At 27.5% G+C, this 144,179-nt stretch overlaps 6 protein-coding genes, 1 long non-coding RNA gene and 2 pseudogenes across 16 annotated transcripts; 6 read left to right on the top strand and 3 right to left on the bottom strand.

Moving 5' to 3' along the window:
• Positions 1–6,921: 6,921 nt before the first annotated feature.
• LOC132948902 (trehalase-like) lies at positions 6,922–14,474 on the bottom strand. Its single transcript, XM_061019593.1, has 4 exons — positions 13,738–14,474; positions 13,324–13,457; positions 8,257–8,810; positions 6,922–7,140 (listed from the first exon to the last, which is right to left on the bottom strand). Exons 1-4 carry the CDS (start codon positions 14,472–14,474, stop codon positions 6,922–6,924), a joined length of 1,644 nt encoding a protein of 547 aa, XP_060875576.1.
• Positions 14,475–22,420: 7,946 nt separating this feature from the next.
• LOC132937521 (uncharacterized) lies at positions 22,421–22,947 on the top strand. The gene is made up of 2 exons (XM_061004337.1): positions 22,421–22,708; positions 22,771–22,947. Exons 1-2 carry the CDS (start codon positions 22,421–22,423, stop codon positions 22,945–22,947), a joined length of 465 nt encoding a protein of 154 aa, XP_060860320.1.
• Positions 22,948–22,974: 27 nt separating this feature from the next.
• On the top strand, positions 22,975–23,955 carry LOC132937520 (uncharacterized). Its single transcript, XM_061004336.1, has 4 exons — positions 22,975–23,143; positions 23,204–23,308; positions 23,370–23,880; positions 23,940–23,955. Exons 1-4 carry the CDS (start codon positions 22,975–22,977, stop codon positions 23,953–23,955), a joined length of 801 nt encoding a protein of 266 aa, XP_060860319.1.
• Positions 23,956–33,300: 9,345 nt separating this feature from the next.
• On the top strand, positions 33,301–38,870 carry LOC132948894 (tripartite motif-containing protein 55-like; annotated as a pseudogene).
• Positions 38,871–46,608: 7,738 nt separating this feature from the next.
• On the top strand, positions 46,609–62,969 carry LOC132934392 (uncharacterized). 6 transcript variants are annotated; one of them, XR_009663024.1, is made up of 5 exons: positions 46,609–47,037; positions 47,181–47,257; positions 49,683–49,835; positions 50,320–50,430; positions 61,566–62,969. It is a non-coding gene; the product is annotated as an uncharacterized LOC132934392 (long non-coding RNA). The 6 variants fall into 6 exon arrangements; XR_009663021.1 differs by having other exon boundaries at positions 46,612–47,037; positions 47,181–47,342; XR_009663025.1 differs by lacking the exon at positions 47,181–47,257 and having other exon boundaries at positions 46,615–47,037.
• A 6,065-nt stretch (positions 62,970–69,034) lies between these two features.
• LOC132935156 (peroxidase-like) lies at positions 69,035–86,475 on the top strand (annotated as a pseudogene).
• A 747-nt stretch (positions 86,476–87,222) lies between these two features.
• LOC132935155 (peroxidase-like) lies at positions 87,223–101,434 on the top strand. Of its 4 annotated transcripts, XM_061001619.1 has the most exons (13): positions 87,223–88,415; positions 88,495–89,390; positions 90,497–90,542; positions 90,605–90,712; positions 90,790–91,051; positions 91,131–91,357; positions 91,429–91,593; positions 91,669–91,865; positions 92,136–92,698; positions 99,758–99,911; positions 100,033–100,209; positions 100,284–100,473; positions 100,540–101,434. In XM_061001619.1, exons 2-13 carry the CDS (start codon positions 89,388–89,390, stop codon positions 100,728–100,730), a joined length of 2,283 nt encoding a protein of 760 aa, XP_060857602.1. In that variant the 5' UTR covers positions 87,223–88,415; positions 88,495–89,387; the 3' UTR covers positions 100,731–101,434. The 4 variants fall into 4 exon arrangements, with proteins under 4 accessions (XP_060857602.1, XP_060857605.1, XP_060857604.1 ...); XM_061001622.1 differs by lacking the exon at positions 90,497–90,542 and having other exon boundaries at positions 87,226–88,682; XM_061001621.1 differs by lacking the exon at positions 90,497–90,542 and having other exon boundaries at positions 87,227–89,390.
• Positions 101,435–105,682: 4,248 nt separating this feature from the next.
• Positions 105,683–125,194, bottom strand: LOC132936151 (trehalase-like). The gene is made up of 5 exons (XM_061002840.1): positions 125,067–125,194; positions 112,496–113,272; positions 112,082–112,215; positions 107,008–107,561; positions 105,683–105,912 (listed from the first exon to the last, which is right to left on the bottom strand). The coding sequence occupies exons 1-5, from the start codon at positions 125,162–125,164 to the stop codon at positions 105,688–105,690; spliced, it is 1,788 nt and encodes a 595-aa protein (XP_060858823.1). The 5' UTR covers positions 125,165–125,194; the 3' UTR covers positions 105,683–105,687.
• On the bottom strand, positions 115,451–121,698 carry LOC132934899 (uncharacterized). Of its 2 annotated transcripts, XM_061001307.1 has the most exons (9): positions 121,147–121,640; positions 120,571–120,636; positions 117,731–117,901; positions 117,414–117,665; positions 116,927–117,354; positions 116,680–116,857; positions 116,439–116,611; positions 116,197–116,356; positions 115,451–116,126 (listed from the first exon to the last, which is right to left on the bottom strand). In XM_061001307.1, the coding sequence occupies exons 3-9, from the start codon at positions 117,894–117,896 to the stop codon at positions 115,651–115,653; spliced, it is 1,833 nt and encodes a 610-aa protein (XP_060857290.1). In that variant the 5' UTR covers positions 117,897–117,901; positions 120,571–120,636; positions 121,147–121,640; the 3' UTR covers positions 115,451–115,650. The 2 variants fall into 2 exon arrangements, with proteins under 2 accessions (XP_060857290.1, XP_060857289.1); XM_061001306.1 differs by lacking the exons at positions 115,451–116,126; positions 116,197–116,356; positions 116,439–116,611; ... (1 more) ...; positions 116,927–117,354; positions 117,414–117,665 and having other exon boundaries at positions 117,897–120,636; positions 121,147–121,392; positions 121,518–121,698.
• Positions 125,195–144,179: the final 18,985 nt, after the last annotated feature.

Genomic DNA, 144,179 nt, shown 5'->3' with positions numbered 1-144,179 from the left:
ATCAACTCTGGAAAGATTTAAGCAATTTAATTTAAAATTAAAATTGTCAAAATGTAAATTTGGATACACGGAGTTAAAAATTCTAGGAAATATAATTGATAACAAAGGTATCCGCCCAACAGACGAAGGGCTTAAAGCAATTACACAAGTAAATTCTCCGACTAACATAAATCAATTACGTAGCTTTTTGGGATTGGCAAATTATTTTCGACGGTACATCCCAAATTTTAGTAAAATCACTTTTCCTCTGACCGAGTTAACGAAAGGTAATTTCAAAACAAAAAGAGATACCATAAAATGGGAAAAAAATCATGAAAATGCGTTTAATGAATTAAAAAGTAAATTAATAGCGCCACCAGTACTAATGCATTACAACGAAGATGCTGACACTATTTTAGTAACGGACGCGTCTTTATTGGGTTTAGGTGTTATTTTACAGCAAAGGGATGACGACGGTAATATTCATCCGGTATCTTTCGGTGCAAAAAAATTGTTACCAGCACAAAAAAATTATTCAGCGTTAGAACTAGAGGCATCAGCTTTGTTTTTTGGTTGCACTCATTTTAGACAATACCTTTATGGTAAACAATTTACAGTTTGGACGGACCACAAAAATTTAGTAGGACTTCAAAAATTAAAATCAGATTCACATGTATTAAATCGCATAAGAACGAAACTAATAGGATATGAATTTAACATAATATATAAACAAGGTATTTTTAACAAGGCGGCGGATTTTCTATCAAGACACCCAACAGGTTTTGATGAATCGGCACAAATTAAATATGATACCGAATTAGATTTAAATATGGTAAATGTAAATTCTAGTGAAAAATTATACAATTCTATTACTTACGATGGTTTTATGCATAATAATGACCAGGGAGTTATTTTTGACTTCGGTATTCAACAGGTTAATCAAGACTTATTTAGCGACTATTTTGATGAAACTTTTCACTTAGTGCATTGTGTTTCACACGATTTCGAAATGAACAGCGGGATTAGCCTTAAATTCAAAAATAGATATGACCACGTCAACGAATTAAAGGCACAAAACAAAAAAATCGGTGAAATCGCTTATTTAAATTTTAATAGTCGGTTTATAATCTATTTAATTACAAAGTCAAAATTTTATGAAAAATCGACATACAAATTTTTATTCACCACGTTAAAGTTACTAAAAATATTTTGCAGTACATATAGCATTAATAAAATAGCAATACCCAAAATCACCTTCGACTTGGAAACATTAAACTGGTTAATTATTTTAAATATGATAAAATACGTTTTTCGTGACACAGAAATCGACATAACAATTTCTACATTTACGCCATCGCAGCATATATCACTGGTAGAACCTATCAACGTTCATTTGTTGCAAACGCGTGATGATTTTTTACAAGCTATAACTGGAGCAATTCTAAATCCCGAGTCATCAGAAATAAAATGGGTTAGGAAGGCGAAATCGTACGTAATAAACGATGATGACAGACTTATGTATTATAGAGATATTTATAAAGGTATTCCAAAATTAGTAATAGCATTGCCAACTAGCTTAATCAAAGAAGTGATCGAACATTTTCATAACGAAAAAATGTCGGGAGCACATTTAGGTGTTCATAAAGTGTTTAATAAAATACGATCGCGATATCATTGGCCTACTATGCTAAAAGATATAAAAAATTATGTAATTTCGTGCAGAAAATGCCAACAACGTAAACCAGATAAACAACCAGCGGCTGGAATGTTACAATCGAATAAGATCTTAAATGGTGTCCCTTTCCAAGAGATTTATATTGATTATATAGGACCTATGCTAGGCTCACGAGGTTGTAAATACATATTAGTTGCTACATGTCGGGCAACAAAATTTTGCTTTGCTAAATCATACAAAAACGCGGATGCTAAATCAACGACAAAATTCTTGTTAGAATTAATACTAACTTATGGCCCACCCAGAGTAGTAAGATCGGACAATGGCACGCATTTTACGGCAAAAGTAATTACACAATTATTACTAGCTTTAGGAATTGAAAAGAAGGAGGGAATAGCTTATAGACCAACGAGTCAGGGACAAGTAGAAAGACAAAATCAGGTGATAATAGATATGATAGCACCATACGTTGCAGAAGGTGAAAAGTGGACTGATGTTTTACCTATAGTATTGCATGCATATAACACGGCTATACACCACTCAACGGGATACACTCCATTTTATTTAGTACACGGCTACGAGCCTAGTTCAATTTTAGATATCGCAATTATTCCATCAAATTTAAATCATTCCACCATTATAGAGCTACAAAAATTAAATTCAATCCGTGAAAAATTACCTGATATTTTACAAAAAGCGTTTGATAAACAAAAAAGTTACGCGGACCGAGGGAAAAGAGAACAAGATTTTTATGTGGGAGAAAAAGTTTTAGTTAAGATTAATGTAAGACAAAATAAATTTTCAGATAGATATGAAGGTCCCCACACAATATTAAAGAAAATCAACCCAGTTACTTATTTAATCGAAATAGATAAAAACGGAAAAAAACAAGCTGAGAAAAAACATATTCAACAAATAAAAAAGTATAGAGATCGATCGCAAATAGAAAACGTGTACTATTATAATTAGAAATAATAATTACTTGAACATTTTATTATAGTTATTTATAATATGTAGAAATCAAAACATGTTTAAGGAGTATTTTTATTCCTGGACAATTTAATTAGGTATATTTAAAAATATAAGAAGACAATATGGTCTCTCACAACATATTATTTACCACGTTGTAAATTATATTACTGTCGAGAGACCACCATAATATATTTCACAACTACTTAATTTCTTAATATTGTTAAGCAATATTAACGAAGCTAAGTTGTTTGTAAAAAAAAAATGTGTGTGTTCATCACTTCATTTCCTAACGATAGATTTTAATATAATATTATAGTGTAGGTATATAACGTAATTTTTAACAGTTTGGCATTTTAGCTGAATAAATATAGGTCAATGAGTGAACAACATAAATATTAATTCAGCACAATTTCATTCATGGGCATATATTATAATATTATTAATATTATAAGTAAGGATATATATATAGCGTATACATTAGCGAATGATATTATAATAACACACCTAGAGCGTGACTACGACAGTCAATGAACAATGTGTCATAACTATCGTTTTTAAAATTGTAATTTAATATTTAACATTAATAATATTTAATCGGCAATCTTTATACTATATTATAATTAATCATTTCGTTTTAATTTTTATAATTTAATAAATTGTAAAATGTTCGCAATAGTTACAGTTGTTCTAGCATTAAGCGTGATAATACCAGATACGTTGCAAACAGAAGAGACAATTATCGACAACTACCAAGGACATGGATCGGGTATTTATTATGAACCAATTTATAAAATGAGAGTATATTCGAGTAAATTTAACTTACTGACACATGTAAATATTTCCGTTTTTTGTCGAGAAAATTTGAAAAAAATACATTTTTAATGTAAAACTACTGCGTTATTGAATTAGTAACCAATCCAAGTTTAGCCAAAAGTTGGTGCTCTACTGTTGAGTTTATTTATAGTTAACTAGTACAGTTTTGATTAATAAAAATTATGTACTAAATTATGTAATTAGGTTTTGTACTAGTTAAAACACTAGACATAACTTGAGTATAATATTTAAATGTATATTATTATATCAAAAAAAAAAAAAAAAAAATTTTTTATTATTGCAATTTAAATTATATATTAAGTTTAACAAAACAAATATTTGTACATTGTTTTGTATGCTATTTTTGAATTCAAACATGTTATAATGTATTATGAACATTTATTATAATAGTGATAAAAAAAAAAAAAAATGTTAATAATACCTACTTGCAATGTTTTTGTAACCTTATAATATATTTCATGTACCATCTTTAATGTAATTTGTATGAAATTAAACGATATTTCTTATATACATATATATATAAAAAAAAAAAAAAAAATGTCTATAGTTTATACTGCATACTTAAATTTTAACTAACTCGAGGAAACTGAAAGGGGTAAGTGAAGACAGCCGTGGGTGTCGGTATTCAAGGACGGAAGAGCCAACGACAATCCACTCCACTATCCAGAAGTTATCAAGCAATAATAATATACAATGAGCATATATTATTAATATTATTATATACGCATGACCATTGCCTTGGTGGCTTGGTGTTTGTATACCTAAAAAAATCATGTTTCACAGTCCAAGCAAGAAAATACAGTCGGAGGAGGTTGGAGTACCGTTATTCTTTGCTACTGGATGAACAATGAACATGAAATCAGAAAATACAACACTACCACTAACACAGCTACCGTTGCTTGACTTCCCAAATCTGGGGTCCAGATTTAAATGGACAAGGGGTACATGTAACGATATTATTCGTCATCGACATCGTACATTACTCCCTACGTTGAGCACGGCTAATATGCTGAGTGTTAGTAATGACAAATGTGTATATATGTATGAAATATATATTATGCTGACGCGATGTTTAGCTCACATCGTGTAAATACCGACCTGGACGCCTGGCGGGAGTCAGTTATGATAGAGTCGACAGTGAGGTAGTCGATAGAATAGAGTCGGCGGTTGATAGTTGGATGGTCAAGAATGAAGAGTCATGGTTGGTGGTCGATAGTGGAACTCGAGGGCTGACAACGACCTGAAGAGGACCTGCGGACGACCAGCTCAACCCACATTTGGACATCGGCACCCACGACACACCATGGCCCGATCGGTAGCCCGGAGTATAATTTATAAGTATATTTCAATATTGTAACTTGTAGTAAATAATAATAATACATCAATAACAGATATATATATATATACATTACGTTGAGTACTTGCTTCACATAAGGTAACCCTGATCCCTAGTAATAATATCACACACCGAGGTCGAGTCTCCGAGACCTCGTTAATAAAAACAGAACGACACCGAGACGGGGAAGAGCCCAGGTGAAGAGGAGACGTTACAATATCTTTTATTCTCCTTAGTCAGTATACCTACTATATAGTTACATTTATCGAGATGTTTATTCGAATGGGATTATAATCTGAAAATGGTATAATATTTTTAGATATGTGTGTATGTTCGTATGTATGTATGTATGTATGTATGTATGTATGTATGTATGTATGTATGTATGTATGTATGTATGTATGTATGTATGTATGTATGTATGTATGTATGTATGTATATATGATATAGTCGATAGAAATGTACATCAGAATATTATATATATTTTTTTTTAAGTGTAAATAAAAGAGGAGGTCATGTATTTGAAGGGGAAGGCATAACATATATGTCGGTCACGTGTCGGATCGGGTGGCGGTTGTGATAAGTGACGAGTTATGTGTGTTGCGGGTTGCCTATACTTAATAATTTATACATGGTTCGGAGGAGCCTGTACTACGAATTGTCTATACAGAGGAGCCTATGCTTTTACATGTAAAATTTAAGGGGGAGGAGCTCCAGAACCTACATATTTATACTACTTACATAATAGGTCATTAATAATAGTCCACAATAATTTGTGTTTTTACCCGTTTTCTTAATATAATCATGATAATCAGTGCTCGAATTGGGGTTGTACGCAGGCTGACGGAGTCCGCTTTAATTTTTTTCATTGATTTCAGTGTTCCCCTTCATATAATTATATAATTGAGCTAGAAACGCGGCTCTTATATTTGATTTTTGTTTTCATTTATTATTTCTAGCAAATAAATTGTTGTTTTTTATCATGAAACGTTTATCGTCATTTGTCACCGACAGTCAATACAATAGGTACCTACCGATAATATTGTATAGCAGCATTGACTTGTCAAACATATTTTATTTTCATAATTGTATTATAAGTAAAATCAATTAATACTATTACCTGGAAAATGGGTAATCATCGATGACGATCAATGACAGTAAGAAATTTACTTATAACACCGTTTAACGATATTATTTTGTTTTCATAATTTTATTATTCGATGTAGGTACCTATAATCGCGGAATCAATTTCGCGTGGATTCACGGGCAACGCACGTAACAATGTCACATAATACGAGGCACTAAAAATAAAATAAGACATAAGCATCTAAATATTATAATGTTTTTCTTTTAATTATTTAATTTACTATATTGTACACTGTAGGTGGTGCATTCAAAATTAAACTGACATGAATGTTAATGTTATTTCGAAAATAATTTCCATTTTAATTTTAAATGTAAACCTTCATACATTCGCTTTCTGATTAATAAAACATATTTAATTTCTAGGTAATTTGTCTAGTATGATTCAAAACCATTTTTACATAGGTAGATAATTTTTTCCTAATTTTAATATGTCATGGTAAATATTCTCACATAAAATTTGAAACTCACTGTTTGTAAATTGCTATTGTTAATGTGTTATTACTTATTTTTTAGCTCCGATTTTAACTTCCTAATTTGGAAATGTAGAGCAAATTAAATGTCTGAATCAAAAAATATTTATAACAAAATATTAAATTGTAATTAACAATCTATGACTGACGTAACATTTAAGTATTCTAAACCATCCACTAATAACCATAAAAAATACATTCTTAAAAACTTTAAATTAGGTACTTTAAATTACTCACAACTATACGTTAACTTTTCATTTAAAATCAAATATTGACAGACTATAACTATTGACCTAAAATTATCTATCATAATTTTAAATTTGTTTGTTCGTTGATTAATATTATACTATGTTTATAATATAGGTTCAACAAGTAAGCTGGAACAAAATATGGATATAATATTAAAAATACAAATTTAGAGTTTTCTTCTGATTTTAGTTTGAATCAAGGTAATCAAATGCATTATACTTTTTATATTATATATTATTATTGTTTAATTTGTATTTACATCAAGTATGATCTACTTTTGTATTATCATTCCTATTCTTTATTAGTTTCTTCAATACATCACTGCAGTTTTTTGCCGTTACATCCCAATTTTGTACTGAGACTGTAGAATTGGACAATTGGAGAAATTCCAACACGATTCCGTTGGACCAGCCAAACCCATCTTGGATTATATATTCTCCCGAACTGAGTCCTATTTCACCGCCTGCATCCACTCGGTACTGTCAAAACATTTGGCGAATTAGTATACACGATAACCAACGACAATATGATTTATTTAAATAGGTCTGCAGATATAGTAACAAGTATTAAAAAATGTAAAGTCTACCAGGGGCTAAAATACTATGTCCCCTGCAAATCAAAGTGTGTCCCCTGAATGATAAATCTGTGTCCCAAGTTTTATAACGTGTTTTTTTAGTTTTATAGAAATAACAAACATTAATTATTTAATATTTTAATTTACTAATTACCTATTCTGTTAACTTAAGTTAACTACCTACTTATTTTATTTCTATACTATGGACAAGTTTGTTATAAAAAAAAGAAGAAATGATAATGGGGAATTCAAAGTATTCTAAACTGTGTCTATTGAAATACAATATTGTTTACAGTAATACCTACTGAAAAGTTAACTAGTAAGTGAATCGTAATTTATAGAATATTTTAATAATATTATATAATTAGGTATAGGTACTATAGCATATTATAAATATGTATTGTTGTTTATTTTAAGTCTAAAATATGTTAAAATATTAAAAAAATTAAAGTTTAAACTGATGATTCTAATCATAAATAGGATTTTATAGAAATAGATAGTTATTTTGTTTTATAATAATAATTATAAAAGTTACCTCGATAACACACTTACATGGTAAGTGGTATATAAAAGTAGTGGGAGGGGGGATTTTGTGTGTTTCAACCCTCAAAGGTTTTTTTTGATATAGAAAACTGTCAAAACCCAAATGTAACAGTGAAATTAATAAGTGCGTGGTGTGTCCACTGAAATCAGATGTATTTTAGACCCTACAGTCTACAATTCACCCGAAACCTGCCTATCAGTTAAACCACCTATACCATGTTCAATTACTGTCCTGCAGACCAATTGATATGTTTGTGCACACATTTTTTTAGCAACTTTAAGCATTTGCCTCAAATAGTTATACCCTTATGATGGTTATGTACGTTGTGAATTATTAATATAAATTGATAGTCAAAAACAGCCTAATGAAATGTACCTATATTTATAATAAATTAAAATAATATTGTTTACACTGCACAGTATCCCCTTTCTACCCTATAAATTGTTTTATTCAGCTGTTTCATCAAATCGGACTTACTTTTTCATACATCTTAGAAGTGTTGTAAAATGGAACATAATTTGTGCATAACCATTTGGACGCTAGTTCTGACGCAATTTTTTTCGCGTCTTTATGACCAGTGCTCTCTAACGCCATAACTGTGATGTATTGGAGTGGGGGCCAAGCATTCGGCTGGTCCCACTGTTCAGCCGATTTGCTAAGTGTGGTTGGTATGCCCCCAGGAGTCTTCAGTACATCCGCTTGGTTCAAATAGTCAAGCACTCTTGTGACGAAGTATTCGGTTTGATTTTTCGCATAACACCCAGTCCATAATGGTGATATGTTTGTAGGATAAAAATATTTACGTTTGACATTATTAATTATATCAAAGTCTAACCATGCTCCGACTTCTTCATCCCAAAGAACAGCTGTCACTGCTTCGTTCCATTCCAAAGAAATGTTTTCGTATTTCAAAGCCTTTACAGTGTTATTCATCTCTCGGTAGAAGTCACTCAATATTTTTGCATTCCAAAACATTAAGGCATTTAACTCTACAGGGACAATTGACCTCGTTTTTGTATTTGTGATGTCTCCTGCAATCATACAATGACATCAGTTATTGTATGCAACTTTTTTGACCACATCATAACCTAAGACAATACCTATTATCCGATTTAGTGACATTTTATCTCACTCCCCTTTCCCATTTTATAATGATACACACATAAAATATATTTACATATTTAATACATCGCTCGTTTACCATTGAGTTCAAATATTACATTTTTTAATGTAAATTAGATAAAAAAATAAAAATAAAAATTATAGGGTAACAAAATTTAATAATTTTCCAACCGATGTGGGGAATATTAAAATCATATATTATCTTGATCAGAAATGAAGTACCTTATTATATTTTATATCATTGACACGTCGTATACTATCAAATTCGGGATCAAGTTTTAATTATGTGTATGACAGATAAAAGTAAAATAAAACTAATATTATGCTTCATATTATTCGTTGTGGACATGTTTCTAGAAAAAATATAATAAATAAAACCTTTACCAGTTGAGTATAATAAACGTGATAATACATTTTAGGTACACATCATTTATGACATAGACTTTAGAAAGTATAACTATAAGTTAAGCCTACTGTAATTCGAATAAATTTTCATACTCTATACATTAAATATATAGTGAATGAAACTATGTTGAAATAGTGCACGAAAAGAGAAAAATATTGGTAATAATGGTAATATTTATAATTGTAATAATGACCACATCATATATAGACATAACATTCTGACATTATATTCTTAATATCTTAGTATTTACGATAGTTCTTTATATAATTGACATTTTATCATATACAATGCAGTATTGTAGTTTTGTCGGTACCTACTAATCAATACTTTAAGCTTTGTTTAAACTTATAAAACAGTCTTAAACCAATAAATTGATTTTATTTTAACAAATAAATTAGATGAAAATATATACCGATGTTAACAAAAATAATGCAACCATCCACCGTGATCCTATATTCGTGATATAATTGGTGACTAACAAGCTGCTTAATAAGCTTTAGTTAAAAATATTGTAATATACAGAAAAGCCTATTGAAGGCGACGAAAAATGTATAAGCTATGCTTTACATTTTATTTATGACGCGCAATTATATATATTATATACATTTTTATCCAAGCTTAATTCGTCATCTGCGTTAATTTACATGCCAACTTCACTTCCATTTTTGGAAAATTTAAAAATTTTCAGAAATACAACTATATGTACCTACAAGTTTTATAATATATTTTATCATTAAAATTTTTCATTAAATTAGTGATATCTTATTATTTTTTAAAACACATGATATTTTTGAAATAAAATAAACTGAATTATAGACAAATATTTTTATTTCTATACTTTTTGTTTATATTTTCTCCCACTAAAACGCTTTAAATAAATTAAGGAAAAGTGGTCTTAAAAAGAAAAACTTTTTCGTGAAGACTGAAGAGTATATATTTTGTTTCAAATTTCATAATGTTTAAGTAGTTTTTGTCGTAGTAGGTATATATTAGCAAGGCTGAGGATTTACGAGTTAAAGTTAAAATTAAGTTAAAACGTGAAGTTAATTTAAATTAAATTAATTAACTTGTTAATTTTTTTTTTCAAATTACTTTTTAACTTAATAAGTTACTTTTTTTCAAGATTAACATGTTAATTTCAAGCTAATTTTATTTCAAAATTATCTAAATTAAGTTAATTTTTGTTCGAAGAATAATGACAATTTTTGAATAGGTTTTTACTTTGATGTATCATTTTAAATTCTAATAAAGCATATTATGTGTCTGGAATTTTTTATTTTGATTAGTAAATTTTAACTTTACACTACGCTAAGTTTTTTTTTTCAAAGTTAACTTTTAACTTAATGAGTTAACGAAAAAAATACGAGTAACTTTTAACTAATCCATCTCAATTTAAATCCCATTGAAGTAATATTAATATTATGTAACTACATTAAGAACCGCTACAAAGATATTTGTTATCTCCATCTTACAAGTATGTAAAATTGTAAATTTACGCTCAGCAGATCACATGAGTTATTTAAATTTTATATATATATTTATAAATATATATTCAGTTTTCAAGTGAGTTATTAGCATTTATAACTAACATTTATAACCATTTTATATACGCATAACTTGTTAAAAATTTTAACCATCTTAAAAACCTACACACAAACACAAATAATATTCTTTCCATCAAGTTTAATAGTAGGTCAGTCACCCTTATTTTTTAAGCTAACGAAGCTAAACGTGATCTGCTTACGCACTTTTAAGACGGAAACAACAAATGGCTGTGTAGCCGTGTGAGACTCAATATCTCAAACTTATTTCTGTTTCCTCCGAGTTTTAACATAACGAGATTTATACAATCTACACACTTACCGCTATATATAGCTTCAACTCATCAAGTTAAGTTAATTTAAGAAGATGTAAGTAAAGTAAAGCTAAAAACAACTAATATATTTTTTGGACGATTTTAGATTTTAGACGAATTAACTTAGGTGAAATTAATTTAACTCATAATGTACTTATGATTAGGGCCCATATAATATGAGACATAGCCGCAAGTAGTATTTACAGAGAATTTAGGGCCGGTAGTTGACAAATCAACTATTCACTGAACTATTCCCCCAATAATTAAATAAGTGGTCAGCTAAAATAGTATAATTATAACTGAACCTACAAGTTATAGTACCTAGTTATATTAATATATTTTATAATTTTCCATTTTGGATAATATTTTCGATTTATATATCTACATATTTTTAAATATTATTTTCCTATTAGTAAATTTTAATTTTAATCTTTCCAAGTAATATGTGTAATGGCGACAAGAACACTACCTAATTAATATTTATAGGTACACGAATACGCAGTAGGTACATATTAGATCCATATTATAATGTACGAAATCGGAAATTGTATTATATGACTATACATTTTAATTATTATTATATTACATTTTTATATCAATAAATAATAATAATATATAAGTATATGTCCAATGTTGTATTGAATAATCTGTGTTAGACCTATGTTCATAATTTTACAACTATTATTTAAATAATAAATATAATAGGCGGCCAAAGTTATAAGCTACCTATTTTCTTTGTCTCATGAACCAGCTAGGATCATAAATTAGTAACACCCACTATATAGTCACTACCCTGCAACTCGTACTATTGTAAATTAACTTACCTATACGACTATATTATACTATACATACCTAATATATAGTAATACTTATTATATATCAATAGAAAATAATTATAAATCTGCACAAATCATTAATATTCTTGGACATTTTTATGAATTATAATATTTCATAACGCAACAAAATTATAAATAAATGGTTAGTATACAATTAATAATTTAAAACAATTAATTAATAAAATAAGCTCGAAGGTAACACGTCAAATTTGTTAAGAATACAACAGTTAAGTTAAAAATTAGTTACAACAAAAATTAACGAATTATTTAACTTCGTTACTATTAACTTAAAATTTTAACTTAATTTTAATTTTTAACTCGTTAAAGTCTTGTCTATAGGCTATAATATGTAATATAATGCTTGGTACGATTTTTAAACTATAGTTGATATACTATATAAAAATATCATTATTTTATTCAAAAGGATTTAGATTTCTATTTATAAAACCCACCTACTCAACAATTTCAAATACGTATATTTCTATAAAAGTAATGTAAATACAAAATTAACAATTTTAAATCCAACATGCATTTTTAATTTATAATATTTAGGTAGTTTTTAAGTATTCCGAATGAATTAATGAATTTAACACTACATGCTAGATTTTTTATGTAAACTAGTTTGGATCAAATTTATTAAATAGTTATAATTAAGTAATAATATGTATAATAGGAAGGCCACAAATGCTCAAATAAAATTTGTAATTATATGAAAGAAATAATACGATATAATGTTATTTAACATATTTATTCAGAGCTATACATTAAAGGTGATTTGAGAAATGTTCGGAAGTTAATTTGTTTGTGTCAAATGAACATACCAGGTAAGTATTTTTTAAGAAAATAACAAAACTGAAATTTTTTCGAACTTAAATCACTATTTAATAGTAGGTAGGTATTGCGAATAATTTTTCAAACTATAGATTTTATTCTACAGGTACCTAACTATAATATTAATGTATTGTTATACACTACCTACACATTTTCCGCACACGCGTGGTAAAATAAAGTGTATTTTGTAAAATAATATTAATGATAGTAAGGAATAAAAACCATATATACATAATATTCGCTTGAGCTATAGATACAAGGAAAAATGTCCGGTAGAGTTATAAGTACATAGAAGTAAGTACGCTGAGCCCAAATCTATTGTTTTAAAATAAATGGCGTTTTTATTTTATTTTGTTGTTACTTTTACAGTATCTAACAGAGGAAACTTTTTTTACCGATAATTAAGCAAACGCAGAAAGCACAATTCATTTTGAATGGTTTTAAGCGTCGTTGGAAATATTTATAATAAATACAAAAACTAGTAAGTCATTTACCTTTATTTGTTCCATTTAGGATGAACCAACGGCTCGAAAAGTCCCAACCCGATTCCGCTGCAGCCTTGATCTCGGAGTAAAAGTTTTCTCTTTCACTTTCAGTTTTAAAGAATTGTGCCTTCGTTATGTCTTCCCTGTTATACAAAACATATTTTGAAATTATAAAAATTTGAAATGTATAGATATTTACTAATAACCCAAATTACATATGTATGATTCGTAGGCAAATAGGTAGTACCTAATATACACTGTGCCACAGAAAAATTAAATAATTTTAAAATCATAACAAAACGTGAATTATTAATTCCACCCAAGCTAGTGTTCAATCAGAAATAATCAGTAACATCAATTAATATTTATAAGCCCATAAATTAAACTTGAGATAACTTCTATGAAATACAAAATTGTATTTACCTGTATGATTCGGGTCGTGGTCCTGTTGAATAATCCCTGTATACTGCAAGCGTGTAATTTTTTCCGTTTTTGTTAATTGTTACGTTGTGCTGTGTCATCCAGTACTGGAATTCAATTTCTAATGCATGAATATTTTCTATCACAAATGTCGTGTCATTTGTTGCATCGACATAACTTTTGATCATGGGTGTAATCATAGGGGGCTGAGATCGCTTAGCATAGTAAATTCTACCTCCGTTTGGTACATGTCCAAACGTTTTAATCATTGAGATATAATTACTTATCATACCTTTTGCAGTAATATGCATTTCGCATATTAATAAGCCTCTAATTATCCAGAAAGAGTCCCAATAATATATTTCACGGAATCTACCGCCTGGTATTATAAAGGGATTTGGAACGTAGATTAATGAATAGTTCGTGGGTTTCAAGCGGACGTCATCTATGATCGTTCTACCGAGTTCTTTCCATATTAGATTTATTTCCTTAGCCCAGCCTTTTAAAACATTATCCTTAATGCTTTCAAGAAATTTTGGATTTTTGACCCAATCAGTAGGAATCCATTTTATTAATTCAGAATCTTCTTTCTCGAAACATGTGTTGATGGTTTCATTCAGTTTGTTATTGTTTGGCTCTTTGCTCCACTCTGTTGAATTGAAGAGTGTGTCAATAACATCATAGTTGCATTTAGTTTTCATGTCCACAAAAGTCTTAGAATCATGGAATAATCCAGACATCTGTACGGTATGCAGAATAGATCCTTGACAGAAAATTTTACTGAAACAAAAATATATTAATATAAATCATTAAATTAAATTAGAATGTTTTTAATTAATCTAATAGGTACTATTAATTTTATCTTAATAATATTCACTGTAACTAAATTTAAATGTCCTTTTTTCAAACTATTAACTACTTTTTTTTATATAAGATATAATATTGTGTCATTTTTGAAGATAATCCGTATTCTTAAAGTTTAAATTTTAAGGTATCAAACATAAACTATAAATACAAATTACAAGTACACATTTCATTGAAGGTTTTATCAGATATTTAATATCTCAATTTAATAGATATGATAAACATCCTTGCATAAAAGTAAGGTGAATTATTAAGATAACTAATTAATTGAAACCACGATTTTTTTCTCGATACATTTTGGTCAGATTAAAGCTTATCTATTTGATGTTTGACATAAACTTAGTAAATACAACCAATTTTTTTTATTTCAATTATGTGATAGCTATGATTTTAATAAACATCGATATAGCGTTATGTAAATTATCTAATGGGGGACGAGGTGGCGAGCGGTCTAACGCGACGGATTCGGCATAGCCGGTCCGAGTTCGATCCTCGACCACCGGGCGGCATTTTTCTCCGTGCAAGTCACGGTGTCCGGAGAACAAGTGCCGCCATCCCCCACTCGGGCATGGCAGATACCTACGGGTGCCCAAATTAAAAGTTCTGCCAAAACAAATCACGAGTAAACAAAACTATAGTACCCCCCCCCCCCTACAGTACCACAGCCTAATGACCTGAGTAGTCGAAGCCTTAACCCAAATAAAAAAAAAAAAAATTTTTAATTAATAAAGAGAAAATAGATTATGAGGATAAAAATCAATGTTTACTGTAGTTCTGAGATTATAAAATAAATGTTCTTAACTTATAAAATGATATATTAATTTAAATAAATATATTTGTATGTATTATATTTAAAAAAATTATTAGTATGGTCATATTATACACGCGTTTAGATTTGTAGACAATGTCGTATTTTCCATCACCCATTTATTGCCGAATTTCAAAATTCTTCTCATAAATCATAAAGCTTAAAAATAAAACTAATAAATCTGTTCAATTTTACATTTTATTTTTTTTTTGTGTTGGTAATTGCCTCAAATAATAATATAAAGAGGTATATAATTATACATGTAGTACAAAAACTTTCAAAAACAAAGTGTATTTTGTTTAATAAAATATCTGGAAAATCTAACTCAATATAGCATTTATGAATTTATGGGTGTAGCTGTGATGGCTGTAGACCGCCTGAATTTAATAGAACATGTTTAAAAAGTGTTTTATTTATGCATACCATTACGTTATTTATTTCAATTATTATTTTATTATTACTCGTACTCAACTATATTTATCTGAAAAAAATTCCCCAAAAGCATGCCTAATAAATAATTAAAATATACCATAATATACCCAATATATCACCGTCTAAAACAATATGTTTTATTTATCTTAAACATTCAAGTTACTCTGTATTTTTTTGTTTGGGTGCATTATCATTCAAAAAATCAATGACAAGTGACAACTAAATGCGCTAAAGATAATAATATGATATAATCACATATAATATAGAGTATAGGAGTGTATCTAATATTATGGATCACTGCAATAGTATATGAAATAATATGATATATTTATATTATAGATAAATAGGTATAAATAAGTAGGTACCTACTATGTATAATCACGCATGATTTATAACGGAAAAAAGAAAATGTAAAATCTTAATTTATGCTATCACCATTCACCACAATAATGATAATAACAGGTCATAAAATACTTACAAGTATCCAATGTTCTACAAGCTTATTATTATTCTATAATGTGCACACGAGATATTCTACAACACACTCCGTGACTCCGAGGAATGGCCATATATAACATTGAACGTAATTTATAAAATTACTCATTATTAATAAATTTATATCATTGAGTTTAAATGCAGAATGATAATACACCTATTAGATTTTAAATTTTGTTTTAAATATTAAACAAGTTATATACCTAGATGGCTAGGTACGAGTATAATTTATTCGTTTGTACCCGTATTTTGTTATATGAGCGTCTAAAGATTAAATTATAAAGAAATTCGTCAATATTACAAAAAAATTTAATTATTTTGTTGTTAAAATTAATGTATACAAACTTAATTTGTGTAGGTAAGACATTAAAATTGAATACGGATTTCCTCATAGATAGTTCTTTCGAGGACTTGAAACTTTTACGTAGGTATATCATTTGACTTAAGGTACACAATGGAATTTAAAAAAGTGGATGTCGCTCTGCTGTACTGTAGGTTACAAGTGGGTCACTGTATAATGGATGGTATTAAATTTGAATTCAATGATATATCATTGTATAAGAAAAACGATTCTGAGTGGAGACGATATGTCAGTCTAGGTATAAGACATATTATACACTTATCTATGGTATTAAAAAAAAATTGACCTATAATAAATTCCAAATTAATCATATCACAATATCCATTAGGTACATATAACGCGTTATACATCAACAACAAACCGTGATCATAAAACTATCATCATAATATATCGATGAAAATATTACAAATTAGAAGTTTCAAGTGCCCACGAATAATATTATACAATCACAACAAAATAACTAAAATAGTTATTCTAGGTTTTTATGTAATTTCGTCCAAATTTGAACTTAAAATGACTATACAAATAAACTGTGCTTGTGTATTTTTTAGATTTTTTGGTAACCGAATTATCTATTTACATGGAATCTTGTTTTAAATTTTCAATCCTTAGCTATAAAAACTGAACATTTTATAATTTATTAATTACAATGGTTGATAATTTTCGAGATTTTGATAAATTCTGTCCAAATTTGATCTTTAAATGCTTATAAAAAAAAACTGTGCCTATGTATTTTCAATATTTTTCAACTGCTATTGTAAAAATATATCAGGAGTCTTGTATTAAATTTTTACACTTTTTGGCCCAACAGATAAAACTTTATTGATATTTATAGAAAAAAAAACTAAAAAAATTGAAAACTGAAAATGCCCGTAAACAGCTCAAAAAGTATCAAAATATTTTCAAAATTGTATGGTGTATAGGAAATGCTAATATAAACATTCAGTGAAATTTTCATGTATCTACAGTTATTCGTTTTTGAATTACAAGAAAATAAGGAAATCGGTACATGAGAAATCGAGTGAATATCTAATGTTGTAAAAATATGAATTTAAAACGCTCATAAAAATTTAATTTGACTTTCTTGTAGAAATTTTTTTTTTGATAAAGTTAGACAAACTTATGAGGAATCTTGTATTAGATTTTAAAATCTTAGATTTAAAAAGAAAATTTTTTATGAATTTCTAACTCAAAATAATTTGCAAATTTTCGTGATTTTTCCGTATTTTTTCAAGATTTGAACTTTAAACGTGTATAAAAAAAAACTGTGACTAAGGATTTTTAATTTTTTTCATCTGCCTTTGAAACAATAACCTAGGAGCCTTCTATTAAATTTTCAAGCTTTTTTACCCAACAAATAAAATTTTATTGATATTTATAGAAAAAAAATTTAAAAAAACTGAAAACTGACAATGTCCGTAAACAGTTCAAAAAAAGTCAAATTATTTTCAAAATTGTATTGTGTATAGAAAATGCAAATATAAACAACCAGTGAAAATTTCATGCATCTACGGTCATTTGTTTTAGAGTTACACCAATAACCAAAATCGATTTTGTTAAAAATCGATTTTGCGTAAAAATTCCCGTTTTTCCTTAATTTTTCTTTTGTTTTTCACATCGCTTTTGAAAACTACTGGGAAATTAAAATTTTGACCTCCCCAATGCACCAACGATATTCACTTCCCCATCGAACAAGATACTGAAGTCGAAAATCGAAGCATTATTTCGACTACTTATCGTGTACACAGACACAAAAATAAAAAAAAAAATAAAAAAAAAAACACACATCATTGTAAAATCAATACATTCATCGTTTCACTCAGAATCTAAAATCATTAGATTAATTTTAAGCTAACTGTTACTTATTAATTATTTATTACTATACTAATTTAATACTATTTTAGTAAACCTTGCTAAAATTCAAAATAATTATTCAGTCATATTTCAGATTATTTTTTGATAATCATTATATTATTTTCAATACAATTAAAATCGAATAAATTGTTTATTTTATATTTCATTAGGTAAGAACCGTTCATTTTATAATTAATAGGTATTAAAATATACACATTTTTATTCATTTATCAGTATTTTTCAATACAATTATTATAAAAGTGTTTTTTATAAGACTGCTGTGCGCTGCAGTTCACATACGCGACCAGTATCAGTTCTTGCGAACCCATTAAAAATAAAAATATGTCCGTATACCAAATAACGTTTAATAAAAAAATTTGCGTCCGCTGTGAAAAAAAATTGAGTCTTTGACCTGGAAAATTTTAATTCTGTAAAAATCTTAAGGTTGACTGACATTAACTTCTAGAACTTAATCGAGGCGTGTTTTTAAATGTAAGTTTCTGACTTAGATAATATAGTTAAGTAAAATTGTAAACAATTTGCACATATTGTTTATTACGATATTTTTTTGACCGACTTTATAGGAACACCTTTAATAAAATACAATATCATTGAAAACATATAACGATACATTGCTGTAATATAATTTTAATTGTTATACTATAGAGCAGTGGTTCTCAATTTTTTTTTTACCGCGACCCAAATTTTCCCCGAAAAATTTTTCACGACCACGTTGGTTTAACTTTTAAAAAGTGGTTATATAAAACAAAATTTGTTTATTACTTTTATTAGGTATTTATTATTTTATAGGTTTATAATCAATATATTTTTATAAAATAATGTACTTTTAATAATGAGGCGTATTAATACCCGTCGTAATAAATAAATATACGACGAATTATTATTTATTACCCACGTAATTTTTGGTACTATATTACTATAATAATATAAGTTTATTTAATAACATAATAATATATTTAATATTAATTTAACATAAATTTCTTGGAATCTATACATATAATTCAAAAAATTTTCACGACCCACCAAAAAATGACTGAAGACCTATAGTTTGAGAAACGCTGCTATAGAGTATACAATATAAATATATTCACATGAATAACAATTAGATATTTATGTTTAATTTTTTTTGTAAAGATTAATGCCGGATTGCATGAACAATGACTAAACTATTATTGAATTAAAATTGGGATAATTGTTATTTAAACATGATTTAGTGGCCTGTGCAGGTTAATTGGTTAAATTTTATTGAACGATTAAATTAATCAATATTTCATGAAACCCAGCATAAGAGTTTTTAAAGTGTAATATAAAATGCACCTACCTATATTAAAACATAAGAAAGTAGCGAACATTTTTTTTAAATATATTGTATTAAAAACCTTACCTAATTGTATTCTGAAACTTTTGAAACATATCAAACACTTGTCAAAGTTGGTATATTATTTTATGTGTTTGTACTTCCGCGATGTCCAATTATTACTATTCTACATTTAAATACCTATGATTATTATTAGTTTTTATCTAGATTACCTATGTTGAAAAATTTTTTTTAATCTCATAAGCCTTAAAATCAAAATTGTTCTTAATAAATGTACGTATTCAAAAAACAAATATAATTTTAGCTACGTACAATCGGCCCAATGTACCCAATTCATCAGAGAACAGGGCGTTCAAGACAATGGCAGTAGAAATTTATCCGGATAGTGACGTCAGAACGATTGTAGAGATATCGTATATGAAGTTGATGAAGGAGAAGGATGATTACAGCGGAAGAGGAAGTGGTTTCACTCTAGAAAGTATAGACGGATTATTGGTGGCAGTGTATAAATATACTCCGATGGGTGGCTCCTCTTATATTGAGTTACCAGCCTATATCGACAGGAAGCGAGCCACCATCAACCCTCAAAACACGGACCAGGAGTGTTTCAAGTGGGTGATTCTCGCGAGGCATGTGACCGAAAATTTATCTGATAAATATAAATATTGTGTAGGAGAAAATTATAAAAAGCACGAGGACAAATATAATTTTGAGGGCATTTCCTTCCCAACACCACTGTCAGATATCCAAAAATTCGAAAAAAATAATAATAACGTCTCCATTAACGTGTACGGCCTCGAGAAAAAGTTTCAACCGCCTAAGAAATTTCCTACATATGAAGTCTATCCACTACGTGTAGTCGACGAGGAGAAACAGAATCATTTTGACTTGTTGATGGTGACGGACGAGGAAAACTCGCATTATGTTTATATTTCCAATTTTTCCCGCTTGGTACGCGCACAGAAAACAGGACATGACGGACGCGTTGTATTTTGCAAGAGGTGTTTCACGTCATTTGATAATAGGAATTTGAAACACAAGTTGAGCGGGCAGGAGGCCCTGGACCGACACAATTTGATTTGTGGGGCACACAAGCCTATTCTACCGGAGATGCCGAAGGAGGGTGATTGCGTTGAGTTTGAAGCATGGAAGAAAACACAGAGACACCCTATAGTAATATATGCCGATTTTGAGACGATATTGATGAAGACCGACGAAGACAAAGGAGACAACACGAGGATAATACATAAGCACGAGGCGATGAGCTATGGACTCGATGTGAAGGCGAGCGAGGACGTACCGATAGAGTTGATGGAGGAGCATGAGATATCTAGGGAGACAATATTATACAGAGGCAGTGAAGACAGGACGGACGTGGCGAAACATTTTATTGGAACGGTGACCGAGTTAGCGATAAAAATTGAAGAATTATTGAAGACCAATAAAGCTATAGTTTTCACGGATAAGCAACGGCAGTCACATGATGCATGTACAGCTTGTAATTTATGTAAGACAACCTTTACATACGATAACCATAAGGTTGCGGATCATTGTCATCTCTCTGGAAAATACCGACAAGCTCTATGTAATGTATGCAATCTAAAGCTTCAAACACCAAAATTCGTCCCTATATTTTTCCACAACTTATCCAACTATGACGCGCACCTAATAGTAACAGAACTGGGTCACGACACGCAAGCTATTAACGTTATTCCTAATAGCGAGGAGAAATATATATCATTCTCTAAATACGTAACAAATACATTCAGCATGCGGTTTATCGACACGTTCCGGTTTATGGCGTCGAGTCTATCGTCCCTGGCTAAAAATTTAGTTACACCCGAACATGACAACTTCCGTGAGACAGCCAAACATTTTGTCGCCGGAGATATGCCGCTCGTGACTCGTAAAGGTGTGTACCCGTACGAGTACACGGATAGTTGGGAGCGGCTAAAGGATACGAGTTTACCGAGGAAGCGAGATTTTTATAGTACATTGACGGAGACCGGGATTAAGGAGGAAGATTTTGAGCACGTGAAGGAGGTCTGGGACCACTTCGGTTGTACGACGTTGGGTGATTACAGTGATTTGTATTTGAAGATCGATGTACTGTTGTTGGCGGACGTCTTCGAGAACTTCCGCGACGTATGCATGAGGGCATACAACTTAGATCCAGCCCACTATTTCACCGCCCCAGGCTTAAGTTTCGATGCGATGCTTAAGTTCACGGGGCAAAAGCTACAGTTGTTAGATGATTATGACATGTTGTTGATGTTCGAAAATGGTCAGTATATTATTTATAAAATATAAACATATAATAATCTTATTTATTTTTTATAGGTATACGCGGTGGATTGGTGCAGGCGAGTAAGAGGTATGGAAAGGCGAACAATGTAAAGACCCCGGGGTATGATGAGACGAAGGAGAAATCATGGATAATATATCAGGACTGTAAGTATATTTTTTCAAATCTGATTATTATATTTCATACTTTTTTTTTATTTTTATAGGTAATAACTTGTACGGGTGGGCAATGTCCCAGTACATGCCATACGGTGGGTTCAACTGGGTTGAACCCACATTGAACGGATTGAATGATTTGGATGCTACCTCCCCCATAGGGCGAGTGTATGAGGTGGATGTGTCATACCCACAACATTTGCATGACAAACATAATGACCTCCCCTTCCTACCGCAAAATAGTGTGCCGCGTGGCTCGAAGGTGAGGAAGTTGATGGCAACATTTGAGGAGAAAAAAAATTATATTGTTCACTACCGTAATCTACAACAAGCGATTAAAAATGGATTATTAGTTGAAAAAGTAAATATTTATATTTTATAAGATTTTAAAACAGATTTTTAACATTTTTCTTATTTTTATAGGTACATAGGGTTATTCAGTTTAACCAGTCGGACTGGTTAGCAAAATATATTGAATTGAACACCGAGATGAGAAAGAAGGCGAGGAACGATTTTGAGAAAGATTTTTTTAAACTGATGAATAACGCTGTATTTGTTATGTCACTTTATTTATATTATATATATATACATTTTTACTAACATTTTTTTATTTTTACAGGGAAAACTATGCAATCGAAGAGGAAAGAGATGAAGATGGAGCTAGTGTCGTGTGAGAGGAGGTTACAGAAATTAATTAACAAGAGTACATTTAAACACTGTACCAATTACAGTGAAAATCTGAACGCTGTCGCACTGGAGAATAAAATTATTAAATTTGATAAACCTATATATATTGGTAAATATACTTTTTTAAATTACATTTTTATCATTTATTAATACATTTTATTATTTATAGGATTTGCCGTGCTGGACATATCGAAGACAAAAATGTATGATTATCACTATAATGTAATGAGGAAGCATTATGGAGACAAAATTAAATTAATGTACACTGACACAGGTAAATATATTAAAACTATACTCATGTATATAATATATTAATTTAACATTATTTTTACTAGATTCATTGATTTACCACATACAAACGGATGATTTTTATGCAGACTTGGCGACCAACCATAACTTGTTGGATCGGATGGACACTGCCAACTTGCCCACTGACCATCAGTGCTATGTGGCAAGCAGAAAGAAGTCTCCAGGATACTTTTCCGATGAAGTGGACGGCAACATTATTACTCATTTCTGTGCGTTGAGGGCCAAGTCCTACGCTTTTAATATATATGCTGGTCCAGAGGATGAGGTTGCAAATGATAGAGTAGGAGGAGAAAAGATTAAGGCGAAAGGAATCCGGTCTCATGTGGTTAAAAACCACATGACATTCGAGGACCATAGAAAGTGTTTGTTTGGGGAAGATGGAGTGGAGGCGTACAAGGAGAATGTATCGATTAGGTCATTTAACCATCAACTCATGACCATAAAGACAAAAAAATTAACTTACAATAGCTATGACGATAAGAGGGCGGTGTTAGAAGATAAAGTCAACACACTAGCACATGGACACTATAGTATAGAGTAAGTTATTACAAACATATATATTTAAATTATTTTACTAATATTTCTTATTTTTATAGGGAAGATGACATATGACCAGAGCTTGAGGAAGATGGAGGGAACTGGAACGATGAGGAAAAAGAATTGATGAGAGAGCTACTACAATGTATAACTTAATTTATATATTTTCTGTTAATTAGTTTTATTGTAAATGTTAAATAGTTTTATTGTAAATGTTATATAGTTTTATTGTAAATATTAGATGTTATATAGTTTGTTTTATATTGTAAATATTATCATGTTACTTGAGATAGATTAATATATATATTTCTACCTTTTTAATATTTAGTTTGTTTCACATAAACTTGAAATTATTGTAAATACTTTGTACGTTTAACCATGATATAAGTTGGATTATTATGTTTCATTGCAATATTAGACCTTTATATTGTAAATGTAAGTGTAGTTTGTAAAATAGTAGTGTATAAACTTGTAATATTTTTTTTTATTTTATATTTTAAATATCCGTGTATAATTTTATAGTGTCAAATTGCTAGATATTTAAGTTAGTTTAATATATTTCATGTATTATTTTATAAATATCCTTGTATAATTTTATAATGTATAATTGCTAGATATTTAAGTTAGTTTAATATATTTCATGTATTATTTTATATTGTATACTTTATAAATATCCAGGTATAATTTTATAATGTATAATTGTTAGATATTTAAGTTTTTTTTTTCCTGTATAAATGTTTATAATCATTTTTTTCTGTTTCAGGTAGATGGAAGCCAATATATTTAAAAAAAACCTTGTAAATGTTAACATATATATAAATGTATGTATGTTAGTAACAGTATTGCCCAACATAATCAGGCAGTCTTTGGTGTAAGGTATAAGTGTCAAAAATTACATTTTTTGCTAAAAGTATGATCAGAATCAAGCATTTTTATATTTTTATATTTTTTTGATACACATCACGTAAGTCAACTATAACAACTCATATTAGAGAATTTGTTTTGGTCTAAACATTTTAAGTCACATCATATTGGGTACAAAAGTACAAAACACGTATGTCTAGTTAATATTTGAGGATCTGACATAAATAATTTTAAAATGGTCTGAATATCTTAAGTCAAGTCATTATTGACATAGTTATTATATGTTTATAATTTTAAATGCATGCCCTGTTAGTGTAGGTCATATAATATAAAAATGCAACTAACTTAAGTCGCTCAAAAACCACGAATAATTTTACGAATTTTACGAACGATTTTAAATTTCTACATAAAATTTTTTTGTTTTGTTTTCTCTTTCTGAAAACTAGGCGTTTTTGACTTACGTAATTTATACCATATAAACCAAATATATATTCATGAGGTTGAGCTCAGGTAATAAATTTTCAAAATATTTTATTTCTATTTCTTCTAGTAGCAAATACGACAAACCGAAAAAATACGTACTTAGGTACCTATGTAATATTAGACCAATCTACCAAGAAATTTATCTTTTTATACTCGTATATAATAAGGCACTTTTACTAGTATTCGACATAACCAATGGTTGTCGGGCTGAATTATCTGTAGAACATTGTTACATAGTTTTATTGTGTACGTCATCGACGATAGTTATCTTCTAAAAAAACAAAACAATAAACTGGCGAGTAATAACAGCTTAGTAAAATATAATATTTATCAATAAGAAGATAATAAGATATATCGTATATCGTTTAAACACGTAGTACCTATATTATAGTGCACACGAGTGATTACTATTATATAAAATTGTGTGTTGTCTTAAAAGGAAATATTTAAAAAGTGTGCAAACTAATTATTGCCTTTCTGACAGCCGTAAAATGATCTGCAGGCTGTGACGACCAACTTCACGCTAAATCTAGTAGCGCACTAACACAATAGTAAAAGTATTTGTGTTTAACTATCGTCTATCAGATGAGCAAAAAACACGATAAATATGTGATTTTGGTTAGGTTAGGCGATTAAGTGAGCATAATATAGTTTTAATATTATACAAAAAAAATACAGACACACTTAGGTACAATCAATATTGAATACACGCAGATCCATCCAAAGATGACTATAACTTTGTAAAAATTTAAATTTTAAATTCTTATTGAAAAATAATGTAACTGCCTATGTGACCAGTTCTGGCGCAGTTAAAATTAAATGTTATCGACAATCACAATATTATGTTTCTAAACAAACGACGGCGGCGCACGGGTCTGTATTATCATAACCGTGCTGTCCCACGATGTCATTCACACAGTGGTGCAACTAGGGCTGAAATGTTTGGGGGGCTGTAGCCCCCCCTGACATTACATGAAAAGTAACCCGTGGAGGCGATATGTGTTGTTATATATATGTTCACTTAAAAATATAAAAAAATCAATTATTTATTTACTCAAGTATTTAATTTACCTTATTTTTTAATATTTATATTATAATTTTCAAACATTAACAATGATATATTCTGCTTAATACATTTATAGTAAATATTATAGTATATCCCTGAAATAAAGTATTACGTTACCTAATAATATTTTACGATATGTAAATAATAATAATTATTATTAGAAGTACCTAGATTTTACAAGTTTTACTTAATATAGGTAGATACAATATTTAAAAGATTATAAAATAAAAATATTTTGAATGATCGATATAAGTAATAAGTAATATATAATAATAATATACCTGATAAGTAATCTTTTAAAAGAACTATTAACATATGTTTTTTCAAATCGTGATATAAAACAAAACAATATTATTGTTAATTTTTGAATATTATTTATTATATATTATTTTAGATTCTGAGTGAAACGATGAATGTATTGATTTTACAATGATGTGTGTTTTTTTTTTTATTTTTTTTTTTTATTTTTTTTTTTTATTTTTTTATTTTTTTTTATTTTTTTATTTTTGTGTCTGTGTACACGATAAGTAGTCGAAATAATGCTTCGATTTTCGACTTCAGTATCTTGTTCGATGGGAAAGTGAATATCGTTGGTGCATTGGGGAGGTCAAAATTTTAATTTCCCAGTAGTTTTCAAAAGCGATGTGAAAAACAAAAAAAAAATTAAGGAAAAACGGGAATTTTTACGCAAAATCGATTTTTAACAAAATCGATTTTGGTTATTGGTGTAACTCTAAAACAAATGACCGTAGATGCATGAAATTTTCACTGGTTGTTTATATTTGCATTTTCTATACACAATACAATTTTGAAAATAATTTGACTTTTTTTGAACTGTTTACGGACATTGTCAGTTTTCAGTTTTTTTAAATTTTTTTTCTATAAATATCAATAAAATTTTATTTGTTGGGTAAAAAAGCTTGAAAATTTAATAGAAGGCTCCTAGGTTATTGTTTCAAAGGCAGATGAAAAAAATTAAAAATCCTTAGTCACAGTTTTTTTTTATACACGTTTAAAGTTCAAATCTTGAAAAAATACGGAAAAATCACGAAAATTTGCAAATTATTTTGAGTTAGAAATTCATAAAAAATTTTCTTTTTAAATCTAAGATTTTAAAATCTAATACAAGATTCCTCATAAGTTTGTCTAACTTTATCAAAAAAAAAATTTCTACAAGAAAGTCAAATTAAATTTTTATGAGCGTTTTAAATTCATATTTTTACAACATTAGATATTCACTCGATTTCTCATGTACCGATTTCCTTATTTTCTTGTAATTCAAAAACGAATAACTGTAGATACATGAAAATTTCACTGAATGTTTATATTAGCATTTCCTATACACCATACAATTTTGAAAATATTTTGACACTTTTTGAGCTGTTTACGGGCATTTTCAGTTTTCAATTTTTTTAGTTTTTTTTTCTATAAATATCAATAAAGTTTTATCTGTTGGGCCAAAAAGTGTAAAAATTTAATACAAGACTCCTGATATATTTTTACAATAGCAGTTGAAAAATATTGAAAATACATAGGCACAGTTTTTTTTTTATAAGCATTTAAAGATCAAATTTGGACAGAATTTATCAAATTTATAATTTAATAATTATTTTGTAGTTAAAAATTTATAAAATGTTCAACTTTTATAGCTAAGGATTGAAAATTGAAAACAAGGCTCCACGTAAATAGGTTATTTATAAATTACTTTATTCACAATAATATCATCAAATATACTTGGTAATATCATAGGCTGACTGACCGTTTTCGCTCAGAATCGTTTTTCTTATACAATGATATTATATCATTGAATTCAAATTTAACACCATCCATTACAGTGACCCACTTGTAACCTACTGTACAGCAGAGCGACATCCACTTATCCACCTTTTTTTTAATTAAAAGTATACCTATATTATATAAGTATAACAATTTATTTGTAATTAAATATTAATAATGTAATAATTACACTAATTACGTTTTAAAAATGCCATGTGGTTGTCAGTATAATATTGTTGTCTGGGGGTATTTTTCCTAGGGTCGGGGATTTTTTTCAGGGGATTTTTATTCCGCTAATACCTATCTCAGTGTTATAGTTCATATAGTGCATATAGGTATACTGTAAAATTATGTGTAATAATCTTACCAAATACAAAATAATTTATATCATACCGACATAAATTGTTTCCTTAAAACGAATACAAGCATACAGATTATGATGTTTACCACATATTTTATCATAGGCAATATAAAAATAAAGTTTAAATAAAAATTAAAAAATTAAATAATAAATTACCTTTTTTTCAAAAACAAGAAAATAAGAAATACAGTTTAATTTTCAAAGATTTGTTAATATTTTAGGAAAGAATTGAATAATTTATTTTGAGGAGGTTATTTTTTGGAGGGCTAAGCCCCCCCTCCTTTTTGCGCTTATGCCTTCACAACCATATTAATTATTATATATATAGTTATATAGATAATATAATATAATAATATAGATAATATAATATAATAATATAGTTAATATAATATAGATAATATAACATAATAATAAATAAGTCACCAGTATCTATAACGCGAAAATGAACATTTTGATATTTAGGACATTCTGTTTCAAAGGTACTTATCAATTAAATAACAAATAAAATGAATGATAAAACTCCTTGCTAGATTGAGTGCACATAATGCATGCAGGCTGTCTCATCCACAGTCCGAACAACAGCCTATTTTTTAGTTAATATATAGGACTTCCTTATCTTATCCACACCCACTTAAACGGCGACTAACCAGATCGGTGGCTGGCAGTTGTCCGAATAATGATAAAGACCGATAAGAGTGGTTGTACGGTGGTTAACCTGTGGTTACCCTGTGACCAACTTGAGGTGGTGTTGCACAGCAAGTCGGGGGATATTTTAAGGGACACTGTAAAATGCTGGTATATGCTGGTATGGTATTGTGGTATAAGCTGCCTTATCATTTTTCGGACAACTGCCCCCTACCCTAACCAGATGCATGAAGCATTTATTCGTCTCTAATCTATTTGTAAGGCTCGCATCCCAGCTTACAAATTCAGTTATTCCTATGCCACAACCGAATTTTAATAATCACGCAAAATCTTATTTTTTCTCCGCGTTCGTTAATGTAAACCTTTATATTTATATAATGTATATTATAGTCGTAATATAGGATGTAACAGAAAGAACTGACAAAAAAAAAAAAAATTGATACTACTTAAACGTATGACAAAAATTGATAAAACTAATGATTAGTAAATAGTTTAAGAAATATACCCATGATGTTAGCAAGTTTCCAAAAAAAATATTTTTAAAAAAGTTATTGCGTTTCCAATTAATTTAATCAAAAAAATTTGTTATTTTTAAACATTCTAAAAAATAAGCTACTTAACTTAGATAAATGTTTTTACCATCCAAATTGTTCTTATAAACAGATTCATAAATTGGCTATTTTGAATTTATTCAAAAAAATTTATACAAATTAAAAATTGTTATTTTCAGTAATAAAAAATTCAAATAATTTTTTTTTATTACACGTGTAATGCAAGTGGCCATAAAAAATATATAAAAAAAAATTAAAAAATATTGATTAGAACAAAAGTTATTCTAAGTTACACCCTGTATTATTATAAAATATCAATGCACTTATAATTTATAAGTATAAAAAATAAAATATACTAGTATCGACATTGTAAAATCGGGCGATGAATATAGATAGTTATTACGTACTAGCTATCCCAGCCGTGTCAAGGATTTTTTTTAAAATTTATTTGTAAAAAATTGTATATACCATATTTCTACTAATTATAATAGTAATATTAGCGACTAACTATAAATAAACAATAAAGTATTTATTTTTTTCGTGAGTTAAAAGAAAAGTCACGTTTGAGATATACGACCTTTTTACATAGAAATAGGTATAGCCGTATAGGGATTGAAAAAATAAACTATAAACACCATCTAAGTTTTAAGGAATCTATTGGTATAACTTTTTATTAAAATCGGTCTAGTAGTTGTTGAGTCTATTAACTTCGGATAAACATACACGGGTTAAAATATAGTTTTCAAATTTCAAAATTTTAAATTAAAATTATTATATCAAATATAAATATATATATATATTATCATTGATTATAAATACTTAGTATAGTATATACACATGTTGCCACAGGTTATACAATGTATTATATGACATTATGACATTATATTATATTACATTGTATAACCTGTGGCAACATGTGTATATACTATACTAAGTATTTATAATCAATGATAATATATATATATATATTTGATATACGTCCCGTCGTTCAGTATAATAATTGTTGTAGTTCCTATATTCAAAAATCGTTCTTAAATTATATCGAGCAAACGGAAAGATTCATCAATAAAAGAAAAAAAGATTCATTATATTTTGATAAAATGGAAAAATGTTCGCAAAGAAAAGCCACATTAATTTTGTAAGCTCCCCAGCTTATATAAAACATTTTTCAAAAATCTTACTCAAATTTATGAAAAATGAAAAAAGAATTTGCCTCTTTTTGAAAACAAAAACGAAAAATTACATAATATATAGGCATGGGTCTTAAAAAAAACAAGAAAAAAAATATTAATTTATAACATATTTTGTCTTGTTTGATTAAACAATGTACGTGCCAATATGCCCCATTGGCGTTATTTTGGAGGTGGCAAGGTGGGCATTTGTCACTGTCTGATTTTAAAAGCAGCCCGATGTGTCGGTGTCCGGTTTTCTATTATATCATAGCGCAAAAACAAACCTTTATTTTTAAAATATTTCATTATGTTGGTTCACTTGGTTCTAACCAATTATTGTCATAATGCGATAAATTAGTAATTACTAATTAATAGTTGGAATATAATATAGACGCATATATGCGTGGACGTGCATGAAAGTTGGTAAGTACCTACCTATATGTGTGTGTTTTATGAAATGAAATGAAACATAATTATTATTAATATGTTCTTGCGAGCGAATCAACCGGTCATCTGTTGTTTTATAAGTTACCTATGTTTGGCTGATCAAAAATGTTGCTCCTCTATTAAAAACTAAAATGACGCTACTGTGCATCCAATTATAAGAATACCAATACGAAGATGGAGTAGGTGATTTGAACACTCGCGTGTAAGTATCTGTATAATATAATATTGTGTTAGTCATAAAATATGATAATTATTTATTATCAGGGATCGGGACTTATCACTTATATCATTTTCTTATTTTTATGGTTATTGACACAACATGTAGCAGAGTATTATGGAAGTGTATGTAATATTACATCACGTTCGATTCACAAATTATGAAATTTGAAAGTGTTTTTTTTTTTTAAAAAAATATGATTATTCCCAGTCTTTTAAAAATTATTTTTACTTTTTTGCATTTCTTTGCATAATTATGATTTATGATGATACACGCCACTAACAAAAACCTAGATATTTTAGTTAATTTCTGTTTTTTTTGTTTTTATTTAAGGTAAAGCTATAATCTATTCCCCGTAAGTTGACCCACTTTTATTTTTGCGCACACGGTGTACATGATGTATTGAATATGTTGTGACAATATTATAGTTCACTACGTATACACCGTGGTGTTTCGCGACATGAAACTGTATAACTACAGCAGTGAGCTATATTGTCACAACGTTTTCACCATCATACTCTTGCAGCGTGCGCAAAAAAAAAGTGGGTCAACTTACGGGAAATAGAGTATAGAACTAAAAATAATTGTTCTCCTATACCAAAAGCTTACCATGTATACCAACCAATCACAGAAAAGTATTTGGTAAAGAACTCATGAACTTAAATAAAAAGTTTAGCATGATTTAAATATATTATTAATTTATTCTTATTAATTTAATTTATGTCTTATAATTTATAAACATTACCTACATAAAAATCATTATTGTATAAAACTATTAAAACTTTATAGATTTAACTACAAATTGTATGTTTCTATATGGGATACTGTCAAAACGGTGCGCAAACGTATAAAGTTGTTATATTTAAATTTATAAATATTTACTATTGATCTCAGTATCTCACTGTATATAGGTACATGTTAATTTATTACGTTATATAAATTCAATATTTTTTCATGAACATTTTTTTGAGCTATTTATAGACATTTGACATTTTAGGTTCTAAGCGTATCAATAAATTTATTGGTTTTATACAATGATGTGTGTGTTTTTTTTCTGCCTGTCGTCAACTTTTAGGGTAGTAAAAATGCTCCGATTTACTATAATAAGTTCTTACGCATCTTTTCTGATATAGAAAAGTGAATCAAGTTATTGCATTCCGGAGGTCAAAATTGAAAATTCTCAGTATTTTTCGAAATTGTCAAATGGGGGAGGGGAAAATTCTGCAGCCCCCAAATGAAGCCACTGATAAACTCATATACCCTATGAGATAGCTATTTGATAGCTAAATAATCGTTAAAGCAGGTTGAATAGGATGGTGCCGACTTAAACCGACTAGTATTATTATTATTTATTCACTATTATAATAGTTAGAAGTGAGTAGTGGTACTGGAGAAAAGGGCGGGGCGTGCCGCGTGCCGAACGGCCAATACTGCGGACTGTAATCTAAATAATGAATAATGCTGAAAGAATATAGTGATGACCGAGATGACTGTGCCGAGAACATTATAATTGCAACTTAATATAATATATTTAAGAACGGCGTTCGTGAAAAAGGGAATATGTAAATATTTTTATAAAGAAAAATTATAAGATACCTACCTACATTTATTTTGTACATAATTTTACATCGGTACGGCTTTAATACCATTATAATACCAAACTCTATTGTCTATATAATCTATATTATTCATAAATTACGATAACTGCCGATGCCCACCTTGTTCACGTAGTTTTTTGTAATAAATATTATTAAATAATGATATGCTAGCAGGTACCTACAAAATGTATTACAATAATGAATAAACATACAATTTTTTAATTACAGAGTACCTTCGTAATGGAGTCTGCCAGAAATAAAAGCAAGCTCACCGTGAGTGCCAAACAACTTTGGAATTGAACATATATGTGACTTACACAAAGCTTTTGTACACTACTTCAAAATTATTGAATTGTCTCCATGGCGTATGCAACAAATGTATTGATTTGGGTTTTGACAAAACAGGTAAGGTGTTCTTAATATTCTGCTTATCGGCTTATCTATAATATGTATTATATACATAGTTTTAAATTTTAATCATTAAAGACATAAGACAATATTCATCATATACCTATACAATATCAATGATTATAATATGTAAAGTTTGGTCAACAATTTTAATATTATGTACCTACCTAATTGCAATAGTTTTAACTCGTGTAGCACTAATGTAAGCTGACGGAGTATAGATTATATGAAATTAAAATGTTGAAAAAATTCCGAAAATTTGTTAATTATTTTTCAGTTAGAAATTTATAAAAAATTTTCTTTTCATAGGTGATAGGTAGCTAACATTTAAAAATTTAATAGATGATTCCCTACAGATAACAAGTGTAGGTAACCTTAACCTTAATAAACACGTTACCGGAAAGTAATATTAATTTGTTATGAGTATTTGAATTTAACAGTTTTACGATAGTATACCTTTTTAATGGTAAATTAACGAATTCCAATCAATCGATTTTTTTCAATTTATCAATTGATATTTTACAATACAAAAACAAATAAACTCTTGAAATGTTCACCAAATGTTTATATTAGCATTTATTTTTTATATTATTTAGTTTGATTACTTAGTTCTTACGATAATTACAATCACATGCCCGACAACTACTGTAAAGCAGAGCGGTATACCCACTTTTCCACCTTTTTGTTATATTGGGTGCAGTTTATTTTGAATAGTATTCTATATAATATTATCAATCATGTATTCTAAATATACCTGCAGTACATAGGACATACCTACAACCTATTTATTACGGATAATAAATATGTCATTAAAGAACATATTTTATTAAGTAGATACTTATAATATAATTCTATAAAAAAGTATAACTCTTATTTATGGAATTATGTCTATAAATAACTTTTTGAATACATCAGTTGATCGTCATGATCTATTTAATTTGCGTGTAAAATATTAAAAACACATTTTGAAGCAATGGTTTCGAATACAAACTTTTTTTTTGTTACTAATAATAATATATAGTTACCTACAACCTATGTCTTATTATATGAATAATATCAAAGACTGAAGGATGCATTTTTGTATGAATAAAAAATATAATATTTAGAATACTTCAATGCAATTAATTGTATTCGAGTTCAAAAAATGCATAGAATTACTTATATTTGATTTACTTTATAACGGTAGTACAAGTTTGTTTATCATGTTTTTTATTGTTTATATAGGTCAATTCGTATGCGATTGTGGAGTGGTAACTGACATTTCAAAAAGACTTAAATTGTACATTATTTTGTGAACAATTTGATGAAGTAATCATAAGTTTTATAATATATATATTATATACCCAGCTTGTACTTACCTATTGTATACTGAGGGTACGTGTGCAATTTAATGGAAAACAATGGCCAGTAGTGGAGGGGTTACTTAATTAGGTAACATTTTAACACGCAGTTAATAATTACATTTGATGATTAATTGATTTATTGACATCATTTCAATACCTCTTGGCGATACAGCATTAAGTCACACCCTCTCCACCACTCACAAATTGCACCTGTATAAAATATTAACTAAATAAATATACTATTATATTTAATACCTATATTAATATAAGTATGGTTTTAATTTTTCATTCATATTATGTTTTAAGAGTATTTTAAGAAATAATTATATGGATGAGTACCAAAAAGAAGAGTATGGTCAATACACTATATCGAAAGTCCCATGTCCAAATTGCTATGATGTAAGTACAAGTACCTATATATGAATAAGGAATTGTAATATATCTTTGTTTTTAATAAAACACAAATCACGTACAATTACGTTTGACGCAAACGGGCAAACGTCTAATCCAAAATATAATATGTAACAATATTTTTTTCTTTTTATAAAAATGCATTAACTGTTTTAAGAACTAATTCAATTCTCAAAAATATTATAATAAAAAATACCAATTATAGGTAATCTAATTGAAAATATGTTGAAAATATTTTTCGTTAAGTATATTTTTTGTATAATAATTTATGTTTATTTTAAATGTTTTAAAAATAAATCTTATTATGAGTCGTAACTTTATTGTAATATTGTCATAATATAATTCAGTTTTATAATTATTTACGTTACAGAAATACATTGAGGCATATTGTACTAAATGCAATAACCGCATTGTGCACTGTGCCAATTAGTGAGTCATAGAACTCACCGTTGTAAAACTAAAAGCAAAGTTATGGAGGAGATCCGTTCAAATTTAATCAAAAATAAAGTTAACTTATGGGTTGGTTAAAATGTTTATAATTCAATATAATTAGTTTTTTTTTAAAACCCTATAGTATTCACTTCGACAATATTTTTTGTTATATTGTTTGAATTTTTTACGAATAATATATACTTATATATTTTTTTTAACAGTGAAAAATCAAATTTTACGAATTAAGTAAAATCATGCTTAGCGTTAAATATAAATACGTTAAGAACGCAGAAGTGTGAAATAAAAGAAGAAATACAGAAAAAATTTGTTGAGTAAGCATATCACCTAATGGATAATTCAGTAAAATGTAGACAATTTTAATATTAAGTATGAAATATGAAATATTCGCACTTACATATTATCATATTATTATCTAACTACTATAACCTAACCTACGTAGGTACCCCAGTAGGTACTTGAGTAGACATACTTAACCTATATTATTACAAAATATATTTGAAAAAAATCTAGGTACCTATGGGTATACCCATTTCAGCTCTAATAGCAATTTTGAATTTTCTTAACGTAGATAATAAATTGTGCGTAAACTAAGATTTATATTCTGCCCTCAAAAAGTTATAAAGTGTACATACCAATACGTAACGGCCGGCGGCTAGCCAAAATAACAACGGTATAGGAATTTTATAAAAATTATAATTTAAATACATATAATATAGGTACTTCAAAACCTCATAATTTTTAAATGTTTGTAATTTTTTATTTTTTTAGAAAAATAAATAGGTTAGATAGTTGTGAATGCGCTTTTTTTCTCGAACGATAAATACATCTACGAATGAAATTATTTACATCGTTCAATGTTACATTGAATGCGACATTTGATTGAACTATTTCACCCATTAATTTTAATAAGCGTTCAGAATATTATAAATCGGTTCTTTCATTAAATTTTTAAGCAGTGAATGTTCATGTTCGATAACCCATTTTAAAAGAACTTTTACATCTTCACTGATACCTATACTGTTTTGAAGTAGTTTGTAGCTGTTGTAGGTACTATAGGTGGTAGGTACACGACTCCAATGTAGCGTATACATCTCCATTTTACACCCACTTGTGTAGTTATTGAAAACTATAGTAACATTTTGTCCAGTGGCATAATTATGATTGTGGTGAAGGAATGGGCGTATATCTCAGCAGAGCCTTTTTTTTTAAATAACTGTAAACAATTATCACAGTTAAAAGATAAAACTGATATTAACTTACTACTATTACGACTTCTGATATCATTTTTAACTGCTTAAAACGTATATCTTCTTAATATAAACACAGAATAAATTAAAACTATTAATATATTGTTAATAATTATTGTCGTTACTCGTTCCTATATCGGTTATCGAAAATGATTACCTATATACCTGCCTTCCTGTCATTATCGTACATAGACGCGTCTAAATAATCACCCATTCTGTTAAAAATCTCGTTTTAAATCCAGCTGTGCTATTTAGTTATACCTATAGGCTATAATGTTATCTTAGTCATATAAATGTATGTTTTAATTCAATAACTTGTATTAATATTAAACACAGCAGTCAGCAGTATATTAAGACAAAAATTAGTCTATAATATTATATGTATAAACATATTACGAGTACAAATGCATATTTTAAACATGTGTCGTGTAAAATATACACTTGTGTATGTGTTGTACAATAACATAAATTATTATCATAATAATAATTATTATAATAGAATGATAATATAATGTTATGATAATATTATGATTATGACTCGATTTTCATAAGTGTCGATCTTCTAATTAATAAAATAATATTATACGTTACAGGTTTCGTGGCGAATTGAAAATGAGCGAAGATAAAATGATGGGTTATGTGGAATCGTATTATAAAGTAAAATTGGAGCATTTGACTAAAAATAAATTGCTAATGGAGGAATTGAAAAAAAAATACGATTTCTATTTGTATTTTTCTGAATCTGCTTTGAAAACGGAAAACAAGGCAGATCTAGACATGACAAAGTATGCGGCCCGCATATCATTTAAATATATGAAGTACATCTAACATTGTAATTTGTAATAATATATAGGTAGGTACTGATGTTTAAGGAATTCAATCTCACCTGTGTTTTCTACAAAAATGTACCCATCTGCCAATTGTTCCGACTGTCCTAGTGAAACAATTCTGAAAACATGTTTAAATTTGATATAAAGTTTATTAAAAATTACTTTTTCACTTTTTTGACGCTTAAATACTTCAAAATTAAATTTTTAAATCTTAAAATATCGATAATATATTGATCTTAATAATTAACTAACAAATGTTAGAAAGTTGATTTCAAGTAAACGTCTTCTTAAATATGTTTTTAGAAATGTTATCGGATAACTATAAGGTTTCTATAACTAATTGGGAATTATGACATTAATAATACTTTTAGACAAAAAAAAACAAAATATTAAATTAATATGACGTGTGAAGTTAGTTATTACTTATTGATATAGGTAATATCATATTATAATGTATACATGCATGGCGGTAGTGTTGAGCTGGTTATGTGTTTATGTTACTTTACTTATACTACGGACATATGCACACATAGCCTTAGACTTTTGCATAAGAACTCCTTAGAACTCCATAAAAACGGTGGGGATTGAATAAGAAGAGGACGTTAATACGTTATATACATTTGAGTTTATAAACAAACTTCCAGATTGCAATCGGGAGTAATTTATTACAACTTTTTATCGAATAATCACATTTAGGTATCACACAAATGGTAAAGAACTTTGCGTAGGTACAATATAGTGGTTTCTTATGTTTTTTTTTCGACACTACAATAATAAAACGTTAAAATAATATTACGTACCTACCTACCACATTAATTCGTAAGAATCGCACAATAATGAAGATTTGTCGAGTTTTAATTTTTTGATTGATTACATTATTAGTACATTAGCAGTAGGTACCTATATTTTAGCACTTATACCAAGAAAATGTATCAACTTTAGGATCACGTTCTCTTGGCTATAATAATTTACGGGATAATTATATAATTTATTATAGTTTAGTCAACAATCAACTGTCAAGTGTCAGAAAATGTTTCATAATTGACATTAGTGGATTGGATTCAACTACTACAAATTGTATTGAATTAACAGTTGTGTTTGACGATATACCTGCGTAAGTTAATCGAATTTGAGTACTGAGTATACCTACACTATAATATTATTATACTATATTATATAGTATGATTTTTTAAGCATGCTCGCTCTGTTTGTACGCTTAAATTATGCATGTATTCAAATTCTGATTTTTGGAATTTTTAAATATACATTTGAAATTAAAGACCATATTTCGAATATTTTAGATTCTTTTATACCACTTAAGGATGATCCTTTGACAATGCACACTTTTTTTTAAAAATTTGATGTGTCTAAATCAAAATTCGATGAAGTAGTTCTTAAGTTATATGTAACTTAGGGCTGTATTCATATAGCCGATGCTCAAGAATATAATACGGCTCTTAGTATACAAATTATATACCTACTATTATAGTGTCCAATTCATATCATAATGGGTTAAGTAGATACATATGGAGGCTTAGATGATTTTAAAATGTTGGTTATTACTACTGATCTAACAATATAAATAATCTGTAAGAATGATACCAATAAATACTACATAATTATTTTTATCTACATCTATCTAATATTACAGATAGTTAAGAATTTGAGTAAATAACAAAAAAATCAAGGAAATCTAGCTTAAAAAATCACCTGTATATTTTTTAATACCTTATATATTATATATTTAAAAACGAAAAGTCTAAAATGCTGTCAGTATTAATTGGTTGATAAATGATAATGCAGTTTATAATATTACCTATATATTATTTTGTAGCCGTTAAAAGAATTGCAATTTATAAGCCACAAAAATATATAAAAGCTTCGGGATCTTTCAACAATATGTCAAAACATTATGCGCATATTTTTCCAGAAAATTGTATTATTTATTTATTATTAATCATTAACTATTTTACTAACCACCTATTTTAGGTACTAATAGAGAAAATAAATTACCAATTTAAATATGGCTACAATATTAGGAATTTAATTGACATTCATAGAAAAAAAAACTAAACATTTTGAAACTAAAATGTCCGTTAACAGTTCAAAACAAATCAAAATATTTTGAAAATTTTATCGTGTATAGAAAATGCTAATATAAGCAACCGGTGGAAATTTCATGAATATACGTTTATTTGTTTTGTAGTTAAGTACGACAAAAATCGATTTTGAGTAAAAATGCCCGTTTTCCCATAATTTTTATTTTGTTTTTCCCAAGCACATATTTTGAAGGGGTGATGGGGGAGATTCCCCCTCCCCCCCTAAATCCCGTTTACAGTCCATCTTAGTATGTCACTTATAACTTTAAGATTCTTAAAAATTGTATGATCTACTATTTTAGATTCTGAGCGGAGGGAGGAAGCTAGTGGTTTGGTGTTTATTTATTTATTTATTTTTTTTTTTTTATTCTGTATACAAAATTTCTACCAGAAGCAGTGCTTCGATTTTAACATACTATTGTTTCTTATTTTTTAGCAAATTGGATTACGATGGTACTTTAGAGAGGTAATTTTTCGATTTTCTCAATAATTATTTAAAACCACCGTCAAATTACTAAAAACCGCTAACAATTTTAATTTATAATGCTTTGTGTATCACTATAGAAACGAATAAAAAATTATTATAATATTATAATATCAATTCAACTTACAGACTATAATAAATAATAATAATATAAAATATCCAGACTGAAAAACCGTCTCCGCTCAGAATCGTTTTTCTTATACAATGATACTATATCATTGAATTCAAATTAAATACAATTCATTATATATTGACCCACTTGGAACCGACTGTACAGCAGAGCGACATCCACTTACTTAATAAATGTGTATAGTAATATTACGTATTTACGATTTAAGATAGTATCGTGATAGTTAAATCGTGATAATGATTTACACTGAGATAGATTTGGATTTGGACAGGTATTCCTAAAACAAATGAATTGCCCCCTCCCCCCCAGGGTAGGTCCCTGATACGTGCCTGGTTTTTCCCTGCACTTGTGTAAACTATTGGGTATTTACTTTTGACCCCCCCCCCCCCCCTCCCAAAGTACCAACTAGATTCACTTTCCTATCAGAAAAGATACTATTGAAGAAAATTTAATCATTTTTACTGTTCTAAAAGGGGATCTAGGACATGTGTATTAGCTAATACCGAAGTAGGTAGTAAGTTATAAGTAGAGCACGGATTTGTATGCATTTGCATATTTATTCTGGTTGATCGTATGATATGCTAAGTGAGCACACAATTTGTTTCATGACATGACGATTTAAAAAATGAATCTTTTTAACACATATTTTTGCATATTTTGACATTTTCTCTATTTTAAGGGTTTATTTTACAAATTTAATAGTATATTTCATATTTTTAGTGCATATTTTGATGTTTTTTTAGACATTTTTAAAATATTTAGTACTTATTATAATATAAGAACAAATATCATATTTTTATAGTTTCGATTAATAACAAAATAAATTAATATATTAATATAGGTATACTTGTAGGGATAAACGGTTTTCCCAAATATGACCTTAGATCAATAATCGGGGTAATAAAATACATAATAATATAAAGATTTTAAAGACTATTATAATTTGTTTTAGGATACATTGTTGATATAAATTGATTCCTATTTTTTTCTTTTAGATTAACTACCTAAAAAAAAAAAGTAGATGAGTATTTATATAGTCGGGTTTGATAATTTTTTTGCTAATTTTATTATGCATAATTTTATTTTTTGTGCATATTTTAACATTTTAGTGCATATATTTATGCATATTTAGGATTTATTTAGCGCATATTTGGTTGGTTTTTAATGCATATAAATCCGCGCTCTAATAAGTTATTAAAAAATATAATAACCATTAAGAACCATAACATTAAGGTCACCGAAAAAATGATTATTAATAATTTATTAAGTATTTATTATAGTACTTAAGTAGTGTATTGCAGTCATATATTGATAAACTAAAAAAATAATTTTATTTTACAAACATTTTGACTTAAATATAGTAATATTATGGTAAATGATGATAAACCAAATCTAAAAAATCTCTTTCTTATGTTTTGAGTTATCATTGTTGAAAAATTAGGAATTTTTTTTATTATACCAGGGATTTTTTATTCAAAATATTAATTATTGACAATTTGTTTCATGTTTGATTACCTAAATATGAAATACGATTTTTTATTTTCAGAAAACTGAAGACATCCCGAAATCTATAACTAATGACAATCTAGTGGATAAGGTGCAAATTGTTCTGCACGTGTTTCTTCACATTTAGATAATAATCTAGATAACATCTATTTGCAAAACCAACTAGGGGACATCGTATTCAACAGTGAGTATTATTATAGTCTGTTCTATTGGCGAATTTGTATAAATGTAAATGCGTTTGTGAAATTTAGTAAATTACGTTGAGTGAATGATTTTCAAATATTTAAATATTTTATTTTGTTATAAAATAATATGATGTGATGTGTTTGAAATTTATTATCAGTGTATATTTCTTTATATTTTAAAATACTTGAAACTACCCATGAGGGCATAATATATAATATTATATATTATGATTAAAAATTAATTTTTTTAAGAATCAAGTTTGAAATCGTTTTATTTAAATTATATTATTTTCCCAGATAGAAAATGTGTAATGACAATAATATAATATTCTTACAAAAATAATTTCATAACTATATCACAATTACGTAATTTACATTTTTTTAGAAATCAATTAATACTATTATTTTAATATTTTTTATATAGGTAGGTACAGCAATAATAACGTTATTTTAAAAATATTATAATTAAGGTACTACTACATAACTACTATAATATTTATACTGTAATTAATTAAAAATAATATTTTATTATTTTTAATGTACTGTATAATAATTTTATTTAAGTACCTATAATATTTTTGTTTATAATAATAATATATTTATTTTATTTATATACAATTTCATTACGACATTCTCGGCCGTATGATTTTTAACACTAATATAAAACTTTTCTTTCATTTTATAATTAATATTTAAATAAATAAATATTTAAAATAATAGCGTGGAGACAAACGAATCAACTGGACGCGTGTGACTGTAAAACTATTACTAAGAATAATAGATAATACATGTACAACGATAATATTATTTAACACGATAAACGTACCTACATGAACATTGTGGTCACCGACTACAAGGACGTCAGTCTTATCTAATTTATTAAGGTATGCTGGACAGTAAAATAACGATATTGTACATATTTTGTACAATTTGGCACATTAATGAAGTGATACCAGGGAATGTGTAAAATAACTAGTTTTAAAGTATAAATTATATACATAACCTACACGTTTAAGTTACTTTATAAATTACCTAGTTATAAACTAACTGATTCAACACTTTAACTGTATAAGTTGTAATATTATAGCTGTGTTAGCCGGTAGTATAACTACAAAAAATATCCGTACAAAAAATATCCGTATGGTTAAAAGATTCGTATGGCTACACATAATACAAAATACCAAATTAAATTCGTATACGAATATAAAATAAGAATATATATTATAATATTATAATACGCGTAGTCCGTAATAATAATATGCTATCTTATATTGTTCGTTAATCATTGGGGGTTTTTTAAAATTAAAATTACGAATCAAAAATAGTTTCCACTAAACATTTTTTTAAAAAGATTTATTGCCTTGCAATTTAAAATATAATACACTTTATATATACTACAACAAAATAATTTAATCTTAAAAAAACGCAATTTTTTACGTAAAACCAGTTTTCTACAAAGTCGGTTTCCTTTTTTTGTTGTAAGTTGGAACTCAAACACAATTAATTTTTAATACCTATTTAACATTTTCATCAAAAGGTTACATTAGCATTTTCTATAAAATAGATATATGGTATAATTTTCAAAATATTTTTACTATTTATGAGTTAAATATAGGTACATTATTGATATCAATTATCGATTTTTTTTTTGTTTTATTACTATTACCTTATAATGATAAAAAAAGTTGAAAATCATTTACAAAGTTCCTCTCCTCATATGCGGTTATTAAAGATATTTTAAAATATTTAAGATAGGTACATAGACATACCTATTTTTTTTTTTAAAAGAATATTTGTTGTTTAAATGTTGACAAAATTTGTCAACTTTTATGTATAATATGCTTGAACATTTAATACAAAGTCCTTCTAAGTCCCTCTAGTTCATAATGAAACCAAAAATCTAAAAATATTAAAGTTCAGCATTTAGAGTTTCAAATTTGGACCAGATAAGATATTTAAACGAAGAACAAGGATTTTAGTTATATTGTTGTAATTAAAAAATATTAACTGTGGAGACTTGAAACCTTTAACTATTTTTATTATTATACATAATATTAATGATATTATACTATACGCAATGACATTTTAAAAATATTTATCCAATTTTAAGACCTATTATTAATATATGTATTAAAATAAATTACTATTATAGCAATATATATATCATAAAATATACTTAATACAATAATACCTACCCATGAGTACCTCGTAACCGTGTATTTGATCAAAATTGTTGTTTTGTATGCAATAAGTGAGTTATCATATTGAATTCAAATCTAACAGAAATATTATAGTGCCTTACTCAATGCCGAGGTACACTATATTAGTTGTTAAATTCGTCATCAGGAGGTGATATTTTATAAGTGGAACCTCCATACTTAATACTCATATAATCCATATTGTTTATAACATTGCTGATGATAATTAGGTATGTTGTGAAACTAAAAATGTATTATTGTGGTTTAAAGTTAAAGCTATTAGATACCTAAACCTATACCTACTCCAAATATTTAAATGAATTATTTATTTAAATTTAAACCGACAAAATCAAAATGTATCTTACTTTCTAGTCCTATGTTTATTAATATTTTTGTATAATTTTGGTAAAAGACTAGTTTCAATACTATAATAATTTCTTAAAATTAGTCTAGCTCAAGATTATTGATGTTATTATATTTAGATTACCATATTAATTTTGTTAAATTGCTTACGAGACTACTAGTTTATGATTATCGTTGTTATTTGTATGTTATAGATCAAAGTAATCCAACACGTTTAACACCGGTTAAAAAGGTTCCATCGTCTAATAAATTAAATGAAACACATTTTTGTATAAAAATTATTTTTCTATTATGATTAATAAAAGAAAGGCATTTGCCTTCAAATCCGAACCCTACTTATTAGACAACCCTACTAATAAGTTATTAGACATTGGATACCTATACCTATTCACCCGTAAATTAACAAAATCTCGTGGGAATTTTCTTATTTTATTGTATTCACTATTCAAAAACTAATCACCGTAGGTACCTACTTGAAATTTTCAAAAAACTTTTTTATTTTATTATTTTCTATACATGAAAATTGACAATAGGAAATTAAAATTAACTATTAATAGAAATATTTATTTTTTTAAGTTTTATTTCTATAATTGTCAATACATTTCTAGATTTACTTATCTAGACAGCAGACACCTCCCTACTATTCAGCCACTTACCCACTTGAAAACTTGCCAACTTTTTTATATATAATATTAGTGCGGGGGCACTACCTTGTGATTTACCTTAAAAATTATAAATATATAGCCTTCCCCCCCACAATGAAAATTCCTTTCTACGCCACTGGCCATACGATTATTGAACGAATTTATTATTTAAGAACAATGACATTTCTGTATGGGTAGTAGGTACTTACTACTTACCAACCTACAGAATAATGTTAAGATTGTATGAAGTTGAAAAAGTTGTTTGAAAATGTAGCAAGGGCCAGATAAAATTGATTGAATGGTAAATAAACAAATTTGTGTAACTGTAATTTCATATTCGGTGGGTACCTACAGCTTGTAAAAATCTAATTTGTCAACACATATTTTGTACAACACATTGTCAACAAATAATGGATAAAATAATGATGTTGGAAGCAAGAAAAAATTTGGAATTTGGAACTAAAACGATATCTAAACAAAATAAGTAGGTACCTAGGTTACCTACGTTATAATATAATTATTATAACATATAGTATATACCTATTGCAATACTGCTGTTATTAGTTATTCATTTATATTACCAAAAATGATAGAAATGATAACAAAGTTGTAATGTGACAAACTATACGTGTTTCGGGCATAATTCTAGTTTAGCAACCTATCGATTTTCAAATTTTTTTTTCCCCCAAATTGTGTGTTTCAAGGTGCTTTATAAGAATGTAAAAAAAAAAAGCCCGGACAAATTTAAATCTCACTGGCAAATCGAAATTATCCCTCGACCAAATTCAAAATTTAGCCAGGTAACCCACATGCTAATTGCCAAGCTTGCTGTTTAGACTGTTTAAACTAAATTGAGTACTTAATCTTCTACTTACCGAAAAAATGAAGTTTTTAAAGTTTCCGATCAATAACTTCAAAACTAAATTTGTCCGGGCTTTTTTTTTTTACATTCTTAGAAAGCAGTGAAAGCACCCTTAAACACACAATTTGGGAAAAAAAAAAATTGAAAATCGATAGGTTGCTAAACTAAAATCGTCCCGTTTTCCTATCTCCGCACCTATAAGTTTATTTGTGAATTTTAATAAATAAATGTAATTTAACGTAATTACGAGCGTCGAGCACCCCACCATCATCCGGTCGTCATCGCGATAGCCGACGTTTGTTTTGTTATTTTTTCTCTACTCTTATGTCTGTATCCAAACACACACAACCACCAACACGTTTTTCTTTCGTCTTTTTATTATTGTTTTCTCGTACGGCACCATCTATCTTGTCATGGCTGGACGTACGTTCGTTCGAAGAGCGAAACGTTGCAAAGTATTATAATATTCTTTATCAATTCTAAAAAAAATATTTCATTCATCTTATCAATAAATTATCAACACACAAAATGATAATGAACACTGAACCTGCATGATACAAGAAATATAATATCAAAAAATACATTATTGAGATTTGACAATTTATATAAGTTAAAACATCGATGACGAGTAGGTAGGTAATGAATGACGTGTTTCTTTGTTTTTTAAGCCTCCATAGTTCAGGCTTCAATAAACATATTTTTAAGCAATGTTTGCTAATAAAATAGTAGTTTAAACAGTAAAAATGTATAACTTAAATATTTTAATTTTAAACAAATATGATACTGTACTGTATTGCCGAATCTATATATTATGGTAAGATACGATATATATATATTATGTCTTATAGTGTTTTTTATTAATAAATATATATTATACTATATACTATATACTATATACTATTATATTATAATATATATATTATACTTAACATAATTATACTGATTATTCTGTTTAAGGTGCCAGTATAGCATGCGACACAAAATTAGCTAAATTGATAACATATAAAAAAACACTAACTGTTTACCTATATCAAGTAAAAAACATTTAATTTGGATTCAAAATACAATATAAAATATAAACAAACATGATTTAAAATGATCTAGATGTCACTGTTAAAGGTTAATTATTATAAATGCATGAATAGTTATGAATTATAAGTTATATTAAGGGTTTTCAAATTTTCCGCAATTCTATAAAATTTGAAAATTAAATTTTATATTTTAGTTGCCACCTCAATTATAATACTTTTCTACTATTCTATTACCCAATACTTATTTAGGGGGGATTGATAGGATGTATTATATCGAGAAAAAAATGACTTCACGGTTATAACTCTCAGACTTTGTAGAATTGTCGGATTTTGATGACTATTTTTCATCTGAAAGAAGAAGACTTCCTACAGCCCGCATCGATCTCTTATTTTGTATTAAATTACAAGTAATTGTATTAAAATATTTGTAAAAAATGCTTTTTATCTTATATATTTTTAGACATATTATAAAGTTTGAAAATAAAATATTGAAAAACAGAGAACGATGCGGGCTGTAGAATATCTCCCTCTAGCAATTAAAAAAAGAAAATTATGAAATTTGGTTGATTCCACAAGGCGTATCGTTATTCCCTCAGAGTGTATTTTTGAGGACAAAAAGATATCGGCACCAGGCGCCTTAAGTAAATTAAAAATATTATAATTTCACATAAGATTTTAAAAATCTACAAACAAACAATTGTCAAAACATTTTACTTAACACAACAATTTTTTTTTTTTAAATAAAGTTTTAGTATTTTTCTTAAATTACTTATAATTAGCATTTTAGTAAATTATCTTAAATTGTTGAGAAATGAGGACTTAAACAAAGTATTGTCATTCTTAATTTGTTAGTTTGGTGGTAGTTAAGGTTTTAAAAAGCTATAACTCAAATGTTTTAATTTAAATACAATACTGTTCAATGATTGGTAGCTAAATCTATTAATTTGCTATACAAATAAATGATGAGATTATTATAGGAACATGATAGGTACTTCCAAATATTAATGTAATAAGTGCATGAACATCATAAATTGTAAATTATTCAAGTGAATAAATTAATGTATCATGTAACTTTTGAATACCTAACTATATTAAATAATGTTAAGGGCGATCACTGGATGTCTTACCTACTCGCATGTGTCAATGTAATATGCTTATTATACATCAAGCCATTGATTGAAAAATATATTCTCTTATTTTAAAAGCAAAACAAAAAACTAAAATATACAAATAATTGTTATAACCTATTACTCAATTAATCATATATAATTTTTTTTTTGTAATTAATACCAATACTTTTACAATTACCTTATGATAGTATTTTAATTTATTCAAATTTTGTCGATAATAGTATGACAACCAAAAATAAGGTGTTCTATTAGAAGCATTATGCGTAATTTATTATTTTAAAAGTTGTTTAAACAGTAGAATTCTATAACATAACTTAATTTTAATTTTTTTCAGTTCTTTACTGCAATTACTGATTTTATAATACACAAATAAGAGCTATCTTATTGTTTATATTGTAAGCTAGTAAGTTACTAATTGCTGTCAGCTGCTAGGTTTGTTATATCTGTTTGCATTAAGTGCAATGTAAACAGATACAGCCAACCTAGCAGCCAAGGCTGGGCATTAACGAGTCAAAAAGTTAATATAGTAGTATACCTACAGTACATACAGTACAATTTGTGTGCTTAGTTAAACATTTAATAATTTATATGGGATACTCATAGTAGTATACCTAGTACTCATAGTAGTTAACTTACGTATATATCAACACTATATATTATAATATATATGTGAAGCAGTCAAGGCTAGGCATTAACTAGTTACTTTTGGCTTTTCATTAACTTAACTGTTAAATTACTAAATTTCTTTCTTTATTAACGTGAAATTAGCAAGTTAATTTTTCATTTTAAGAAGTAAGTTAAGTTAATTTATTTTGTTTTTAATTTTATAATATATCACTATTTCAGTCTATTTTGTTTTCATGTCAAAAAATATGTTTCGTAAATTGTTTTAAGTTAAAAATGTATATCATTCGAATCTATATAACTTTTATGGAAATACTGTATGAAGTGTTAACACTATATCCTTTAATTTAGTTTTGGGTTGGAAAAAAATTAAGTACCCTAGCATTGTATAAACAAATTAACTTTTTTTTAACCTAATAAAAAGTGTGTATTAACTTTTAACTTAACTGAGTTTACCTATAGTTAAATTAATTTTTTATTATTGGTGCATATTAATTTGACTGAGTTAAAAAAAATCATAAACTCGCCCAGCCTCGCTACTAGCTGACAACAATTAGTAGCTTCCAAAATTAACAATAGGATGGTCGTTTTAAATTTAATGCTGCGATGCTAAAAAAATTATTATATAATCCATTATAATTTAAGAATCTGTTTATTTTACGGTGTCAATATAGACTACAACACAACCTTGTACTGTAATAAGCTTCCAAACCAATAAAAACAGTTGATTAAAAATTCTAAAAAAAAATGTTGGATTCAAATACCAAAGTATACTAAAGCATGTAATATACTACTAATTGAACAAATTGTCTTCATTAAATGTTTATGTAAGTAATTCATGATGTGTAAGGTGTTAGAAAATGATTTATTTTGTGTATTAATAAAATATTTTATCTGGTCGATTTTAATCAACTACATACTAATGAGGAATACGATTACTTTTCTACTTTTTGTTATATTTTTATTTTTGAAATATAATATTCATTCTTATTCAAATTACTTATAATAGTTTTTTTTAAATAAATATGTTTTTGGGCTGGATACACGATTACATTTTAATAAATGATTTTAAAATATACCAGTGGTAGGTTATGTAGCATTAGTTTGAACTGTATACCTAATATATTTTTAGACTACAAAATAAATTCCAAATTCAGGTCAATGTATTGAGACAGATACTAAATAATTGCATGATGATCAGTCTCTAAAGAGTCTTAACGTACTAAAATTTTCCTTATTAATCTCAATTTAGTTTAAGTATATTATTTTATTTAATAGTTATGTATATTTTTCAATTTTTGTTTATTTTAGGAAATGCAGTTCTTAGCCCTAATACTAAACTCAATAAATGTGTTGTAATGGACATTAATGTTATGGAATACCTATAAATACCAACATGTTCCTACACATCTCAAATAAAAAGTAAGCAGTTAATATATTTTGTTAAAAATATTTATAATTTAATTTAATTTGACTTAGTGAGTAATAAATTTATAATTTAACTTAATTAGTTACAATATATATTTTAATATTGTGGCTTGGCGTGGCGCGTTGGCTGCTACCAGTCGCGGAATGCGACTTGGAGTAAGTAACGGCCACAGCTACTAGCTCCCGGATGGGTGACCACCAGTAGTTAAAAACCTTGTCACACATACACGTGTTTGCTACCTACCGTAACAACCGTTAAAACAATCGTAAAATCAACCTACCATACCAACCTTACTCCTACCACAGTTCATAACCCCTACAACAGCTATTGTCCATAGTTGCCGAGCTTAAGTTCAATAATAAAAAAAAAAAAAAATATATATTTTAAATGTAGTCTTGCATTGAATAAATTATTCAATTGAGTAGATGAGATATATGGGGATTTGTAGTTGTATAATTCAGGTAAATAATCATCCCTGCGATCTGAAGTTATACAGCTTTATAAAAAATAAAATTTCAAAATACTCATAAATATGGTTAATGCCCTTTTAATTTCCACCACACCATAAAGTCAAATGCTCCTCTGATTTTAAACAATTTTATCTATGAGGCATTAATAAAGGAAAAATGTGATACCAATATTATTAGGTACTTATATATTTTATTTAATCTATTTACAGTTGAATTCCGATAAGTCTCATAAACATTCATAACAGAATAATAGTCAAATTTTATTTCTTTTAACTTTTTATTACAATTTTAAATAATCTCTAATAAACAAATTGATTATAGGTAGGTAGTTGTATTGCTTAATTAAATGTATACAAATACACTACTTTGAAATCATTTTAATTTTAAATGTTTATGGATTACTTATTGATATAAAGATGATCATAATAAATTATTATATTATTACAAATTATAAATTAGTTGAAATATATGTTTAAATATGGTTGTATAATAAAATCTGCACAGTCATTCTGTTAATACCGTTATTTAATTTTTACCTTTGATAAATATACACTAGGTGATTATTTTATTATGAACCAATTGTTGGCTCATAAAAAGTTTTAAAGTTGAGATGAGCGGTGTATTGGACCAAAATAATGTGGGGTAACCTCGTTCTACTCTTGTGTGCACTTCAAAACTTAAAATACTTGTAACTAATAACTTATAATCTACTCGTCCTAAATTCTATTTTGTGTATCATGGGTTGGGCAGTATCTAAGATACGTATCTTGTATCTTGTATCTCGATACAATTATATGAAGTATCGAGTATCTTGTATCGAGATACATTTTTAGAATATGTATCGAGTATTTCACAAAATAATTTTGTTAAAAAATACTCGATACTTTGAAAAATTAATTTTTTATTAATTTTTACTCGCCTATTTACCAACCGTGACTGTTTGACTATGTTTTAATATAATACTATAATATGTGTAAAATAATATGCACGGTGAATTTAAATTTATAAATCCATAATTTAATTGCAGTACAACTTGTAGGAAATTATTTTTCAACCTATTAGTCATATTAAGTTATATCTGTGTACTGGGACGCATCACATATACACGTTGAATGGGACTTTACGTCTTTAAGAATATGATATGATACCTATCTATAATTTTTTTTTATTATTATTTATTTATTTAATTTAACGATTGACTTATAATATATTTATACTAATATTTGGAATTTTAAATTTAAATGCATTTGTCTAGATTCATAACCTACTTAACTGTGTATAAATAAAATTTAAAAAAAATCCTATGCGTCATAGGCTTTGACTAATTTTTTCAAATGTATCGAGTATTAAGTACCTAAATACTTAAAATGTAGGTATCGAGTATCTAGTACCTCGATACTCCAAATCCAAGTATTAGTATCTAGTATCGATTTTTGAGTATCTTGCCCATCCCTGTGTGTATTCAAATACTTCTGCTTTGGAATATGAAAATAAAACTGTATGTTGTCAAAGTTAAAATTTATTCTTTTTTCAAAAACATTTATATTTTTTAAAATAAAGAGTGTTAAATAATAAAAGAATTACCCGGTATAATATTTAATTGTGTATGTTTAGTTAAAAGTTCTTTTATTTTTGTTCTTAACTTCATATTTATGACATTTTTTTATAATAGGATATTTTTTATAATTTTTATAATACATTGTGTAATTTTTATTAAAATTGGTTTTTCAATGAATATTTTTACATTTCTAAATATATTTTTTGTTGTGATTTCATTTGATGCGAAAAGGTGCAGTTTATTTAATTTCAATTTTATGCCAGAGACAGAATGACAGGAACAATTACATATTTTTAAATTTTGTTTCTATCGTGGTTTTTACATTTTTATTACCTATTTAACAATAAGATTTTTATTTTTAAATTGTAAAAGAAAATTACTTAAAACATGATTTAAGTGGCCTGTATCTTATTTCTAAGCAAATCACTCATGAGTCAACTACATTATGACATTTACATAATACCTTTATATAGTACCTTTTAGAACTAGGTTCCTATTGCACTATGGTTCTATTATAGCCTTACTTTATATGGTAGAACATTAAAAGTAGAAAAATGGACACTTTATAATATTATAAATTATAATATTATATAGGTATATAAAGTATATAATATTAATTAGTCTGAAGTCATAAACTCATAACCAATTATATTAAACGTGTTATAATTTGGTATATCTAAGTAGGTAACGTAGGTCTTAGATTCTACATAGGAGGGTATGGTATCTTACTAGGTACCTAACAGTTATAATTGTATCAATATAATATAAATACTCGTATATTTCCCAAGCGTGGTATTGAAAGTAATCATTTTTTTTTTTTGTTGAATTAATTAAATTAATTTTAAATTTAAATTTAATAATAATATATTACAACTTATTGTAAAAATAATGTTTAAATCACATCATACTTTATAAGTTAGGTATAACATAATATATTATATAGAATGTAACAGCAAAACCTGACAAATGAAATAACTTTTGTTCTAATCAATAATTTAACATTTTTTTTTTATATATAAGAATTTTGCGTTACAAGTAGGTATCTACTATAGAGTAGTATCTAGAACATGACATTTTTTTTTTTATATAAACTGACAATTTTAAATTAGAAATTGTATATATTTTGTATTAAATTGTTTTTGGAAATATTCAAAATTACCAATTTATTTGTAAATCTAATTTTTAGATAAAGTGACTGTTTACTTTGGAGTTTTGGACTACTAAATGAACATTAAACAGTCTACAGTCAATATGAGTCAAATACTAGACTGTCATTCAGACGATGTTATACGAACCCCGCGCCGCCGCCTCCGTGAATGATACACGTCGCGCGTAATGCGCTGCGGCGGCGACCAACCAAATTTTTGAAAAAGCTCTTCGTTATGCACAATAAATTAGAGCTTATCCTGATTCAGATTATTATATTTTGTTTATTTCTGTACGTTTAGCTCGTTCTCGAGAAATAGAGTGGACAAACATACATAGGGCCAGCTCAGGCGAAAATAGTGAACTAGGCAAAACCAAATTTTGCCGCCCCTAACAATATTATATTATCAGTATTTTGAAAATTCCGCCCTCTTTTAAAGTTACAACACAACATTTTTTTTTTAATTTTATGTTTACTGATGTATTATTGTGGTAGAAAAAATAAAAATATTTTTGTAAAAATCCGAAGTCAAAAAAATTATTATTTATCCAGATAAGTCATAGAGCGGACAAGTGAGCAACCGCCCATGTTTTACGTGTAAAAGTAGTTTGATTTACATAATAATTTTAATAACTTACGATATTATTTCAGAATTTTGTTTTTCATAATCCTAAGTATATTTATGTGCTTAACACGATGGTGTGATTTAAAATTCAATATATCTTGTATATCCCCGCAACAAAAACACTCCGCTAAACTCCATGTGAGAAAAAAAATGGCTTTAAAATTTGTATTATAATTTTATAGCTAAGTCTTTGAACTGTAGATATCATTTATGTTAAAATAGTCTGCTAAATAATTTAATTTAGCTTGGTGACTTTAAAAGACTTGGTTATAGTAATATACACTGTACATTTTTCAATGATGGTATACCTACCTATAGCGAGTATATGTACTCATTATGCAATAGTATTTTGAAATTTTTAACTTACGTCACCAAGCTAAGTTCAATATTATTCAGCATATTATTTTAACATAAATTATATCTATAGTTCAAAGACTTAACTATAAATATGACAACTTTTAAAGCCGATTTTGTATACCTACTTAGCGTTTTTTTTTACACGGAGTTTGGCGGAGTGTTTTTATTGGAATATCACTAATTTTTTGTTGATACCTTATTATTTGTATAAATCATTGTTACGCGACTAGAAATTAGTAATAACGTGCTTTAATTTTAATAATATGATATCGTGATTGAGAGTGAATGTTGCCGTAGTATGATCAGTAGTGGGCTGGATAAGCGGTGGATCGGGGGGACAATATTATATTTTATGATATTTACGTTGCATACCTATAGGTACAAAAAATCGGACTTAAAAGTACTTGAACATTTTTGGTTGTTACTTTTAAGCCATCCAGGCAATCTGCTTGCGAGTTCCTATCTGCACAATATTTCTGATCGATTAATATCTTATATTATTATATTTATTTTAAATATTTATTTTAGCAGTGGTTCCTAACAATACCTACCATGTTTAAGATTGGACTCTAGAATTATAATTACGAATTTATGATATAGATATATTATAGATAATTGACCTACTGAAAAATATTGGAATGTTAAAATCATGTACAATTTATTATGCTCTATATTCCTTTTAAAAAGTCAATGCTAACTTCCAAGTCATTTTTATAACTTTTATACGCTTTTAAAATTATATCTGATTATACTTTATATTAGGTTTTGTTGTGACTTCCTGCCGGGTTGGGTTAAGGGTTCAAGGCAGACCTTTTACTTGTCGCTGGTCCCGAGGTTACTCTTCGAAATTTGTATATAATTATATCTAATCTACAGTCCACTTTCCTATATTATGTTTTAAGCACTGCGTGTTTTTGGTTATAGTGTAATCTATTTTATATGAATAACTTCTATCGTGGTATATCCCTATTAACTTACGAAATTATTAAGAATTATCTTAACATTTTTTGATAATCGCACGTAGCGACCGTTATAATTGTATACATAACACTCAAAACAATTTAACCATATAAAATGGTTGGTATAAAAATATTGAAGAGTAACTAACTATAATCAATTTTAAAATATTTGTAACTATAAAAATAGGTCATATAGTAATGTCAAATTGTCAACCATCAGAGTTACTGTATTTTTTCATTTTTCAAAATAAACAAAAAAAAAAGGTGGGTAAATGCGAAAACGGTCAGGCAGTCTATGATATTACCAAGTACATTTGATGATATTATTGTGAATAAAGTAATTTATATATTGACTTATTTACGTGGAATCTTGTTTTAAATTTTCAATCCTTAGCTACAAAATTGAAAATTTTATAAATTTTTAACTACAAAATAGTTATTAAATTTTAAATTTGATACATTTTGTCAAAATTTGAACTTTAAATGCTTATAAAAAAAAATTGTGCTTATGTATTTTTAATATTTTTCAACTGCTATTGTAACATTATATCAGGAGCCTTGCATTAAATTTTCACGCTTTTTTACCAAACTAATAAAATTGTATTGATATTTATAGAAAAAAAACTAAAAAAATTGAAAACTGACAATGTCCGTAAACAGCTCAAAAAGAGTCAAATTATTTTCAAAATTTTAATTTTAAACATAACAACCCTGTCAACCATATAATTTAGTACAAGTATTATAGTACATATTATACATGTATAGTTAAATTAAAAATCTTGTCATTTTTGAACTAAAAAAGTTTGCATAATTTTGAGATTTTGATGAGTTTTGTCTATATGAGATTTGAACATTAAATCCTTATAAAAAAAATAATGACTACATATTATATGATATATCTTAAATATTTTTAAGGGGGATGGTGTCTCTAAGCTATTGGATTTTTCATGCATTTAGACCTATATGAGCTGAAAAAAAAATAAATATACTAGGTATTCTAGTATTCCAATTTTAATTTTGAATACTAATTATTTGAATATTATGTTTGCCTCTTTTCTTTGTATAGGGAAACTTTTAAATGTTTTATCTCATTGGCCCTTTAAAGTACCTATACCTAGTACCTACATATAGATATTCATTTTTATAAGTTATGTAGGTAATTTCTTTTGGAACTGCAGTACATAAACTTTCAAAAATATCGTAAATCTATCTCCTTTACCTACCAAACATAAAAACTAGAACAGAAGTTAATGAATTCAATTTTTTTTTCAAAATTAAAATTAGACTAAAACTATGTTGATTTTTTGCCAGCTTATTAGCATAATTTATTGCCGCGTACTCACGTAAGTACAAAAATATTTTCGATGACATGTGCCGCTTTAGATGTGCGTACGTGTGTCGTGTTCTATAATATTATAATGTAGTCGCCTCGTCCACCCGCAACTGCAGTATGGGTAAGGAATCCACACTCACAAAAATAATCATTAATAATAATTTACGAGTTAATACGACTGACACAGTGGCCACGGGGGACGAGATGATATAGCTGTCTAAAGTTTGCCCCTTATACTATATAGCCACTATAAGAGTCGACGCGGCTCTAAACGATTGAATTTTTCATGCATTTAGACCTCTAAGCTGGTGAAAAATAAACATACTGATACTTCTAGTAGTTCAATTTTAATTTTTAATACTGATTTCAACTCGTTAGCCTCTTTTCTATGTTTTGTAGGAAAAACTTTTTAATTTTTTTGTCTTATTAGCACTTTAAAGACATTAAAGTGCAAGTTAATTTTGAGAAATTAAGTAAAGTAATTTGGAACCGTAATACGTAAACTATCCAAAACGTCCAAAATCTGTTTCCTACAAATCACAGAAAAGAGGCTGACGAATTCAAATATTTTTTCACAATTGAAATTGGATCACTAGAAGTATGTAAATTTTTTGCCAGCTTATTAACATTATTCACTGTCGTCAGTGAACAAAAATATTTTTCGAGAGTGCTTTCGTTGACTTGTGCACGCGCACGCGTACGTGTGCTATGGAACATGGTCGTGGCCGTTCGCCCGCTAACGATAAATATGAAATCTATTGTTATTGATACGAGTTCGAATTTCTTCGAAATAATAATTTTATGTTTTACACATATAGAACCGCACTCACACTAATAATCAATTATGACTAACACAAAGATACAGGCGATGAAGACAAGATTATAAATTGTCTCAATATTGTTTTAATAAGCCACGAAGAGGCGCCTTAACGTATAATAATTTTATTTTTATTAGCTTCTCACCAAAAGTTATAGGTAATATAAATATCTTAATATAAACGAGGTCGTTACGATCGAAAAAAATCGTTCGGTGGTCCGGTATAAATCATATAATATCAGCTATTGAAGTAAAGTAGGATAAAATTATAAAAAGCCCCACAACAATTGGCGTAGTTGTCAAGATACATACAAACTTAGGTTTTAATTTTTTGGCGTTGGTATGATATTTAATATAGATTTATTTATAAGACCAACGTATAGACGTAGACCGCAGTTATTATCTGACGAAATACCTCCTCTCTCACGACACCCACAATTATTGATTTATGATATTATTTATATTTATATATCATATTATAATATATATATATATATATATGTATTTATTAAGTATTAAACGGGCAAGGCCCTGTTACAATATACGACAACATTACAATCATTATGATAATGTATAACAAAAAATTGGGAATCATGAAATAAGAAGTATATATTTCTTCTTAGTTCATGATAGGAATATAAAATTAATAATGTTAATAATAGGTAATAATAGTACTAATCATAGACATATAAGTAAACATGTCTATGGAAATGTGATATGCATGAGCGTCACGGTTCTTTGCTTAGTTGTTAATATTTTTTAATATTTTTGTAGTGTGCAGTGCAACGACATATTATCTTGTTAGTATATTATAATGTGTTAATTTGTACGCCAAATAATTTATAAAGATATTAATTATTACCTAATTATTATTATTATTACGAGCTATGAGATATGACAAATTACACAATACATTATACGAGTAGACACTTGTAAATTTGTGGCAACTACATTTCGAAGCATATACCTATTAATCATTCAATTTTTTTTTGTTGTTATTTTTACTAATATAGCGTAACATTGGTATTAATGTACTAATAGTGTAACATTGGACGATTCCGATAACATCACGTTTATCTTTATTGTCACTCGTATATTGTTTAATGATTGTTTATATTAGATACAACTGATTTTGAAAAAGCAGCGATGATCTCTATTTCAATTGAATTTGGACCCGGTGCAACTTTACTGAATTTTCGGCAATTATTCATTATAAAATTTGAAAATTATATTTTATGTTTTATTTGCCACCTCAATTGTAATACTTTTCACTAATCTACTGTCAAATACCAATTTAGGAGGGGTTACGGTATGTATTATAATATTATATTCTACAGCCCGCATTGAACTCCGGATTTTTTATTTATTTTAAATAATAATGTAAAATTGTTTTTAAAAAAAAATCTTGAAATTGTCTTTTTTAGACCTATTTTAAAAGTTTAAGATTAAAATATTGAACAACTTTACAACTGGGCTGTAGTCGTTTAGTCGTGATACCGATACGATTTCTTATTTTTTTTTCCAGACGAATATGCAAACAAAATATGATTAATTAGATTAGACTATATGGATTTGTTTGTAACATTATCCTATTGTTTTAGATAATATATAATTACGAGTTTTCAATAAGCACAAAAATATAACCCCTTATTTATTTTTCTGTGTGTATGTTCTATAGCCATGGGTTTGAAGCAATTATTTTGACAAATCCATATGCTTTTTCGCATTTATTATGGTCAATCGTCTCATATTATTAAGTTTTGATATCCACTCCCATTTATTACAAGAAAGTCGTCTTGGAAGTTTTATGGTCTTAATTAACTGAGTCGTTAACTGTACTACACATACGAATAATATTATATATAAAGGAATTACACTTCAAATCAGCACCTATATTACCTATATATAATAATGATATCTTACGCCACTCGGTCAGCTGAATATATGTACTTCAGCCACATTATTGTGTTGTTTTTTTATACACTTTTAATAAAATAATAATATGTATAATAATAAATAACAATTATGAGAGAAATCCAACCACAAAAAATTGACACTGAATAAGTGTCATATTTCATAATAATATGATTTGTCACAAACACGGGTCAATGACACCTAAGTTATGTACGTAACATATATAGTCACACGATAGCGACGGAAATGATAATATTATATTGAAATATATGCAACTATGAGTGTGCGAGTGCAATAAAAGAATTAGTGCAGTTCAAGCATTATAAGTTATAACAATTTAACTAATTATTATACATAGTACCTAACTATATATTGTATATTTCCAAAATATGAAATTATAACTCATATTATTATAATATTAGTATATATACCTATAGCCTATAATCACAATGCGTATACTCCATTGTATTCGATGATAGCTATCAGCGTAATTTATTACGTGGGAGAATTTGTCAATTTCGTATGGGAAATTTATATACCCACCCATAAAACATTTGTAATTACGCCACCGGTAGCTTTAGAGGATGTCAGCGCACTATTTGTTTTCTCTCTCTAGCCCACGCGCAACATAGACAAAATGCATGTGCGCAGAATCGTTTTTTCTATGTTTTTTAGTAATCTTAGAGTAAAATCACTCATCACAAAAGAGATAAAGAATAATATTTTTGAGGGAATGAAATATCGATTTTTCTAAATATTGTTTCAAAACAATTTAAACATAATTTAAATTTACAACATTTTTTGTTTATTTTGAAAGTCGAATACAAAGTCAAATAACAATAAAATATAAAACCGATATGTCATTCCCTCTAAAATATTATTCTCTATCTTTTTTGTAATGGGTGATTTTACAAAAACATAGAAAAAACGGTTCTGCGCAAAGACGTTTTGTCTATGTTGCGCGTGGGTCAGATAGAGAAAACAAACAGTGCGTTGACATCCTCTTAACTCCGAAATGGATTGTTTATATTGTATAATTGCATGTAAATTATATTACCGTACCAATTCGGAAACATTTTAAAACGATTTTTCTATTTATCATTATATTTTCACTCTGTTTGGTCCGTATTTTTATGAACCGGACCGGACCAGTGCATTTTAATTTAGGGTGACCGCTGACTATATTTAAAAAAATCAAATACAGGACAACAATACTATCATATTTATATATTTTAATAATTTAATAATTAATATTTTTAAATTAATAAGTATTTATTTTATTTTTTTGTTGTCCGATAAGATAACGCTTGTGCACGGCATATAGAGGTATAATATTGAGCTATTGTTAATATTTATTTATTTAGAAATATGCTCACATTTGATAATGAGCTGGTCGCGCCGATCGGTAAATATACTATTATACGTACGGTTTACGTCGTCGACAACAATGTGATCCAATTACTAATGGTAAAAACAAAAATACAATTGAAAAGTATAGATTTTTATATTATTCTATTCAATAATGTCATTTCAAAAATTTCAAAAATTATAAATTAACAGTAAGGCAGAAAACGGGATTAATATAGGACAGACTTGAAATTACGGGACAAAAGGCGTCCTGAGATTAGTTTGTCAGGACAACAATACACAAAGCCGAAATAAAGGATAATCCTGTATAAAACAGGACGTATGGTCACCCTATTTTAATTATGATTTATGACCAAGACTGGACTGGATCTTTCTATATTTAAACGGTTGAAAAATACTGAGTTCGGGACGTTTTAAAACAATAGAATAGATACTATTTTTACACAAATATTATGTTGGCCGAATCATAATCATTTGAAAAACAAAATAAATTAAAATGAAATATATATCATTTTTGTTTATTAATTTTGAATATAAATTTTCACAATTTATTAGGTTGTTTTGAATTTTTATTTTTAAGGCAAAATGGCTGTTTCCCTGTTATTGTACAAAGTCCTCCCGGCCGACGAAAATTCTTCAACCAGCCCACGGTCTGGATTGCCAAACATGACTCGGATACTCAATGCATTTTGTCCGAGACCGCTGACCAGCTCCATCAAGTCTCAACCCGAGGAAGCATACCACACCGGCACCTCGTTTTCGACCGTTTTTTCATCGTATCCAATATATTTTGATGCCATCGTATAGTACAACCATAATTACCTGAACAACAACAATAAGTGCCCTGGCGGGCGTAGCAGCGACAAACGACAATCCATTGGATACAAATCAATTCACCTGTTGTCAAGTATACTCTCCCGTATACCTTCCCATTTTTTGCAACGCGGTCCGTTGTATTCAAACAAATATTAAAATATTTTTTCTTACAGAAAACTATACAAATGAATCATATTTTGCGCAATGCACGAGTATCCATTGGAGCCTAAACGCAAAAATACCATAATATTAGCTGTCATGTTAAAATATATCCAGATTTATCCTCATAATCCCCAAATTGTATTATATACAAATGTATTTGCCATGTTGCCCCCAATTATCATATTCCCATGACTGATATTTTATATTATTATTATCCCCCCCCCCACCAAAAAAAAAAACCTATTATATTATTTGTTGTTTTGATGCCATGTAAAATAAAACCACTTAATTACCTTTAAGAAAACTCTCTTTTTATTATTATTGGTGTCACCTATTCTCAGATATAATTAATATTATTAATTTCAAATAAAGTCACTACGCAGAAAAAAAATAAAGTACTTTGTCTTAAAAATTTCTTATGTAAATTGACCTGACAACTAAATTATGTTTCTTCAAAATTCAAACAATGTTAAAATTTTAGTAATAATATTATAATAACATTTTTTAAAGATTCATTAAAATTATGATAAAATTATTATGGTAAAAAAATTATGTTTCTATTCATAACATTATAAGCAAAATATAGCTTTTTAACATTTCCACTTAAACATTAATGTTTTAGATATTTTAATAATGTACTAATATTCAGAAAACATTTTCACAAGTACAAAGAAATATAAAAATCAAATATTATATTTAAACAATAAGTTGTAAGTTTAATTATAATATATCATTCTTGTTGATTAATTTTTAATATAAATGAACACAATTTAATTAGGTTGTTTTGAATTTTGAATTTATTTTTAATGCGAAACGTCGCATGTGTCAAGGCAGTTGTGTTATGTTTATAACATATTATGTTTTTTCGGAATATTATTGTACTTGATGTTCGTTATAATTGGCAGTTGCATCTGAACAAATTGTTTATAACTTTTATTTAATTTAAATGTTTAAATATATTATTTGTTGTAGTAAACAATATGGTATTATAATTTATATTTTATATTTATTTTACACAGATGACATTTAATTTATATTAGACATAATTTATGTTATACACAGATAAAATTAAATTTATAGTACCTACACATTTAAAATAAGTTACATTCCTCCATCAAGACTACAATATGCAATTGGAGTTAATTAAATTGGTAAATTTAGTACCATTATTGTGATTTTCTTTATTAGTAATTTTTAATTAAGGCACCCGGTGCTGGCTATTTATTAAGGAGCAAATTATTGGCAACCTAATTGACATATCGTTACGTAGTCGCACGATCTCGTGAGTGTGTACTGTGTGTTTGTGTATTAGTGTAGATGGTTACGCCCACGCACTCGATAGTACATGTCAGGAGGTGATAAAATATAGTTGACCGTTTAGGGTATTTCAGCGGACAATAACAACTTCACAGGAATATGCATAACTCGTGGACAACTGAATATTTTCAGATAATTAAATTCCATCTAGAACACAAAAACAAATTAATTAATTTCAATCAGAAAAGGGTTGATCTATTATTTATTTTTTCCTTAAAAAAATTAATACTATGTGAATAAAAACCATACAAGCAGCTTGGAAGGTTATATTCTTATGACAAAATACATATATAGTATCATAGTCTTATCTTAATATTATGCTAAATACCATGTTTTATTAAAACGTGATCAATTTAGATTTGTATTGTGTTTAACAGAAACTAATCATCATCTAATCCTCTCAAATTATTTGGATTTATATTTTAATTATACTTCTGCATAATAATTAATTAGAGTTAAAAAGTAAATTTGATTTTCAATTATATGAGTAATATTCTAGTAAAATAACGAGAGTATTATTTTAATTTAAGAGAGTTTTTTAATCAAAAATATAAATACATACAACACAACATCCTAAAATTCTAGAAAAAAATAAACATATTGACTTTCGAACATACCTAATTATTATGGATCAATATCGACATAATCGACATACCGTAGGTATCCGTCCAGTTACCGGCTTACCTACCACTCCACAACGGTTTGATACATTATTTAGGAAGGTCATAAATTTCGGAAAATGTACAGTCGAAAGTATAAATTCCGGAACGTATATTATGTCCGGAATATAAAAAAACGTATAATTCTGGAATATTTTAATTCTGAAACGTCTTCATCCGTTCCGATAAACCTGGAATGTACTTGTCCAGACCGTATTGTATGACCGGAATCTAAAAAAACATAAGACTGTATTTGTCCGGAATGTATGTATTTCCGGATTTTTTATTCACGTATAATCCCGGAAATTATTTATCCGGACCGTATATCCCGGAAACTAAAAATCTATGACGGATCGATAATATGGAATTTCAAAAAAATTAAGAGGATTTCGACTTTACCACCCAGCACTTTTTGGGATCCAACTCTAAAATTTAGTAGGTTGGTGTATTTCGGTGGTGGATGTTTGTCTATCATCCCTTCGGGCAACGGACAGGATAGTGTAATTTTAGTATTTTACTGTATTCGATTTGAATGCAATGATTGCATTCAATAAAAAACGATTCTGAGCGGACGAGGGAATTTTTTTTATTTAATTTTATTCGTTTCTACGGTGATAAACAAAGCGTTTTAAGAACAGCTTAAGAACGATTTATATAAATAGGTAAATTATATAATTATAGTTATAATTTATAATTAGGAAATATCATAAAAATGAAAAAAATATAAAAGAAAAGAAAAAGCTCATAAGTCGCTCAAATATTTTGAAAATTTTACCATGTCTAGGTATGGACAATATAACTAAACAACCCAAATTTCAAGTTTTTACGAATGTTTTTAACCGAATTACATTTTCCGAACTTTAAACCGTAAGGAACAAAATCTAAAATACAACAAAAAATATCTCCTGTCATTTTCATTTGAAGTATATTTATGGTAGAAAACGTCGTCCGTAATTATTTAATATTATAAAATCGTGAAATCGTACGTTTTTTCTCCTTTAACCGCTTTCATTTCGAGTAGCGTTTCGATCGTTTATTATTTTATGACATCTATTGTCTATTTATGTTATGCATAATAATATAATATTATATACGAATACCGGAATACAGGTACGTTGTATAGGTATTCAGAACTTCGACTCTTTTAAGTTATTTTCTACTAGACATTTGCTCTGTGTGATTAAATAATTTCCATATACATATTCATATTATATTATAACACATTAACTGTACACTAAAAATATTAAAAATGAAATTGGTAGGGCTTCTAAAATAATTGGAAATCATAAATGGAAAATGAGTGCTGTGGTTGACATATTACTATAGTCTATAGTATCTATATTATATGTATAATATTGTGTATTTGTGTAATTTAAACATTTTTGTATGTTTTTTTGCCAGTATACATATGTTGAATGCCATTTTAAATGTATAATACCTACCAAGGGTTAAGTATATTTCTTTTTTTAGATTCTGAGTGGAACGATGAATGTATTGATTTTACAATGATGTGTATTTTTTTAATTTTTTTTTTTTGTGTCTGTTATCACGGTTTGGGGCAGTAAAACTGCATCGTTTTCTTGAACAGTATCTATTGTTCGATGGGAAAGTGAATCTAGTTGGTGCATTCGGGAGGTCAAATTATAAAATTCTCAATAGTTTTCAAAAGCGCTGGGAAAAACAACATAAAAATTAAGGAAAAACGGGAATTTCTACGAAAAATCGGTTTTTGACAAAATCGATTTTGGTGTAATTTTGAAACAAATTAACGTATATACATGACATTTTCATTGGTCGTTTATATTTGCTTTTTCTATATACGATAAAATTTTCAAAATATTTTGATTTGTTTTGAACTGTTTAGGAACATTTTCTGTTTCTAATTTTATTTGTCTTTTTTTCTATGAATGTCAATAAAACTTTATTTGTTGGTTAAAAAAGCTTGAAAATTTAATACAAGGCAACTACTATATTGTTACAATGACATTTGAAAAATTAGCAAATTATTTTGAGTTGAGAATTCATAAACATTTTTGTTTTTAAATCTAAGATTTCAAAATGTAATACAATATTCCTCATAAGTTTGTCTACCTTTATCAAAAAAAAAATGTCTACAAGCAAATCAAATTAAATTTTTATGAGCGTTTGAAATTCATATTTTTACGATATTGGATATTCACTCGATTGCTCTCATGTAGTGGTTTTGTTATTTTATTGTTATTCAAAAACGTATAACTGTAGATACATGAAAAATTTTCGAATTTTATGAATTTTTGTAATATTAGCATTTTCTATACACCATACATTTTTTTTAAATAATTTGACTCTTTTTGAGCTGTTAACGGACATTGTCAGTTTTTTAGTTTTTTAGTTTTATTTTTTATAAATATCAATACAATTTTATTTGTAGGTTAAAAAAGCGTGAAAATGAATGCAAGGCTTCTGATATATAGTTACAATAGCAGTTGAAAATTATTAAAAATACATAGGCATAATTTTTTTTATAAGCATTTAAAGTTCGAATTTTGACAAAATTTATCAAACTTAAAATTTAATAATTATTTTGTAGTTAAACTTTTATAGTTAAGGATTTAAAATTCAAAACAAGGTTCCACGTAAAAAAGGTAAATATATAAATTACTTTATTCACAAAAATATCGTCAAATATAATTAGTAAATAGGCTGTCTGACCGTTTTCGCTCAGAATCGTTTTTCTTATACAATGATATTACATCATTGAATTCAAATTTAACACCATCCATTAAAGTGACCAACTTGTAACCTACGGTACAGCAGAGCGACATCCACTTACCCACCTTTTTTATTTTGCTTCCAATATTTAAATTATTATAGCTCAGCAGTTATTATGCTCAAGACTTAGAGAGAAAAACATAAGTGAACAAAAGGTTAGGTATAATTGTATAAATATACCATAACATTATGAAGATAATTTATTACAATTAAATGTAAATATAAACTTATTTAAAAAAAAAAAATGTATTAAAGTACTGAAATATTTTACAATTTTAAATTTTATGACATTTTCAAACACTACCTACATTATACCCTGTACTTAAGAAGATGCTACACAGACATTTGTTGCTTCCGTCTTACAAGTGCGTAACTAGCACATTTCAAGCCAAGCAGATCACGTTTCGCTCAGTTGGTTTAAAAAATAGAGTTAATGGACCATTTATAGAATTTATAGGTACGATTATTATCTAGAGCATCGCATTGGCTTTTTTATTATATTTAATTTTTAAAGCTAGCTTTGAGTTACAAACAATTTACAAAAAGCATTAACTGATATGCATTTATTGATATATTGTGAAACACGGTGCTATACCTATAGACATATTGTCATGCTATGTTATGTTAGAGTTGTTAGACACATTATTATGTAGACAGATAATTCAATATCCTTAAAAACATATTTACAATATATATTTGATCAGTTGTCATAAGAATGCATTTCAAATAATTATGCTATAAAAATATTATAAATTATAAAATTATTGAGTTGTACAAAAAAATGCTACATTCAACATTTAAAAAACCTAAAATGGCTAACCTTAGGCCATGACAAGCCTTTAATTTTAATCATAAATTCAGGGATGTTTATAAATTCTAAGTCACTGTCTGGTGTAATACCTTGCTTTATTTTAGTAAGTGCCCTAGAAATGTTGTAATGCAACAAAACATACAGGGTCCTTATCATGTCCCGCGTAGGCACGATTTGTATGTGTGCAATATTACTGAACTGCGTTACAACTTATAATTTATTGTTTCGGGTTTCACGGTAGACAATGAACATTTTCACGATACGGTACAAATAACTGAGTTAACCTATAGGGCTAAAATGCACTTTACCACCACATGCAAATTTTTTGATTTTGTTTTTTTTGGAACATACTTGTTTTAATTATTTAAGAACAATGGTACAATCATAATTTGTCGGTAGGACTTGGTTTTGAAGTTATGGCCTTTGGAAGTCAGCAATTTTGCGTTTTTTACGCATGAGCGCAACGCTACGTTTATCGTGTCTTTTTATCGTTGTCCGAGCGCAGCGTAGCGAGGGAGTGCAACGCTATCACATTATGTGCTTTTTAACATCTTTGTTTAATATCGAGGCCTCCCCAAGGTGGTTTTACACAGCAAATTGGGGGATATTTTTGATTTTTTTGTCCGAGCGCAGCGCTGATCGGGCAAATTGTGATTTCACCATCATTCTTAAGTCGTTAAAATACGTATAAAAAAATTTGAAATTAACTATAGGCGTTGCGCGCGACATTAAAGTAGTGTGGCGCGCATGCGTATAAACGTAATAACCCAAACTTTGGATGGCTATGTTACGTACCCACGTATTAATTAATCATATATTAACTATGTACAGCGCGCCGCACGTTTCTAATAATATTTGACACTATAACTAATAAGGCAATTAGTATAGTATAACATGCGGAGGTCGTTGCAAAATCGTAGAGAAAACAATTAAAGTATAGAAGGTGCCGTCACATACGTATCTTTCCTGGAAAGCCAACGCCCATACGCAGGATACGAGTCGACCAGCATACCAAATACGAGACCCGAACTCTGTCTCATGACCGAGCTTAGCCACTACTACAACCACCCACTCCAAAGGACACAATCATATATATAGAAGCCCAGGACAAGAGCTCTTCAGACGGTTAGGGATCTTCAGAGTCAGGTCGTAACACCACTCACAGTTTATATTCTATCTTTATATTATAACATTGTATTTTTGTACTACGTTAATAAACATTCATCATACCTAGTACATCACGTATTCTATTTCTGCGTTGATGTATATATCGACGTCGGTTAGGACGTAACAGCTATAACTTTTAAAATAATGGTTTACGACAAATTCTGATTGCACCATTGTTCCTAAATAGTTAATATAAATAAGTTCCGAAAGAAATAATCGAACAATTTGAATGTGGTGGTAAAGTACATTTGCTCCAGGAAATCGACCGTATGATTTGTGGGCAATGCGGAGCGGTGTTGATGACAAAATTTGATTTTGTTGATAAATGATAGGACGTCGACGATGATAACAAAAATAACGGTAAGTTTTTCTATTATTCGAGTACTTAGGTAGAAGAGGAGTTTCCAACATAATAATATAGTATTCAATATTAGTTTGTATTTATTCTATTCCAATTATTGCTCATTGTCAACTGGTAATTTTAACAATAATTGTATTAACGCAGCATTTACTTAAAATGTTGCGAAAAGTATATTCCTATTTTATAGGCTTTTGCAGGGATTAACTATATTACTCAGTTGTATTCTTATTGTTCCATTTGTTTCATAAAATATAGCACATCTAGGCATTTAGCTCATAGGAATTAAGTTGATAATATTTAAATAAAATCGTAAGTAAGTTTACACATGATAATTAAGGAATGGTCGATTTGTGCAGTTTTCAATTGTTTTTTATTTTAATATTTGGTTCTAGGTCACTTTGTATGGTCGACCAATAAAAGTGCAAAACGCAGACACTTTGTATGGTCGGGTATAAAGGTACATTGCTGATTGCGGATACTTTGTACGGTTGGGTAAAAATGTTCAATTCAGACCGCAGACAGTTTGTACTATTATATACATAAAACATAAGTAGAGTAAATACAAGTTATATATCTAAGTAGTAAGTATAAATAATGTCAATTATTAAAATGTAAAAATTAAAAATTAAAACAAAAAGTCAATTAAAAGTGTTTTAAAATATAGTATATGAACAACAGTCATAATAATCAGTTTTTTTAACAAACTGGTTAGATAACAGCCGAATATTAATTGGTGCTATAATATATTTTTAATTAATTTAGAAACTTGATGACCTAAAAATCTTGAAATTATCAAAATAATCAAACATGATTATAAATTATAATAATTGTATTACATTATTACCAAATAATATGTTAAAAAGTAAATTAAAAATGTGTACAGTATGGCGAAATGACAAGTAAAAATTACTTTTGATAGGTAATAATTCTCTCCTATTTTGAATGTATAAGATAATTAAATCTACCAAATAATATTTAAGCTTAATAACATGGTCTGTTCATGACTTCTGACATGTTTGTATTAAATATAATATATTAGTATAAAGTGTCCGTGTTCTGCAATTTAAAGTTTTACCTGATCGTGCAAAGTGTCCGCGTTCTGCAATCTACCTTTTTACCTGACCGTACAAATTGTCCGGGTTATGCATTTTAAATAATCAACCGTACTAAGTGTCATTTTACCTAAATATTTGTATGCTTACATATTATAACAAAATAATTGGTTGTTGCTATTTGTTTCCATTAAATTATTACTTCCTCTCACTGTTTACACTGTTAATATTTTAATATTTAACTATTTAAAATAACTATTTAGGTAAATGTATTATGATGTTATGAGAAATAATGAATTTTATACAATTATTATTTTGTTGTAGATAATTAAAATGTTGAGATACAGAGGAAATAAATTAACACTTAATACCTATTGTAAAATAATTGGATTCATTTCCTAAGGTTTAAGAAGAAATTTATGAACCATCTGTTTATAGTAATGTTACACGTAAGATCATCATAAAAACATATTTGAACAAATTGTTACGTTAATATTATGTACTTTTAAGTTCTGGTATTAATTTGTATTAGCTGTAATTATTAAATTGTTTGAAAACTTGTAATATTATTATGATTTTCAGTAACAGTTAGGATTATGGTTATTGATTTCTAAAATACAATATGTTTTACAAGAACATTATATATACAGATTTGTACCAGACACGGACTATGAATCTAAACTTCCAATTAACATAGATATTACTGTTACATCAACTTGTGATAGTAAGATATTTGTTGTTTTTAAAACACGATAGGGTTTTTAATTAAATTTGTTTTTATCTTTTTAGGTATAGGTGCTGATATTGTTGATACAACAGGACAAAATATGATGTTATTTGGAGAATTAAAAACTGATGATACTTGGTGGGAAATGACAAAAGAATTGACACAACATTTCGAAAAAATGCGTGTATTCAATGCATATTTAAGAGAAGAATATAATTCAATGAATGACATATTATGGATTTTTGATAATTATAATACATTAAAAAATAAAATATCTGTTAAGTGAGTTAAAAATTTATTGATACTGTAAAAATAATATAATAATATATATACCTGGTTACATAAACAATTACTAAATATTGAATCAATCAATAGTGAGCTAATGTTTCCTTTAACATAATTTAGTGGCCCATGAAATACAATGTTAAAATACAATTTTTATTATTGCAAAACAATGTTCATAATCACTATTTATTGTTGGAAAATTTGTTAAATAAGCTTAAAGTAATATAATATAATATAATTATTGTGTATAAACTATAAACCATTTTAGAATATTATGATTGTATATTAATTATTGTTGTATAATATTAGTAGGGGAACCTAATGATCAAATCATTAAATCCTATTGTACAGAATCCTCTACTTGATGTAGCTTTAAATTTACAACAAATAAATGCTTGACAATATAAATAATAATTTAATGATCAAATAAATAACTAAAAAATGTTTTACTTCATTATAAAAACAACAAATTAATGCCTCGTAAGTTGTAACCAAATTTTTGTTCAGAATAATCTACATAATGCTGTTAGTCATCAATAATTACACTCTTCGCTAAGCTTTTGTAGATTAATTATATTAATGTGTTCTTCTAATAGCAATACTAAACTATTTATATCCAATATCCAAACCGAATGAATGATAGTTTTTTTAATAATTTATCTCATGTTTATAAGTAGGTACTACAGGAAATCTATTTGTTTGCTTCAAACTTGCTTCAAGCTTCTGGAATTAGATGATCATATTCAAACAGTTGTCCGTGATATTGGAAAACATGGGATGGATATAGAATATGAGTTGAGTATGGAAATTGGAAGCCCTGTGCATGGACTATTGATCGATTCTTAGCTTTCCGAAGAACTGTATTCATTATATTGGCATGCAGAAATTATTTCTGAAGCTTCCTTCTTTATACGCAATAGAGAATGTTAAATGTATATACAATATAAATCTCATTAAAAAAAAAATATTCTTAATATGCATAAATTTAACGACTATTTCAATTATCTTGATAGTGCTGGAGGACAATGTGCCATAGACTTATCAAAAGTGAAACTAGACAAAACATCTTCGGGTAAGATTTGTGTGTCCATGTATTACAACAAAACTGCATGCATCAGGATGAACTTGAAGTATCGTAGTCTTGACGGTTCTTGTAATAACTTGAAACGTTCCTCCTCGGGAAAAGCATCCACGGCTCTATAAACGTTTGCTCTTAATAACTATATGGATAGTTTTAATGGTAATTATTATAACATTATAATTTACCTTTGTGCGTATCTAGTGATGTAATCTCATTTACTGTCCAAACAGAAGTTTTCGAAGATTCTTTTTCGTCTTACAAACCAAGTCCTAGAAAGCTGAGGGTTGAATTTGTCAAAGACGAGCACTCACCAGATTACTTCAAAACTATGGCAATGGCGTACTGGACGATTTTTGTAGGCCATGATCAATCTCACGCGGAAATTTCTAGAATGAGTAGGATTAACACATAACCATATATATTGATTAATCGTAATTAATGAATGTAAATTAATATTAAATCCTTAGTGAATAGTAATAAGTCCGTGAGCTGTTGTTCAAATAGCCGGAAGGAGCTCATGCCTCGAGACATACACCTCGAGTTGAGCTTGCAAGTAGTGATACCGGGTAAAGATCCATTTTTCAGAAACCATATTCGTTTTATGAACTACGGTCGTTCGGTGCCAGCTGTGTGTTCCGATTGTACTTTTGACCCAAGGAACAAGTAAGAGTCATATAAGATAATTCCATAACCATAAACGTATATTTATGTTGGTTATAATACTTAAAATTACATCAAAATATGTAAAAAAAAATTGGAATATGTAAAAACCGCTAAACAATAAAAATAAATATAAAAATCTTATCTCTTATCTAATTATTAAAACAATGTGAAACTACATAATATTGTCTAAGATTTAAAAATGTAAATTGGCGACAATTTGGTCATAAAATGTTTTTGCATTGACTGAATGAACGTTTTACATCGACTGACGTAATGATAGCATACTTCATATTAACCATATCAAGTGGTGTAAGATCAACATTCAATAATTCTGTTGGATTTAGTCCTTAGAGTATATCTCTAATTATTTTTAAATTTTACAGTCCTTTTCAGTCCTTTCAGTGCATATTAACTTGACTGAGTTAAAAAAAATCATAAACTCGCCCAGCCTCGCTACTAGCTGACAACAATTAGTAGCTTCCAAAATTAACAATAGGAAGGTCATTTTAAATTTAATGCTGCGATGCTTAAAAAATTTTTATATAATCCATTATAATTATTTAAGAATCTGTTTATTTTACGGTGTCAATATAGAATACAACACAACCTTGTACTGTAATAAGCTTCCAAACCAATAAAAACAATTGATTAAAAATTCTAAAAAAAAATGTTGGATTCAAATACCAAAGTATACTGAAGCATGTAATATACTAGTAATTGAACGAATTGTCTTCATTAAATGTTTATGTAAGTAATTCATGATGTGTAATGTGTTAGAAAATGATTTATTGTGTGTATTAATAAAATATTTTATCTGGTCGATTTTAATCAACTACATACTAATGAGGAATACGATTACTTTTCTACTTTTTGTTATATTTTTCTTTTTGAAATATAATATTCAATTTATTCAAATTACTTATAATAGTTTTTTTAAAATAAATATTTTTTTGGGCTGGATACACGATAAAATGTTAATAAATGATTTTAAAATATACCAGTGGTAGGTAATGTAGCATTAATTTGAACTGTATACCTAATATATTTTTAGACTACAAAATAAATTCCAAATTCAGGTCAATGTATTGAGACAGATATTAAATAATTGCATGATGATCAGTCTCTAAAGAGTTTTAACGTACTAAGATTTTCCTTATTAATCTCAATTTAGTTTAAGTATAGTATTTAATTTAATAGTTTTGTATTTTTTTCAATTTTTGTTTATTTTAGGAAGTGCAGTTCTTAGCCCTAATACTAAACTCAATAAATGTGTTGTAATGGACATTAATGTTATGGAATACCTATAAATACCAACATGTTCCTACACATCTCAAATAAAAAGTAAGCAGTTAATATAATATTTTGTTAAAAATATTTATAATTTAATTTAATTTGACTTAGTGAGTAATAAATTTATAATTTAACTTAATTAGTTACAATATATATTTTAAATGTAGTCTTGCATTGAATAAATTATTCAATTGAGTAGATGAGATATATGGGGATTTGTAGTTGTATAATTCAGGTAAATAATCATCCCTGCGATGTAAACATACTGCTTTATAAAAAATAAAATTTTAAAATATTCATAAATATGGTTAATGCCCTTTTAATTTCCCCCACACCATAAAGTCAAATGCTCCTCTGATTTATAAACAATTTTATCTTTGAGCCATCAATAAAGGAAAAATGTGATAGCAATATTATTAGGTACTTATATATTTTATTTAATCTATTTACAGTTGAATTATGATAAGTCTCATAAACATTCATAACAGAATAATAGTCAAATTTTATTTCTTTTAACTTTTTATTTAAATTTTAAATAATCTTTAATAAACAAATTGATTATAGGTAGGTAGTTGTATTGCTTAATTAAATGTATACAAATACACTACTTTGAAATCATTTTAATTTTAAATGTTTATGGATTATTTATTGATATATTGATGATCATAATAAATTATAAATTAGTTGAAATATATGTTTAAACATGGATGTATAATAAAATCCGCACAGTCATCTGTTAATACCGTTATTTAATTTTTACCTTTGATAAATATACACTAGGTGATTATTTTATTATGAACCAATTGTTGGCGCATAAAAAGTTTTAAAGTTGATATGAGCGGTGTATTGGTCCAAAATAATGTGGGGTAACCTCGTTCTACTCTTGTGTGCTCTTCAAAACTTAAAATACTTGTAACTAATAACTTATAATCTACTCGTCCTAAATTTTATTTTGGGTATCATGGGATGGGCAGTATCTAAGATACGTATCTTGTATCTTGTATCTCGATACAATTATATGAAGTATCGAGTATCTTGTATCGAGATACATTTTTAGACTAAGTATCGAGTATTTCACAAAATAATTTTGTTAAAAAATACTCGATACTTTGAAAAATTAATTTTTTATTAATTTTTACTCGCCTATTTACCAACCGTGACTGTTTGACTATGTTTTAATATAATACTATAATATATGTAAAATAATATGCACTGTGAATTTAAATTTATAAATCCATAATTTAATTGCAGTGCCACTTGTACGAAATTATTTTTCAACCTATTAGTCATATTAAGTTATATCTGTGTACTGGGACGCATCACAAATACACGTTGAATGGGACTTTACGTCTTTAAGAATATGATATGATACCTATCTATAATTTTTTTTTATTATTATTTATTTATTTAATTTAACGATTGACTTATAATATATTTATACTAATATTTGGAATTTTAAATTTAAATGCATTTGTCTAGATTCATAACCTACTTAACTGTGTATAAATAAAATTTAAAAAAAATCCTATGCGTCATAGGCTTTGACTAATTTTTTCAAATGTATCGAGTATCAAGTATCTAAATACTTAAAATGTAGGTATCGAGTATCTAGTACCTCGATACTCCAAATCCAAGTATCTAGTATCTAGTATCGATTTTTGAGTATCTTGCCCATCCCTGTGTGTATTCAAATACTTCTGCTTTGGAATATGAAAATAAAACTGTACGTTGTCATAGTTAAAAATTATTCTTTTTTCAAAAACATTTATATTTTTTAAAATAATGAGTGTTAAATGATAAAAGAATTACCCGGTATAATATTTAATTGTGTATGTTTTGTTAAAAGTTTATTTATTTTTGTTCTTAACTTCATATTTATGACATTTTTTTATAATAGGATATTTTTTATAATTTTTATAATACATTGTGTAATTTTTATTAAAATTGGTTTTTCAATGAATATTCTTACATTTCTAAATATATTTTTTGTTGTGATTTAATTTGATGCGAAAAGGTGCAGTTTAATTAATTTCAATTTTATGCCAGAGACAGAATGACAGGAATAATTACATATTTTTAAATTTTGTTTCTATCGTGGTTTTCACATTTCTATTACCTATTTAACGATAAGATTTTTATTTTTAAATTGTAAAATAAAATTACTTGAAACATGATTTAAGTGGCCTGTATCTTATTTCTAAGCAAATCACTCATGAGTCAACTACATTATGACATTTACATAGTACCTTTATATAGTACCTTTTACAACTAGGTTCCTATTGCACTATGGTTCTATTATAGCCTTATAGATCACTTTATATGGTAGAACATTAAAAGTAGAAAAATTGACACTTTGTAATATTATAAATTATAATATTATATTGGTATATGAAGTATATAATATAAATTAGTCTGAAGTCATATACTCATAACCAATTATATTAAACGTGTTATAATTTGGTATATCTAAGTAGGTAACTTAGGTCTTAGATTCTACATAGGAGGGAATGGTATCTTACTAGGTACCTAACAGTTATAATTGTATCAATATAATATAAATACTCGTTTATTTCCCAAGCGTGGTATTGAAAGTAATCATTTTTTTTTTGTGTTTTTTGTTGAATTAATTAAATGAATTTTAAATTTAAATTTAATAATAATATATTACAACTTATTGTAAAAATAATGTTTAAATCACATCATACTTTATAAGTTAGGTATAACATAATATATTATATAGAATGTAACAGCAAAACCTGACAAATGAAATAACTTTTGTTCTAATCAATAATTTAACATTTTTTTCATATATATAAGAATTTTGCGTTACAAATAGATATCTACTATAGAGTAGTATCAACATTTGATATTCACTCGATTTCTCGTGTAACCTATCCATTATTGTGATTTTCTTTATTAGTAATTTTTAATCAAGGCACCCGGTGCTGGTGTTTATTAAGGAGCAAATTATTGGCAACTTAATTGACATATCGTTACGTAGTCGCACGATCTCGTGAGTGTGTACTGTGTGTTTGTGTATTAGTGTAGATGGTTATGCCCACGCACTCGATAGTACATGTCAAGAGGAAATAAAATATAGTTGACCGTTTAGGGTATTTCAGCGGACAATAACAACTTCACAGGAATATGGATAACTCGTGGACAACTGAATATTTTCAGATAATTAAATTCCATGTAGAACACAAAAATAAATTAATTAATTTCAATCAGAAAAGGGTTGATCTATTATTTATTTTTTCCTTAAAAAAATTAATACTTTGTGAATAAAAACCATACAAGCAGCTTGGAATGTTATATTCTTATGACAAAATATATAGTATCATAGTCTTATCTTAATATTATGCTAAATACCATGTTTTATTAAAACGTGATCAATTTAGATTTGTATTGTGTTTAACAGAAGCTTATCATCATCTAATCCTCTCAAATTATTTTGATTTATATTTTAATTATACTTCTGCATAATAGTTAATTAGAGTTAAAAAGTAAATTTGATTTTCAATTATATGAGTTATATTCTAGTAACATAACGAGAGTATTATTTTAATTTAAGAGAGTTTTTTTATCAAAAATATAAATAAATACAACACAACATCCTAAAATTCTAGAAAAAAAATAAACATATTTACTTTGAACATACAATTTTTTAAACGATTATTACAATTTACAATTATTAATAATATAATAGTCTTAAATCCAAAATTGTATTAAAACAATACCTGAATACGTATGTATTAATATTATTACCTTATTATTATGGATCAATATCGACATAATCGACATACCGTAGGTATCCGTCCAGTTACTGGCTTACCTACCACTCCACGACGGTTTGATACATTATTTAGGAAGGTCATAAATTTCTGAAAATTTACAGTCGAAATTCATAGGCAGATCGTGTGTTAAGAGATTTTAAATATCACAACAATATTGAGTTCTAATGGCACAAGTGTAGAACAAATTGGATAACAAATGTATTCTCTCCTTCAGATCTTTTACTGTTACTAAAATAGATATAATTATTTATAATAATGTATTATACCTACTCAGTATTTTATAATTTGCAATAAAACATACATTTGGACCACTTCTTGAACACCTTCTTGAATTACTGTTTGAAGCAATCATAATAAAATAAACAGTTTATAGTAGTTAAATTGAAAATGTTATGGATTTATTTTGTGTTTAATTAACAGAATATATTTAATAATATATTAACTAAATATAAGCAAATATGAATTCTTGCAGTTTACACTATACTATACTAATAACTATCAGGCACGGCACTAGAACTATTTCCAGGGGATGCTCAGTGGAGCGGACACATTTTGTACATGGACTAGGGTTTTTTAAAAAACTACAGTGATTACTCAGATAAATAATTTAATTTATCTTATCATAACATAGCTATAGCCTATAGTAGGGCCCTCTTTTAAATTGTTATAAAAATCAGTAGTTTTTATATCCTAAGTTCTAAATAGAATTTAATATAACCTTTGATTAATTAGTTAACAGTTTCTTAATATCAGAAAGCTATCGGAAATTCTATGACCTGTTAAAAATGTTCTCCTAGGTTTTTTTAGGCTATAAAAATAAATTGTAATATAGGAACACATCCACCGTCCATTGTCTATCGGTATGTTACCGCTAATCGCTATCAAGTAGGCCTATATTTATTACTATTACAGTTAAAAACACTCAGTGGCGTCATTTCAGTTTTTAATAGAGGGGGCAAAAGTTTTGACCAGACCAAATGGGTAACTTAAAAAACAACTACTCGCAAGCACATATTAATATATTATTATGTTCCTTTTCTTTCATTAGACACAAACATGCATACCTACTTTCACGCATGTCCACACCGGTGAAACACGATTGAGCACGGTCCCTATTTTGAAACAACCCGATTGAGCACGATCCATATTTTTTAACAATCCGATTGAGCACAGTCAAATGAATGCAACGTTGCCAATTTTTCTGTCCGACTACAACCAGCTAGGCTACACTCGTATTTTGAAATACTAGTACCTATATATAAAGCCGGTGGGAATATTTATATGGTTTTACAAGAAACGCAAGCTGAAACGATGACAAAAATTCGGTCAATTGAAACCGACAGTTATAAAAGTATGAGTTTTATTGAAATGCAAAAAATTAATGCAACTATAATGGCTTACGATGAATATTTAAGAAATAAATGTTCTAAAGATTTACTAAAATATTTATTCAAAGTGGGAAACAAGTATTTAGGGATACCACTTTAAAACGTTGACACATAATACAAATATTCAAATCAAATATATAAATTAACTTTAAGACTAATCTGTATAGGATATGAATTATATTATATATTTATAAAACAAATGAAATTTAATATTTTTTCTTATATTATGTAATTATTATTTTATTATTAACTTTAAGACTAATCTGTATTGGACATAAACTATGTATATTGTATATATTTGTAAAATAATTTCATTTTATATTTTTATACACTAATTAATAGCTTGATGATTATTATAAAATAATTCCTGTAAATATTTCAATTTTTTTAAATTTTTATTTTGATTTGTGGAACGGCAACATTGTACTTATTTCTATGCTCAATCGTGTTATATTTTGGATTTCTATTGTTTAATTGTATCTATGCTCAATTGGGTAATGAAAAAGGTAAACTGTGCTCAATCGGGTTCCAGCCGTCCACACATATCTACATATGTAATATATGTACCTATTATGTAATATATATTATCCACACAATATGTATTTATATTAAAAATAATAAATGTAATCCAACTATTAATTACCAATTGATCATTGGGATAATAATTTCTTAGTACCTACACAAGATAATAATTGTCTATAAATATAGGCATGTTTTTGCGCTAATATAACACAATAATGGTTAATCGAAAACCACCGAGCACATCGTGACATCGTGCAGCTTTTAAAATCAGACGGGGGCAAAATAGCCACGCCATAACCGCGTGTAAAGGGGTTTGATATTGGTAATTTATTTTTTGGATTAGAATTTTACATTGTCCGTTGTTACAAAATACTAAATAGAACCACTAGTTGTAGGATTTTGAAATAGCTGGAGACAGTGCTCGAAATGGAAAATTTTACGAACCGGAACGCTCATAAAATTAATATGCGGATTATAATATTGTTTTAATTATTTCAATTCGTGTTTACTTAACAATACAATATAATAAGTTAAAAAGATACAAATAATATGAGTAATTTTAAGCTTAAAAAAGGTGGGTAAGTGGATGTCGCTCTGCTGTACAGTAGGTTACAAGTGTAATGGATGGTGTTAAATTTGAATTCAATGATATAATATCATTGTATAAGGAAAATGATTCTAAACGAAAACGTTCAGACAGCCTATGACATTACCAAGTATATTTGATGATATTATTGTGAATAAAGTTATTTATATATAGCCTATTTACGTGGAACCTTGTCTTAAATGTTCAATCCTTAGCTATAAAAGTTGAACATTTTATAAATTTTTAACTACAAAATAATTATTAAATTTTAAATTTGATAAATTTTGTCAAAATTTGAACTTTAAATACTTATAAAAAAAAATTGTGCCAATGTATTTTTAATATTTTTCAACTGCTATCGTAACGATATATCTGGAGCCTTGCATTAAATTTTCACGCTTTTTTACCCAGAAATACAATTTTATTGATATTTATAGAAAAATGGAAACTGAAAATGTTATAGTGTATAGAAAATGCTAATATAAACATTCAGTCAACATTTCATGTACCTACGGTCATTTGTTTTAGAGTTGCACCAAAAACCAAAAACCAAAAAATTGAACTTCTCTCTATATTAAGTATATTATATTTTGTCGAAAGAAAATTTTATAAAATTTAATCCTCTAGATTGGGTTACTGTCGATTTTTACGAACCGGAACTCTTAAATTTTAATTTTCACCAACCGGAACCGACGCAAAGTTTATATTACGAACCGGAACGCCGTTCCGGTGCGTTCCTGTCCATTTCGAGCACTGGCTGGAGACACATCAGTACATCACACATATTAATATATTATATATTTTTATATATTTATATCCAAATTAAATCAATATTTATTTTTGTCAACAAGAGTCCACACCTAAGGGCAAGTAAACTGTGTTTTTGACGTGTAAGTAACTAAAATTGATCATAGAAAAAGGGAAATTTTATTTCACTTTTGAAACAGGCCAAGACACTAAATTAAAACTGATAATAATATTATAATTGAGTTAATAAATAATATATTGATAATCCACAGTGGTTAAAAATAAGTGGATCGATAGGACAACTTTCATTTGTAGAGTTTAATATCAGAGTTTAATTTGTATAATAATATATTGCCCATCGATTTTAATCATTAGAAAATTCGAGATCCAGACGTTATTGCTGCTTGCAGAGTTGCAGATAATGATATGTATTTTTAATGTATTTTTTATTGTAATTAAAAAAATATGGTGGATATAAATTAGTGAATGAATAAAAATAAAACGATAATCAAAATTACAATGTTTTATTTTTAAGTAATTCAAAGAGACCTAATATTAAATATTGAAATCCATTGTAATACTTACCTTATATTGAAACATACCAAACTGTAATAAATATCCTGTTTTTTAGCGTAACATAGTTTGGTCGATATAATATTTTAATATTTATATATATTATTTAGATCAAGCTTAGAATTTGTTTAATAATATAGTTACTCCATTGTGTCTCCATTTTAGCCATGGAAGTTTAATGTAATATAATAAAAATTTAGTCGCGTCGAATTATTTTTATATGAATTATGGTGTGTTGTGTGTAGTGATGGGCAAATTCCCGAGAATATAGTTTAGGAATTTCCCGGGAATATAATAAGTTTTAAAATATTGATCATAGGTTTCAGTTTTAAATTAAACTTATGGTTGTAAATGATCCAAATGACAGCTCTTTATTGATATTATGTCAGTTTAGATATTTATTCTTTAAAAAAAGTTATTAAGTAATTATAATTTAATTTCTTAATTAAAATCTGTACAATTATCACAAAATAAACGATCCAACTTTCATTTATATATGTTGAAAAAATAAAAATAAACATACTGAAATTTAAATACTGAATATTATAAAAATAATACATTTTTTTTTTAAAGAAATTTCCTGAGAGGTTGGGGAATATTCCGGGAATATTCCTAATATAGCACATGTCTAGTTATGTGTAATTCACACAGAAACAGAATCTCTTCGTGTGTCATTTTGCTGTCCTCCGTTCGATATTCACATACGTCATATGGGGGTTATATTAATATTATTATTATCATAATCATCAATAGTAATATTGAATGGCCAGCCTTACTGGTTTATTTTTCGGATCGTCTATATAAACCGATCGATGTAACACATGCAGTTAACACTCGTTTATAAAGAGCCTTAAAACCGGTCTAATATGTATTCTTGATTTCTGACAACAATTCAAAACTCGGCGTCTTGTTTTCGCACACCTGATGACCGAAGGTCAAAAACTACCAAACAATAAAAACTGGTAGCCGGCGCCACAAACACCTCGTGCAAACCATGTAGGTAAGACTTTCGGTTCGAAAAAAACGGGCCAGAATACCGGTTGGCTAAAAAAGTAATAAGAAAGGTCTAATACAAAACCCGCCGGTTTTGTTTTCTTACCTATCATGGGATATGGAAACTCTGCCAGTGCTAAGTCCTTGCTTATCTATAACTAAATAATATATCTCAACTAAGTAAACTCAAAAATTCAAAATGAAAAGTAATTATAGTGAAGGAGACACTATAAATGGTTATTATGATGGGTTTTTATTAGTCTTAATAATTAGAATATCTGTAAATTGTATCACATAATTTTAGTACACAGTTCAAACAGTCCCGGTCCAATGGATTTCGGAGCCAAATATTTACTTTATTTTCTAACAGACTTCCTTTTTTTATACTAGTTAGTATATTTTAATTAAATTATGAAAGCAAAATAATATTATTATACTATTTATACTATGTTATACTATATAGTATAGCTCTATTGAGTACCGTCAACGGTCATCATCGACCACAGATATATTATATTATATATCTGTGTCGTCGACGATAAACAATTTTTCAAGTAGGTACCTATCTACGTGGTAGTATTTATAATCAATGGTAGTACTGATTAATTTTTCATATAATTAAATTAAGAATATACATAGGCGTGCGCAGACTTAAATTTCTGGTCGAGCTTAGGCAATTATAGTTTCCCAATATTGTGATACACTACACCCTAATTTAAAAAGGATATCTTACAACAATAATGTGTTTTAAATCATCCAATATTAACTGCAATTAAATTGTATATTTTAAAATATTATTACTAACCCATAAGATGTAATTTTTATAATATTCGTTATGCACCTGAATAGATTGACAAGTAGAGAAGGATATATCAATATACATTACCTATACAGTTATAGCAACGTTCACAAAACATAAAACTAGGGAAATTGAATAAAAATATTTTTTGTCACGTCTGCGTCGTAAGTTTAATACTCGATGAGTGTTGAAGTAATCGAAAATGATTTTATTGCCCCTCCGGCGGACAGTAACTGTCAAATCATGTAAATCATTTACTGCTCCAAAAAGCGATGACAGACACACCAAAAAAAAAAAGACATCATTACTATAGAATACTATTGATTTTATTATAAAATTAATAATATAATAATTGACAACAACTGAAATTTGTAAAAATTTGAATTTCAAAAGCTCATAAAAATTTTATTTGACTTTTTTATAGACATTTTTTTTGTTGATAAAGGTAGATAATCTTATAAGGAATCATGTATTACATCGAAATACTTGGATTAAAAAAGAAAAATTTTGTACAATATAGTAGGAGCCTTGTATTAAATTTTCAAGTATTTTGAATCAACAAATAAAGTTTTATGACATTCATAGAAAAAAAGTGAGTAAATGGATGTCGATCTGCTGTACAGTAGGTTACAAGTGTGTCACTGTTAAGGATGGTGTAAAATTTTAATTCAATGAAATTTATCAAATCAATTATTATAGAGACCCCTTGCGGAAAAAGGAAAATAAGTACGGTCTATTGTGTTTTGAATAAAAGAAATAAAATAGGTGGAAAAATCTGTTGAAGTACGTTAGTATATGTTGTCGGTAATACGTTGGTTCCTTCTAAATTAGAAGGACTCAAGTTTTTATATAACATGCACTATTTGGTTTAAATAAACGTATACTCATCCACTGTTCATTTTTAAAATGTAAGAAGGTAAAATTGCTGAAATAAAACTCAATCACTGTTTTAGATCAGAAACAAGTTTATTGATACACGCGAATGGCGGTGTTATAAATTAGAAAAATTCTACTGTCACTTCAGCACAGATTCCTTCGTTGTCTAACCTATCTACATTTAAAAGTTACTAAAATATATTTTCACCTATACTACCTATATTATATTAAATACAATTATATTGACGACTGTCTACATTGTAGACTCAACAATATAATATGACAACAATTAATACATGTGCCAACCTAAAAATTGATAATGTACACAAGAATATATTATTATGTCGATTGCTGTGCTTTTGTTTCTAAAGAGAATCATCGCATATAGCCTACTTATAATTATTAATTTGTATGAACCTACGTTTTTTTTTTAGTTTATATACGGAAGGCCGAATGATCAACGCAAGTCTTTCACTAAAGGAACATTACAACCGACCAACTGCAGGTTTACTATTAAATTACATGGATCAGCTTGTCAGAGGGCTATCTACGCAGAATACACAAAAAATTGATATGCTATTTACTAAAACGGTAGGTTTTTGAAATACAATCAATATAACGCAATGACATTACATTAGATAATCCTTTTAACAGACTATATTATACGTTTAACTTTTATAATTTAACATTAGTGATTTGAATTTTTTTTCAGCTTACAAATTACTTATACAGTGTTTATCCAAACCACGCGTTCGGAATGGACATCGTCAGCTAGGATATACAACGAACCCGCGATCATGGTATACCAAAATACACAGAATTTAGAAAATATTGTCGACTAAAAGCTATCAGAAGTGTACAAGATTTATCCAAGATCATGGTTGAAGGCGTAAGTTCAAAAATATATTAAATATTAAATAATGATATAGTACTTAATTTATTCCTGTATATTATAATATTTAGTCAACTGATAGACTATTGAAGCAATACAAACATTGGAGAGATATAGAACTTTTGGTAGGTGCATTGTTTGAGAAACACGAAGAAGACTCAATGGTTGGCCCAACGATGAGATGTATCATTAGAGAAATCAGAAAAGTGACGCTTGCCAGAATCTTTTGTGATAACAGCAATAATGTCAGAATGATGCAGAAAAAAGTATTTTTGATACCTGCAATGGCTGATTTGCAACTCTGTAATTCCCAATTAATTCCAAAAATCAACATCAATCACTGGTCAGAGATGGTCGATACATTTCAAAAATAACTTTAAATTTAATAATCAATAATCAGTGGAAGTACCTTCACTGGATGGTTTGTTCCCTCAAGTAACTCAAGCCATTGCGTTTAATTTTATTTAAAAAACCTACATTAGGCTTATTGTACTTTTTTTAGTATAGATTGTGTAAGTTATAGATTAAAAAAAATAATCAATAATCAGCCTTTAATCTAACCTTATTTTCATTTTACCTATATATCTTGTTTATAATAAATATTCTTAAATTAATTATGAGTCTAAAATTTTCTAAGTTACACACTTGTAAGACGGAGACAACAAATTTCACTGTAATGACCCATTAAGGCCAATAAAAAAAAAAATATTTTTGTCTGGCGCAGAAAAATTATAGTCAGACCAAATACAATCTTGATACATTTTAGGTATGCATACTCCGCAACATCTTAAATGACGGCTCTGCTTTGGCCCGAATACTGGTTTTTATGTTTTGTGTGAATAAATATTAGCTCAACAATATTTAATTTTTAAAGATAATTAAAAATTGAATAAATCTTAAAACTCATAATTTATTATTCAATCTTTATTATTAATATTCTATCTTTATTTTCTATTCATCGAATAAAATATATTTTATTTCCAATAGTAATTGGAAATTAAATGTATCTTATTATGTAACATTAAATAATTTAACTATACCTATTAATATTTATTTTTTGTTAATACTCATAATTTATTCAATATTTAAAATTATTATTCTATTTTTATTTTTTATTCATCGAATAAATTATATATTATTTTCAATGCAAATCGCAAATTGAATGCAACTTAAAATGTAACATGAAATACATTTCCTAAAAAAATATGTATTTAATCTTTAAAGTATATTATAATTTTATTTTAATCTTCATTATCATAATAATAAAAAATAATATAATAGTAATTACAATATAAGATATTAATAATATGTTTAGCAGCTATAGTTGACAATAAAATAATATATATATTCATATTATAGTAAAACAAATGAACGCTTGCAATCACATTTTACAACATAATATATATGCTATAGACTATAATTATAAGTATATATTATATATCATGTGATACGAAAAATTTAAATTAAATTACAAACTTGAAACTATACGTCATATAGAACCAAGCGAACATGATATTTTATGACATTTATAATTTTGTGTATATTTTTTTATATTGACAGGTATGTGAATGCTCAATAAGGAATATAATATTATAGGCTATAATATTATATTAGGTACTAATTGCAATTAAAAAGCATACCTATATAGTTGCTGTAATAGTTGGTGGATATATATTTTGAACGTAAATATACAGTGTGTCCCGTTTTAAATGTACCACTAAATATCTCAGCCCGATAATCTTAGATTGAAATACGGTTTGCTGCAATAGCTTAGGGGTACTGAAGTACACATTTAAGGACAAATTTCAAATTTTTAACTCTTGTAGTATGCTCATGCGCAATACAAATTTTTTTTTTTAAATTGCAACACCTATTTTTGTCACCGGATATGGATAGATTATTTTATTCTAAGTAATTTTCATCCATTGACCATAGTTCTAAACCAAAAATTGAATGAGTTACACCTTTTGGAAATTTTAAAATAATTAAATTTTTTCGATTTTACCAAAAACATTTATTGTTTTAAATTTTAACTGAGTGATTTTTTCATAGATTTTAATAAAGAATGTGAAGTAGGAAATTAAATAAAAAATACTCCGTTACATTGTTTTGACTTATGTTTATTTTTTTTATCTAATAAAATGTTCAAAATTTCCTCCGTTTTTTTCTAAACACATTTCCAATCGACGCTATACATTTTTTTTTTGGTAATTCTGTATTAAATTATTTAAATGTATTTCATTTTAGTTCAAAAATGACTAACTTTTGTATTAAATTCAAGCGTGTAATGTTTTTGGTAAAATCGAAAAAATTTAATTATTTTAAAATTTCCAAAAGGTGTAACTCATTCAATTTTTGGTTTAGAACTATGGTCAATGGATGAAAATTACTTAGAATAAAATAATCTATCCATATCCGGTGACAAAAATAGGTGTTGCAATTTAAAAAAAAAAATTTGTATTGCGCATGCGCATACTACAAGAGTTAAAAATTTGAAATTTGTCCTTAAATGTGTACTTCAGTACCCCTAAGCTATTGCAGCAAACCGTATTTCAATCTAAGATTATCGGGCTGAGATATTTAGTGGTACATTTAAAACGGGACACACTGTATATACACGTTATAATTAAAAGGTACTTATAATCAACTTAATTATGAGTCTATATTTAATATTTAATAAATTACACACGACACAAATACGTAGTACATATTAGATCCTTATTATAATGTACTAAATCGGAAATTGTATTATAATATGACTATACATTTTAAAATTTCTTAACATAAATTTTAATTAATATTATATTACATTTTTATATCAATAAAAAATAATTATATATAAGAATATGTCCAATGTTCTGTTGAATAATCTGTGTTAGACCTATGTTTATAATTATGACAATGTGGTATCACCCGTATTAGACAATACACGGTAAACCAACTATACGCCTTACCCTCGTATTCTCTAGTTAATGACATTCTCTAATGTTAATGTACGATGGTATGCGCTTGTCAATTCTTAGTTCGTTCCTATCTAGTTGAAATGACTCAAAGATTACATATACCTTGCCACCTTGGCACTATTCAGTTTAATAAAACTTCATTGACACATATGGTACGTACATCCCGGCGCTGTTCCTATAAAAGGTAAGAACGTAAGAATGACTAAAATAATGTTTAACTTGGGTTTTCAGGTCGGAAACACTTTTATTGTATTAAAACACACATAAATAAAACACTTAGCAAATTCAGATCACCTAGCCCGTACTACGATCGGCGTTTCACATGCACGTCGTAGCTACGTCCTCGCCGAATCACTCAGCGACACTGGGTGCCGTGCCTGCGCGTACGGCGGTGTTATATAGAAAATGAAATATAGAAGGTGAAATAAATCGTCTTGAATATCTAAAGTCAATTTCCTTTAAATTTATACCTACAAAATTTTAAAATTTTTTAATATTTTATAATAAATAATATATTATAATTGGGTTATATTTCCGTTTCTTATAAGATTTAATATTAAGTCTCATAAATTTGAACGTGGAAATCGGCTCCAAATAATTGATAGGCTAACGTTTTTATTATTCGTTTTATAATAATTAAATGCTCCTGCTCGAACACCATAAATTATATAATACACACACAGCACTACCGTTAAACCGGTTTGTGAATTCCTGATTTCCGATAATAATACAAAACTCGGCGTCTCAGTGTCGCATTCCCCTCGACTAAAATTACAGAGAAAAAACTGGTCACCGCTACTCATGACTCCATGGTTGGGAGGGGGTGGGGGTGGACCCAATACGATCGTCGTTCTCCCGATAACTCAATGGCCGACAGTTGAAACTAACCACAAACATCGGTGCATCGACGACGATTCCACGTGACACCGACTCCACTCGCCAAGATAACAGGCAGACTTCCAGTTATTAAAAGTTATTTAACTCATCGTTAAACGTAATTGGTTAAATAATTGTAATATTCGGATGAGTATTTTCAGTGTTTAACGACACAATTAAAACAAAGTAAATGACACGATAACAGTCAAAAGATAAGAATCTGTACATTAAACAATATAATTCAAGTTATGGTGAGTACCTACCAAACATTTATTTAAAGGTAAATAAGAAGGTTCTCCCTTATAAATTATAACAACATTCATCGTTAAAATTTAAAAATAATATCTGCATTGATATTATATTACCATACATATTTAAATTTTTTTGATACTATAGCGTTCCTTGCTTAATAAAATTGTTTATTTTCAAATATATTTTTTTTAAATGTTCAACTCGTTGATCAAGTGTTAAAATTTAAATCGATTGAATAATTAAGTGTCCAGAAAATATACGATCACCTATACAATTTTTTTCAAATCCTAAATTCGATTTATCATAATTATTGTAAGTCTAGCTTAATTGCTTATGGTGTGAAGGATCTATAGATAAGGATCATATCAATTTGTGAGTATCATGTGTGGCTGCGTTATCAATAATGTAATGTGTAGTTTTTGATAATTTAATCATAATAATAGTAGGTACTATAATATATTATATAGGTACTATATTATTACAGAGTTTACGTTTTATAATAACATACAATATATGTAATGTATAGTGTAGCCGGTAGTCGTTAATTTATATTACTTTGTTCAATTCGTTATATAATATTCAGTGTAGGTATGGTGTTCAAAATTTATCTTGACTTTTCTTTTGCCCAGAATAAAAATTGTGTTTCGAAGCAGTATATTATCAGGTAGGCAATCTTCCTGTGGTAGACCCCGTGCTGATTTAACTCTAAAGTATCAAATAATACTAAGTTTTATATAATACGGTGGATTAATATAATCAATTATTACATAACCCTAACCTAACCTGACCGTACCTACTAAAATCCGATGAATAAAAAAACCAAATTTAACCCTTTTTAAACTAGTCTATATCGTTCCCAGAGGTCTAACAAACATTCATTTATATATAAATATATATATATATATTACCGTAAATGCCCGATCACTGGATAAACCTTTTTGTGCTCAGTAAATGCTGAAGTTCTTAATTTTATTCGGGCTTTTACTAAACACGTTGTGTACATCCTAGGATATACGAATTGACTTAGTATAAGCTGATCAATACACGACACATAACATTTAAGCGATAAGCTACGTAAAATTTATAATTATATATACTTTTACAGAAAAAATTATTTTTGAGTGAATTCTATATAACAGCTCTTTTAATAGGTAAAATATATAAAGTAAAAGTTATAATTGATAATAAAATATTTTTTTTTTAATTATTACAGTTCATATAATTAGCAGAATGAGTTCCTCGATATCTATACATCTGTGGATTTGTATTTTGGTATTCTTACCATCATGTTACAGAGGTCGAGCTGAGTTCTACTTTAAAGGTATAAACCATAACTATACCTTCAGTTTTGATTATTTTTCATACGAAAGGATATCAATGATTTAATGTTCTGTATAGATGATGGTTTGATGATAAAAAGAACTGACTGGTACAAACATCTCAAAACCAAAGAATTAGATGATCATATTAAAACATTTGTCAGCGATATTGAGAGACGTGAGGAGGATAAATTATGGTTTGGGTTAAATATGGATATTGGAAGCCCGGAGCATGGACTTTTGATCGATTCTCAGCTTTCCGAAGAACTGTATTCATTATATAGGCATGCTGAAATTGTTTCTGAAGCTTCCTCCTTTATACGCCATAGAGAATGTCAAGAGTATATACAATATAAATCTCATTAAAAAATATATTATTAATATGCATAAATTTAACGACCATTTAAATGAACTTGATAGTGGTGGAGGACAATGTGCCATAGACTTATCGAAAGTGAAACTAGACAAGACATCTTTGGGTAATATTTGTTTGTCCATGTTTTACAACAAAACAGCATGCATCGGGATGAACTTGAAGTATCGTAGTCCTGACGGTTCTTGTAACAACTTGAAACGTTACTACTCGGGAAAAGCAACCACGGCTTATAAACGTTTGCTGTTTAATAACTATATTAACAGTTTTGATAGTAATAATTATAACATTATAATTTACCTTTGTACGTATCTAACGATGTGTTTTCATTTACTATCCATACAGGAGTTAGGGAAGATTCTTTTTCGTCTTACAGACCCAGTCCTAGAACGCTGAGCGTTGAATTTGTCAAAGACGAGCACTCACCAGATGACTTCAAAACGATGGCAATGGCGTACTGGACGATTTTTGTAGGCCATGATCTATCTCACACGGCAATGTCTAGAATGCGTAGGATTAACACATAACCATATATTATATTGATTGATCGTAATTAATGCATGCAAATTAATGTTAAATCCTTAGTGACTAGTTATAAATCCGTGAGCTGTTGTGCAGAAGGACGATCGGAGCTCATACCTGGAAGCATATACGACGAGTTGTGCTTGCAAGTTGTGATACCGGATGGAGATCCATTTTTCCGTAACCCTCATCGTTGTATGCACTACGCGCGTTCGGTGCCAGCTGTGCGTTCCGATTGTACTTTTGGAGTCAAGGAACAAGTAAGAGCCATATAAGATATAAACGTATATTTATGTTGGTTATAATACTCAAAATTACGTAAATACTTACCAACTAGGTAAATTTATATACTGTCATTATAATTATAATTAAAATTTTAAAAGGAAATCTATCTACAAAATAAGAAACGGTGTTTGTTTGCAGTGGTGCACATTTTTGATACCCCTATTTAGTGTTGAGAACTAACTTTTCAAATTCCTCTATAATCATAGATAATTTCAAATTGAACGTAACATGGTTATTTTTCGCAGATGAACCAAGCTACTCATTATTTAGATGGGTCGATGATATACGGTTCGTCGGCGAAACGGACGTGGTCGTTGAGGACCAACTTGGACGGCCAACTATTGACAAGCATAGGCTGCGATAACAAGAACCATGGCGACCAGCTACAGCCGCAGTATATGCCGCTGGAAGACACCGAATCAATCGCCTGTCAGTATGGCAGCGGCACGTGTTATAGAGCTGGTGACATCCGGGCAAATGCGCTTCCCCAACTGACGGTCATGCACACATTGTGGATGAGGGAACACAACCGGTTGGCCAAACTACTGTCCCACGTCAACCCGCACTGGGAAGACGAACGTATTTTTCAGGAGGCCAGGAAAATCGTTACGGCATCCATTCAGCACATAACTTACGCTGAGTGGCTGCCAGCGCTGCTCGGGGAAAACTACACCAGGCGGAACGGGCTTGAGCTGCCGACAAAAGGCTACAGTAACGCGTACAACGAGACCACCGACCCGAGCGTCAGCAACAGCTTTGCGACCGCAATATTACCATTCGCCAATTCCATGTTAAGCGACACCATCAGGTTCGTGCAAACCTGGTATAAATATATTTTTATTATTATCGTGTATATGTAGGTTTTTTCGGGTTGAGGATTTGATATACATAAACTATGAACAATTCTAGTAATTTAAAAACATTTAAAATCAGTGTGCAAATGCAAGAACAGGGAGGGGGTCACTGAAAATTACCTGAAAACATAGATTAAATACAACTGATAAAAAAACTTATAATTGAAACTGTCCGTAAAAAGCTCAGTGTGTCAAAATATTTATACAGGGTGCGTCTTATGTCATTGTACGCGGGTTTTTTTTAACGATTATGGATTGATGACATAGGGTTCGTTAAAACGAAAAAATACGTGTTTCTTTATTTTTAACAGGCAATTTTTTTTATAATAATTTCAAAATTGTTAAACACGCAGGTATACCAATAGCAAAATCAATTTCATTTTTTCAAATGACAACTAGTATATTTTTTAATGGATTATGGTAAAGCTTTTTTTTCTGAAAATGTTGACGGTCAAATCATCAAGTTTGGTTCTCTAGTAGACATTCTTTTCGATAAAGGTAGAAAAACTTATGAGGAATCTTGAATAAAATTTACAAATATTAAATTTAAAGAGAAAAATGTTTATGTATTTCTTACTCAAAATAAATTGCACATTTTGTAGATTTTTACGTATTTTGTCAAAATTTGAACTTTAAATAATTATGAAAATAAATCTTGACAATTTTTTTAGTACTTTTCAACTGTCATATATATATATTAAGAACCTTGTTATAAATTTTCAAGCTTTTTGACCCTACAGATACAATTTTATTGACATTCATAGAAAAAAAATATCAGTTGTTCTTGCTGTTGTCAGTTATATTATTAAATTTATAATCATTATTAATGGCAATAGTATTCTATATAGTAATTATGTTTTTTCTTTTTTTTTCTTTGTGTCTGCCTTTTGGGGCAGTAAATATGGTTTGATTTTCGACTTCAGTTTCTTGTTCGATGGGAAAGGGAATTTAGTAGGTGTTGGGAATTATCTAGATCATATTATTTGATATAAATTATCTTTTAAAGTATCTAGGTAATTAAATATTAAATATTACGATTTATCTAATGTTTAGCTTAGATAAAAAAAAGGGCTTATCTAGATAAATATTATAGTACCCCTACAAAAATATAAAACCAATGTTATTAAAATTCTAATATAATATAAATTATTTATAAAATTAGAAGAATATATTTCATGTTATTATTGCCAACGACGGTATTACGATCAAGGCTGGTCATTAACGATTTTAAAAGTTAAAGTTAAGTTAAAAAGTTAATTTAATTTTAACTTTTTAACTTAACTAGTTACTTTTGACTTTTTATTAACTTAACTGTTAACTTACTAAATTTCTGTCTTAATTAACCTGAAATTAACGAGTTAATTTTTCATTTTAAGGAGTAAGTTAAGTTAATTATTTTGTTTTTAATTTTATAATATTTCACTATTTCAGTCTATTTCGTTTTCATGTCAAAAAATATGTATCGTAAATTTTTTATAGTTAAAAATATATATATCATTCGAATCTAACTTATATAGACATACTGTATGAAGTATAAACACTATATCCTATAATTTAGTTTTGGGTTGGAAAAAAATTAAGTACACAAGCGTTGTATAAACAAATAAACTTTTTTTTAACTTAATAAAAATTTAACAAAAAGTGTGTATTAACTTTTAACTTAACTGAATTAACTTATAGTCAAATAAATTTTTAATTTTTAACTTTTTGTTATTGATGCATATTAACTTCACTTAACTGAGTTAAATAAAAAATCATTAACTTGCCCAGCCTTGATTACGATAATACGAGAACCTGTGTGTGGGCATCATGCACTATCCATCGTTCTCTAGTCTCTACTAACCATAATGAGCATATTAAAATTAATTAGGTATAGGATTATTTCCCCATCCATTTTAAAAATAAATAAAAAAAAAACAATAAAAATAAACGTAAAAATATTATATTTATCTAGATAAATGTATTGTTGTATTTATCTTTATCTAGATAAATTACATTTGTGTCATTTTTATCAAGATAATATTTTGTTAAAATTATCTTATCTTATCTATGTCTTACACTGTGTTTACCCAATTGTGTACTTTTTGAACTTTTTTCCCCCATGCCCACCTCCACCCATAATTAAACCCTGGATCCGCCACTGTGGTGAACTCCAGAATATTAGTTTTGACATTTCGGATAATACATAATAATTAGATATTAAAACGACGTAATAATATAAGAGAAAAAAAGAGTAATAAAGGATAAATCGATTAATATTACTTAACGGGTTAATGGTTTTCAATAATATTATATTATACTAATCCTACATCTTTATTAATTGTTTAAATTATGAAACGCTGCCGGTCGTCCAAACCCGTATATAACATCGCACCAATAATAAACGTAATAAAATAAATGGGTAGCACGCACACGATTGCAGTGCGTCGCTTAAACATGCGTAATACGAATATTGTTCGGACGACGCTTCCGGTCGGCCAAACACTGCTCGTGTGTACATGCGTACATGTATATGCTCCTGGTATCTGAGAGTAAAAACCCAGTTCGCACACGACCATTATTGTAATAGACAAATGTAAAGTAGGTAGTTTATTACTATTTTACTATTTAAAAAATTGCAATATTTTTTAAAAATGTAAAATTAAGAATATTATACAATTAATTTTCTTCATTTAATTAATTTTAGTAGGGGGCGCGATCGTCCTGTCGTCCAAACCACGAGCCGCCACTGCGAAACACGATAGACTGTACCAATTTTTCGTTTACCCTTTGCCCAAGGGGTATAATTTCAATTTTTTTAAAGTTATATGCTAAAAACTATAGGAAGGACAAAAAAAATGTCTTCTGGCCAATATATATTTATATAAAAATAAACGTAACAATATTATATTTATCTAGATAAATGTATTGTTGTATTTATCTTTATCTAGATAAATTACATTTGTGTCATTTTTATCAAGATAATATTTTGTTAAAATTATCTTATCTTATCTATGTCATACACTGTGTTTAGCCAATTTTGTACTTTTTGAACTTTTTTCCCCCATATATCCTACAACTTCAATTAAATCATAAATGTATGAATATAATATTTAGATATTGTTCTGATATATAATGCATAGTATCTGATTAGTGACGGATGGCGTATAACATTTATTGCAAGCACGATAACAGGACACGATGATCCTTGGAATGACCAGGCGTGGGAATGAATTGATAATTAATTAAACAACGTCCTGTGAAATCCACAGATATGTCGATTGACTAGGGGGGAGTGGGAGAGCAGGAGGCCCTATAAAACCAGACCCGAAACGGCCTGTAGATTAGACGTGTGACACCACAGTACAGACGAGCACCTTCACGAAAGACATCTTAACAACTTTGTCGAATTAGACTTAGAATATTTTATGCAGAAGAATTCAATACACAACTTAAACTTTCAACCAGTCTAATTATTTCGTCAACTCTACCTAAGAAATCCTCTACCAACAGTCTTGCTACCTGCAAATTATAAACTAAGCAGTTATCCCAATTGCTAGTTTATAACAATAGTTTAATAATACATTAATTATTAGGGCTCGGATTTTGTAGCAAATGCTTCTTTTGAGGGAAGTGTGATAGAAAGATAATTCTTTTATATAAATACGTTTTGAATCGTTCTGATTTTAATGAAATAAACTTTTTTTTGCTTTTTTTGCTTTTTTCCATAAAATCTGCTTTTTATTGCTTTTTCCCTATTTGGTTATTTTTTCTTGATTTTTATATATTTTTCTTGAAAACTTAGCTTATTTCTATGTATATTATACGTCTTGGACTATATTAGTATTACCAGAAATTATAAAACCAGTGAAAAAACCAATAATAAATATATAAAAAAATAAATAAAATAATAACTGTCGTTATTGTGCCGAAATAGTTTTATCTACAATTATCTATAGTTGTATTTACGACTCAAGGAAAGAGAAAATTATCTGAATTATACCTACGTATTTTTATAGCACGTGCTAATACTTTAGTTGGCTGGTCAATATCAATCGAAAATAAGTGAGGTATAAACGTATAGTGTTCTAAATAATTTCTTTAATCGTCAAAATGCCAAAAGTTAAAAATTAAAATTTAAAATTAAAAAAAATAGGTATTGTGTTAGAAGCAAAACAAAAGTTAGAGGAAGCTAATGGCGAAGTAGAGAAATTGATTTTAGAAAAGTGCAATCATGTTTTTTCAAAAAATAATGGTTAGGCAGAACGTTCAAAAAGTCAATAGTATTCATAATGGCACTGCACTAAACGTAAATGTGGAACAGTATGATTCAAATGATTTAGTTTATATGAAATATGCACCGATTACATCGGTTGACGTGGACGTTGACGTTTTCTATGTATACAAATATATTAGCACCCAATAGAATGAGTTTCAATGAAAGTAACTTGACTAAATATATGGTTGTGAATTCCTTTTTTAATATTTAATTTTATGTGTAATTGAAATTTGCTTTTTTAGAATTAAATTAATAAATGATTTTTGGCTTTTTTTGGCTACTTAAAATGCTTTTTTAAGGATTTATTTTGCTACAAAATCCGAGCCCTATTAATTATAATATCGCATAACCATATTTGACGATACTTAAGGGGTCTTTACAGCGACATTTGTTGTCTCTGTCTTATAACAACTTATGTTACGCGACAGTTATTTGTATTTTAAAATTGTAAACTGTTTGAACATCTTAAAATATTCATAACTCGCTTTAAAATTAAAATATAATGAAAAACCTATATCATTATCTAGATCTTAACTTTAAATTTCATAAGATCTTATTTTTGAACTAACGGAGATAAACGTGTTCCACTGAGCGTAAAATTTGGTATGTTACGCACTTGTAAAATAGAAAGTATATAAACTAAAAAGAATAAGTATTTGATAATCCTATTTTAGTTTAAATACAGCTACTTTAAGAAAGTATTTAAAATAATTGATCCAAGTTCTTTTTTTGAAAGTATTGAAAATACGTATTTTAGTACTCACTTATAGGTACATAATAAGTATAGTATATAGTATCCATAATAATTGCATCATTGTTATTGGACATTTGGACCAATTATTTACACTGAAACGTTACTATTGTGTTGTATACTATTGTTATCATACAGTATATTTAATTATTCGTTAATGGTTGGTTTCATATGATTATAATATAGGGCATACACTCGTTATCAAATAGTATTGTTATAGACTATAGTTGTTACGCATAGTGTTATAATGCAGTAAAGCACAAACGCCAAATTATATTATGTGACAATTAATATTTAAAAAATAAGATACTTCATGTTTTTGACTATTTGAGTATCTTATAATATAAGGTGGTATAGGTCAGTGGCATAATTATAAATTGTTAATGAGAGTTGGGGAGGGGTCACATAATTTTCGCAACACAAGGCTACATTTATAATATGATCCAGTAAAAATATTTAATATCGTTTTATAGTGAATTCACTAAGTACATAATCGCTATCAACTAGTATATTTTGATTTGTTCAACAAATATTTAACTAAGCTATTTACGGTTATTTTTAATTGATTGATGTAAATAAATAAATAACTGTTATAATATTATGATTGGCCCCATGTAATTATTCCATAATATTTAGGATTGATTGTGCAAGTGATTGATACATATACTAAACGTTTTATTTTAAAATTATATGCGTGTCTAACTTCGTTAAAGATGTAAACAATCTTTGGATTGTGATTGTTAATGTTTTAATGTAGTGATTACATTTAAATTTTATTATCCTTCTATGATTTTTCTTCATAACGTTTTTGTTTGATATTATTTTTTATTTTTTTTACCAACCATCACAAATATTTTTTCTATTTGTAATCGCAATACCATTCTTATCAATTAATTTATTAATTATGAATGCTTTATTCATTTTTTACATATTAGGTATAATTTTATTATTCGACGTACCTATAATCGCGGAATCGATTTCGCGGGGATTCACGGGCAACGCACGTAACAATGTCACATAATAGGTACGAGGCACTAAACAATAAAATAAGACATAAGCATCTAAATATTATAATGTTTTTATTTAAATTATTTAATTTACTATATGTGTAGACTGTAGGTGGTGTTGTTAAAATGTATATGAATGTTAATGTTATTCCAAAAATAATTTCCATTTTAATTATATTGATACCTACAAGTTATAGTACTATTATAATTTTCCATTTTGGATACCTGATTTAAATATCTATATTTTTTTTAAATATTTTTTTCCGACGAGTAAATTTTAAGTTTAAACATTCCAAGTAATTGTCTAATGGCAACAAGATCTTTATTATAATATACTAAATCGGAAATTGTATTATAATATGAATATACATTTTAAAATGTCTTAACATAAATTTGAATTAATATTATATTACATTTTTATATCAATGACAAATAATTATATATAAGAATATGTCCAATGTTCTGTTGATTAATGTTTCTAAATAGAATCTTCACATATAGCCTACTTATAATTATTAATTTGTATGAACCTACGTTTTTGTTTAGTTTATATATGGAAGGTACTTAGACTGACTCTATCTAAAACAAATTAAATTAGCGTTGTTGAAGTACGATAGTATGTGCTTGTCGGTTCCTTCTAAATTAGAATTACTCAAGATTCTATATAACATGTACTATTTGGTTTAAATAATCGTATGGGCCACTGTTTTTTTTTTTTAATGTAAGAAGGTAAAATTGGTGAAATAAAACTCAATCACAGTTTTAGATCAAAAACAAGTTTATTGGTAAGCGCGATTGGCGGTGTTATAATTTAGAAAAAATCAACTGTCAATTCAGCACAGATTGCTTCGTTGTCTGACCTATCTACATTTAAAAGTTGCTAAAATATATTTGCAACTATGCTACCTATATTATATTAAATAAAATTATATTGACGACAGTCTACATTGTAGACTCAACAATATATGACAATATATGAACCTACGTTTTTGTTTAGTTTATATACGGAAGGCCGAATGATCAACGCAAGTCTTTCACTAAAGGAACATTACAACCGACCAACTGGTTTACTATTAAATTACATGGATCAGCTTGTCAGAGGGCTATCTACACAGAATACACAAAAAATTGATATGCTATTTACTAAAACGGTAGGTTTTTGAAATACAATCAATATAACGCAATGACATTACATTAGATAATCCTTTTAACAGACTATATTATACGTTTAACTTTTATAATTTAACATTAGTGATTTGAATTTTTTTTCAGCTTACAAATTACTTATACAGTGTTTATCCAAACCACGCGTTTGGAATGGACATCGTCAGCTTGGATATACAACGAACCCGCGATCATGGTATACCAAGCTACACAGAATTTAGAAAATATTGTCGACTAAAAGCTATCAGAAGTGTACAAGATTTATCCAAGATCATGGTTGAAGGCGTAAGTTTAAAAATATATTAAATATTAAATAATGATATAGTACTTAATTTATTCCTGTATATTATAATATTTAGTCAACTGATAGACTATTGAAGCAATACAAACATTGGAGAGATATAGAGCTTTTGGTAGGTGCATTGTTTGAGAAACATGAAGAAGACTCAATGGTTGGCCCAACGATGAGATGTATCATTAGAGAACAGTTTATAAGAACTAGAATGGCAGATAGATATTTTTACGATTTACCAAATATATTCAATGAATGTTAGTATATCTGAAATATTTTTAATGAATGATCCTGATTTTAACTATTTTTTTATAATATTTAAGATCAACTGACAGAAATCAGAAAAGTGACGCTTGCCAGAATCTTTTGTGATAACAGCAATAATGTCACAATGATGCAGAAAAAAGTATTTTTGATACCTGCAATGGCTGATTTGCAACTCTGTAATTCCCAATCAATTCCAAAAATCAACATCAATCACTGGTCAGAGATGGTCGATACATTTAAAAAATAACTTTAAATTTAATAATCAATAATCAGTGGAAGTACCTTCACTGGATGGTTTGTTCCCTCAAGTAACTCAAGCCATTGCATTTAATTTTATTTAAAAAACATACATTAGGCTTATTGTACTTTTTTTTAGTATAGATTGTATAAGTTCTAGATTAAAAAAAATAATCAATAATCAGCCTTTAATCTAACCTTATTTTCATTTTACCTATATAATTTATCTTGTCTTTAATAAATATTTTTAAATTAATTATGAGTCTAAAAGTTGCTATGTTACGCACTTGTAAGACGGAGACAACAAATTTCACTGTAACGGCCCATTATGGCCAAAAAAATAAAAATATTTTTGTCTGTCACAGAAAAATTATAGTCAGGCCAAAATACAAACATGATAAATTTTAGGTATGTATACTCTGCAACACCTCAAATGATGGCTCTGCTTTTGCCCAAATACCGATTTTTATGTTTCACATAAACTACACCGTATTAATATGACAATATGAACTACCCACACAGCCTTTGTCAATCAAAAAATTGTATAAATATTAAATTTGATATGGATTTAGATATTTAAATTTAAAAGTTAATGAATTATTGATAAAATATTTTAATTTTTACGCTGTAACCAAAACATTGTATAGTTATGAATAAATATTGGCTCAACAATATTTAATTTTTAAAGATGATTAAAAATTGAATAAATCTTAAAACTCATAATTTATTATTCAATCTTTATTATTAATATTCTACCTTTATTTTCTATTCATTGAATAAAATATATATTATTTCCAATAGTAATTGGAAATTAAATATATCTTATAATGTAACATTAAATAATTTAACTATATTAATATTTATTTTTTGTTAATAGGTACTCATAATTTATTAAATATTTATAATTATTATTCTATTTTTATTTTTTATTCATCGAATAAAATATATATTATAATTTTATTTTAATCTTCATTATCATAATAATAAAAAATAATATAATATCAATTACAATATAAGATATTAATAATATGCTTAGCAGCTATAGTCGACAATAAAATAATATATATATTCATTTTATAGTAAAACCAATAAACGCGTGCAATCACAGTTTACAACATAATATATATGTTATAGACTATAGTTATAAGTATATATTATATATTAGTGATACGAAAAATTAAAATTAAATTACAAACTTCAAACTATACATATAGAACCGAGCGAACATGGTATTTTATGATATTTGTAATTTTGTGTATATTTTTTTATATTGACATGTATGTGAATGCTCAATATGGCATATGCCATATAATATTATATGGTATAATAAAATATTAGGTACTAATTGCAATTAAAAAGCATATATAGTTGCTGAAATAGTTGGTGGATATATATTTTGAACTTAAATTTATATACACGTTGTCATGTTATAATTGAAAGGTACTTATTAATCGACTTAATTATCATACACGCCCACTGTCAATATATGTATATTATATATTAACAAATATAGGTATGTCCGCCTCATAGAATGTGCAGACGTAGCAATTATGTATAGTGAATATAGAATTATTCATCTATCACTATTCATTATTAATATAATGCACTTAAAACTAATAGTGCCTAATAAGTTATTTTAATTAACTTATTCAATATGTCATAATGCACTGCATAGACGATAGACCTATAATAAACTAATGGACATCGCATAGAGGTTTTGCCCGTTACTGTGGGCCGAAACATAATTTATATAACCCAAAACATGCTTTTTATCTCTTATAAGTTCCATGCTCATATGTTATGTTGTCTGTATTAACCATGGCAGGGTGTTAGTTTACAGGTCTATGATTCACTGACAGTATACATTGTATAATCTGCTGATACGACTCAATAGTACTAATAACTATTATTTCGAAAAATATCCTTAATATGGCTCAAGAACATGGTCTGTTGTCTGTCACTACAATAGTACCTACAATAATTTACAAAATTGCTACGGCCTAAAAGGATTGAAAAACTGTCATCATTTCGTACCAGCTATTAATATAAATATATAATAATAGCTACATACCCAGTGCTTATTATATTATTATTGTTACCGAGTAAAATCGCCGATAAAATTAATATTTTTATGACCGTTATCTGTGTGTAAAACAAATTTTTTTTATCAATTGAGTTCACGAAGACCGTGTGTGTGGCATGCTTTTAAGTTTTCCTGTTAAAAAAGTCAGATAATTCAACCAGAGTTTACACATAATACGACATTCTATTAATCTTCAAATATTTTGGTAAGTGAAACAATGTAAATTAGTTATACATAATATTATATATGAATATAGCGGTACCAATAGGCACTAACACTAAACAATTTTATGAATCTTCTGTTTTTATATTCTGAGCGAAGCGATGAATGTATTGATTCTACAATGATGTGTGTTTTTTTTTTTTTTTTTTTTTTTTATTTTTTTATTTTTTTTTTTATTTTTGTGTCTGTCATCACCTTTTAGGACAGTAAAAGTGCTTGGATTTTCTTCAATAATAACTTTTCTGATAGGAAAGTGAATCTAGTTGGTACTTTGGGGGGTCAAAAGTAAAAATTTATCAGTAGTTTACACAAGAGACGTGAAAAACAAAAGAAAAATTAAGGAAAAACGGGAATTTTTACGCAAAATCTGTTTTCGAGAAAATCGATTTTGGTTTTTGGTGTAACTCTAAAACCGTAGGGACATGAAATTTTGACTGAATGTTTATATTAGCATTTTCTATACACCATAAAATTTACAAAATATTTTGACTCTTTTTGAGCTGTTTACGGCCATTGTCAGTTTTCAATTTTTTTAGTTTTTTTTTCTATAAATATCAATAAAATTTTATCTGTTGAGTAAAAAAGCTTGAAAATTTAATAGAAGGCTCCTAGGTTATTGTTTCAAAGGCAGATGAAAAAAATTAAAAATCCTTAGTCACAGTTTTTAATTATAAGCATTTAAAGTTCAAATTTTGACAAAATACGGAAAAATCACGAAAAATAGCAAATTATTTTGATGAGAATTCATAATTTTTATGAGCGTCTGAAATTTATATTTTTACAACATTTGATATTTACTCGATTTCTCATGTAACAATTATCTTATTTTATTGTAATTAAAAAACAAATGACTGTAGATACTTGAAAATTTCACTGAATGTTTATATTAGCATTTTCTATACACCATAAAATGTTGAAAATATTTTGACTCTTTTTGAGCTGTTTACGGACATTGTCAGTTTCCAATTTTTTTAGTTTTTTTTTTCTATAAATATCAATAAAATTTTATCTGTTGAGTAAAAAAGCGTGAAAATTTAATATAAGGCTCCTGATATATCGTTCTAATAGCAGTTGAAAAATATTAAAAATACATAGGCACGATTTTTTTTTATAAGCATTTAAAGTTCAAATTTTGACAACATTTATCAAATTTATAATTTATTAATTATTTTGTAGTTAAAAATTTATAAATTTTTATAAATTTTTAACTTTTATGGCTAAGGATTGAAAATTTAAAACAAGGCTCCACGTAAATAGGTTATATATAAATTACTTTATTCACAATAATATCATCAAATATACTTTGTAAAATCATAGGCTGACTGACCGTTTTCGCTCAGAATCGTTTTCCTTATACAATGATATTATATCATTGAATTCAAATTTAACACCATCCATTACAGTGACCCACTTGTAACCTACCGTACAGCAGAGCGACATCCACTTATCCACCTTTTTTTTAATTAAGCTTGACGTGTTATTGCCAATTTTGCTGCTGATACTGACGACTGTCTACTGTACGTATTATTAACTTATTGTCTTTATCACTATACTTTCAGTAATTCAAATATGTCAAACAATAAAAATATTAGTAGGTCTACTAAACGTAGGCGATTTTTGGAGGATCTGGAAATGGTAGATTATTTGTATGACAATGATAAAAATGTAGAATGTAAGAAATTTACATATAACACCGTTTAACGATATTATTTTGTTTTCATAATTTTATTATCCGATGTAGGTACCTATAATTGCGGAATCAATTTCGCGTGGATTCACGGGCAACGCACGTAACAATGTCATATAATACGAGGCACTAAAAATAAAAATAAGTCATAAGCATCTAAATATTATAATGTTTTTATTTTAATTATTTAATTTACTATATTGTACACTGTAGGTGGTGCATTCAAAATTAAACTGTACATGAATGTTAATGTTATTTCGAAAATAATTTCCATTTTAATTTTAAATGTTAACCTTCATACATTCGCTTTCTGATTAATAAAACATATTTAATTTCTAGGTAATTTGTCTAGATAATAATATGATTCAAAACCATTTTTACATAGGTCGATAATTTTTTCCTAATTTTAATATTTCATGGTAAATATTCTCACATAAAATTTGAAACTCACTGTATGTAAATTGCTATTGTTAATGTGTTATCACTTATTTTTTAGCTCCGATTTTAACTTCCTAATTTGGAAATGTAGAGCAAATTAAATGTCTGAATCAAAAAATACCTATTTATAACAAAATATTAAATTGTAATTAACAATCTATGACTGACGTAACATTTAAGTATTCTAAACCATCCACTAATAACCATAAAAAATACATTCTTAAAAACTTTAAATTAGGTACTTTAAATTACTCACAACTATACGTTAACTTTTCATTTAAAATCAAATATTGACAGACTATAACTATTGACCTAAAATTCCTAAATTTATCTATCATAATTTTAAATTTGTTTGTTCGTTGATTAACATTATACTATAATTATAATATAGGTTCAACAAGTAAGCTAGAACAAAATATGGATATAATATTAAAAATACAAATTTAGAGTTTTCTTCTGATTTTAGTTTGAATCAAGGTAATCAAATGCATTATACTTTTTATATTATTTATTATTATTGTTTAATATGTATTTACATCAAGTATGATCTACTTTTGTATTATCATTACTCTTCTTTGAATTGATTAGTTTCTTCAATACATCACTGCAGTTTTTTGCCGTTACATCCCAATTTTGTACTGAGGCTGTAGAATTGTATAATTGGAGAAATTCCAACACGATTCCGTTCGACCAGCCAAAACCATCTTGGATTTTATATTCTCCCGAACTTTTTCCTATTTCACCGCCTGCATCCACTCGGTACTGTCAAAACATTTGGCGAATTAGTATACACGATAACCAACGACAATATGATTTATTTAAATAGGTCGGCAGATATAGTAACAAGTATTAAAAAATGTAAAGTCTACCAGGGGCTAAAATACTATGTCCCCTGAATGATAAATCTGTGTCCCAAGTTGTATAACGTGTTTTTTTAGTTTTGTAGAAATAACAAACATTAATTATTTAATATTTTAATTTACTAATTACCTATTCTGTTAACTTAAGTTAACTACCTACTTATTTTATTTCTATACTATGGACAAGTTTGTTATAAAAAAAAGAAGAAATGATAATGGGGAATTCAAAGTATTCTAAACTGTGTCTATTGAAATACAATATTGTTTACAGTAATACCTACTGAAAAGTTAACTAGTAAGTGAATCGTAATTTATAGAATATTTTAATAATATTATATAATTAGGTATAGGTACTATAGCATATTATAAATATGTATTGTTGTTTATTTTAAGTCTAAAATATGTTAAAATATTAAAAAAATTAAAGTTTAAACTGATGATTCTAATCATAAATAGGATTTTATAGAAATAGATATTTATTTTGTTTTATAATGATAATTATAAAAGTTACCTCGATAACACACTTACATGGTAAGTGGTATATAAAAGTAGTGGGAGGGGGGATTTTGTGTGTTTCAACCCTCAAAGGTTTTTTTTGATATAGAAAACTGTCAAAACCCAAATGTAACAGTGAAATTAATAAGTGCGTGGTGTGTCCACTGAAATCAGATGTATTTTAGACCCTACAGTCTACAATTCACCCGAAACCTGCCTATCAGTTAAACCACCTATACCATGTTCAATTACTGTCCTGCAGACCAATTGATATGTTTGTGCACACATTTTTTTAGCAACTTTAAGCATTTGCCTCAAATAGTTATACCCTTATGATGGTTATGTACGTTGTGAATTATTAATATAAATTGATAGTCAAAAACAGCCTAATGAAATGTACCTATATTTATAATAAATTAAAATAATATTGTTTACACTGCACAGTGTCCCCTTTCTACCCTATAAATTGTTTTATTCAGCTGTTTCATCAAATCGGACTTACTTTTTCATACATCTTAGAAGTGTTGTAAAATGGAACATAATTTGTGCATAACCATTTGGACGCTAGTTCTGACGCAATTTTTTTCGCGTCTTTATGACCAGTGCTCTCTAACGCCATAACTGTGATGTATTGGAGTGGGGGCCAAGCATTCGGCTGATCCCACTGTTCAGCCGATTTGCTAAGTGTGGTTGGTATGCCCCCAGGAGTCTTCAGTACATCCGCTTGGTTCAAATAGTCAAGCACTCTTGTGACGAAGTATTCGGTTTGATTTTTCGCATAACACCCAGTCCATAATGGTGATATGTTTGTAGGATAAAAATATTTACGTTTGATATTATTAATTACATCAAAGTCTAACCATACTCCGATTTCTTCATCCCAAAGAACAGCTGTCACTGCTTCGTTCCATTCCAAAGAAATGTTTTCGTATTTCAAAGCCTTTACAGTGTTATTCATCTCTCGGTAAAAATCACTCAATATTTTTGCATTCCAAAACATTAAGGCATTTAACTCTACAGGGACAATTGACCTCGTTTTTGTATTTGTGATGTTTCCTGCAATCATACAATGACATCAGTTATTGTATGCAACTTTTTTGACCACATCGTAACCTAAGACAATACCTATTATCCGATTTAGTGACACTTTATCTCACTCCCCTTTCCCATTTTATAATGATACACACATAAAATATATTTACATATTTAGTACATCGCTCGTTTACCATTGAGTTCAAATATTACATTTTTTAATGTAAATTAGATAAAAAAATAAAAATAAAAATTATAGGGTAACAAAATTAAATCATTTTCCAACTGATGTGGGGAATATTAAAATCATATATTATCTTGATCAGAAATGAAGTACCTTATTATATTTTATATCATTGAGACGTCGTATACTATCAAATTCGGGATCAAGTTTTAATTATGTGTATGACAGATAAAAGTAAAATAAAACTAATATTATGCTTTATATTATTCGTTGTGGACATGTTTCTAGAAAAAATATAATAAATAAAACCTTTACCAGTTGAGTATAATAAACGTGATAATACATTTTAGGTACACATCATTTATGACATAGACTTTAGAAAGTATAACTATAAGTTAAGCCTACTGTAATTCGAATAAATTTTCATACTCTATACATTAAATATATAGTGAATGAAACTATGTTGAAATAGTGCACGAAAAGAGAAAAATATTGGTAATAATGGTAATATTTATAATTGTAATAATGACCACATCATATATAGACATAACATTCTGACATTATATTCTTAATATCTTAGTATTTACGATAGTTCTTTATATAATTGACATTTTATCATATACAATGCAGTATTGTAGTTTTGTCGGTACCTACTAATCAATACTTTAAGCTTTGTTTAAACTTATAAAACATTCTTAAACCAATAAATTGATTTTATTTTAACAAATAAATTAGATGAAAATATACACCGATGTTAACAAAAATAATGCAACCATCCACCGTGATCCTATATTCGTGATATAATTGGTGACTAACAAGCTGCTTAATAAGCTTTAGTTAAAAATATTGTAATATACAGAAAAGCCTATTGAAGGCGACGAAAAATGTATAAGCTATGCTTTACATTTTATTTATGACGCGCAATTATATATATTATATACATTTTTATCCAAGCTTAATTCGTCATCTGCGTTAATTTACATGCCAACTTCACTCCCATTTTTAGAAAATTTAAAAATGTTCAGAAATACAACTATATGTACCTACAAGTTTTATAATATATTTTATCATTAAAATTTTTCTTTAAATTATTAAATTATTTTTTAAAACACATGATATTTTTGAAATAAAATAAACTGAATTATAGACAAATATTTTTATTTCTATACTTTTTGTTTATATTTTCTCCCACTAAAACGCTTTAAATAAATTAAGGAAAAGTGGTCTTAAAAAGAAAAACTTTTTCGTAAAGACTGAAGAGTATATATTTTGTTTCAAATTTCATAATGTTTAAGTAGTTTTTATCGTAGTAGGTATATATTAGCAAGGCTGGGGATTTACGAGTTAAAGTTAAAATTAAGTTAAAACGTGAAGTTAATTTTAATTAAATTAATTAACTTGTTAATTTTTTTTTTCAAATTAACTTTTAACTTAATAAGTTACTTTTTTTCAAGATTAACGTGTTAATTTCAAGTTAATTTTATTTCAAAAGTATCTAAATTAAGTTAATTTTCGTTCGCAGAATAATGACAATTTTGAATGGGTTTTTACTTTGATGTATCATTTTAAATTCTAATAAAGCATATTATGTGTCTGGAATTTTTTATTTTTGATAAGCAAATTTTAACTTTACACTACGCTAAGTTTTTTTTTTCAAAGTTAACTTTCAACTTAATGAGTTAACGAAAAAAATACGAGTAACTTTTAACTAATCCATCTCAATTTAAATCCCATTGAAGTAATATTAACATTATGTAACTACATTAAGAACCGCTACAAAGATATTTGTTATCTCCATCTTACAACTATGTAGGTAAAATTTCAAATTTACGCTCAGCAGATCACATGAGTTATTTAAATTTTATATATATATTTATAAATATATATTCAGTTTTCAAGTGAGTTATAAGCATTTATAATTTACACCATCTTATATACGCATAACTTGTTAAAAAATTTAACCATCTTAAAAACCTACACACAAACACAGATAATATTCTTTCCATCAAGTTTAATAGTAGGTCAGTCACCCTTATTTTTAAACTAACGAAGCTAAACGTGATCTGCTTACGCACTTTTAAGACGGAAACAACAAATGGCTGTGTAGCTGTGTGAGACTCAATATCTCAAACTTATTTCTGTTTCCTCCGAGTTTGACCATAACGAGATTTATACAATCTACACACTTACCGCTATATATAGCTTCAACTCATCAAGTTAAGTTAATTTAAGAAGATGTAAGTAAAGTAAAGCTAAAAACAACTAATATATTTTTTGGACGATTTTGGATTTTAGACGAATTAACTTAGATGAAATTAATTTAAATCATAATGTACTTATGATTTGGGCCCATATAATATAAGACATAGCCGCAAGTAGTATTTACAGAGAATTTAGGGTCGGTAGTTGACAAATCAACTATTCACTGAACTATTCCCCCAATAATTAAATAAGTGGTCAGCTAAAATAGTATAATTATAACTGAACCTACAAGTTATAGTACCTAGTTATATTAATATATTTTATAATTTTCCATTTTGGATAATATTTTCGATTTATATATCTACATATTTTTAAATATTATTTTCCTATTAGTAAATTTTAATTTTAATCATTCCAAGTAATGTGTGTGTGTGTAATATGTGTGTAATGGCGACAAGAACACTACCTAATTAATATTTATAGGTACACGAATACGCAGTAGGTACATATTAGATCCATATTATAATGTACGAAATCGGAAATTGTATTATATGACTATACATTTTAATTATTATTATATTACATTTTTATATCAATAAATAATAATAATATATAAGTATATGTCCAATGTTGTATTGAATAATCTGTGTTAGACCTATGTTCATAATTGTACAACTATTATTTAAATATTAAATATAATAGGCAGCCAAAGTTATAAGCTACCTATTTTGTTTGTCTCATGAACCAGCTAGGATCATAAATTAGTAACACCCACTATATAGTCACTACCCTGCAACTCGTACTATTGTAAATTAACTTACCTATACGACTATATTATACTAAACATACCTAATATATAGTAATACCTATTATATATCAATAGAAAATAATTATAAATCTGCACAAATCATTAATATTCTTCGACATTTTTATGAATTATAATATTTCATAACGCAACAAAATTATAAATAAATGGTTAGTATACAATTAATAATTTAAAACAATTAATTAATAAAATAAGCTCGAAGGTAACACGTCAAATTTGTTAAGAATACAACAGTTAAGTTAAAAATTAGTTACAACAAAAATTAACGAATTATTTAACTTCGTTACTATTAACTTAAAATTTTAACTTAATTTTAATTTTTAACTCGTTAAAGTCTTGCCTATAGGCTATAATATGTAATATGATGCTTGGTACGATTTTTAAACTATAGTTGATATACGATATAAAAATATCATTATTTTATTCAAAAGGATTTAGATTTCTATTTATAAAACCCACCTACTCAACAATTTCAAATACGTATATTTCTATAAAAGTAATGTAAATACAAAATTAACAATTTTAAATCCAACATGCATTTTTAATTTATAATATTTAGGTAGTTTTTAAGTATTCCGAATGAATTAATGAATTTAACACTACATGCAAGATTTTTTATGTAAACTAGTTTGGATCAAATTTATTAAATAGTTATAATTAAGTAATAATATGTATAATAGGAAGGCCACAAATGCTCAAATAAAATTTGTAATTATATGAAAGAAATAATACGATATAATGTTATTTAACATATTTATTCAGAGCTATACATTAAAGGTGATTTGAGAAATGTTCGGAAGTTAATTTGTTTGTGTCAAATGAACATACCAGGTAAGTATTTTTTAAGAAAATAACAAAACTTAAATTTTTTCGAACTTAAATCACTATTTAATAGTAGGTAGGTATTGCGAATAATTTTTCAAACTATAGATTTTATTCTACAGGTACCTAACTATAATATTAATGTATTGTTATACACTACCTACACATTTTCCGCACACGCGTGGTAAAATAAAGTGTATTTTGTAAAATAATATTAATGATAGTAAGAAATAAAAACCATATATACATAATATTCGCTTGAGCTATAGATACAAGGAAAAATGTCCGGTAGAGTTATAAGTACATAGAAGTAAGTACGCTGAGCCCAAATCTATTGTTTTAAAATAAATGGCGTTTTTATTTTATTTTGTTGTTACTTTTACAGTATCTAACAGAGGAAACTTTTTTTACCGATAATTAAGCAAACGCAGAAAGCACAATTCATTTTGAATGGTTTTAAGCGTCGTTGGAAATATTTATAATAAATACAAAAACTAGTAAGTCATTTACCTTTATTTGTTCCATTTAGGATGAACCAACGGCTCGAAAAGTCCCAACCCGATTCCGCTGCAGCCTTGATCTCGGAGTAAAAGTTTTCTCTTTCACTTTCAGTTTTAAAGAATTGTGCCTTCGTTATGTCTTCCCTGTTATACAAAACATATTTTGAAATTATAAAAATTTGAAATGTATAGATATTTACTAATAACCCAAATTACATATGTATGATTCGTAGGCAAATAGGTAGTACCTAATATACACTGTGCCACAGAAAAATTAAATAATTTTAAAATCATAACAAAACGTGAATTATTAATTCCACCCATGCTAGTGTTCAATCAGAAATAATCAGTAACATCAATTAATATTTATAAGCCCATAAATTAAACTTGAGATAACTTCTATGAAATACAAAATTGTATTTACCTGTATGATTCGGGTCGTGGTCCTGTTGAATAATCCCTGTATACTGCAAGCGTGTAATTTTTTCCGTTTTTGCTAATTGTTACGTTGTGCTGTGTCATCCAGTACTGGAATTCAATTTCTAATGCATGAATATTTTCTATCACAAATGTCATGTCATTTGTTGCATCGACATAACTTTTGATCATGGGTGTAATCATAGGGGGCTGAGATCGCTTAGCATAGTAAATTCTACCTCCGTTTGGTACATGTCCAAACGTTTTAATCATTGAGATATAATTACTTATCATACCTTTTGCAGTTATATGCATTTCGCATATTAATAAGCCTCTAATTATCCAGAAAGAGTCCCAATAATATATTTCACGGAATCTACCACCTGGTATTATAAAGGGATTTGGAACGTAGATTAATGAATAATTCGTGGGTTTCAAGCGGACGTCATCTATGATCGTTCTACCGAGTTCTTTCCATATTAGATTTATTTTATATGCCCAGCCTTTTAAAACATTATCCTTAATGCTTTCAAGAAATTTTGGATTTTTGACCCAATCAGTAGGAATCCATTTTATTAATTCAGAATCTTCTTTCTCGAAACATGTGTTGATGGTTTCATTCAGTTTGTTATTGTTTGGCTCTTTGCTCCACTCTGTTGAATTGAAGAGTGTGTCAATAACATCATAGTTGCATTTAGTTTTCATGTCCACAAAAGTCTTAGAATCATGAAATAATTTAGACATCTGTACGGTATGCAGAATAGATCCTTGACAGAAAATTTTACTGAAACAAAAATATATTAATATAAATCATTAAATTAAATTAGATTGTTTTTAATTAATCTAATAGGTACTATTAATTTTATCTTAATAATATTCACTGTAACTAAATTTAAATGTCCTTTTTTCAAACTATTAACTACTTTTTTTTATATAAGATATAATATTGTGTCATTTTTGAAGATAATCCGTATTCTTAAAGTTTAAATTTTAAGGTATCAAACATAAACTATAAATACAAATTACAAGTACACATTTCATTGAAGGTTTTATCAGATATTTAATTTCTCAATTTAATAGATGTGAAAATATAAACATCCTTGCATAAAAGTAAGGTGAATTATTAAGATAACTAATTAATTGAAACCACGATTTTTTTCTCGATACATTTTGGTCAGATTAAAGCTTATCTATTTGATGTTTGACATAAACTTAGTAAATACAACCAATTTTTTTTATTTCAATTATGTGATAGCTATGATTTTAATAAACATTGATATAGCATTATGTAAATTATCTAATGGGGGACGAGGTGGCGAGCGGTCTAACGCGACGGATTCGGCATAGCCGGTCCGAGTTCGATCCTCGACCACCGGACGGCATTTTTCTCCGTGCAAGTCACGGTGTCCGGAGAACAAGTGCCGCCATCCCCCACTTGGGCATGGCAGATACCTACGGGTGCCCAAATTAAAAGTTCTGCCAAAACAAATCACGAGTAAACAAAACTACAGTACCCCCCCCCCCCCCTACAGTACCACAGCATAATGACCTGAGTAGTCGAAGCCTTAACCCAAATATAAAAAAAAAAAATTTTTAATTAATAAAGAGAAAATAGATTATGAGGATAAAAATCAATGTTTACTGTAGTTCTGAGATTATAAAATAAATGTTCTTAACTTATAAAATGATATATTAATTTAAATAAATATATTTGTATGTATTATATTTAAAAAAATTATTAGTATGGTCATATACACGCATTTAGATTTGTTGACAATGTCGTATTTTCCATAACCCATTTATTGCCGAATTTCAAAATTCTTCTCATAAATCATAAAGCTTAAAAATAAAACTAATAAATCTGTTCAATTTTACATTTTATTTTTTTTTGTGTTGGTAATTACCTCAAATAATAATATAAAGAGGTATATAATTATACATGTAGTACAAAAACTTTCAAAAACAAAGTGTATTTTGTTTAAAAAAATATCTGGAAAATCTAACTCAATATAGCATTTATGAATTTATGGGTGTAGCTGTAAAGGCTGTAGACCGCCTGAATTTAATAGAACATGTTTAAAAAGTGTTTTATTTATGCATACCATTACGTTATTTATTTCAATTATTATTTTATTATTACTCGTACTTAACTATATTTATCTGAAAAAAATTCCCCAAAAGCATGCCTAATAAATAATTAAAATATACCATAATATACCCAATATATCACCGTCTAAAACATGTTTTATTTATCTTAAACATTCAAGTTACTCTGTATTTTTTTGTTTGGGTGCATTATCATTCAAAAAATCAATGACAAGTGACAACTAAATGCGCTAAAGATAATAATATGATATAATCACATATAATATAGAGTATAGGAGTGTATCTAATATTATGGATCACTGCAATAGTATATGAAATAATATGATATATTTATATTATACACTGAACGAAAAAACTAGGTTAAATTAATAATTCTATGAGTTGAATTAATAATAAAATTATTAAAATACGGTCAATAAAGACAATTATTAATAATAAAAATTTTATTTTATTAAACTCGCAGTCAATAAATAAAGTTATTGAATTAAAAAAGAAGTTATTAATTTAATAAATTTATTTTATATATTTGGGAAGGAATCTTATCAAAATAGTTTATTAAACTGATCATGTATTTATTCATTCTATTGTTAAAAACTATTAAATTAATCATACTTCTTTTTTAAAAATTTAAATATATTTATTGAATAAATAAATTGAATTTAATTGATTTATTAAAATAAAAATCCTATTTTATTTTAAATACCAATAATAATTTACTATTGGTTTTTAACCATTTATCAATATTTATCATTGAATTATAGTATGGAACATACTAGGAGTAAATAATATTAAAACCACATAAACGTAGTCAAATAACAGCTTAAGTATTTAAATAACAGTTTATACAACAAGTAGTTATTAAAACATTTTATTAACAGTAAAATAATATATTCATCCAACACATCAGTAAGATAAAATTTAAAAATGTATAAGTATTTTAACTTTATTTGTATAATTAATAATAATAAAAGATAATAATGATAACATTTGAGAACAAAAAAAAGTATAAAAATTACCCCAAATTGTTAACCAATAACCGGAAACTAATACATTTAATTAAGTATTGTTTTTTTTTTCGTAAGTTTTTAGTTGGGAAATTGTTTGGTTAACTTGTATACAAGGCTTATCATAAATAGTTTTAATCTTAAAATAGTATGTTTGAATAAATAACCAAAAGTTTGAAGATTCTAGCGGATATTCAATATTAAAAACATAGAAAATATTAAAGCATATTTCAATGGCTTTTACAATGGTATTTATAATATATTTAATGCCATCGAAGTACACCATTATTTGTTTAGGATCATTAATTTCACCAACTATCAACAAGCATGGTTGAATTTTTGTATTTTTTTTAGATAATAATTCCTCCAATTCTGCACTAGTTTTTCCCAATATGACAAAACTATTTTGAGAATCTCGAATTGAAAACTTCTTCAATGAAATTTTGCCATTTTCATCTCTTGTTGTCTTTTTAGATGTTGGAATAAACACCGAATGAAGAAGGAAGAATAGAACAGCATTTTTACAATCTAAAATCAAAAAAAATCTTTAATTATAATATAATATTCTTAAAAACAAACAATATATTGAATTATTTACTTTCAGTTAAGTGTGCAGTTTTTGACATTTCATCTAATTGTTTTTTTGAACTAGGGTCTTTTATTTTTTCTTTCAGTACAGTTAATACATTTGCCTGAGATTTTTCAAAGTTTTCAATAAAATTGCAGTTAGGATACATTTTTTTGAAATCAATATTAACCTAGAAAAATATATTTTAAGATACAAAATTAATGAAATACAAAAGTACAAGACAATGAAATTTGTTAATATAAATTTCTCACAAGTCTATATCCCATTGGTTCTTTAAAGTGCTTCCAATGAAGAAAAATATTTCCCTCCTCTTTAATATTTTTTAATCTATAATTAGTTGTTTTCAACCATATTGTTTCTATTTCAGGCCATGTAAGTACTTCATGATGCAATTGTGAAATATATATACTGACATCTTCAATTTCTGGAAATAATTAAGTTATAAACATGGAAAATGCATTTAAGACATATTTAAATTTGTTATATAAATACCTATCATTTTATCAAATGATGATGATGATCGGTTTGTAGGCAAATTTGTTTCTGTTGACTGATATATTTTCTTATCAACTAGACCATGGTTTTGTAGTTGTTTGATGGTATTGAAGTACTTAGAATAAATTTTCCCTTTAGGAGTTTTATTAATGGAATCTTTAATGAAGTATATGTCCTAAAATAAAATAAACTGTATAATATTGTTTCAAAGTTAGTCTTAGTTTATACTATTGAAAACTCTTACTTTTAATTCAGTGGGGAATTTAGCAACAATTGTGTCTCCTATAACATTTGCTAAAGTAATAGACATTGATATTTTTGCTTTTATAATATGATTTATGATAGCAGTTACAATTATTGATCTGCATGAATCATTTAAACAATTATGTTGATGGAAATAATCAATTACATAGGCACACTGATTATTTTCTTCAAATACAGTTTCAAGACAAAATGATGTTTTTGACTGAGGAATAGATAAAGGTAACGCTGACGTTATTGATGAATCAGATATATTGGTCAAAGTATTTATATCCTTTTCCGAAAACGTATTTTGCCATAACTTAAGACTTTTTTCAAATTTAATTATTATGCCAAGTGGATAAAGCAATAAAAGTTTCTCTATATGATGTACTTGCATGTTCTTTAACGCTGCTATATCAATGTAATTATCTAAACAAATTATTTAATAAAAGTTAAAATGCATTTAAAATGACTATATAACAGTTTACCTATGCAAGTTTGATGCAGAAACACTAGATCCCATGACTCTAAGATAACTTTAACTTCATTATTTTCTATTGTTGGAAATAACATATCCATCTGTTGTTTCTGATCCATACTGATATTAACAAATAGTGGTTTTTGCCATAACTTAAGACTTGTTTCAAATTTTATTATTATGCCAAGTGGATAAGACAATAAAAGTTTTTCTACATGATGTACTTGCATGTTTTTTAACGCTGCCATATCAATATAATGATCTAAACAAATTATTAAATTATAGTTAAAATACATTTTTAAACTAGTAGGTATATTAATAATTTACTTATGCAAGTTTGATACAGAAACACTAGATCCCATGACTCTAAGAGGACTTTAACTTCATTATTTTCCAATGTTGGAGATAACATATCCATCGGTTGATTCTCATCTACACTGATATTATCAAATACATTTGAACAGTTGTCTGGTAACTGATATGATTGGCTCATTGTGACTTTAATTTAAATAGTGTAAAATATAAGACTTAAGAATACATTAATAAGATAAAAAATCAAATATCAAGAAAGTAATTAATAGGTAATTAAATTTAAAAATAAATGTATCTATTTAAGATACATGCAGTTATATCTAACTAAATACATATAATATGCATTTACATTAGAAATATTCTTTTAATCGAATCATTAATGATCCATCCAAAACTGTATTAATGTTTATTGGTGGACCATTAAAATCCTCTATTGGCATAGCTGTAGTAAGAATTTCAGATTTATTTTTGTCGATCTTATATGATTTCAAATGTTCAACATAGCAATCAACTCTAATTTGTTTAAGAATTAATATGATTTCATTTGTTGTGTTTACTAGAATAATTTCTAAAATTTCATAAAAACTAAGTTCATATGTAAATTTTGTTACATAATATCCAATTCTATACACTGTACCTTTAAATTTCAATTGTGAGTAACAGTCATATATTTTAAATGTATCCCCTAATCTGCCAGCTAGTATCTCATGGTAACTACAGTCAATTTTATGTTTATTAGCTTTAATAACATCATCATCTTTTGTCCCGTTTAATAAAAAATCTGCAAATTTTAACTGGCATTTTTTTGCTAATGATAGGGTTATATTTTTTCTTGATGTTATAGCACGGGCATACATTTTCAGTTCTCTGTGTTTCGATTCATATTTGAAACACCAAAAATGCCTAGGTGGTCCAGATTTTTGAATTATTGAAGGATAATGAGTTAAGAAGTGGTGTTTAGGTTTTAATGTGTCTTTAAATAATGTAACATAATCTAAATTATGTTTTTTTATGAGTCGTTTAAGGCAAGCTATTAAATCTTGTGTCAGCTTATGTGACATTAATATGTCAATAATCTCCAGAAAGTTTAAAAAAAATAGCCAAGTATCATCGTTATTAGGTATTAAATCACCTATCATTAAGGGTAAAAAATGAATAAAACACATCATTTCTCTAGCCGACATTTTTAAATGAAAATTTAATAAATGGTGTTTTTCAATGGTATGAGAGTTATTACCTATTTCTATGGCACCATAATTAAAATATTGTTTCCTATTATTTAGTGTTTCCAAGGAAATGATTTTAACATCTGAAATGTAATATTTAAGTATGTGGCATACATTGTAGTGACAAACACCTTCAAAAAGATCATGCATAACATCAATACAGTAATTTGTTGTAACGTGGAAAGAATCGATTTGATTCAAAATACATTCTTTATATATACCTGTTACCTTAAAGTCATTTATTTCAACATCTGTTTGATAATTATGAACATCTCTAAGCATTGATTCATCTTCTACAGCCAAATGTTTGGTCAATGATTTGTTTACTTTGCAAAATCGACAGTAAAAATTAGCAGAAAATGACTTACTAAAATCACATATACAATTTAGACCCAAGTTATCTCCAATAACTAATCCCAAAATAAAATGCACGTTTTTTTTACCACACGATGTGTTTATAGAAATCCCATCTCTTTCTAAGCTATTCAATTCATCAACTAAATTCTTAAAACATAAATCATTTCCAAAATGTTTTAAATCTTTTGCTTTAATTAAAGCAGCTAAAAATATTTCTGAAATTTTTGAGTTGTTTTTACTCAGAGGAAAACTATAATATACAGCAGATATAGATTGAAAATTTGCATTTGAACCTAAGGGATTGTTGATTTCAAAGTCATCAATATATATGAAATAAGGAAGAACTATTTTATTTTGATATAATTTTACTTTATCTTTCCATAAAGACCCTTGAATGAAATTAGATAAAAAACTATCATCTGAGATATTTAAATTATCATATAATTGTAATGTTTGAATAAGTAAATCATTTTTTTCATAATATTTTTGAAACTGGAATTTTAATGGAAATAAAATTCCCTTTGTATTTATTTCATCATACTCATTTTCACCAGCATGAGACACAAAATTGATTTCATTATTTATTGTGAATTGCACAATATCTGCAGTTAATTCCTTGTTAGACAACCACTTGTTCAACTTATATTCACTACCACAATATTTAAAAAGTGAAGAAATTTCAGATATAATCATATTTGTGGTTGATATTAATAAAGGATCATTAATCTTATCTAGTAAAGTACCTTTGAGCAATAATATAATTGAATTTAATATTTTATCAGAAATTTCACATTGAATATTTAAAATATCTTTTCTAGAAAAGTTATTATTATTATGTAATTGAAGACTAAATTTAACAGCTGACACATTTAGAAAATCTAAAGCTTCTTTTAAATTAAAATGATTAGTATTCAACAATGGTGAAGTGATACTACTATTATTTAACATATTCATATTTGTATCAATTAATGGTGCACAAGAAGTATTAATATGACTTGGGTTTATCATGGTATTTGTCGAGGTATTTGTATTAAAATCACTATTAACTTCAGTAAGTTTAGAACTATTATTGTGTATCCTAAGTATATGCCTTCTAAGACCATTCAAATTTTGAAATGTTTGAGAACAGTTGCTCTCAGAACACTCATATGAGCTTAAAGGATCAAGAAAATGCATAAATTTATAGTGAAAAGCCAATGCCGAAAATGTATCTACACTAATTTTACAAATAAAACAAATCATAATTCTAAGTCAAAAGTTATTACTTATTACCTTTATTATGGTTTTATCTATTTAAAGCTGTATTCAATTTACAATATTTTTAAAAGCACAATGCACCTGTAAAATGGTAAAATTACTTTAGTATATTAAATAAGTTATATTATAGCCTATAGGGCATGAAACTAGTTGCATTTCCATATTTTTTTTGTTTATTGGATTTGCTGTTATAGCGATTTAAATCCAGTCCATAACCTTATAATGTACACATTTTGTAACATTACATGCATAATTGCATGTTGGTATATATATTTACTAAATTTATAAAGCATTAAGTTCCAAGCCGTAGACTAAGGGCTGTATTCATAGTTGGAGAAATAGTATTGCTTAAGCTATATACTTATAACTAAAATGAGATTCATAAACGAGATTGAGGGTTTGGCTTAAGAAAGGAAAAAGTATAAGGTAGGTACTTAAATTAAGGTTAGTCGAGACCTACCTTAAGCATTGCTTAAGTTATCATCACAATTTTTTTATTTTTTAAATTAAGAAAACTAGCTTAAGCAATACTTATTTTTAAGCATCAAATATGAATACAGCTCTAACAATATTTAAAAAATCATTACTTACCACAACACGCCAGTCAACAGGACAGGACTAAGTAAGAATTAACTATACCTATAGTTAGTTCTGTAGTAGCTGACAGCTGTATAGTAACTATTAACTAATAACTGTAACTTGTAAATTGGAAACTGACAAACTGTATATAGGTAGTAACTGTAAGAAGACAACTCGTAAGTTGCAAACTGTATAAGTAGGTAGTACCTTACGAGTAACGGCCAACTGTAACTAAGATATTGTAACACCAACGACCGACTGCAGAAGACATCAAAACAATACAGTAGTCAGTAATAAACGATAGTAGGTATGATAATATGACGATATTTGAATCAATAAATAATATTTATACATTTTACTATACTATTTATTATTTTACCTACTTACTAAGGAAAACCCAACGGGCAACGGGTATAAATAATAATAAAACTGGCATCATTGCCATAGGTTGGGTTTTTTTTCTAAAAATCTATTTTCATTATAAACTTATAGCTCGATAAAATTATTTTCTTGAATTTAAAATAAATATTATTAATTTTACAAACTCAAATTATTTAATTAAATACAATTTTACTTGAACTAATAAAAACAAAAAATTATTTTATTATATTTATACAAATAAGTAACAGTATAGGTTTTATTGAATTAATTAATCATTGTTGATTTAATAAATTCAAAATACTTGATTCCATAAAATTTTAATTAATTTAATCAAAATATCATTGAATGAATAATAATTTGATTGAAATTATGAAAAATCATTGATTGATAATTAATAAAATATATTTGTTGATTTGTATAGTATTTTTTCGTTCAGTGTAGATAAATAGGTATAAATAAGTAGGTACCTACTATGTATAATCACGCATGATTTATAACGGAAAAAATAAAATGTATAATCTTAATTTATGCTATCACCATTCACCACAATAATGATAATAACAGGTCATAAAATACTTACAAGTATCCAATGTTCTACAAGCTTATTATTATTCTATAATGTGCACACGAGATATTCTACAACACACTCCGTGACTCCGAGGAATGGCCATATATAACATTGAACGTAATTTATAAAATTACTCATTATTAATAAATTTATATCATTGAGTTTAAATGCAGAATGATAATACACCTATTAGATTTTAAATTTTGTTTTAAATATTAAACAAGTTATATACCTAGATGGCTAGGTACGAGTAGAATTTATTCGTTTGTACCCATATTTTGTTATATGAGCGTCTAAAGATTAAGTTATAAAGAAATTCGTCAATATTACAAAAAAATTTAATTATTTTGTTGTTAAAATTAATGTATACAAACTTAATTTGTGTAGGTAAGACATTAAAATTGAATACGGATTTCCTCATAGATAGTTCTTTCGAGGACTTGAAACTTTTACGTAGGTATATCATTTGACTTAAGGTACACAATGGAATTTAAAAAATCATTAGATTAATATTAAGCTAACTGTTACTTATTTATTTATTACTATACTAATTTAATACTATTTTAGTAAACCTTGCTAAAATTCAAAATAATTATTTAGTCATATTTCAGATTATTTTTTGATAATCATTATATTATTTTCAATACAATTAAAATCGAATAAATTGTTTATTTTATATTTCATTAGGTAAGAACCGTTCATTTTATAATTAATAGGTATTAAAATATACACATTTTTATTCATTTATCTGTATTTTTCAATACAATTATTATAAAAGTGTTTTTTATAAGACTGCTGTGCGCTGCAGTTCACATACGCGACCAGTATCAGTTCTTGCGAACCCATTAAAAATAAAAATATGTCCGTATACCAAATAACGTTTAATAAAACAATTTGCGTCCGCTGTGAAAAAAAATTGAGTCTTTGACCTGGAAAATTTTAATTCTGTAAAAATCTTAAGGTTGACTGACATTAACTTCTAGAACTTAATCGAGGCGTGTTTTTAAATGTAAGTTTCTGACTTAGATAATATAGTTAAGTAAAATTGTGTACAATTCGCACATATTGTTTATTACGATATTGTTTTGACCGACTTTATAGGAACACCTTTAATAAAATACAATATCATTGAAAACATATAACGATATATTGCTGTAATATAATTTTAATTGTTATACTATAGAGCAGTGGTTCTCAATTTTTTTTTTACCACGACCCAAATTTTCCCCGAAAAATTTTTCACGACCACGTTGGTTTAACTTTTCAAAAAGTGGTTATATAAAACAAAATTTGTTTATTACTTTTATTAGGTATTTATTATTTTATAGGTTTATAATCAATATATTTTTATAAAATAATGTACTTTTAATAATGAGGCGTATTAATACCCGTCGTAATAAATAAATATACGACGAATTATTATTTATTACCCACGTAATTTTTGGTACTATATTACTATAATAATATAACTTATAAGTTTATTTAATAACATAATAGTATATTTAATATTAATTTAACATAAATTTCTTGGAATCTATAAATATAATTAAAAAAATTTTCACGACCCACCAAAAATTGACTGAAGACCTATAGTTTGAGAAACGCTGCTATAGAGTATACAATATAAATATATTCACATGAATAACAATTAGATATTTATGTTTAATTTTTTTTGTAAAGATTAATGCCGGATTGCATGAATAATGACTAAACTATTATTGAATTAAAATTGGGATAATTGTTATTTAAACATGATTTAGTGGCCCGTGCAGGTTAATTGGTTAAATTTTATTGAACGATTAAATTAATCAATATTTCATGAAACCCAGCATAAGAGTTTTTAAAGTGTAATATAAAATGCACCTACCTATATTAAAACATAAGAAAGTAGCGAACATTTTTTTTAAATATATTGTATTAAAAACCTTACCTAATTGTATTCTGAAACTTTTGAAACACATCAAACACTTGTCAAAGTTGGTATATTATTTTATGTGTTTGTACTTCCGCGATGTCCAATTATTACTATTCTACATTTAAATACCTATGATTATTATTAGTTTTTATCTAGATTACCTATGTTGAAAAATTTTTTTTAATCTCATAAGCCTTAAAATCAAAATTGTTCTTAATAAATGTACGTATTCAAAAACCAAATATAATTTTTCAATTATATAATATATTTTATTAAGTTTTAACCATAGGTAACCTAGCTCTATCACATAACGTCCAATTGTTTATAGAATGCAAATATTCCAAATTGTCTGCTCCGACAGTCTTAAGAGTAAAATATGATTTTTATTTTTATTTGATATTATTACACTTATTCAGGTGTTGATAAAATAAAATAAAATAATTTTTTTTTCTTCAGAACTTGGCAATAAATTATTTTTGAATACAAATTATATATTATAAGCTATTATAAGTTTATTACTCATAGCTTATAAATGATAAATATTTATAATTTTTACATTTGAACATGTGATAAATTTTATAATTATAGAATATCATTTAAGACGGGATTTTTTCACAAAAAAAAATTTTAAAAATGTATTCTATAAAAAATTCTAATTTTTTTATTGTTTTATGACGATTTAACAACAATACATTTATTTAATTTTATATATCAAATTAACTTGTCTTAAGTAAACTGTAATTATTTATATCATTAAATAATTCAAGTATTATTTAAATTAACAATATTATTAATAAGTCCCGATTAACAAACCCGGTAAGTACCATGTCCATGGCGAAAAAATTATAATTGCCATTTATAACATGTATGGTACTTATACCACCAAAAACAAAAAGGATAAAAACTCTAACACAAAATTATTAGGTTTAAAAAATCTTAAAATTGCTCTCCTGTAAAATTTTTACGTTTGTGAATTACAACTGTTACGACTTACCATCGATATGTGAATTGCTATTTGTACCAAATAAATTAAAATATAACAAAAATATAATTTAAGACCTATTTTACCTGTCACAAGCAGCAGTAGTTGAAACATTTGCCGAAGAACTCCAAGTTCCAAAAGTGAAAAAGACTTGGAATATTATAAAATATTTGACGTCCATCATTTTGCAGCAGTGTGTACCTTATTTCTGTTGGCTTACTATGTTGACAACCGTGAAACTGACAGCTATCCACAACGTCGTGCGACGCTTTATTTAATATGATACATTGATAGGTACCCCACTATATTGTCGTAACTTGAGGAATTCGGTGGGACAATTTTAATTTTTGTCATTTTAACCAAAGATTAGATTTACTATAGGTATCTGTAGTTTAACGTCATATCAGAGCTAAATTTTTAATATTATATTATACCTACATAATTGATAATAGGTAGGTACCAGAGGTGCCTGTATAAAAAAACAATGCTGTAATTTTATGTGGTATCTCCGTTAAAAACATATTTTTACCTATGACTTTAAGTATTTACATATAGAGTTGTTGACCGAACGTGCTTATTCACATTTTTCGTATGATTGTAAATTTATTCAAATTCTTATTTCGAGAATTTTTTTTTAAATACTTACGAATTTTATACCATTTATAAAAGTTTCTTATGGCGGTAAAAGCTTCATTTTTTTACAAATGAAAGCCACAATTTTACACTAAATGGTTGTGAAGCAGATAATTAAAAAAAAATACATATGAATATAATTTAAAATATATAAGTAAACACTAGATGGACAGTAATACCTTTTATAATTTATATGTAGGTAATAATATAATATATAATAATCAATGGTACATACGTAATAACTATTAGTATACATAAAATACGAGAGACTTTAACGTAGTTAACTAATCTGCAGCCCCTTTATTTCGATCACTGTCCTCCAGGGGAGTCAAAATCGTAAGTTAGCCCACTCAAATCCCCCTCTTTCCAAAATTATTCAAACACCATCTTTCCATCTTGAAATGTAATATACTAATATCTGTATAACTTAAAATATTTAATAAAAAATATGTGGATGACAAATTATAAAAAAACTTTTTAGGTTTCTAAACTTAAGTTTAGAACAACATATATCCCCGTAACCCCGTCCGTCCGTTATTGACGGTAACTACAGTTACAATTGTTGATATTAAGATATTAATTTATTGTATAAGTATTTAATATAATATGTAGATTCATACTAGACAATTTACATTATCGTACAAATATTATTAAGAAACGTGATATTTTAGTTCGTGGTTTTAATTTTTACAAAAAATATATATATAAAATATTTTAAATAAATATAATGTACTTTAAATGTGTTTTTTTTAACAATACAGCAAATGTACCTAATATAATTTTTGAATCATAACTGAGATATTTTTTTAGATGTTTAAATATGCTTGTCAACTTCTCTTGGGTGCTACATTGCACTGGTTTCATATCTATGGACCTTCATAACAATTAATAATTTAAAATTTTTACAACCATATTTTTACTTAATCTGGTGTTGTATCAATCGTAATATATTCATTTACAAATAGTTTTTAATTTTTGACATACAAATTGTTCTATTAAAATTCTTAATCAACTTAATCTAGCGTTCAAAATATCATGCCTAGCGAAATCAGGACAACAAATAGGCTTCGCTCCCACACCCTCATAAGTGATAAGCCGGATGGCTATACTGCCAATACATAAATAAATTCATATGATATTAAAATATTTGTATATGTAATTTAATTTAATATTCAATATTAAATCAATACTAATTTTCTATTAGCTACAGCAAATTTGTCAATAATTGTTTTTGTCCCCAAGCTATTCGTTACATCTCTTTCAATATTTATTATTGATAAATTTAAAAATCGATCTTATTTTATCGTGGTTCTCTGCCAAGTTTTTAATCTCCGCATTGATGAAAACGAACGTTTGCAGGTTTCCGAACTAACAGGTATTGTGAACGCTGCCTGTAGCAATTTATATGTATAGATTTGCGTACACATCTTCAGTGACTACTTGTTTAATATCATCGATATCAAAATTCTCTTTAACTTTAATCAGGCAATTCTTGGAAACAAGCATCTCTGATTTCTAATGTAATAAACACAATGCGTTTAACTCATGTATATTTTGTTTATGGAATGTGCAACATTGATAATAACTGAAATAATAATAATATTTGAATTTGAGATTATAGACGAATTGGAGGTTTTTTTTTATTTAGAAAAAAATGTATTAATTTCTATAATGAATAAAAAATTTGTAAGTCATAGCTTACTTTTTAATTTATATTTGTACCTATTACGTGGAAGCTGGATAAATATTTGGGGGCTAAGCCCCCCCCCCCCTAGCCTCCACCTAATTGCGCCTATGAATATGTATTCTGTTATTAAATTAAATATATTCTATAATCAAAAACATACTCATAAAATATAACACTTCCCTTCCATGTAGTATATCCATAGAAAGTTTTTAATGTTAAAAGCCGAATATTCACAAAATACCTTGGTTGTATTATATGAGTGATGCATATTTTGTGAAATTAATGTTATTAAATTATAATAAAAATTTATTTTACCATTAAAAAGTAAACAATATATTACACTAAAATACGTGTTTACATAATTTTATCCATCGACCCTTAGTTTTATATTAATATACTCCTATTTTGTTTGTAAGATAAATTAATATTTTGAATAGTTCTGATTTTCCATGCACTTATATCATAGATCTAATATTAAAAAAAAACCTTTTGAAATATATCTAGAAAAATAATTTCAGTTATTATTATATTATTGTACCTATGGCATGCCATATTATATTGCTATAAGTATTTTTAAAGTTGAACTTCTTTTCGTAGGTACCTGGGGAAAAAAATAACGTGACGGTTCAGTGTTACGTAAGTAAATAAGTAAGTCCATAGTCAATATCAGGGGTCACTAACTAATTTCTACAGGGGTCCGTTTAGAAACTTACCAAACTTCCCACGGTCCAAAACATATTTAAATACCCAATGACTTTTTTCACACATTAACAATTAATTAACATTCCTACCGAGTTGTAACATAACGTAGTTTGGAAATTCTTAGATTTCGTTTATTTTTTACATATACGATAATGCAGCGGCACGAGCGTCTAAAACGTTAATAACGTATATATCAGTCCACTTCTCGGAATTATTTTTTGCACCTATATATAGGCTTTCAACGTAACGCTCGGTGAAGGAGTCACGTATATAATATTATATAATATGTATATCATACTCACAATATCGGAAAATATTTTCATTCGTAATTTTGTTATATATTTTATAATTACGCAGCCATTAGAGTCCGTAAAAAATGTGTCTGAAGTCCGGATGCGGACCGTGGTCCACCAGTCAGTGATCTATATTGTAGAATATATCTATAGGAAATAATAAATATTAAATTTATTCACAATGATCATAATTTATTGGGTACATCCCATTATCGATCAAAATCATACTATTCACTTTTCGGGCAATATAAAAAGTTTAATATTTACTTTATGTGATATTACATTATATTATTATAATATATAGAAATTATTAAAAAAATAAGTCGTACTTATACGATTTTTTTATTTTTATCATGGTACATATACCTGCACGATAGTTCCCGCCGCAATCATACTCGATGACCATCGATTAAATAATTAATGACATCATTATAATATATGTATGTATTTTAGATTCTGAGCGGAGCGATGAATGTATTGATTTTACAATGATGTGTGTTTTTTTATTTTTGTGTCTGTGTACACGATTAGTAGTTGAAATAATGCTTCGATTTTCAACTTCAGTATCTTGTTTGATGAGAAAGTGAATCTAGTTGGTACTTTTCGGAGGTCAAAATTTAAAATTCCCAATATTTTTCAAAGGCGCCCGGAAAAACAAAATAAAAATTAAGGAAAAACGTGAATTTTTACGCAAAATCGGTTTTTGACAAAATCGAATTTTAGTTTTTGGTGTAACTTTAAAACAAATGAAAGTATACATGAATTTTTCACTGGTTGTATATATTTGCATTTTCTATACACGATAAAATTTTCAAAATATTTTTATTTGTTTTAAACTGTTTAGAAACATTTTCTGGTTTCCAATTTTGTTAGTCTCTTTTTCTATGAATGTCAAAAAAACTTTATTTGTTGGGTAAAAAAGCTTGAAAATGTAATACAAGGCTCCTACTATATTGTTACAATGACATTTGAAAAATATTAAAAATCCTTAGTCACAGTTTTTATTTATAAGCATTTAAAGTTCAAATATTGACAAAATACGAAAAAATCACGAAAATTAGCAAATTATTTTGAGTTGAGAATTCATAAAAATTTTCCTTTTTAAATTTAAGTTTTGAAAATGTAATACAAGATTATCTATAAGTTTGTCTACCTTTATCAAAAAAAAAAAAATCTCTACAAGAAAGTCAAATTAAATATTTATGACATTTAATATTTACTTGATTTGTCATGTAACGATTTTCTTATTTTGTTGTAATTAAAAAACATATGACTATAGATACTTGAAAATTTCACTGAATATTTATATTAGTATTTTCTATACACGATTAAATTTTGAAAATAATTTGACTCTTTTTGAGCTGTTTAGCTGTTCAATTTTTTTAGTTTTTTTTTCTAAAAATAAAATTGTATTTGTTGTGTAAAAAAGCGTGAAAATGTAATGCAAGGCTTCTGATATATTGTTACAATAGCAGTTGAAAAATATTAAATATATGAAGGCACAATTTTTTTTTATAAGCATTTAAAGTTCAAACTTTGACAAAATTTATCAAATTTAAAGTTTAATAATTATTTTGTAGTTAAAAATTTATAAAATGTTCAACTTTTATAGCTAAGGATAGAAAATTTTAAACAAGGCTCCATGTATATAGGTCAATATATAAATTTCTTAATACACAGTATAATTTCATCAAATATACTTAGTAATATCATAGGCTAACTGACCGAATTCGCTCAGAATCGTTTTTCTTATACAATGATATTATATCAGGTAGGTAGGTACCTATAGTCGTATACAATTATTCAAAAGTTTCGTATTATTGAATATAATTTCTTATTTAGGTTATATGGTATAAAAAAAGACAATATTTAACAGGTTATATTATCTACATAACATAATTGAATTGTGTATTACCGATTACTGATATCAATATGATAAATCGTATAAGAAAACCATACATACTATTAATATCATTAATACATTTACAATTAATGTACTCAAATTTGTATGGTAATTTATACTTATGAGGATTCATGTAGTATTTAGGTGTGGGCATCCCGAGTACATCCGTGGTCTAATCGACAAATTATGAGGCAGTGCCCGAGTGTGTCCGTTGTCTTATCGACAAAATATATTGAATAGCCCGAGTGCGTCCTCGGTCCACAGCTATTATGATAAGTACCTATTTTAGATAAAGTAATCGACTAAAAACTTTTAAAACACCGGTCCAACTATCGAATATGATAGTTCAAATGTACAACTATAATACGTTATACCATCTAAGATTTTTGACAACAATTAAACAAAAAGCACCAAAATTAATTTAATTAAATGGGAATACTCTATTTGTAAAATTAAACTATATTGCTACACTAATTTAAAATTCAGTAAGTACCATCTACTGAAAAATCAATAATAAATTATGTATTATTTTATGCCAATATTTCATAAAATTGAAAAAAATTTTATATAATATGAAACTTGAAAGTCAAAAATTAAGAAATCAAAAAACTAATTTATTTCTTTTGGAGAGCAGTATATAGGTGTATAATTGTACAGCTGTACAATTTTCAAAGAACATTCCGATTCATATACTATCATTGTAGAGTATTGTACTGATTATAGGTATCGCTCATATATAAATACAAGCTACGACATAAGTCATAAACTCATAAAACATAATAAAAATCGTAGGTAGGTACCTATAGTCTGTAGTATATTATACTATATACCTAATCATAATTTTGGTGATAATATATATTATTAATATACCTACTATATTTAAAATGAAAATACAATTATATTGTCACGCATTTTAATGTGTTCCTACACAAATTAATACCGTCGGAAATTCGAAATTCCGTAAAAAAATCATATAGCCGCCGCTAGTTTTTTGGTGTCTAGCAGGTCAGTCATCTCAGTTATCCGGGTAGGCAATCCGACTTCGTCGGATAGCGGACAATTTGCGACGGCCGGGTCACGGCATCAGGTATGTAATCCAACTGCGTCGGATCGCGGACAACGTTCTTTACTGACGCAGAAAACGCAACATTAAGTGAAAAAAAATTTCAAAAATTTCGGGCATCCATGCAAATCATATAGCCAACGAATTTTTTTGGGTATCTAGCAGGTCAGTCACCTCGAATGACGTTCGCCGTAGTATATAACTACACACAATGCAAACGATATACTACACAAACCAAAAAAACATATTGTATATACCTATCTATGATATACGAACTAATCAATACGTACATATCAATATAATATTACAGTTGTCAGGTGAGTTAACTGGTTGTGGTAATCAAATAGCCACTTTCTTATTTTGGTAATTAATAATTTAATGTAGCATACAAATACTGCTACAGTTACTATATAATATATATTAATAAATAAATAGATCCTCATTAAGTCATATAGTATACATGTATAGGTTAGTTATTAATTTGATTTTATGCTCATGATTAAACATACCTATAGTATAGTCGACTCGACTCGAGCTAGGATATTTTATTATATAATTAATATTTATAAGTTTATTTATTATAATATATACATGTACCTACCTACAGACCGATACAGTGGCTATATCGTGTATATTTATGCCAAATCAAATATATAAATACCAATATAAGGAAGCCACGGTGTGACAAGAGTAGGCAAAGTCAAATATAATATAATAATAACGCAGTTTATTGAATCAAAAAAAAACATGTAAATATATCAATAAAAAAAATCGAGCTTTTCGACGCATGTATTTATGCCTGTATATAGTGAAACTCGACTTTTCTAAAAAATTATCGATAAAAACGCGCGACGGCGGCACTCGGTTTGCACGTTATCTCCGCCGGGAACAAAGTACGACCGCGCGCGGCTTGTAAATTTAGCGGGGAAGAACAAATAAGGTCCGAGCGAGGACGCAGGAGTCCTCAAAGTGGGTAAAGATTGATATCTTCATACATAAACTAAATTATTTATATTAATAGATTAATAAATAAACTAATCAATAAAATATATAAGTTTTTATCTTTAAATATAAATACAAAGTTCTTCGTAAAATATACATTTTTTTTATGATAATATTTTCTATACATCTTCAAACTTATAATCTCTAAGTTCTTCGTAAATATACATTTTTTTCTGATATATAATATTACAAAGCAGAGGCCTGGGAGACCACCCATCGAATTTTTTCATTGGTCTCAAAAATCACCAAAGGAGCGCCACTGCACGAGTCTCTGCTTTATAGTTAGAGATTTATCAGTATTATCTATTTGTTTCGATTAAGGGAAATTTTGTAAGAACAGCTGAATTTACTAATGTAATGTACTATTTTTTTGGTATTCACATCAGCAACACCTAACACCTCCCCTCTTTCTATTTTAATAATTTTCTCTTTTTGCCGATCACATGATGATCATTCTTTAGTGTTAAATGTATCTGTAATAAATAATAACTTTGAGTTCAGATAATTTCTTACATAGGTACCATTTATATCAAATAAATTATGCCTCTTTAAGTAATAAATGAATGTTATATCTCTCTTATTATAACTGGCATTATTATTTGTTGAAAAAACATTGTCAGCCATTTCACCCCCACTTACAATTTCGGAAATATTATCCGATAGTGATTGCTTATAATATTGTTTTTTATTTATATGCGTGCGTGTACTTATAGTATATATTTTATTTGTACAACACTGAACTTCAACGTATTTAACACCACCGTAATATACTATATCTATACCTGTAATATTATATTATACGGTAGGAACTGCAGGCGAACCAGCGCAGAGTGCTTCTACTATATATAATTGAAATACCACGTGACGAGGAATTAGACAAGCGCGTTATGACGTCGCTGGTTTTTTTTCGTACAAATTGCTTAATTAACCGAACCACGTAAGTACTGGACTTTTGGACCGTGCCCTACATGGTTATATTATAAGCTGTGAATTCATATTCAAGTAAGAATGGTCAAGTGTCCCCCCACCACCAATAATATTAAGAGTATTGTAGGGTTGTGCATATTATGTGGTATATCTCATAGCTAACAACATACTATGAAATTGTAATAAAGACAAACATTTACTTGGAGATTTTATATTATATTATAATTTGACTCTTGAAATTTGAGTCATTATAGAAATATACCTAAATAGGCACATGATTCATACGGAGTCTGTCCACTATTATATGGTTTACTATTTAGTATTTAGTACCTAAAGATAGTTATAAATGTATATCTTATGTAGGTACCTATATTCAACCTAACTAGGGAAGAAATTGCAAATAAAAATTCTTAAATAAGAAATGCGTAGGTAGTATAGATGATTATATTTTAGATTAATTGTTTGTAAATTATTTAGTGATTTCCGATAAAACGTGTATAATATTAAAGGTATGTTCTTCGATGGTGTTATCAAAATCAATAATATTTTTGAAAATACGTTAGTATATTTAGTATAGTTCAGATGAATAATACTTATAAGTTATAATATTATAGTAATATTATAGACGAGTCATATACCTATCGAAATTGAGTACCATTTTATAATTAATTATGGTAATGATTTTTACATACGCTTAAAGATGAATGCTTAATGTACCTACTTAGTAAGTAGTAGTAACTTTTAATAGATATATATATATATAATATAATTGTAATTATTATAATACACAGTGATATTTTAATTTTTATGTGAGTTATGATATTTTTTAAATATTTATGTTTTGCATGCTTATAACTTCATTAATTATTTTAAAAAAAACCCTTTAGAAAACACAGATAATTTACACCCTTTTGTGTTTAATAACTAATCAATTTACTTTAATATAAGAGCAATATAAAAGCTAACCACATGAAATTAGAACTTACCAGTTCCTAGAGAATATTATCTAAGAACCGAAATCTTTTTTAGTGGAACCATTATATTTTTCATAATCGGAATCCATTTACATAAACAATAATTTTATTGGTTTTAAGAAAGAAATGAAAATTTTCTTTAAATTTAGTTTTATTTTAACAGGTGTGCATGTATCATACCTACATATTTTTTTTGTTATAATAACTATAGTTTTTACTTATTTAGCTCCAAATAATCACGTTATACTACCGACAATAATTATTTTTATCTATAAAAATATCACGGGTTGTAATTCTGCACTCGTAACATAACGAACGTGGGTACGAAAAACAATAATGTGTTTTTCCAACGAGTCAGTTTGTAATACCTTCAAGTAATAAGTTATTTAGGTGATTATTTGTTGTGCTCAAAATACGGGCTTATCAACAAAATGCGTTATCGAATGATTTTAGTTTAGCCTTACCTACTTCCTTGGAGGGTATATATATAGAAATAGGCTGAAGTAATGCGTATGACCAAAACGTTCAAATTACGAAAACAATAAATTATAATGTACAAATTCCATTATTATGAAATATATTATATAGAGACGTATAATTTTTTTTTATATAGTAATTTTAATTTAAAATGTGGACACAATAAATTGTCAATTATATTTAAACAGATACCAATGGTTTTTTGTATTAAATGAGTTACCAGCGTTCTTCAGCACAATTTGTCGTAGTTTATATTTTCGCATATAATATTTAACGTATTTAGGTACCTATCCAATGAATCCCGGTATAATAATAAATTATAATATATCACTTCAAGATAGTAATACACTAATACCTATGAGGTACCCACCGGCTACCAAATTAGATTCAAATGTGTTGTTCGATTATTAATTCATCGTATATAGTTTTTACAGTGTGTTTTGATAGGGAAAACTATCAAAAATTTGTCCGATTACGTCAAAAAGACTCGTGGCTACCTATAATTTAGGCCAGAACCCGAGAAAATGGTGCATACGTGTTTATTTTGACCAACAGAGATTACTGTTGTACTTGGTTCACCAACATAACTATAGCGTGACTATATATTGTTGACACCAGGTCTATAGCTCAGAAAGTCACATAGAAACTGGCAGACGTATTTCGACATGCCTATAGGTAATGGTGGACGTTGGTGGGTGTTAGTGAAGTCTACTGATGAAGTATACAATATTTATTGGCTGATGGTACAATAATTATTATTTACGATGTATTAAGCAGTGGCGTGTAACATAGGGTTCAAGTATTGCTCGGGCAACACCTTAAATATGGGTGAGTGGGTATTGATAGATGAAAAAATAGGTCATTTTATAGGTCGGTATGACAGTATTATGAGGGATAGGCCTCCCAAAATTATTTGAGCAGCATCAATTATTTTTATGATACACACTACTGGTATTAAGTATCGCTTGCCTGAAAGGCGTTTGTGACATTTTCACCATCTGATGCCTGTAAACCCATCTCGTGTGAGATCGTATAATTGGCGATATTCTAAAGTACTTCTATTAATTTATCAGACATGAAAAGAACGTAATAATATGGTAACATTAATAATCTCAGTAGCTCAACGCTAAAACTGGCAATGCTGTTAAGTTATTACGAATTTTAACATGACCATAATATATATTTTAAATTTTAATATTATATTAATTCTACTCGGAATTTGGTCGTATTTCCCTATTTACGTACAAAACATACTTAAATATTACTAAATTTTTTAATAATCGCACGTAGCCTGTTATCAACTTATATAAAAACGTGAAAAAATATTTCGGCATTCGAGTGTAAAACCTTGTACCTAATCAATATAAGCATACACATTATATGAACGTTTAATTATATCAACAAAACAAATAAAAAAAATTCGTTATAAGTTATAAGTTAATATCTATGCGGCTATGCACCATGTTAAATATATTTAAAATTGTATTGTTTAATATAGTAAATAATATTATATTTAAAATATTATGATTTTATGATATATTGTTATTAGGTGTAGTACGTATCTATTTGCAGCACACTTTGTATAAACATTTTATATAGCGCTACCACAGGTCGACAATGTATACCTAACCGCCGCTAGTAAAAATTTTCCAAACAACTAAAAATATATAAATTACTTAAATAACAAATAACAATATCAAAAAACATATCTTCATGAAATAAACTTAATAAATACCACAAGATGTTTAGATTAATACATTTTAAGATATTACCTATTTAAATCACAAATTTATGCACTCCGTAAATTACTACAGTAATTAGGTAAGTAGGTACATGATATAAAAATATACTATTATAATAACTTTAGATATAATATAATATTATAAATGCAATATTTTCAGAATATAATATTGATTCAACGTAAATATTTTTAAAATGTCACTGTGTATAGTACCTAAATAATATAAGATTTATATAGTATTATAATTTATAATAGCACGAGAAGAAGTATCCTTCATTATTCATTTTTATTATAACTATTAAATAATTCAATAGTTGGCTCTTATTTACTGGAACGATTAAATTTTCTAATTAATACCAAATCCACCAGAAATCAAGAACGTTTTTTAATCAATAATATTTCTAAAACGTACTCAAAATTATCACCTACAAATATACTGATGTCTATAGGAAACACTATGGATATTAATTTTAGTTAATAATTAATTATGGTTTTACAATTATATACCTCATAATATGTTCTTTTTTATAGATACAATTGAATGTAAATTTTATATTATTCGTACCTAATTCTATTGTATCTGTGTCACTACACAATTTTATATATATTATTTTGTAAATAGAGTTTTTTCCTTCAATAAAGATAATAATAATAATAATAATTATAATAACATATTATTATTATTAGTTTTTTTTTATTATTATTATTATTTCTACACTACTAAGTTGTATTTGTAGAAACTTGAAACTTGCAATGATAAATATTACTTATTAGTTACATAAATTGAATTTCTAACGAGTGGTTAATTAATATTTAGTTATAACTTTAAGTGTTTAAAGTTAAGGAAAAACCTAAATAATACGACATATGGTAAATAAATAAATAACCTGCATACTCAATATATTAAATAGTTACTAATAATTTGTTTACCTAATTAGAAATAGAAATTAAATAAATATTTTACATGTTATATAACAATCTAAATTACTATAGTAATTACTATATTGAGTACTACCGATACCTCAAACGTAATTCAATTGGACTAAGAGTAGATATTTGTTTTAAATGGTCGTATTCAACGTTTCTTTCTCCAATAAGTACAAAAACAAAAGTAAAATTTAATGAATGAAATTAAAAAATTGTATAAATTGTTTTATAAATGGGTAAAATCAACGAAATTGTAATACAATTGAAAAAATCCAAAAATTGCACTTGAAAATGTGAACTTATTACCAACTATTTTGTTATATTTTTAATTGTTTTTAAAATATTAAATTATTTATCTACATGCTGCTTTTATAAATACCTACTAGAGAGTAGAGGTGGGTCGAGCTGTTCGAAGTTCAAAAATCAAACCGAACTTTAGGTGTTCGGTTGGAGTTTGAAAGTCAAACCAAGTTTTAAAAAAACCAAACCAAACCGAACTCGAACAAAAAAGTTTGAAAATCAAAATAATTCGAAAATTAAAATAGTTTGAACTCAAAAAATGTACGAACAAGCTGCAGCAAAAAATTCTAACATGTCAAACGTTTTGAACTAAAAATGTTCCTGGTGTTTATTGTTGTGTTTATTTTATCTTTATTTTGTCTATTTCTATATAGTTATATACTATGTGCTTAAATTTTAAATATTATAAAAGTAAAATTAAAACCACGATATTGTCCGGGCATTGATTATTTCTTGTGCCATTGAATTTTTTTTTTTTTTTTTATCAGGGTTAAGGCTTTGACTGTGGTACATTGACACAGGTCATTAGCCTGTGGTACTGTAGGGGAAGGTACTGTAGATTAGTTTACACGTGTGTGTTTGTTTTGGCAGAATTTTTAATTTGGGCCTCCGTTGGTATTTGCCATGCCCGGGTGGGGGATGGCGGCACTTGTTCTCCGGACACCGTGACTTGCCCGAAGAAAAATGCCGCCCGCGACTGAGGTATCGAACTCGGGTCGGCCACTCCGTCCCTCACCATTGAATTATTTATAGACTTGGATAATTATTTTGGTTTTGTACTATTTATAATTCATAATTTATATAATCGAACTTCGTAACACGCTGAACAATATTAAAAGCTAATATTAATATTGATTATAGTTATTCATAAAATTAAAATATGTTTATCATTAGTATTTATTATCATTTATATGACTGAAATCATTTTATTACATTTTTTAATTTTTAAAACATTTGGTAAAACCTAACAGTTTTTACTCTACACAAAAGAGATGGGTATAAATGTATAATACTATAATACTTTAATTCTAAAATCTAAACTAAAGTGTTAGAACCGATAAGACTTCAATTAAATTAAAATTTGAATAGTATTAAATTGGTTATTACTTATTACTTATTTTAGTTTGACATAATCATATGCGTGCGCAGACTTAAATTTCTGATCGAGCTTAGGCAATTATAGTGCCCTAATATTTTGACAGCGTCCATATTTTTTTTTTAACACATCAACTTGATGTATTAACCTATTAATGTCTATAGTACCTAGTACCTACTATAGTTATTGTATTTGCATAAAGGTTTAATGTTTGTATAATGTTTTTGTTAGATTAATAAAATGTAGATAACGGTAGATACACACATTTTTTTTTGATTTTATTATACTTTCACGACAAACAAAATTTCCATGATCCCTACAAACATATTATTATAATAAAATATATACGCACATTTTACTATGTCCTTACAAAGTTTCAGGTCGAGCCTGGGCTTGACCGGCTCGCCCAGTGCGCACGCCTATGGACATAATAACTTACCAGTGTTCAGAATAGGTAATCTTATTAATTTATCTATATAAACTATAAAGAGAAAGATAACTATATAAGTTACATGTAAATATAACATAATACATATATTATATAGTATACTTAAACCTACTCATACCTACGACTATAAAGTATTAATCTTTCATATGCCATTTAATTCAAAAGTTTATTATGGGATCAGTTTGGTAATGAAATATAATAGTACTGGTGTGGTCCGATGTTGAATAAAACTATCGGTTCGAGTTCGACATCACACTAAAAAGTTCGGTTCGAGACCATATTTTTGAGTTCGACCCATGACCCACCTCTAATACCTACTAAATGTATATAGTTACAATATTATAGGTAACCGCTCTGCTGAACTAAGAAGGTACTACAGTAGGTGTGGAGTGTATCTCGTAATATTGAATAAGTCACTATAATGTATGTATTAATTATAAATTCAATAATAAATCATTGCTCACGGGCAACAATTTTGAGCAAAGATGCTATATTTTATTAACTACTAAATTATTTCATGATATATTATTTACATTGAAATTAAAGTATTTTATTTTATTATTAGTGTTGGTGGTTGATAGCTGTCGCGGCTGAACACAATTAATAATATGTATAATAATATGCCAAATAAGCTAATTTCGCCAAGATCAGGTCAAGGTCGCGTTTCACGACCTTCGATGTCCCGCGCACCTTTCCTGATCAACCGGACATTGCCGTATGTTGATTAGCAATATATATAATAATATTATTATATTATCACCACCAACCTTAATATTATTATAATAAGCACCGGTTTATTGTTTTATTATTATTTGAATTATTAGCGTATTTATACCATCGAGATTTCGTGCAACAAAAATTTACTATTTTATACTTATTACTTACACTTTTCACTTCCCATCGTATTGTGATATTTTCACTTTCACTTTTTCCGTTCTCGTATAATATACAGTCCACTATCATCGCACTGCCGTACATCGCCGCGGGTCAGTAACCGTACGCCAGCAACAGCCGGCAATACCTGACGACACCCACTACTCCGTCGATCTGTCACGGCTGCTCAAACCTTGGTTGGTACTGTTTTGAGTTTATGTAAAAGTTAATGTAAGCTTTTAACTTTAAATTTGCAGATGCAAATATCTAACTAATTATTCTCTAATCTCTATTAAATATGTAACTGATATTGAGTCTCTATATGTACCTACATTGTTTTAAGTTGTACCTATATAGGTAAGTAGTGGAAATCCAGTAATGAGTGATATTTAGAATTCACTGTTTTATGCCTAAATGATTGGTGCTATATTTTATATAGTTAATGAAATGGTGTTACAGCTTAAAGATTTATTTGTAAATAGTAAAATAAGAATGGATTCCTATTGTATAGTAAACACGTCGGAGGGACGTGACCGCGTCATCCAAAGGCGTGAAGGAGCCGCCCTCGCGACAGATGGCTAAAGGTGTAAAAACCCCCGAGGGAATGGTCTTATACTCCCCGTCACACAGTGGTTAGTAATGTATAGTATACCTACCATAATATTTTATAGGTCGAGAGTGAACATTTATCTGGAGTGAGTGCGTGCTAAAGGTATAGTATAAAAGATGTCTGTCCATTATTCCAGGCCGCGATCCATCTTTTAGTAGGAACGAAGGAGTGGTCTATCCATTCTTTTATTACCTATCTATATGTTTTATACCTGCCCACTTAAACGGCCGATAAGCAGATGCACGATGCGTATTAATTCGTCTCTAATCTATTTGTAAGCCTCGCTATAGGAAGTATTCAAATGCAGTCTCGGTTACGGGCTGCGAACGTCGATGGCTGGTGCGTGACGATGCCACTTCTCCGTACTATGCCACGCCCCGGAATTTGATGACCACGTAAAATATTCTTTTTTCTACGCGTTCGTTAATGTGAACGATTGTTATAATATATTATTATGACATTTATAATTTATACATTGGTACCTAATACGTAAAATATAATAATATATAAGTATACTTATTATACACATATTACCTATATATTGTGTAAGCTGTACGCATATTTGTAAAATATTCAAAGATTATAATATTTTATTTTATTAACATATTACCATTGATTATAAATAGGTACTATTGATCATGTAATATAGATATAATAATAGTATATAGTAATAATGTAATACCGTTATATAACTGTTCGGGTTTCAATGAACTGCTTCAAATTTCGTTTTTTTTTTATTTTTAAAATATACTTCTGAAAGTTCCCGCTTAGTTAAGGTAAGTAGGTAGTAGGTACTGCATAGTAATAAGATGCTGAAATTTGTCGTATCCTACACCACTGCCCCAAAATTATTATGGATTATCCAAATAGATGACCATGTAAAAAAAATTTAACAAACACTTAAGTTTATAGGTCAATGTTTAATCAGCAGAATTTTTCAGAACGACGATAGACAACGCAAATTATATGTATACAATATTATAAGCGTAATATAATATTATTAAATTAAAACGGTGATTTTTACCAGTTAGATATAGTTACCTACATTTAGCGTTAAGCATCACTGGTGATACTGTAGTATAAGGATTAAAAAATAAAAAATCAAGACTTTATAATTATATAATACAGTAAAACTTCCGTTAACGGTAACCTCTATGTAATGGTCAATTTTTTTGGTCCCGTCGAGTGTTATCCTAGTGTTGTCCTACCTCTGTAGGACGCAGTGGTTGATTTGAGGGGGGGGGGGGATGACGTGACGACCCCCCCCCCCTAGGGCTTTTTTTTTTTACTTGAATTATAGCACTGTAATAGATATAATGAATATGAAATTCATAAGTCATAAATATAACTTCAAACTTAATAAATTATATAAAAAAGGTATTTTTTTTTTTAATATCTTGTCAATTATATTGTTATTTGATTATCAATACAAATTATCAAATTTAAATAACAAGATTATGTTCAAAACAAATTTGAAATTGGTTATAACCATAGATAATAAAAGAATATTTTTTTGGTTATAACCACAAATTGACTATTACTAATATGTATATATTGAAATTCTATGATACCTAATTATCATCGGCGCCAGACGACACCGTTGTAATTCATATACCTACATATTATATTGTATTATACTATAAAACCCCCTCGGCCTTCAAAAATTATACGATCAAGACATTCAGTAAAAGTAACACAATAAATGACCAGTGGCACCTTTGTCACACATCACAAAATAAAATAAAATCATAAACACATCAATACTTTAACATTACGTATTAATCGATGCATATCAAAAAAAGGGATTACATAAATATCATTCTATAATATAAGGATCATACAGAATCGTCATGTCAGACGGTCTTTTACACAAGAGGATCCGATGCACACGTTCATGCTAGTATATGCACTTCGACAATATTTTTTGCGATTCAAAGCGAGTGCGTTCATATATTATGTAGGTATGTATATTGAGTTATTCTAGCATGCGGCATGAGTGTATGACTGTATAAGTCTCGCATTATAGAACAAATTCACCTTGCTAATTATTCATTCACCTATATTTTTACTTTTTGCAATATAAGGTTCTACACTATTACTATCATCGTATTATAGGCCAGATATAGTATTATTACACAGTTATACAATTATATATTTAGAATATATGTGTAATAATAAATGCTCATTAACTTAAATTGCATTTGGTTGGCGAATTGACATTTGTACTCTATTGCTACGAATGTAAGAATTTTGAGAGCATACGCGCGATTATAGTCACGTCCCAAATCATAGATAACAAGTTCATATAATACTGGTGTTCGAATCATATCAATATCATACATAGAAAAAAATATCCCTTAATATACCTCAGTGGCGATCAAACGGGGGGGGGGGTGTGGGGGATAGATCCCCTTCCATGAATTTTTTTCAATATTTATAACAATTTATAATTAATTATATTCTATAATGCATTAAACTGCGTTCTATTTTTTTTCTTAAAACAAATTGTCAACTATTGTAAATTTCGACAGAATGACAGAAGATGTTTATACGTGTTTATATGACGTGACTATATTATTATCTAGACTCATATCTAGGAACAGTAGGAACTAGGATACTATTATTATTATTAATATTTAGTTGTTTACACAAAATATAATTTGGGAATTATCCCACTCGATGATCGAGAATTCTCAATAACAACCAGCTCTACACTTTCCCAGAACATTGGCCCATACGGGCGATAGCGCGATCGGTAGGAATATTTTACAATATTACGTAGCTCCAGCCCCAAGTCATTAGTTGGTTGAAAACTTGAAACATCGATTGCTTATTATTTGTCATAACCAGGGCTCGGAACTTTATGCGCTAAAAAACAATGAAATATGTGCTACGTATGCACTAAAAAAAACGCAAATATGCAGTATACTATGCAAATATTATTATTTTATAAAAAAGATATGTTTTAAAGTATAATTATAAAAAAAAAATATTTTTGAATCATAAATATTTTATTTAAATTTTTTTTTTTGATGACTTGAAGCTGTTATGCTGAATCTATTCCCAGAATCCTAAATTCCTAAATTTAAAAAAAATAGAATTTATCAAATACAGCGATTATTTAATAATGTTAGGTAATAATATTGGTATTTATCCAACATATTTACAACATTTTCATAGTATTTACAATAATAAGGTACGGCATTGATCCAGGTACCCTAGCTGGTTATGATTGGTTCTGGAGATAAAGGGATCTCCGGTGCGCAATTTTTGAAAATTTGAACAGGATGGTGCTTTTTTTAAATATTTTTTTTACGTTGAATACGATATTATGAACAGTACCAAACTGATTTCGTACTTCCTTCGAAACTCTATGGAGGCCATGAGCAGCACATGTACCATTTTAGAGTACAGTGCGTTCTAAGATTTCCCACAATTTATATCATATACGGTACTATTTATTTGTAAATCATTTAATTTACAATATTCAACAACTTGTTTATAATTGATTTCTCGTACACTTTAATATAAAATGCATTTATA

This window comes from Metopolophium dirhodum, chromosome 1, assembly GCF_019925205.1.
Source record: "Metopolophium dirhodum isolate CAU chromosome 1, ASM1992520v1, whole genome shotgun sequence".
Classification (NCBI taxonomy): domain Eukaryota; kingdom Metazoa; phylum Arthropoda; class Insecta; order Hemiptera; family Aphididae; genus Metopolophium; species Metopolophium dirhodum.
The sequence above is the reverse complement of the archived record's forward strand: the minus strand, read 5'-3'. Positions and strand labels throughout refer to the sequence as shown.

Bases quoted from the DNA above. Each gene is read 5' to 3' on its own strand.
- LOC132948902 (XM_061019593.1), bottom strand. From the start codon at position 14,474: ATGTCTGGATTATTCCATGATTCTAAGACTTTTGTGGACATGAAAACT. The intron at 8,811-13,323 runs GTAAATGACTTA...GTATGATTGCAG, and splicing joins CCTAAATGGAACAAATAAAG to GAGACATCACAAATACAAAA. The intron at 7,141-8,256 runs GTAAGTCCGATT...ATGTTTTGACAG, and splicing joins CTTCTAAGATGTATGAAAAA to TACCGAGTGGATGCAGGCGG.
- LOC132937521 (XM_061004337.1), top strand. From the start codon at position 22,421: ATGTCCCAGTACATGCCATACGGTGGGTTCAACTGGGTTGAACCCACA. The intron at 22,709-22,770 runs GTAAATATTTAT...TTATTTTTATAG, and splicing joins ATGGATTATTAGTTGAAAAA to GTACATAGGGTTATTCAGTT.
- LOC132937520 (XM_061004336.1), top strand. From the start codon at position 22,975: ATGCAATCGAAGAGGAAAGAGATGAAGATGGAGCTAGTGTCGTGTGAG. The intron at 23,144-23,203 runs GTAAATATACTT...TATTATTTATAG, and splicing joins TGATAAACCTATATATATTG to GATTTGCCGTGCTGGACATA. The intron at 23,309-23,369 runs GTAAATATATTA...TATTTTTACTAG, and splicing joins ATTAATGTACACTGACACAG to ATTCATTGATTTACCACATA.
- LOC132935155 (XM_061001619.1), top strand. The intron at 99,912-100,032 runs GTAGGTTTTTGA...ATTTTTTTTCAG, and splicing joins ATATGCTATTTACTAAAACG to CTTACAAATTACTTATACAG. The intron at 100,210-100,283 runs GTAAGTTTAAAA...TATAATATTTAG, and splicing joins CCAAGATCATGGTTGAAGGC to TCAACTGATAGACTATTGAA.
- LOC132934899 (XM_061001306.1), bottom strand. From the start codon at position 120,540: ATGATTTGTTTTATTTGTAAAATTAGTGTAGATACATTTTCGGCATTG.
- LOC132936151 (XM_061002840.1), bottom strand. From the start codon at position 125,164: ATGATGGACGTCAAATATTTTATAATATTCCAAGTCTTTTTCACTTTT. The intron at 113,273-125,066 runs GTAAAATAGGTC...TTTTTGTTTCAG, and splicing joins ACTACTGCTGCTTGTGACAG to TAAAATTTTCTGTCAAGGAT. The intron at 112,216-112,495 runs GTAAATACAATT...TTTGTATAACAG, and splicing joins CCACGACCCGAATCATACAG to GGAAGACATAACGAAGGCAC.